Here is a 128,765-nt window from a genome sequence, read left to right as displayed (position 1 = left end):
TTTATCTGGTTGAAATCATTTTATTAAATTCAAGTTCATTACAATAATATTTTTTAGTTATATAGCTACAACACTGAGTATTTTTTTATTTTAAAATGTCAAACTAACAAAAAAAATTAATAGTGTTAACAAGTTTACTGAATTTTGAAATTTAAAAATTTAAAGTACTAAATGACAGTTTGAGTCTTATAAAAAAGAGAATTCTAAATGACATTTCATACGGTGGTGAGATGTAAATAGCCATTTAAAGAAAGAAATGAGTACGAAGTATGATAGTCTTATGATTGAACAAGCTCTCCTACGATCAAAGTTAAGTATTTATAGATGAGGTTGATCATTCCTGGTTATAAAGTTTTAACAATTGTCTAGTTTGATCTTATCGTGGTTCCACTTGGAGAGTGCAGTAACCTTTTAAATAAGTGACAATGAAATTGATATAGAACCAAGCAAGATCCCACATGTGAACTGTGCATATGAGGATCTAACATCTGCCCTTAGTGAAGCAGATCAAAGATGCTCCACATGCCATATATATATATATATATATATATATATATATATATATATATATATGTTTGTGAGGTCTATAATTGGTGAAGTGTTGCCCATATTTAAAGTTCTAGCCATGCAATTTGACTTCATGTTTATTGAAGATAAATGCATATGGGTTACACGTGTCTTGAGGAGGAGACACATTCTTTACACGCAGAAGTTTTTATAGATCTTTAATTTAAATTAAAGAAAGGATTGTTTGAGTTTTCACCAATTAATGAGAATAACACGCATTTAGTATTAAGAGGATAACAAGTCATAATGTATAGGACATGTGTCAAAATCTATTGGACATAGCAAATTATGTTGTTTAAATCTTCCTTTGGACACCTATGTCGTTATAAATAAAGTATTTAGAGACTTCTTTTGACTTTTTGTGTTCTTGTCGATAAAATCTTATAAGTTTAAGGAAAACTTTTGGAATCCATTTGTTTCCGAAGATCTTTGTTGGAGTTTTGCATTCAATTGGTTTTGGTAAGTTTCATTTCTTTTGTGTGTGTGTGTGTCTTAGGCTTTCTTAGCAAAGATTTGGAATAAAAAGGATAGGCTTTATACTCTGAATTGCATGGCCATTGGAGGGGTGGTAGAGATGGTTGTAAAAATGAGAAAGAAAAAGGGTCAGTTCAAGTGCAACAACAGTGGTAAAAATCCAAATAAATATAGGGAGCTTTTAATGATAGTAATTGACAATGAATGTTCGTACATCGCAAAAGAGGAGAAGATGATAAAAATGCTAGAGTTTAACGATATTCAATTGAAATCTAGCTCGATCTAGCTCATGATCACATTTATTTATATCATGTATATGCTACTTTTTTGAGATGTCACGTGGCTTAATTAATTATTTTATATTATTTTATTTTTCTGTAAAAGTCTCAAATCATTTTATTTTTATTTATAATTTAGGTTAAAATGTTTTTAGGTTATTGTACTCGTACGTACATTTGAAATTTAGTCTCTTTACTTTTATTTTTAAGAATTTAGTTGTTCTTTCTTTTAGTTTTCAAATTTTAAGTCAAATTATTAACATAATTAAAATTCTTTTGTTAAATTACATTTTAAAATAAAAAAATACTCATTTGATAGCTATGTAACAAAAAATGGTGTTGTAATGAATCTAAATTTAACATATTAAATCTTAACGATACTAACAATTGGACTTATATTTCAAAGTTTAATAAGTAGAGACTAAATTCTTGAAATAAAAGTAAAAGATTATATTTCAAGTATATGAAAAATAAAATTTATAATTTATTATAGTAATTCAATTTTAACTTTAAATCCATTTCTAGAAAGCAAGGGCATGGATAATTTGAAATGAGGGACCAGTTTTGGAAATTTTGAAAAATGAGTTATAGTATGTTTTTACTGTATTTTATGGTAATTGATAATAACATGTAGGAAATTACTAAAAAATTAATATATAAAATAAATACAATAATAGATAAAATGATATGCGACTTCCCGAGATATTTTACACTTTCTCCCACAAAAAATTTGTAATGCCTACTCAATTTGTAATTCTATCTATTACTCGCCTATCAAAAAAATGAATTAGTTCGGATTTAGTTCACAATTACCCTTTTATGACAATTGAGTACCATAACAAAATTGCCTTGAAGGTTGAAGCAAGCCTTAATATATTTTCTCACCTTTGTATAACAAAAGCATAAATACATTAAAAGTTTTTAACATTATATATAATGGTTTTATTAATTAGTATTTTGTATTTGGTTCAAAAGAATAAGTATTGTAATAACATAATAAATTTGGTTAAATTGACAAATATTAATTTATTTTTATTTTAAAGAAATTAAAAATTTATTACTTAAATAACTAATATATTATTTAATAAATTATATATATTTAAAAATGTCAAAAAATAATAATGGGACTAATATACCTTTTAATAGATTGTTTTTAAAAAGCAAACAAATGTGACACATGAATATAATACTTTGTTATGGACTACTTAGGAAATTTTGGGAGATTTAAAAAAAATGGGAAAAAAAAAGTACAAAAGCTAAATTTGAGACGTGTTGGATATTATTTTTAAGGATATACAAAAAAAAAAAAAGAGCTTGAGACATCTTGGAGACTGTCTTTAAGGATATTTCACCCATAGTCTTAAAATTCAACAAGCTCTTTTATCAATAACACCTAAAGAAAACACTCAATAAAGAAAAGAGAAAGAGAGAAAGTGGAGTGCTCACTTGTTGCATTTTGAAACCAAAGAATTGAGTTCATTATACAAGCTTATTCACCACATATTCAAAAGAATCAAGGAAAAAATTTTGCTGAATATTTTTTTTTCTTTTGATTTAATGCATCAACTCTAGTATTTTTTAGACTATGAACTAGAGCTAGAAAGAATGAAACTTAACTTGTGGAATAATTGGTGAAACCTAAGTTTCTATGAACCAAGAATTTATTATGTAAATTAAAATTCTTGCCACTCACATTATACCCACAATATTGTTGTTCAATGCACTTGTGCGCTAATAGGCCATGCATGTGCTTGGATTTTCTTGAATGCTCTAGAGGTTTTGCCACTAATCTCAAATAAGTAGCCCCCACCTCACACATATGTAGGTCAATCCATCAAGTGTAGATTGCAGATTAATACACCACCTATAAAGTATACGTGTTTAGTTAAGAATTTACTCAACCTCACTTTCTTTGTAAATTTAGCACTATTTATATCATAAAAAGGCCATGATTTGTATAGTGATCAATGAATCAACTAATGATTTGTTATTACCCATATGAACTTAATTCTTGGGATCGGCAATCACATAGGTCGGGTCATCATCATTGTTGATATCTCAATTTGACAATATTCACGTTTCGCTCAATGTTTAATTTATTAGTTTTCCCCCAAAGGTTTAATCAGAGAATTGTCTAAATTCACTACTAATTATATAGTCCATTTTTTATCATTGACAACATCAGCAATAGAAACAATTCCCAAATATCTTTTAGATTGTTGGAGAATTTGGCCATCATGTAGATTCTCAAGAAAGAGAGGTGGTTCACAATAAACACTCTTTAAGTATCAAGTCTTTCCTAAATATGCGCTCATTCTTAAGAAATTTCGGGAGATTTTAAGGAAAATGGAAAATTAAAAAGCTAAGCTTGATGCGTATTAGACATTTTCCTTTAGGATATTGTTTGAAACCAATGAATTGAGTTCCTTGTATAAGTTTGAAGAACCCCTTACTTATTGTTTCTTTAATGATGTAGGATAAAGTGATATTTCTTTTAAAATATCTCATATTTCCAACAGAAAGGACATCACAAAAAATCTGCTAGAGAAAGTTGATGTATATGAAACTAATTGGATATATAATGGAACTAACGATAGAAGTTGATATATACATTATGTCTACTCAAACATCTATAACAATACTATCTATGCAAATAAACTATATTTGGAGTTATATCTAGGTCTATGTCACACCCCAAAATGTCGAAGTTAAGTTGGAAAGGTGAATTTGGAGACTAATTTGAAAAACTTACAAATTGAGTGAACTTTAATGGAAATAAGAGAAATTGAAAGATTGGTTGTGAAAAGGTTAGATTTCAACCTTGGTTCCATTGAGTTTAAACTAGGAAATTTTAGTTGGAGAGATGATGATTATAGATGTGCACACTTGGTTGTTGAGTTTGGGATTGATGAAAGAAATGAGTGAATAATATATTAAGGGGAGATATTATTCTTCGGTAGGGTTCCTTTATTTTTCTTTTCTTTCTTCATCTTCTTTATTGGTCTGGTTAAAGGAAAGGAAGATTAAGAGTGGTCTACATGGAGGATAGAAGATGAAGTTTGTGCATAAGTAATAGATAATTTATCAAGCTAGTAAGCTTATTAACCTTTCTGTGTTACAGATTTAAGAAAAGGAAATAAAGTTAAGGATTTTAATTGTCTATCGATTTTGCTTTGTATGGGATTAAGTTGTGGACAATCATTTTAATGGCCTCTACATGCAAACAAATTCTAGTTTTTATGATGATAAAATATCTTTGTTGGAGATTCTGAAATAGTTGTTATGTTTTATAAGTTGGAGGCTCAGGTAGCAAAGGAAGAAGCTATGTAGAAGGCTTTGACGTCAACTCCCAAGTGAGTCCCAGAACTTAAGCCTTAAATGGTTGTTTACATTTTAGTAGCATTTGCTGAGTTTGTAACTTCTGCTCTAAGATGAATAATTCTATGGCTGAATGATGATATATCGAGATGCATGTTGTGTGTAGATATGAAAGTTTATGGTTGGTTGTAAGTCTATCTATGAGGTATAAATGAAATTTTGGTGTGATGTTTGTTGGTTTTGTTAGTTGAGTGTTGAGCAAATGATGCATCGTCCTACAACTAAATAATGTGTAATTGATGAATTACTTCATAACTAAATATTGATGTATCGTGAGGTCTATTGTGTTGATATGAAAATGCATGAAATGTTGGCATGATATGTGTTGTGCTTGAACAATAGTGTTGATAGAATGCACGTGTATGAAATGCATGTATTTGATATGCAAAGTATGGAGGGTTGTTTTGGTAGATGAAAGATAAAGACATGTCATGTTGTGCGCTTTGTGCCATGTGTTATCTCACTTTGCGAAAGTTTGATTGGATTGTATTAAGATATATGCACAAATGAATATGATAACCCAATGTGGGTTCTATATATGTATGAGGCTTTGTAGAGTCTAAAGCTTTAAGCCCCGTTTGTGTAAACAAGTCCATGGCCATAGCATATGGAAGTTATGAAAAATGTGGAAGTCTATCAGGACTATCTTACTTGTATGATTTCGTAAAAAGGAATTTGCTCTTAAGAATCCGTTTACATGTTATTTGTTTCTAGAAGTAGAATGTGAATAACGGGTTATCTGTTATTATGAGAATGTGGAAGGATTTGACGATCTAAACTTTTCTAATTAAAATGAGTTGATCTCTTATTAATTCGCATGGGGTTTTCCTTATGAATGCACCGATATGTTTCGAAAAGCAGAAATCTGCATACTTGGGTTTGAAACATTAACCTATGAGGATCGTAATACGAATCTGAGTCTGTTAGGACTACTAGACAATAGCAGTCCGCAACAAGTACTATTTACCGAAATAAATCTTATTTATTAATGTAATTATTGATGCAAAGCGCTATAGGAATTATCCATAGGTTTTCTTACACAAGTTCTCAAGTAAGAATTTGCAAGAGTTTCCTCTTAAAGAAATAGGTGCATAAGAGTCTATGAAGGCAATTAGTGAAGATAGAATCTGTAGGGATAATCCACCAAAAAGGCAATTTACTATTAAATCGATATTATGATATTTCATCTATGAAATCTCACCAGTGGAGGCTTTATGTGTGCAAGGTTTGTTATAGTCAAACGTGAAATCTTTTGTTTTCAAATTGTTGAAAGTAGATTATCTACAATCAAGTAAGATGATTTGTTCTCCAGGATGTGCGGGTAAGTAGGCGAAGGTATCATTGAAGATAATGTGCCAAGTACGAGCAAGTCAGTACGTGCGATGTAAATACTATGCCAATGAGATTGGCAAACCTTCCTAGTATAGATAATCAAACTTTAATTCAAAATCATAAAGTGTCAGCTTATTAGTATTCTACTAATACGAGTTATGGATAACTCACTAAGTTTACTTAAACTTATGTTTATGACATTATGTATTACAGGTAATAAGGGAATTTGATCCTTCGTGGAAGGACCAGATCAAAATCCTTCGTAATCAGGCAGTTGTGCTTTCTAGTCGTAATATGCATACAAAGGGGTGACCCAAAGGTGGAGTCTCAGGGTCAAAGTCTTATTTGTAATTAGTTTTGATAAGAATATTATTTCTAAGCTAAGTAAATATTTGATATGTTTAAACTACTTTGTAAAATATTTTGTATCCTAGATTAAGGTTACAAATTAAAATAAATTTCTGTGACGTAGTCAATTAGATAACTATTAGAGTTGTGTGACCCAAATTCCTATTAAATAAAATAAGAGATTGCTTACAAGTCAAGTTAAACAAAAATATATTTTCTTTCTAGAAGATTTAGTATTTATTAGTATAATATATTTAGCATTTATTAGTATAATTTATTTGACCTACAATTTAGTCTATAAATAGGCTATTTTATGACTTTAGAAAATACACTTATTAAATATTAGAACTTATAACACTTTTAGAGAATTTTGTATTTACATTTTGAGGGTTCTTTGTTTTTCGGGTTTCGAGATTTAATTTTTATCTCCATCTTTTGTACTCTTCGTTATTTTGTCATTATAGTAAAATTATCTTTGCCCGTAGTTTTTTATCCTCTTTGGAGTGGTTTTTCCACGCTAAATTTGTGTGTTCAATTTTTCAATTTCTTCTGCTATTTTTACTTGTTCGTTGCTTAATTAGGTCGATACCTAACAAGTGGTATTAGAGCTAGTTTAATCTTTTGTAAATCAGCTCGTTCAGAGATGACAACAACAAGGTTTGACATTGAGAAGTTCGATTGTGTCACAAATATCAATCTGTGGCAAGTTAGGATGATGGCAATTCTAGTTCAGACCGACCTGAAAAAGGTTGCTACTAAGAAAAACTGAGAATCTAGATCAGACAAAATGAGAAGGGTTTGATGAAAAAACCTGTCTGTAATCTAATTGTGCCTCGCGAATAGGGTATTATAGGAGGTATTGATGGAGAAAACCTCATCCGCCTTATGGAAAAGGTTAGAAACTCTTTATGCGACTAAGTCTCTGGCTAACTGTTTAGTGTTAAAACAACGTCTATTTACATTTTGCGTGAACGAAGGTAAGCTTCTTAGAGATCACATTAGTCAATTTATTACTTTTTTGAATGAGTTAAAGAATTTTGAGGTTAAGATTGACGATGAAGATCAGGCTATGATATTATTGTGCTCTTTACCCTCTTCATACAAGTTTTTCAAGGAGACCCTGATTTATGGCAGAGACAAACTCTCGTTCGAGGATGTGAAAGTTATTTGTTGAGTAAAGACAAACTCGACAATGAGTTTGGTTCAGATAGCAAGGTAGATAGGCAAGCTTCGATTTTGGTAGCATCAAAGAAGCAAGACAAAATGTGTCGCTATTGTAAGAAGTTAGGTCATGTCAAAGTAGATTGTTATAAACTGTAAAATAAAAGGGCTGCTGAAAGTAACGAGGAAGATGTAGTTGGTGCTAATATGGCCGACGAAAGTGGTGATGATTTCTTGTTAGTGTCAATGAGTGATAGCTTCGAGCATACGTTTGATTTGATCCTAGATTCAGGATGTTCTTTCCACGTATGTCCCAACAGAGAATGGCTCTTCATATACAGTTCGTTTGAATGTGGAATTGTACGCTTGAGAAACGATTCATCTAGTAAGATAATCGGGATTGGTACTGTTAAAATTAAGATGCATAATGGGACGATTAGGACACTTTTAGGTGTCAGATATTTACCTGATTTACGAAAGAATCTCTTCTCCTTGAGTATTTTAGACTCTAAAGGTTGCAAAATCAATATCGAGTCGAGTGATATTAAGATGTCTCGTGGAGTTCTCATTTTATTAAAAGGTAAAATGACATATAGCCTTTATATTCTGGAAGGTTCTATAGTGACTAGTGAAACCGGACGTCCCTCGTATGTTACAAAGTCAAAGTCAACTCGTTTGGAGTGAAGGCAACTTGATCATAGAAGGGAAAAATGTATGACCGTTGCATTAAAGAGAGGTTCTCATTTGGATGCAGGTTTTGAAAAGTTAAGGCACTGTGTTCGTGAAAATCAAACTCGTGTTAGTTTTGATTTGGTAGTGCACAAGTTGAAAGACTTCTTAGTTTTGATTTGGCAGTGCACAAGTTGAAGGCTAGAAGTCTTCCAACTTCTAAGCATAGATTCAACTCAGTTAATTCCTTGCATAGTTCAAGATAGGCCCGTGGTGGGCTTTGGCAAAGATGGCGATATGAGAATTTGTGTTAAGGTGGAGATTGTTAGCGTTGTGTGACCCAAATTCATGTTAAATAAAATAAGAGATTACTTACAAGTCAAGTTAAACAAAAATATATTTTCTTTCTAGAAGATTTAATATTTATTAGTATAATATTTTTAGCATTTATTAACATAATTTATTTAACCTACGAATTTAGTCTATAAATAGGTTCTTTTACAACCTTAAAAAATACACCCATTAAAGATTAGAACTCATAACACTTTTGGAGAATTTTGTGTTTATGTTTTGAGGGTTCGTTGTTTTTCGGGTTTTGGGGTTTAATTTTTATTTTCATCTTTTGTACTCTTCGTTCTTTTACCATTATAGTAAAATTATCTTTGCCCATAATTTTTTATCCTTTTTGGAGGGTTTTTCCACGTTAAATTTGTGTGTTTAATTTATTAATTTTTTTCCATTATTTTTAATTGCTCATTTCTTAATCAGGTCGATCCCCAACAATAATTGTATCAAGTTAGAATGATGGAATACATATTGAAAAATGTGTTAATTTATTTTCAATTATAAAATGTAGCACCATATAGTTCGAATTCGACGATTGAATCGAGTGTTAGGCGTTACAATCTATACATAACATATACATAAAAACGCCAATCTTCAACATTTATGGTAATGATGCCTTGACATCTGCATATACTTGAACACTATTATTTTTTAACTTCAACAATCTATGTATGAGGCCACAAACTTGCTGTACAATATTGTTTTGAACTTCATGGTATTTATGCATTAATGACCACATATAACTGAACAAAATCTTTAACAATTATGAATAAACAATAAAAATATATTAATATATAAAATAATCTTTAAAAAGAAAGGTAATAGATGAATGTGTAAAACTAAAATCTTCACAAAATAAGTTCACAATTTTTGACCAATTGAGCAAGAAGGGAAATGGTCAATAGATACTTTTTTATGAAAACAACCAAAAAAAACAAGTAAAAACAAATAATAGTTGAGAAATTAGACAACTAGCATAGCAAAAGCCATAAAAATCAACATTCTCTCTATTTTAAGCAAAGGAAAAAGATTGTATAAAATAGTAAAGCCATGTTATTTGCATTTATTTTTTAATAGTTTTATGTCACATCAATAGTTTTATACTAAATTTTAATATTTTCATCCGAACAAGATCAAATCTAAATTAAAATTTTAAAATTCAGAATGATATTGTTGATATGATATAAAATTATTAGAAAGTGAATATATTTATGTTTCATACAATCTTTTCTCGTCAAGTAAAATAATAAAAGTTTGATCACAAATAACTAAAGCTCCTAGATTTGAATAAACTATAACAATCATTTGTTTAGGTTTATTTTGAATTTTAATTTTAAAATATTTTTTATATTTTATAAGTTTTTAATGTGTTACAAACTTTTAATAATTTTTAATTCAAAAATTAAAATCTGAATAAATATAAGCAAATGAATGTTTATATTGAAATGCACCTAAACATCAATTTATTTAAATTTATTTTGATTTATATTTTTTTAAAAATATTTTTATTTTCGATGACATAGTAGTTTATGTCAATAGTGGTTGTTATGAATAGTCATGTCAACCTTACTTCATTAATATTAATGTCCATGTCAGTATAGTAACAATTAACAATGAAAATCATTGGCGAAAAAGATTAATTTAATTATGTTTTTATTAGAGGATATGAATTTTTTTTGGATAAATCCTTTTAGCTAAGGAATAAAGTATATTTCATAAAAATTGTATAATGACAGATTTAGTCTTCAATGCTTACATCTTTTGTCAATTTGACTTTCTTTTTAGTTAAATTGATTATTAATCTTTTAAAAGGAGTGAAATCATTTTTAACGTAAATGCTAATTAAAACATTAGTCTTTTAATGATGTTGGTGTGATAACCCGATAATAGTTTACATGTATTTCATGTTAACACGACACTATTTATTTTATATGCTACTTAATAAAGAATTTAAAAATTATAAAAATATTTAAAAAACAAAAAAAGTAAAAAAATTCTTAAAAATTAGTATGAAGTATACATGTATTGTTATATGAGCTGTTATGTTTAAAAATTGAATCTTATAAAAATAACTATTCGACTCTTTTGGAAGGTTAATTGTCAAATTCGATTATTTTTATAAGATTGAGGTCAAATTTAGCTAAAAAAGAATAAGGATCAAATTGATAAAAATGTAAATATTAAAAGTTAAATTTATTATTATGCCAAATAATCTTTATAAATCAATGGAACTTACTCGAGGCGGGGGCTTTTAAGTACGATGATTGAAAATCAAATGGTAAATGATTATTATATTTACAATTTTAAGGGACCTATAAAAAAAAGTGTAAATTTAATAATTTTCGGTGATATTTTAAAATTTTAAAATTTAATGAGTGACTTTAGATGCAGTTTACCAAAAAAAACTAAAGCTATAATTCGGTATTACAAAAGAAAGAGAAAATATAAGAAAGAAAGGGAAAACGCCACAACGGAACGCTTTGAAACGCATCCGCTGGGACAAGCAAGCGCAGAAGGGAAACGATCAAGAGATGCGAAGCCATAGATATCTTTTCAACAATGATGCAAGGACTCCACCACCAACAACAGCAACTGGCTGCTCTCCTTTCCGCTGCCCTCCCCAAAGACACCACCGCCGCGGCCACCGCTTCCGTCACTTCTTCTTCCTCCACCACTGCCTCAACTACGCTTCCCACAACTGCATCAACTCCCACTGTTTCAACCAAATCCGACGAAAACGACTCAGCTCGTCTTGCAGCTATTAATTCTCTCCACCGCGCCATCATTTACCCTCCTAACTCCATCCTCGTCGCCCACTCCGCTTCTTTCCTCGCCCAAGGCTTCTGTCAACTTCTTTCTGACAAGTATAACTCTGTCCCTCTCGCTCGCATTTAAATTTATTTGAATTTCAACATTATTTATGCTTATTTCTTTTTGTTTACTTTCTTTGTTTTCTTATTACGTGGTAACAATTTTTTATCTCAAAGAAAAGAAGAATTGTTCTTATGTATGCTTGACCATTAAATTGTTAAATTACAATTTAAAAAGAATGCTTATAGACTATAAATTATGAGTTCTGAGAACTTTGAGATCATGCTTCCAAATTTTTAAAAAAATATGTGATTCTTAGAATATATTTTATGTATAGCTTGTTGAAATTTCTGGCACAAATTTGATCAGGTCATACGCAGTGAGGCAGTCTGCTGCTATTGCATATGCTGCTCTTTGTGCAGTTGTATGTTCGGTCCCAATAGGATCAAGTGGGAGGCAAAACCATGTTATGCTCAGTAGTTTGGTGGACAGGTTCATTGGATGGGCTTTACCACTGCTTAGTAATATTAGTGCTGGGGACGGGACCACGGAACTGGCCTTGGAAGGTCTACGTGAGTTTCTTAGTGTTGGTGATGTGGGTGCGATTGAAAGATATGCTTTACCAATCCTCAAAGCATGCCAAGAACTTCTGGAGGATGAGAGAACTTCCTTGAGTTTATTACATCGGCTTCTAAGTGTTTTGACTTTGATATCATTGAAGTTTTCGCTGTCTTTCCAACCGCATTTTCTTGACATTATTGATCTTCTTCTTGGGTGGGCATTGGTGCCTGACCTTGCAGAATCTGACAGGAGGGTCATTATGGATAGTTTCTTGCAATTTCAGAAGCATTGGGTGGGTAATTTGCAGTTTTCTCTGGGATTGTTGTCTAAGTTCCTGGGAGACATGGATGTATTGCTTCAGGATGGGACCCATGGAACCCCACAACAGTTTCGTAGGTTGCTTGCATTGCTTTCTTGTTTTTCTACAGTTTTGCAATCGACTGCATCTGGATTGCTTGAAATGAATCTACTTGAACAAATAAGTGAACCTCTAAGCAAAATGCTTCCCCGGTTATTGGGATGTTTATCTGTTGTTGGAAAGAAGTTTGGATGGTCAAGATGGATTGAGGATTCTTGGAAGTGCTTGACTCTATTGGCAGAAATATTACAAGAAAGGTTTTCCACGTTTTACCCACTTGCTATTGACATATTATTTCAGAGCTTGGAATTGGGAAACACTAGTCGGCCTCTTGGAGCTGGGAAGATAACCTCCTTTCAAGTTCATGGAGTGTTAAAAACTAATCTTCAATTATTATCTTTGCAAAAGCTTGGCCTCCTTCCCTCATCTGTGAAGAAAATTCTTCATTTTGACAGAGCAATATCTCAGCTGCGCTTGCATCCAAATCATTTAGTCACTGGAAGTTCTGCAGCTACTTATGTTTTCTTGCTTCAACAGGGGAATGATGAAATAGTTCAACAGGCAATGACCTTGTTAACTGAAGAACTAGAGCTGTTGAAGGGTATGCTTAAAAAAAAAATAGTTCATGGAGAGGAGGTTAATAGTGCGGGGGATTTGAGATGTTACTCTAAATTTGAGTTGTTTGCATTGATTAAATTTGATTTGAAAGTTTTGTTAACCTCCATTTCCTTGTGTGGATGTAACAGTTTGATTGTCCAACCAAAGATCACTGCCTTGTATCTTCAGAGGTCAGAAAGTTTGATTTCTTTTATCATTGAGAAGCTGAGTCCTTTTGAGTCACCTATTCAGTTTTGTGTGGAATTGCAAGTCCATGTTATCAAGACACTAGATAGGTTAAGTATGGTTAAATTCTTTAGCAAGTGTTCCATTAGAAATCAAAGTGGCAACATACCTGTTGGGGATGCTGCTACTGAAAAAGTACTTGATGGTAATAGTCTTAGAGATGTCCATCCAGCTGTGATTATTGAGTATCTAAGGGAGTTTGGCACACTTCTTGTTAGAGCTCTCCATGTTTCTTCTCCTGTCGCAGTTAAAATAGTTGCTTTGGAATGGGTACAAAGATTCTGTGAAGATCTCATTTCCATATGTGAGAGTGCAAATATGAGATATAATTTTTATGAAGAATTTGGATATGTCTCTCTTTTTGGAGATTTGATTTTCTCTATTTTGGAGGCTGCATTTGACAGGGAACCAAAGGTCAGGTTACATGTCACATTATCTTTGGAGCTGCTTTTGCAAGCTAGGTTGATGCATCCCTTGTACTTTAATTCTGTTAGTGATGTGGTCCTGGAAAAGCTTGGTGATCCAGATGCTGACATTAGAAATGCCTATGTTAGGCTTCTGTCTCATGTCTTGTTGACTACAATGTATGTATATGGTATACACGATATTGGAGCCTTTAGCAATTCCAGGCCCCGAGCTCTTATGTTAGGCAATAGTTCAAACTTGTACTGGAAGCAAGTATTTGCCTTAAAGCAGCTGCCTCAGCAGCTTCACTCTCAGCAACTTGTTTCCATTTTGAGTTACATTTCACAACGATGGAAAGTGCCTCTTTCTTCTTGGATCCAACGCCTTATTCATACATGTAGGAGCTCTAAGGACAGCAGTTTGGGACAGCTTGAGGAGACTGGGATTGTAGGTGCAAATGATCTATGGTTGGATATAAAAATGGAAAATATTCTTGAAAAATTTTGCTCTGTTAATAACCTCGCTGGTGCTTGGTGGGCCATACATGAGGCAGCTAGATATTGTATTTCTACTCGTCTACGAACTAACCTTGGTGGGCCCACTCAAACTTTTGCAGCTTTGGAGCGGATGCTTTTGGATGTTTCACATGTGCTACAGCTTGATGGTGAACAGAATGATGGAAGCTTAAGTATAATAGGTTCTTCTGGTGCACACTTGTTGCCCATGAGGTTATTGTTGGATTTCGTTGAGGCTCTTAAGAAAAATGTATATAATGCATATGAGGGATCTGCTGTTTTACCATCTGCTGGCCGACAGAGTTCATTGTTTTTCCGGGCAAACAAGAAAGTATGTGAGGAGTGGTTTTCTCGTATTTGTGAGCCAATGATGAATGCTGGTTTGGCGTTACAATGCCACGATGCTACCATTCAGTACTGCACTCTGCGGCTGCAAGAGCTTAAAAATCTGGTGGTGTCAGCTTTTAAAGAGAAGTCTCAGGCTCAGGTAACTGAATACCTCCATAACATGAGGGAGAAATATATTGGAGATATCTCAAGGATTGTACGGCACATGTCATTGGCTCTATGCAGGAATCATGAATCAGAGGCTCTAATTGGTCTGCAAAAATGGGTTTCACTTACCTTTTCTCCTCTACTTTTGGATGAAGACCAGTCAGTGAATCACAGTGGCATAGTTGAACCTTTCCAGTGGATAACTGGGCTTGTATATCAGGCAGAAGGTCAATATGAAAAGGCTGTTTCTCATTTTGCTCACTTGTTACAGACTGAGGAGTCACTCAGTACTATGGGTTCTGATGGTGCACAGTTTTGCATTGCACGTATTATAGAGAGTTATACGGCTGTATCTGACTGGAAATCTCTGGAATCCTGGCTTTTAGAGTTGCAAACACTTCGGGCTAAATATGCTGGAAAGAGTTATTCTGGTGCTTTAACTACGGCTGGCAATGAGATGAATGCAATTCATGCATTGGCACAGTTTGATGAGGGTGATCTTCAGGCTGCATGGGCATACCTGGATTTGACACCAAAATCTAGCAGTGAACTCACACTTGATCCCAAACTAGCCTTGCAAAGGAGTGAGCAGATGCTTTTGCAGGCATTGCTTTTTAAGATTGAGGGAAATCTGGACAAGGTGCCACATGAATTGCAGAAGGCCAAGTTAATGCTGGAGGAAATGTTGTCTGTTCTGCCACTTGATGGATTAGCTGAGGCTACTGCATGTGTCACACAGTTGCATTGCATCTTTGCAGTTGGAGAAGGCTATGACCTAAGCCAAGGGAACTGCTGGAAGCACATGGGCAGCCAAGGCAAATCCAAACTAAGTCAGTCTGGTCTAGGTTCATACTTGTTGCCACTGCAGCCTTTGATTAAAGGAATACATCAAGATTGTAACCCTTGGTTGAAAGTTCTCCGAGTTTATCGAACCATTTCCCCTACTTCTCCTGTTACCTTAAAGCTTTCTATGAATCTGATGAGTTTGGCTCGTAAACAAGGAAATCTGACATTGGCAAACTGTTTGATTAACTCTCTGAGAGATCATGTGTTGAGTTGCTCTCATGAGAGATACCGTAATTTGCTAAACTTGAATTTGCAATATGAGGGAATCTTGCTATTGCACGCTGAGAACAAGATTGAAGATGCTTTAGCAAATATTTGGTCATTCCTTCGTCCTTATTTATGTTCTTCATCATTTATTGTTAATGATGTTGATGATGGTTTGATGAAGGCCAAGGCTTGCTTGAAACTTTCAAATTGGTTGAGACAGAATTATTCCAGTTTGAATTTGAGGAATATTGTTCTCAGGATGCTATCAGATCTAAATGTGGCTACTGTTTCTTCCAGTGGCATAGGTGGTTATTCTTTCAGTGATGAAAACTTAAGCTCTAACTGGAGCTTAGATGTTATTGTTGAAGAAATAGTGGGTACAGCTACAAAGTTATCCACTCAACTTTGTCCGAAAATGGCCAAGTCTTGGATTTCTTATGCTTCTTGGTGTTTCAATCAGGCTAAGAGCTCTGTTGCTAACCAACAAGAGAAGTGTCTTCAGTCATGCTCTTTTTCTCCTATTCTGGTTTCTGAACTCACACCTAAAAGATTCAAGATGACCGAGGATGAGATCCAAAGAGTGGAATCTGTTATACTGCCTCTTTTTCAGAAGAGGGATAGTACTGACTATGTAGATGATGGAGCAGAGCAATGGGGTTTTTGTTCTGGTTCTGCTGAAAATTTGAGAACCAACAATATGTCGATGACTTTGGTGCAGCAACTAGTGGATATGATGGAGGTTGCGGCTGGAGCACCTGGTACAGAAAACTCTGGAGGTGAAAGGCTTTCTTCCACTCTAACTTCTCAGTTGCTGAGTTCTTTGCAACATGCAAATTTTGGAATAGAAGAAACACATTTAACATATGTAATTGATAAGTTGATTGATATTTGGTGGTCGTTGAGGAGGAGAAGAGTCTCCCTATTTGGGCATGCAGCTCATGCTTTCATAAAATATCTATTATATTCGTCTACCAAGCTTTGTGATGGTCGGTTGTCTGGTGATTTTTGTCAGTCCCAGAAACAAAAAGTTGGCAGCTATACTCTGAGAGCTACATTATATGTCGTGCACATTCTTCTCTACTATGGATTAGAGTTAAAAGACACACTTGAACCTGCGCTTTCAACAGTTCCTCTGTTGTCATGGCAGGCAAGCAGTTGTTTCTAGTTTCTCCCATGCCATTTTCTCTTTTCATCAAAACTACTTATTAACATTACATTTATCTTTGTAGGACGTTACACCTCAATTGTTTGCTAGGTTGAGTTCGCATCCTGAGGAAGTTGTCCGGAAGCAGATAGAGAGCTTATTAATGATGTTAGCCAAGCTTTCTCCTTCATCTATAGTGTATCCAACGCTGGTTGATATAAATGCTTATGAAGAGAAGCCCTCTGAGGAACTTCAGCACATTCTTGGCTGTTTGGTACTTTAAAATTTAGTGCATTATAAAATTTTAAATACTATGATGCAAGATCTCTGATGCATAACTAGTTTTGTTTACCTGTCATTTGGTTGCTGCTTGCCAGTTGTTAAAGTGTTTCAATTTTTTGTTTGTCCTGTCTTTTATGCCTATTTATTTGCAATATTGAAGAGTCATCTGTGATATTCTGCATACTGTCTCGTTGATTAAATGAATAAGTAGCTCTTAAATAAAGTTGTTTGCACCTTTTTATAGCACATATTGCTTTATATGTTTACTAATACCTTTGTCTTAAACATGCTATCCATGCCAATTCTGCAATCTAAATGTTTTATAACATTTGACAGAGGTTTTAAGTGGTGATTTAATAGGATTATTAGCTTTTGAAAGTTGCATGGAAATGAACCAGAAATGCAAAGTGAACGAGATAACTTCTTTGTGAGTGTTTGAATGCTTCTGTGCTGATCAAATGCATATGTATTGATGCAAAATTAAATCCTTTGTCTTGTTACTCCTTTTTGCTCATATTCCTGTAGACTTTTGGTTCTCTTGGGGCTTTATTACGTTGGTTCTGTTTTGTTGAATGATGAGTTGCTTATAGACAAATTTTAAGGCATAAATTTGCTGCATACAGAGAGAGCTTTATCCAAGATTAATTCAGGATGTGCAACTAGTGATTAATGAGCTGGGAAATGTGACTGTCCTTTGGGAGGAACTATGGCTGAGCACACTTCAAGATCTTCACATGGGTAAGCTTAGCATCAAAAGGGTTTCTTCTGCTCTGTTTTGTTTGTATATGCATTCTTATGATTTTATGATGTTTCATATTAAGCATGAATGGTGATACATAACATGCATATCCTGAAACTGTATATGACATATGAGTTGCATCTAACTAGAGGTAATTTGATACTTCAGTTTAAACTATACTACATAGCAATTGTCGAATTGGTTATTGCTAGCATGTATTTTATTGGTCTTCTCTTGTGCTTTTTTCTTTTGTCTTCGATTTTGCTGGTTCATTTCCTCTCCATGTTGACTGAGTTTCTTTCAGATGTAATGAGGCGTATAAATGTTCTGAAAGAGGAAGCTGCACGGATTGCAGAGAATACTACACTTAGCCAGAGTGAGAAGAACAAGATAAATGCTGCCAAATACTCAGCTATGATGGCTCCCATTGTTGTTGCTTTGGAACGCCGTCTAGCTTCAACTTCTAGGAAGCCTGAGACACCTCATGAATTATGGTTCCATCGTGAATATAAAGAGCAGTTAAAATCGGCCATTGTAAGCCTTAAGACTCCTCCAGCATCTGCTGCTGCACTTGGAGATGTTTGGCGGCCATTTGACCATATTGCTGCATCCTTAGCATCTTATCAGAGGAAATCTTCAATTTCTTTAGGGGAAGTTGCACCTCAGCTGGCTATGTTATCATCCTCTGATGTTCCAATGCCTGGTCTTGAAAAGCAAGTCACTCCATTTGAATCTGACAGAGCTCTCACTTCAGCTCTACATGGAATTGTCACAATTGCTTCTTTCTCAGAACATCTTACTATCTTATCAACCAAAACGAAACCAAAGAAACTTGTTATTCTGGGTTCAGATGGTAAAGCATACACTTATTTGTTGAAAGGACGTGAAGATTTGCGTCTTGATGCGAGAATCATGCAGCTGTTGCAAGCCATTAATAGTTTTCTACATTCATCTTCTGCTACTAACCATAATTTGCTTGGCATTCGCTACTATTCTGTGACTCCAATCAGTGGTCGGGCAGGTCTAATCCAATGGGTGGATAATGTGATAAGCATATACAGCATCTTTAAGTCTTGGCAAAACCGTGTCCAGCTTGCACAAGTTTCTGCTTTGGGAGCTGGAAGTGCAAAAAGTTCTGTTCCTCCTGTTCCCAGGCCAAGTGATATGTTCTATGGAAAAATTATTCCTGCACTCAAGGAGAAAGGCATCAGGAGAGTAATTTCCAGAAGGGATTGGCCTCATGAAGTCAAGCGTAAAGTTCTTTTGGATCTTATGAAGGAGGTTCCTAAGCAGCTTCTGCATCAAGAGCTTTGGTGTGCAAGTGAAGGGTTCAAAGCCTTTAACTCAAAACTGAAGAGGTTTTCTTCATTCTTTCAGTAACAGACTTGCTCCCAGAAAGCTTCACTTAGCCACACTTGAAAAGCCATAACTTATATCAGAAAGAAACTAAAACTGCATTGTGGACCTTGTCCCTTTAAACCATAAAATTTTACACCCAGAAACTTTTCAATTGCAACCATTATTAAACTTAGTAAGAAAATCATTTAAGAAAGCACCTGAATACCCTTATTTACATAAGAACAGAGTTAACTTCATGAATAGTTGTACGAACATCAACCATTAAATCTATTTGATTATAAATGGAAACAAAAATCGCAAGAGCTAAGATACTAAAAAATTGAGCCTAATGAACCCTGAATCAATCGGTGTTTAATTTCTGGCCAGAAAGCCATGTTTGGTCCAAATTTAAATATTCTTCCCAGTGCTGTAGAACCAAAAAAGGATTGATGCGCATTCACCATCAATTCTATGTTTTTGCAATGGTAGCTTGAGTAGTATGTCTTGCAGTATTCTAGAGGCAAACAGAATAGGAAATCTACTTTTAATGTTATATGGCTTAAGCATTAATGAATGTATTTGGTATTATTTATTGTCAAGTCAATTGTTCAGAAGTTATTAGAAGTGCTCATAAAATGTGCTTCTTGTGAATGGTATCATTATTGATGGCAAACTGAATTTTGGTATTATTCTATCCTTTTTTATAAGATTCAAGTGCCATTCTCGTTGGAATAGTTGTATCTTATCTGCATATAAATGGTTTTAAACTTTTAATATTATCAGTAAAAGATAGGACTTGAAATTATATATAATTTATCTTGGTGTTGATGCATGCTTCTGTCCAATTTTTTAAACATTAAGATAAATAGTGAAACGTTTAAACATATGTTATATTTTCCCCTTGTAGGTATTCTGGAAGTGTTGCAGCCATGAGCATGGTCGGTCACATTCTGGGCCTTGGTGATAGGCATTTGGATAACATCCTTTTGGATTTCAGTAGTGGGGATGTGATGCATATTGATTATAATGTTTGTTTTGATAAAGGGCAAAGACTAAAAGTCCCAGAGATTGTTCCATTCCGGCTAACCCAGACAATTGAGGCTGCATTAGGGTTGACAGGCATAGAAGGTACATTTCGAGCAAATTGTGAAGCAGTTGTCAGTGTTCTAAGGAAGAATAAGGATATACTATTGATGTTACTGGAAGTATTTGTATGGGATCCACTTATAGAGTGGACACGTGGAGATTTTCATGATGATGCTGCCATTGGTGGTGAAGAAAGAAAGGGCATGGAGTTGGCTGTTAGCTTGAGTTTATTTGCTTCTAGAGTGCAAGAAATTCGTGTTCCCTTGCAGGTTCTTATTTGCTTGTGCTTGTGATTTTTAATTTTTAGACTTGGAAGCATGATTGACTCTATTGGCCACAGCCACAACTTGCTTGGTTATTATTTAGGCTGTGTAACGGAGTATTTTCTGTTCTAGGCATCATTTTAAATATCTAATTTCCTGATTTTGGTTAGGATTTTAATCTGTCTGATAATCTATTGTTTACTTTCATTGCATGAACTGTTTAGCTGTCTCTATTGCGGAAATTATTTGGAGTTTTTACAGTTTTTGATATCTCTCAATTTTTATACAGGAACATCACGATCTTTTGTTGGCTACATTTCCAGCTGTCGAATCTGCTCTTGAGGTAATGGTTCCCACCTGCAACTTTTTCTGACAAGCATTTTGTTTGCTTTGAACTTGAAATGTTTATTGTTGAACTCATGTTTCAGAGGTTCAGAGATATTCTGAATCAATATGAGCTTGTCTCTGCTCTTTTTTATCGAGCTGACCAGGAGCGTTCAAATCTTATTTTACACGAGACATCTGCAAAGTCAATTGTTGCTGAAGCAACTTGTAATTCAGAGAAAATTTGTGCATCATTTGAAATCCAAGCTCGAGAGTTCAAACAAGCAAAGAATGTGGTAGCCGAGAAAGCTCAACAAGCTGCAACTTGGATTGAGCAGCATGGAAGGATACTTGATGCTTTACGAGGCAGTTTAATTCCTGAAATCAGTGCCGGCATGAATCTCAGTGGTATGGCAGATGCTTTGTCTCTTACGTCTGCTGTTCCCGAAGCCGGAGTTCCGCTGACTATAGTACCTGAGCCCACACAAGCCCAATGCTATGATATAGATAGGGAAGTTTCTCAGCTTATAGCTGAGTTGGATCGTGGGCTCTCTTCTGCGGTAATGGCACTTCAAGCCTATTCATTGGCTTTACAAAGAGTACTACCTTTGAATTACCTCACAACCAGCACAGTGCATGGCTGGGCACAAGTACTGCAGCTATCTGCAAATGCTGTTTCTTCTGACATCCTTTCTCTAGCAAGAAGGCAGGCTGCTGAATTGATTGCAAAAGTACATGGGGATAACCTTGAGTTTATGAAAAGCAGTCATGATGACCTTTGTTTTAAAGTAGAGAAATATGCAGCAGAGATTGAGAAAGTTGAGGAAGAGTGTGCTGAGCTAGTGAACTCAATTGGCTCGAAGACTGAATCAAAAGCTAAGGATCGACTTATGTTTGCTTTCATGAAATACATGCAATCTGCTGGTCTTGTAAGGAAGGAAGATGCTAATTCTTCTCTGCAATATGGAGAATCAAAATATGATGGTACAAAGGCTTCTAGAATACGAGAGGATCTGGAAGAGAAGAAAGACAAAGTCTTATCTGTTCTTAGTATAGCTGTGCGTTCATTGTATGATGATGTCAAGCATAGGATACTTGAAATATACAGTCATACCAATAGGGTTCAAATCGAGAACAGTCGACCACAATCTGATCTTGGTACTGTCTTCTCTGGGTTTGAAGAGCAAGTGGAGAAATGCATACTTGTTGCTGGATTTGTAAATGAACTATGGCAGCAAATTGGAGGAGACATGCCAGGTGTTGATAGAGATTTATATTATTCAAAGTATTATTCTGAAGGAAACTGGGCTTCAATATTCAAAACCATTTTAAATTGCTGTAAGCGTTTGATTGGGGAAATGACAGAAGTTGTTTTACCTGATATAATGAGGTCTGCTGTTTCATTCAATACAGAAGTTATGGATGCATTTGGATTAATCTCACAAATAAGGGGATCTATTGACACAGCATTGGAACAGCTAGTCGAAGTTGAATTAGAGAGGGCATCCTTGGCTGAACTAGAACAAAACTACTTTGTTAAGGTTGGCCTCATTACTGAGCAACAGTTGGCTCTTGAGGAAGCTGCTATGAAGGGTCGGGATCATCTATCTTGGGAAGAAGCAGAGGAGCTGGCCTCTCAAGAAGAGGCTTGCAGGGCACAACTGGAACAGCTCCACCAAACTTGGAATCATAGAGATATGCGAACTTCTTCTCTCATAAAAAGAGAAGCTGAGATTAAAAGTTCCTTGGTTTCTTGTGAACAGCATTTTCAGTCTCTAATTACTGGTGATGACTTTAGAGAGTCCCATCATTCAAAAAGCCAAGTATTACTGGCCATCTTAGTTAAACCCTTCTCTGAGTTAGAATCAGTTGATAAAGCATTATCTTCATTGAGTAGCTCCTTTGCTCCTCATTCAGATGAAATTCCTAATTTAGTGGAATTTTTGAGTTCTGGACACTCAGTATCAGAGTGTGTTTGGAACTTTGGATCTTTATTAAACAACCATTCTTTCTTTATTTGGAAAATAGGTGTTCTGGATTCTATCCTTGATTCATGCATACATGATATGGCATCATCTGTGGATCAAAATCTAGGATTTGAGCAGCTTTTTGATGTTGTTAAGAGAAAGCTTGAAATTCAACTTCAAGAGTATATTGGTCGCTACCTCAAAATACGAATTGCTCCAGCTTTAGTATCTTGGTTGGATAAAGAAAATGAACATTTGAAGCTACTGACTGAGGGAGCAAAGGAGCCCAGTACTGATCATGTAAGGAAGGATGTTGAGGCTGTTAAAAAAGTCCAGCTTATGCTTGAGGAGTACTGCAACACACATGAAACTGCTAGAGCAGCAAGATCAGCAGTTTCTGTCATGAAAAGGCAGGTGACTGAGCTAAAAGAAGCTCTTCGCAAGACTATACTAGAGATTGTGCAAATGGAATGGATGCATGATGTTGGCTTGACCCCGTCACATACTAGTAGAGTTCTGTTCCAGAAATTTTTTTCTAATGATGATGAATTGTATCCTGTTGTTCTAAACTTTAGTAGACCTAAGTTGCTGGAAACTATGCAATCTGTCTTATCAAAATTAGGTCGTGCAATAGAGGGCCTAAAATCGTGTGAGCACACTTCTATTGTAGCAGAAGGTCAGCTGGAGAGAGCAATGGGATGGGCTTGTGGTGGACCAAATTCCAGTGTAGCGGGAAATTCATCAACCAAGGCTTCTGGAATTCCCCCTGAATTCCATGACCACCTGATGAGACGCAGGCATCTGCTTCAGGAAGCAAGAGAAAAAGCATCAAGCGTTGTCAAAATTTGCACGTCAATATTAGAGTTTGAGGCATCTCGGGATGGTATTTTTCAGATCCCTAGAGAGGGGTATGCATTGAGCACTGGCGGTGATAGCAGGACGTGGCAGCAAGCTTACTTCAATGCACTAACAAAATTGGAGGTTACCTATCATTCTTTTACACGTAAGTTCCCCGTATTAATGGATGCTTGAATGATTTAATTGAATTATGATATCAAATGGGTGGTTACTATAGTCTTTCGACTTGTATTAGGTATTGAACAAGAATGGAAGCTTGCTCAAAGCAACATGGAAGTTGCTTCTAGTGGCTTGTATTCTGCAACGAATGAACTATGCATTGCGTCTCTTAAAGCAAAATCTGCCTCAGGTTACTTTTCCTTTCTTTTGACTACTTAATTTCTAATCATCTGAATGCATTTGCACGTGTGGAGCTCAGACAAGCATGTCTATCTGTTTTTCTTCTGCATTTGCATTTTTGTTTTCAGGTGATTTACAAAGCACTGTACTTGCAATGAGAGATTGTGCATATGAAGCTAGTGTCGCTTTATCTGCATTTGCTCACGTATCGAGAGGCCATACTGCTTTAACTTCTGAATCTGGTTCAATGCTGGAAGAGGTATTGTTTGTACTTTTTCTTTAATGTCAATAACAATCAAAAGATGCTCTCTAAGTAGATCATAAAGTGTCAGCAGAATTTACTAATGGCTTTGTTTTAAAACTTCCATCCTGTTGAAGGAAAAATACCAACATTAATGGTTTTGATCATTTATTTATTTTTAACATGTTTGTTTTTTAATGTGTTCTTGTAGTTTCATTATGGGTTGGTAGCACATATTAAGACTTGTAGAGTAGTTTGTTCTTTTTGTTTGTGTCTGTGTTCCTTATCTTCTGTTCAATTTATTAATGTGACTCACCCACAACATTCCTTCAAGGATGAACAGCCCATAGAAGCATGCCAGAGAACGTTTGGAGAACTGCACCCCTAGTCTATAGCAAGGCCCTAACTATCTTCCCCCCCCCCCCCCCAACCCCACTTGTACTAAAATAGAACAGGCATCCACACCTTTACAAAGCAATGCTACTGTTGCCCATATTGACAATCATGTCTTGTGCACAAAGTTCTGCTATATAAGACAACCAAGGAATTATCCAACTCCCACCCAATACCATTAGAACATCCCAAACAAAGACATCAAGGTAAACAATCTCAAAGCTAAAACAGCGACAATTTGCATGCTTGCTGTTGTATAGCTTTTCTACAAATTGGAGTATCATGGCTTTGATTAAGGCATGGTAGGCAGAAACGTAGAAATATATATTGTTAAGTGATTGGTTTCTGTTAGTAACTTGAGGAAAACTCTGCACCCACTGCCTCAAGAAATCAAATAATTATAAAGGTGAAAAGAATAAAGATGCTATCTATTGCAGGAACTTTGGCTATTTCTGGTGTTGATTAAGGTTAAGCATCTTTTGTTATTTAGCCAGTCACATCACCGAGACATGCTCTTTTAGAGCCCATTCATCTTTTGTTTTTCTCCTGTTGTCTTTTTTGCAATTTATGCTGTTACATTCTCTTACGAAATCTAACTAAAGGAATTCCTTTTATGTTCTCCTTGATGCTCCCCTCTCTCTGATGTTATTGAGCTTCTCTTTAGGTTTTGGCAATAACTGAAGATCTGCATGATGTCCACAATCTGGGAAAGGAGGCTGCATCTGTACATCGTTCTCTTATGGAAGATCTTTCGAAGGTTCCCCTTTTTTTTTGAATCATTTCTTTGGTTTTGCTTGACTGCGTAGTTTCTTTGTAATGAATGTTTGTGTTTAGCTGCCTTGATTCGGTTTGTCTTTTTCATAAAATTACATAACTTTGTGAAAGCTCTTCTGATCTTTGAGACTCTGTGATTTGACAACTATATTACCCCTTTTGCTGTTGTAGCAGGCAAATGCAATCCTTCTTCCACTAGAGTCGGTTTTATCCAAGGATGTCTCTGCTATGACTGAAGCTATGGCTAGGGAGAGAGAGACCAAGATGGAAGTATCTCCAATACATGGACAAGCCATATACCAGTCTTATGGCTTAAGAGTTAGGGAGACTTGTCAGACCTTCAAACCTTTAGTGCCATCACTTACCTTTTCTGTGAAGGAACTACATTCATTGTTGATCACACTTGCGCGAACTGCTAGTCTCCATGCTGGGAACCTGCATAAGGTACAATCCAGTTTCAATACTATTAATAATGATTTAGATTATATGAACTATAGTATGGCATATTGATGATACCAAGAGTAATAATAATTCTTGCTCACTTTCTCTCCAGGCTCTTGAAGGACTGGGTGAAAGCCAGGAAGTAAAATCACAGAGCATTAGTTTGTCAAGGCCAGATCTTGCCAGTGATGCCACTGAATATGATGAAAGAGGGGGTGAGAGCATCTCAACATCAGGCAGTGGGAGCCCCAAAGATATTGTTGGTCTAACTGGGCTTTCTTTGCAAGAGAAAGAATGGATATCACCACCAGATAGCATTGGCACTAGCGGTATGGAATCTAGTATTACCTCAAATGGTACTAGTCTTTCAGATAGCATCAATGACCCAGTAGTAGAGATGATGGAAAAGATTTCACTTGATTCTAGTCAGAAAAAGGATAAAGGTGATCCAAATTTTGTTCCGTCTTCTGAAAGTGAATATGATGAAATCTCACGTTGTGGGCATAGATTGTCCGAGAACATGGAGGTAAAAAATACTAATGAAGTGAAATCAGCAAATGAAGAGACCAATGAACATCTGAAAACTGTACCCTCAGTGAATGATGAAGCAGTGAGTGCTCCTCTTGAATCTTCGCAACCTTCAAACAAGGTGAACTTGGATGTGAAATTTCAGGGTAAGGACGAAGTATCTACATTAGGCAAAATTGAGGTTCGTGATGAGAGTCATGAAGTTCCTGTTCCTAGCACAGACACAGCAAGTCGAATAGCAAGGGGTAAGTGTAAAATCCAAATTAAAGAACCATCTGTTGGTTTTTTTTTTTAATATTTATTGTTTGGATAATACTTTGACCACTAAGAAACAGAGGTTGATTTGTTCTTGGAACCATGATTAGGAACTGCCTTCTTTTTAGTTCTGTTGATGATTTTGAGTCAAACATGCTGGTGTACTGAATGCAACTCTGGGTTTTTATTCCATTCTGTAAGCTGTTAGAGGACAGCATCTTTTGAGCACTACATAAATCACCCAAAATTTTCCTGCAAACTCAAATGGATCTCCTGATTGCCCTAGTATGCTAGTTGCACCTAGAACCCTATTATGCTTTTGTCCACAGTTGCTGCTATATATAGCATTTCTTTTCATCCAACTTGAGATCTCAATATTGAAATGTTTATTTTGTTTGACGATTAGATAAGAATTGATTTTTTCATTTTTGGCCAAAAGATAAGGATTAATTAGGGGAAAATTATGAACCTATAAATTGCATGATGTGAAGTCTGACCTGGAGTTTTCATGATGTGATTTTTTCCCTCTTTATTAAGATTAGGAGATACTACTGCTTTGCCATGGATTTTGTTAAATCTATCTAGGTGCTCCTTTACTAGCTTTGATTTTTTGGTTTTTACTAGATACTGACTACTGAAATATTCTTGTTTTATAATGGGTTTCTTCTCCACTCCCCTTTCTCTTTCTCCAGGATACTTTGTGAGCTTTTAGTACAAGAAACCTGTTAAAAGGACCTAGGGTTCCCTCCTTTACTTCATTGGTGTAACCTATTTCTGCCTGCAGGTAAAAATGCTTATGCAATGTCAGTCCTAAGACGCGTAGAAATGAAATTAGATGGGCGAGACATTACGGAGAGAAGGTATCTACTTCCTTCTGAGACTGCAAATGGGTATAAAGTGAAATGTGTATTAACAGGCTGTTTCTTTTGTAACCTTTTTCAGGGAAATTAGCATTGCAGAGCAAGTGGATTATTTAATTAAGCAAGCTACTAGTGTTGACAACCTTTGTAGCATGTATGAAGGTTGGACGCCATGGATTTGAAGTCTTTGTTTGCAGGTTGGTGTGAACTGCTGGAGGTACTTCAATTACCCGTCATGTTGGCTGACTAGACACAACGGAGTCATTGCATCTATTGGCTTACAGAAAAGAAAAATGAAGAAAGAGAAGCCTGGTCCCCTCTTGCAGAACGAACCCATTGCCCCTACTTGAGAAATGAGATGAAGGGCATATGCTTCAACCCTGTTTCAGAATACATCTCAACTGGAGTTGCTTTATCATCAAGTTGGGATTGCCACATCGAGGTTTTGAGCTGGAATTTATTTTGGCTTCATCTGCCTCCCATGCATCAGGGCCCGATGGCGTCATGGCAACATTGGACATCATTTAGATGGGAACTTCGATGAAAGCTGCCATACATTGTGGTATCAAAATGATCACCGGTTTCATTACATTTACTATATATGTTCTTTGCTGCAATTAGTCCTTAATGATTCATGTTGTTGTATATATATATATATATATATATATATATATATATATAGGGAGAGATTCACTTACACTGGTGTCCATGTAAAACTTAAGTGATTTTACATATTTCTGTAACTTTTATACTACTAAACTATTTTATTAATTTAATTGTTGAATTTATTAATATGTTTATACAAGTCATATATGTAAAATTTTGAATTAACTTGATATCTTAATCATATCAATTAAAATATTGTTTATATTAATATATATTTAATAGTTGAAAATTTTCATTTAAAATTAGTTAAAAATTTAATTTAGTCAAACTTTGACATTTGTAATTTACAATAAAATGAGACGGTTTAATTAATAAAATGTTAATTTTATAAAAGGATAAGGAAAAATATAAAATATTTAAAGTTTTAGTGAATAATTTCCCTTTCACATCTTCCAAAATATCAACCTCCTAGAAAAAGAAAATCTTAAAATATCTCAAAAACCCTTTGAGATATCTTTTATTGCCTTTTGCCTTTTCAAAATTGTTGAGAAATAGATTTGTTACGTAAACCCACTGGCCACGTGAAAATTGCCAGTCTTCTTCTACTTCTAGAGAAAACAAAAAATGGGTTCCAACTATAACAAACGAGAAGAAAAAGATACCATGCCACCTGTACACTACTTGGGTGGCCTGAATTAGCCCGGGCTTGGACTGAATTTAAATCAGAATTAAATAATTGTTTTTTATTTGAGTTGAACTATAAATTTTATATTTTAAAATTCTTTTATTAATATACAAATAATGAAAAATTGGATTAAATTTAAGTTTTATTAAAATCTTGATTAAAAATTAAATTTTAAAAATCTAGTTCAATTATTGATATTGTTAAAATTATTATTTGATTATATAGTTATTAAATTATATTTTTAACTTTAAAATGTTATTAATAAATTAAAAATATTAATAATTAAATATAAAATTTAAAATTTGGAAAAACAAAAAAACTAAATTCCAAAGTAAAATAAATTATTGCATATTGTAACCTTTCTAATTGGAAATGGAAGATGGTATGAACAAACAGATGGCAGAAGTTTGGTAGAGGAGAGAGAGAAGATATTGAGGAAGGATTTGGGAATATCCTTTTCTTCCAAATGAACAGTATCTAGGGGCCGTCCCACACATGGGTTCTTTGTTTCCAATGAGTCAGAACCCACAGATACTGACACCGCCAATGAAAACTACAACTGATTTGGCAAAAACCACAACTCTCCGTGCTTTTCTCTCCTTTCTTCTATATTAACCCTTTTGGTTCCCCTCCCTGTTTCTTCCAGAAAAGCAAAAGCATATCATAAACAAATTCCAAAGAGAGTGAGAAAAATGTCTGCAGTAGTTGGTGGATGGATGGGCGAGGTAGCAGCAAAGCTTAAAGAGAAAGTTGAAGCAAGAAAACCATTCTTGTCAATAAGGGCCAAGAAAGACCAACCGTTTCCGACCAAAGAAGGGCATGTTGAAGACAAAGATGCTTCTAAAGATGATACTAACGAAACCACAATGTCTGAAGCTACTGTCTGTCTGCTTATGGATCGGTTTGTACCTTGGTAATGATAAATTAGAGAAAGTTCCCTTGTCCTAACTTTGTTGGGCCTTATATGTAAAGGCAACTCTATGCTTTGTGTAAATTAGAGTTGTTTTATTGTGGATATGGCAGCCAGCTCTGCTTTTAGTGTTCATTTCTTTTGTATCTGAGCGCTGTATATGATTAGCTGTTCTCTTTAAACATATCCAGTAATACTTGAATGTTTTCTAATTGATTTTCGAGTTACATACATACTTACATATTGGAAATCTAGTAAATACAAAAGAAAGAAATGCTTGCCCTGCTTTAGAATTGAGTTCTGTGATTTAGAGCACACACGCATACACAAAACGGGGGTCATGAAGTTGTGCTTGCCTCAATAACGGTAGTAGTGGAAAACTCGTTGTTGATGAAGCTATTATCGTTGTGATCCCACTTAAGGATTTCTCTGGCGTATCTGAAAGCTTCATCAACAGAATCAGGCTCCAAACCAGTAACCATACAAACATACAACTTACTATGTGTAAGAGAATCGAATAACCTCTTGAACTTCACAGCAATATAATGGAAGGCACGTTGTGCTACTGAAGCAGTAAGATTGTTGTTATGGTGACTGATAACTGGATTGAAGTCGTGGAACCATTCACACCGAGTCAGAGGAACCTCCTCCATCTTTTCTAAGAGTAGGTCAGCTTTGTTGAGTATAAGAAGGAAGTCCTTTTGCTCCAAGGTGGGATGACTGACTATAGTTTCAAACAGTTGCTTGCTTGCCACCATTTTGTTTATAAGAACTCCATTACTGTCTAACCAAAACTCGTCGTAGTCAGTCAAGGAGACGCAAAATAGGACCATGTTGATATCTTCAAACATTCCCACCCACTTGCAGCTTGCCCCAAGGCTGCTGGGATGCAGTCTAATAAGTTGGTACCTGCAGATGCAAAACCAGTCATGTTAAGCAAGTTCAAAGTGATTAGAAGACAAATAAAAGTAAACAACTTTAAGTGTAGAATCAAATATAAACTAGCCTTGCTAATGGATCATGTTGATAACCATCAATAAAGCTTTCTCTTTCTCTTGTGGGAAAAGAGAATTCCATGCTAGAAAGTCCATTGGATGATTGGGTTCCCTCAGCATACAAGATATCCATGTCTGATGGCTCGTAATCTGTCCTTGAGATCTCAACAGCCTGAGGAAAAGATTAACTTCAAAAACTACTCCAATTGCTAAGCAATTCCAGCTGCTCACTTAGTTGGAAGGATAAAAACCCAGAGCAGCAGGCTTACCCGTTCTAGGAAATAAGTAGCAATCCTGGGCAGCATGTGGAGTTCATGCCTCCGGTTATAAGTGGCCTGAAAGGCTGCATCATTCCACAGCTTCTGAATAAATGGTGCATATTCACGAGTAGCAGCTGGGAAGATGACTTCCAAATTACCAGATACCATCACTTGGACAAGCCACTCCGAGAAGGCTTTCAGTCTTGGGGAAAGGGAATATTTTGTTTTACCATCAATCTGGCTTGCACCGCCTGTCAACAATGAAGATCATACTATTAAATAATAATGTCAATTATTCTATCCAGATCCTAAGAATATATATCTAAAGTATTGCAAATACTTGAGGCTTTTACAGATCATATTGCTATCTGTGAGGCTTATCACTACTAATCCAAGTATTGCAGGGGATAATAGAAAAGTTTTACCCGAAAATGCATCTATTTTTATCAGTAACCAACTTCGCAGAGAACAAAATAATTTATAAAAAAACTTGCAGAAAAATGACTAATTAATAATCATTATTGTTGTACCCGAAGAACCAGGTCCATCAGCAAACTGCAATTTTCTATTCTCTAGTAAGACTTCTTCCTCAAACCGTTCTCGTCCTTCTAGCAATATAGCAAGGTATCCATACAAATTGCATTGGATCTTCAATTTGATATTTTGGCGTTCATCTTCTGAGAAAGGAACATTATACAGAATCTTGGCCTGAAATATGTAAGTAACAAAAATTAATGTTTCACTTGGACATCCTATCTGCATGTCCAGTGTTATAGAACCATAGTAGTCATCAGTAACAGATTCTGTTTACAGCCATAAAAAATGGGTGAAAGACTAATTGAAATGAGTTGCCTCCATTGATATATTTACCTGCTTATATATTGTACTTGTGCCTGATTTTTGATAGCCAGTTAGAAGAAGTTTAAGAAGCACTTGCTGCTCTAGGGTCCTCTGGCTGACATCTTCCCCAGCAGGGTTCGCCACATTAGGAGGAACCGGCAAAGACAAGAGAGCGCAGAAAAGTTTAATTCTTGTCTGAAAGTAAGGTACATGTACAACATCCATGTTATTACTAGTATATTCCATAAGGGGAAAGTTTATACATCCCTATGCAAATATACCTTCTTCCATATAGGTCCCTTTTCATTCTTCTGACCCTCTTCCTGGTAAGATCCATCTGCACTTAGCCAAAAGCTCGGTTTTCCTTCACAATTAACTCCAGCAAACTGAAAACATTTTAACAGATTGGCACTGACCTTACATGTCTAAAATATCATTACTTAAAAGAAGTCAATCATGTACATCACAACAACCTGCAGCATCCACAGCTCTTTTCTTGTAATCTCTCTATCATTTACGAGTACTTTTGCATTTCCATTGCTAGCCTTAGCCTTGATACGACCTCCAACATTTAGCTGGGCAGTAATAATCTGGCAAGGACCATCTCCTTCCTGATTATTTTAACACAGCAGTAATTCAATTTTAGTGGAAGATAATGGAAGCTAGTTTACTTGAATGAAAAGAAAAAAAATAAAAAAAGAAAGTTTAGTCATTACCTTTCCCCAAAATCCAGAAACTTTATCATACCAATAGCGTCCTGGTTTTAGTTTCTTTGGTGGGTTTTGGCAGGTCTGCAAAACATGCAACTTATATTGATTCAGAGGCTCTCCATTGATAAGAACCAGCTGAGGTGGTAGCTGGTTTGCCTTGCATGTCTTCTCAGAACTCATTGCCTGTTTAACTTCCAACTCATTGAGCAACTGCTTGAGCAGCCGGGAACATTTTCCAAGACTTGCTCGCCTCGACTCGTTGATCTTCTTCCCTATGCAAGTAACACATTTTCTCCCCTCTGGCATCGACCCCATTGCTCTCAACACACACTTACAACAATACTTAGCATTACAAACAATGCAAATCTCTTTCTCCGTAAACCGGTTTCCCTCTAAACACCTATAACATGACCCTTTTTTCCCGTTCCTCTCAATTGATTGTTCAGCAGCATGCATGCTTTGCGTCTCGGAATAGTTGGAATTGGACTCTCCCTGGACCATGTCGCACGATTCAGGGTCACGGAAAGTTACAGCAGATGGTCTTTTGACATGGCGAGTAGTAGTCTCATTGTTGTGAATATCCTCCCTTTTTTGAGAAAATACCCCAGATGATGAAACTGATGGTGAGCTCAAAACGGAACCTGTTGTATCAGAATGAGGAGAATCCATGTACTTGTTGTGCAACCCTAAACCTTGCTTGCAATCATCAGCTAAACTATCATGAACATGAGAATTTTGCATAATGCCACAACTTCCCATGCCATCAATTGTCTGACCTAATGAATCCAAACTAACAACTTGAATTGATGGTTCATTGGACAGACCAGAACCAATTTTTTTGTGTCTGGCTAGATTTTGCTTCATTTTGTTAGTATTTACAACAGGTTGGATAACTGGCAATGAAATGTTGTTATTCAAAACATAGGAAGAAGAAATAGTGGCAGCAGTTGGGAGTTGGTCAACGTCCACCGGAACTGCTCTGGGGATATCAGAACTGACGGGAGGACCATTGTACTCAATAGCAAATGAGTATTCAACGTTACTATCATCATCTTTGGGAGGGGATGATTGCCCAACATGGAGAATTTTTCTTAGGATCCCAGCCATGACTTCTATATTTTAAGTCTCAATTCCAAAGAAACTAAGCCAGCAATTGTAATTCCATAAACAAGAGGAACACAAGGGAAAAGAAAAATCAAACTTTAAAACCCATTAGCCACCAGAATAACAATTAGCCAATAACTCATTCAAACAATTAAGAAAAAAAGATGGGAGACGTACAAGGAGTGGGAAACTTCCAAGAAAAATTGAGAATGGAAATGAAGAATAAAGAAAAAGAAAAATGGTAGGGTGAGTCTTGTGTTAAGAGTAAACGATGGGGACAGGAGACAACATATTCGGGTTGCATTTATTCATTGTTTTTCCAAGTCAACACGCTGGAGAAGGAGATGATGAAATTTTGCACACTTGAAATGAAATGAAGTGCCTCATTTGTCAAAGGAGCCTGGAATGGAAACATCCCTCTGAATCGCCAACGATAAAAGGCCATGTTTGGTTTCCTTAAAAGTGATGAGATATAGCCAACTCCACAAAATGTGACACCGTAAATCACTTTTTTCATCATTATTGTAGGACTCCAATACAGAAATTATATTATGGAATCCTATAAAATTATTTTTTAATTATTTAATAATATTTCAGTAAATTTTTTTATGTAATTGATATGTAATTTTGTTAGCTCTTTCCTCCGATCCTAAACTCCGAACTTTGAATCTTGAATCTTAAATTTGGATTTAGGGTTTGAGATTCGGGGTTAAGGTAAAAAAAAATTACAAAAATATGTTAATGGTATGAAAAAATACTGAAATATCATTAAATAATTAGAAAAAAATATAAGCGATATGATAGAAAGATTCTATAAAATAATTTCTCGGTGAAAAATTATAAAATAATTTCTAAAATCAACTCCTATTATTTACATTTATTTTGTATAGAGGTGTTCATGGGCCGGGCCGGGCAGTCCGAGTTCAGCCGGCTCAACTAAAAAATCATGCCCATTTATTGGGCTCGGGCAGCAGGCCGAGCCTAAAATTTTGTCCAAGCCCGACCGGATAAAAATATTAAAACTCGGGCCGGCCGGTCCGCCCATGTTAATTTTTAAATTATTTTAAATATATATAATACATCAAAATACAAAAATATCAAAATAAATATTTCCCAACAAATTAAAAATAAATTTTAAAAATATGTAGACTTAAATAACACTAAGATAAATGCAACTTAACAAGCAAATGCTTCTAAAATAATAAAAAATTAACAAATGCCTTTAAAATAATAAGAAAATTAACAATAAAATAAATTTTATACAATATACAAACAATAACAACAAAATAATAGCAACATAATAGTAAAATGGTAGCAAAATAGGAGAAAATAACAAGAAAATAACATTCAAGGGCTAAAAATACCTTACCCGAGGCCCGGCCCATTTTTTAAACGGGCCTTATTTTTTTGTCCAAGCCCATTTTTCGGGCCTATATTTTTGCCCAAACCCTCCCACATTTCGGGCAGGCCTTCGGGCCGGGCCGGGTAGCCCGACCCATGCACACCTCTAATTTTGTATTTGTAATAATTATTATATTTTATTTATCTTATAGAAATAAGATTTTTTAAACTGGTTTTATCTCTTTTTTAATTTATCTTAAATAAATAGATTTTTTAATTTAAACTATTTTTATTTTTATTTATCTTAGGTAATTAGATTTATTTTTAATTTAAACTAATTTATCTTTTTATTTCAAAACTTAGAATTAATCTATGAAGTTGTTGAGAAATATTTTCTCCTATATTTATTGATATATTGTTAGTAGTACTATTACAGCTCATGATAGAGCCCCACTATTTTGTCTTGACTTCGTTACCACTAATATTGACATTCTCTGTGAGCTCGAAGTTTACTGAGCATGTGTCTACAAAGCACGCGATCCTTTCTATTCTTGGGAATGACATTTTGGGCGGGCTCCGTACCTACTAGACACGTGGGCCCAGCCGCCAGGTGGCCTACGGAGTACACGACCTTTTCTGCGAGCTCCCTAGGTCTTCACAAGCTGGATCTGTGGCCTTGCGTTACAAGCTAGGTCCTTGGCTTTGCCTTGCGAGCTGAGTCTGCGAGCTCGTTCTACGAGCAGGGACCGCGAACTCGCCTTGCTATCCTCTCGTGGCTTGCTTCGCACCTAATCTTCTAGTGGGACCTATTTAGGTCACGGGTAAGTGACCCTAATCCTATCTAAGACTCAAGTCAGTGATCACCGATGTATAACAAAAGTATTTTTTTTTCAATTTTGAGTAAGTAGAAAATCTTTACTAGTTTTTAGAGTTTTAGTTCTTTTTCAATTTATTTTGCTAAATTGAGAAGATCTTCAAATTTAAGTCTCGTTTATCATGAATAAATATCCCTTGCACCCTTTCAATGCCTTTTTAAATAAAATTTAATGATGTAAAAAGCTCTCAAACTTTTTCAAAAAAGTAATTAAGTCATTTTTTTGCACTCAACTGTATACTTGAACTGTCAAAATGCATAAAAAAAAAACGCCTTCAAACTTTTTCAAAAAAAGTAATTAAATCCTCTTTTTTTTTTGCATTCAATTGCCAAAATGCAAAAAAAAGGCCATTTAATCGTAAACTTTAACAGTTGACCGTTAAATTTAACTACTCCTAATTTTTTTCAGTTAAAACCACTCTGTGTCACAACCACAACGTGACATGTGGTAAAAATTATAAAAATAAAAATAAATAAAAGTTAAACAAATTATTAAAATTTAATAAAATGAAAGAAATAAATTTATTAAAATTAGAAAAAATATAAAATTGTAAAATTTTATAAAATTATAAAATACATAAAAAGACACTTTAACCATTAAAGTCAACTACCCTTAAGTTTTTTTTCAGTTAAAGCTATCACATGTCGCAACACAACGTGACATGTGGGGAAAAATGATAAAATTAAAAATCAATAAAATTTATAGAAAAATTATAAAATATTTCTTTTGATACGATAATTTTCATAATTTTTTATGAATTTCATATTTCTTTACTTTCTTATATTCTTTTACAACTTTATAAAATTTTATAATTTTTCTATATTTCTATATATTTTATAATTTTTTACAATTTTTATCATTTTTAATTTTTATTAAAATTTAATAATTTTTATAATTTTATTTATTTTTATTTTTATTATTTTTTGTCACATGTCATGCAGTGGTTGCGACATGTGGTGGTTTTAACTGGAAAAAAATTAGGGGCGATTAGCTTTAATGGTCAAATGGTCTTTTTAATGCATTTTGATAATTGAGTGAAAAAAAAGGTGGAGCTTAATTACTTTTTTTTTAAAAGTTTGAGGGTTTTTTTATGCATTTTGGCAATTGAGTGCAAAAAAAAAAAAGTGGGGCTTAATTGCATTTTTTAAAAAAGTTTGAGGGTTTTTTTATATATTTTGGCAATTGAGTGCAAAAAAAAAGGTAGGGCTTTAATTTTTTTTTATTAAGTTTAAGAGATTTTTATATACATTTTGAAAGTTTAAATACCCAATTAAGTGTAAAAAATAAACAGTGGCTTAATTGCTTTTTTTAGAAAAAATTAAGAGCTTTTACGCCATTAAGCCTTTAAATAAATAGATTCACTTAATTTTTTAAGAGTAATAATTTTTTATTAACTCATTTCTAGACTATATATTACTTGTAAAAATAAAAAAAATAAAAATAATTCTAATAATAAATTAGAAATAAAAATTTAATTTTATTATAATATTTTAAATTTATCCAACATAAAAATAAAAATAAAAATAATTGAAGATTTTCTTATACTAATTTAATAGGTTGAATTTTGAAAAATTAACTTTTAATTAAATCTAAAATACTAAACCAAACAAGTCATTCTTCAACTAATTAAGTTTTTGTATATATAAATTAGATAATAAATAGAACAAGTATGGTATAATTAAAATTGTAACCTCCCAAAAACTGAGTTGGAAAAAATTGAGATAATGAAATTAAGAGTGGTTACTTCTTGATTTTGAGTTAAGATTTTTAAAAAATATTGCAAAGTGAATTAGTTTGCTTCAGTGGTTAAGGAATGTGAGTGATATGATTTTGTGGTTAAGTGACATGCTTGTGTGTGTGAGGTTTCGGGTTTGAATAATTCATTTAGAATTTTTGTTATTTCGTCTTAACATTTATCCTTGATCGTTTGGCATAAATAATATATCCGGTTAACTAATGTCAATAATGAGTTTAGTGGTTCAGCGGTTAAGCTTTTGTATACTTTTTGGTCATATGTCCAAACACATGCGTAAGCAATAAGGAAATATTTTGCATCTCTTTGGAAATGAGTGAGTTTTATTTTAAATCAATTAATTAAATTCTCATTTCCATGTTCTTTTTTTTTCCTCAAAACTTGCTTATTCTTCAATTCTCGACTTCTTATGTTCTCAATTCTTTTTTTTTCTTTTTTTTGCTCTCATGACTAAATTCTTGACACGGGTGTGGTGAATCCATTACTCGTTAACCTCCTGATGTTCTATTTTGGTCGGGTAAGGGTATAATTCTTCTTATCGTTAGTTTGAGAATCTCTTTTTGGTTGGTTACTAAGTTGAATCGTAAAGATTGGATTTTGTTTTGAATATAGGTTTAATTGGTTGATATAATTCTAGGACAAGACATAACAACGATTGACGATCCTCCAGGCTCTTAATTGTTAATCGCTGCTCTTTTGCTGGTAAGCAAATAGTTTACTTTGGGGTTTTACATCAAAGTTATTCGACATAGTTTTGGGTTTGAATGTTAATTAGCATTTTTGGTTCAATTATTTTGTTTGAATAGTCGATTGATTGTCGTTTTTAGGTTCCGGAGCCCTCTCTATTGCTTCTACGTTAAACCGTATCAGGTGTGTAACAAAAACTCAAAATTCTTCGAATGGTGAAAGTCAGAAACCATGGCTGTCGATGCTACACGACCATGTGGTAGGCCGTGTGTCAATATATGTTTAACAAATACATCAAAATTTAACCACAATGTTTCTTTAATGATATCTCGAGGCCCGAAACACGTGTTCGGAACTAATCGGGACTTAATCAAAAGCTTAGAAAATTTTCACGATATTTCAAAATTTTTCCTAAATGCAGGCCTCACACGCCCGTGTGGTTCATGGACACACCCGTGTGACCCTAAACACATCTATGCTTCAGACTGTGTCCTACCTCGTGTAACTTACTGACTTAGGCCACACGGCTAGCCACACGCCCGTGTGCAGAGCCTGTGTGCCTAACATGGTCGAGAAGCATGCCCGTGTCTCTATCCATGTGCAATTTCCTGAGCATTCTGTTTTTCATTTTTAAGGTGCAGGGGACACACGGCCAATCCACACGCCCATGTGTAAGCTATGTGTCTCACACGATCTGATCACATACCCATGTGCCAGGCCGTGTGGACTCAAAATGAGCATTATACAACAAGTTTACCAACCTTGCGAACCTTGAACGACAAGCAACTCAAAATTCAGTCTTTCAACCAGTCCAAAATATGGTTAAATACATCTAAAACATGTCAGAACTATCAATATAAATATCTAACTCATGCATATTCATAGATATCTAACATAAATTATCTAATCAATTAATTTAAATACCATTCAACTAATTCAAACTAAAACCATATAAATGGTTATATTATAAGACATATGTTTATATATATAGATCAACCAATATCATCTTATACATCATTAATATTCACATATCTAAATGGCATTAAAAGACAACCTAGGTACATGCCATTTTCAAAAAAAAAAAAAAAATACTTCACCACGTGATTTGAGTTTGGGATCGACTTTGCAAGCTAATTCAACAATTGAACTTTGCCCAAACCTGTGTATGAAAACAACCGTATGCCGAGTATAAACTTAATAAAAAGTTTATAATATTTGTATACATAATCATACATAATAAAACTCATTCAATAAATAATCAATTCCATAAACTCATCATATCTTCTATTTCATTCTCACAATTGCTATTCAATAGCATTTCACAATAAATTTCTCAATTTCAATTTCAATATCAATATCCATTTCGTATTCAATATTATTCAATTTTAATCATTTGATCAATTCATTTATATGTCCCTATTAACACAACTCGGATTTCAACGGTTATGCGGATCCAACACAAACACACCAGTACGGCACTCAGTGCCTCATCAACCATGCCAAAGTAAAACAATACAGTACTTAGTACCTCATCGGATTTATCCGAAGCAATAATAATATGACACATAGTGCCTGATCGACTCGAATTCGAAGTATCCCTGAACACTTTCAATCCTATTGTAACACCCCTCGCCCGCATCCGACGCCGGGACGGGGTTCGAGGTGCTACCTGACTTTTACTAACACTTCTATACTAAACAGGGCCATGAAATCTCAAATAATTAAAAACTTTTCTTTTCACATACAATTTGTCCCATATACGGGCTTACGAGTCCCAAAACATACATCTGGAGTGGTTCGGGACCCAACCGAGAACTCATGAAAAACTTAGAAAATCTCTTGCATCAAGGCTTTATACGCCCGTGTGGGTATAGAGCACACGCCCGTGTGCTAGGGACACGCTTGTGTCCCGAACCCGTGTCCGAAAACCTAGACAAATACAAGGCTATTTTCCAAGCCATTTTGTCACACTCACAACAAATGCACACATTTGTCACACTCACAACAGATGCACACATACTTATACAATAACATACAACATGGCAAAATTAGGTACTTAAACATTCCTAACATGTCATGATTATGACAATTTCACATGCAATAGATATCATAGTTTTTACTCACATCTTTACCACATTCATGCTATAATCATTATAAACTCATCACATAATACCATAGCACATGCATGCATAATTAAAATGGATTTACAACCCCATAATCAAAATAGGCCAACACATATGGCTAAAGTCATATCACATACTCTAATATTTAAACTCTTATACATGTCATAGGCTCAAAGTACTTGAAATCACTACACCAATAACGTTAGCTTGACAGTGTGATAATATCTCCGACGAACTCCAACCCGAGCTAACCTGGCAACCCTAGGAAATATGGGAAAGAAGGGGGGGTAAGCTTTCGCTTAGTAAGTTCATATGAAAACAATAAGCAACTCATTAACTTGTTTTATCAATGTTTACAACATATTCTCAAGTTCACTACAAGTTGTCTTTCTGAGCAATAGTCACTAAATTATTTATATCTGGAGCTACGAAACTCCGAATTAAGTTCCGTTAATTTTCCATGAAACTAGACTTATTTTCATTTCTTCCATAAAATTTCCAGAATTTTTGGTTAAGCCAAATAGTACAGTTTATTCCTCAAAGTTACCCCTGATTCACTGTCTAATAGTTCCAACCCTTCTGTACTAAAGTTCAATTATCTCATAGTACAAGACTCGAATAATGTTCTCGTCTATTTCTCTTGAAACTAGACTCATATGTCTACTTATTAATTTTTTTCTAGAATTTTTGGTTGGGCCAATTAATACAGTTTATTAGTTAAAGTCTCCCTTGTTTCAGGGTATGACCACTCTGATCCCTGTGCACTACAAACCGAATTTCTCCCTGTACAGAATTCCAACGACCATGCCGTTTATTTCCCCTAAAAATAGACTTAATAAGGAATCCATGAATGTAAGGTATGACTCTTAATAATTTTTTTACAATTTTTGGTGAATTTATAAAGTCAGAACAGGGGATCTCGAATTCATTCAGACCCTGTTTCACAAGAATTCAAATATCAAACAATATGGAATTCTTTTTCTTCCCATGTTTCTTTCATGTGAAAATAGACTCATTAAGCTTTAATCCTACATTCTATTCTGCCTCTAACTTATTTTCCACTATTTTTAGTGTATTTTCAAAGTTACACTACTGCAGTAACTCAAATCTGTCAAGGCTAAATTACTCATTCATGATCATTGTTCACAAAATTAATACAACATCATTTGTATAATCATCACCGAGACATTCATATCACATTTTCATTTACCATCTTACCATTTTGTTGTTATGTCGAGTTTTCAACCCGAGGGTTAAGTACATACCTGTTCAAAGTATCCATTTCACAACATTTATCAATACGTCCCTTTCATCTCGAGTATTCCTCCATTTGAGTAGAATTTTACCCATTGAACACATTTTCCAAGTATATCATATAATTTGACATATTATCAAACAATTATCACAAGTATAATATCTCATAATAATTATCATATCATTTAAGTAACACCAAAACATTTAAAATAATAACTATATTACCAACATTTACATATGAACTTACCTTGATACCGCAAAGGTGAAAAAAAAAGACATAATTATCCCTTAATCGATTTCTTTCCGTTCTAGGTCCAAATCTCAATTTTCATCATCTAAAATATCACATTCAACTTATTAAAACAATGTACTGATCAAATTAGTCCATTGACACACTTAAGCAATTTTTACAATTTTGCCCCTATATTTTGCCAAAATTACCAAATTACCCCTAGGCTCGTAAAATAATTTTTATCACATTTCTTTACTCCTTAAGTCTAGATGAACCATTTTCATAACTATAGCAACTCATAATTTCAACTATTTCACACATTTATAACTCATTTTACAACTTAGCAATCTAGCCCTTTTTAAGGTATTTTCATGCAATTTCTTTCACAAAAGTTGTTTATTAGACAACTAGGACTCATAATCTTCCATAAAAACACAGCAAACAACACATTTACTCTCATGGCAAAACCCTAGACTCTTCATCATTTTGCAAAATAAACCCCTCATATGAAAGCTCATGCTTTAGGGGTTCCAAAAATGTAAAAATCATTAAGAAAGACATTAAAAATCACTTACTAGCAAGGGATGTAAGTAGCTGATATTTCAGAGCTTCAAAACTCCTCTCTTTTCTGCCATTTTCGGTGGAGAAGAGAAAAATGATAGCATTTTCTTTTTAATTTGTTAATAATAAAACTAGTCAAAATTGGTGACCAACTTCACCTAATTTTGACTTTTCAACAATTTTTTTTTTGTCTCCCATGGCCGGCCATCACAATTTCAATGGCCTAATTTCACTTTAAAGACCCCCAATTTAATATACAAGGCAATTTAACACCTTTAGGTATTAAAACTCAACTTTTACCTTTTACGCGATTTAGTCCTTTTTCGAAATTGGACTAGAAATCGCTAAAATTAACTTACCAAAATTTACATGCACTTATAAAATTATATTATAACACAAAATAATACTAAAATAATTTTCTCTGGCCTCGGAATAGTGGTCCCGAAACTACTGTTCCGACTAGGCCCAAAATCGGGATGTTACACCAATGGCATGCCAACTATATCTGATTTAGCCCGACATTGTTAATAGGGTTATCAATTCACTTTCAATTTTCAATCAATACACATTTCAATTCAATAATCCATACATATTTACAATCTAATTCAATACCTTAATATCAACACTTACCTCAATTTTCACTTATCATACATATCATCAATAAATGCATTAAATTATTATTAAATTCAGATTATGGAAATACAAACCGTATTTTTTGAGCTAATATTCGTTGACTTTTTCCTTTCATTTCTTAGTCGACGTCTCCGGCTCAACGTTACCTACGGAAATCGAAACAATTAAAATTTATCAATACGCTACATTTTACATTGAATATTTCAATTTATATACAACTTTTGCTTTAATTCCAATTTAGTCATTAAATCAAACTAACTATTTTCTTACAAAACTAATTCCATATGTCAATTCAATTTCCACTTTAAATCTAATTTCAATTCCCTAATTTCACCATAAAACCCTAATTTTGAAATTCTTTCAATTTAGTCCCTACTACATAAAACTTATGATTTGTTTTGCAATTTAATTTTTTTCTCAATTCTAACTTAAAATTCTATCAATTCAAACCCTAATTCTTCAATTAATTCAATATAAACCACATCTAAAAATAAACTAACTTTCAAAATTTTCACATAAGTTGTTCTAAAATTCCAAAAACATTGAAATTACAAGAAAAAGAGCTAAATTGACTTACCAAATTAACTTTGAATCCTTCGAACCCTAATTTCCCCTTTCTTTTTCTTTACTTTTTCTTTCTCTCTTTTTCGTTTCACTTCTCTGTTCTTTCTTTCTTTTTATTTCTTTTACTTTCTTTTATTTACTTTATGTATTATTATATTATTTTATTATATTATACTTAAGTATTAAGTATAAATATATGTATATTATACATACACATGGAATAATATTTTTCATACATTTGTCACCTATATCCCTTATGGTTTATTTTCTAATTTAGTCCTTCAACTTTTCTTGATTCTATAATTCAATTTTTACTCTATATTCAATCTAGTCCTTACACTAAATTAACATTAATTCAAGCTAATTCACCTAGCCAAAATCTAATTAACCACTATACTGACTTCGTAAATATTTTTAATAAATATTGACGAATTCATTTTATGAAAACGGAGACCCAAAAATACACTTTTCCGATAACCATAAATTTCGGGTCATTACATTTCTCCCCCTCTTAATAAATTTCGTCCTCGAAATTTACCTAAAAAGAGGTAGGGTTACTGAGATCTCATAGTTTATTTTGGTTCCCAAGTCGTTTCTTCAATACTATGACTTCGCCATAACACTTTCACTAATGGAACCTGTTTATTACGCAATTCCTTCACTTCTCGAGCCAATATCTTAATCGGTTCTTCTTCATATGACAAATCAAGTCGAATTTCAATCCACTGTAGTGATAAAATGAGAGGGATCTGATTGATATCTTCTGAGCATAGAAAAATGAAAAATATGATGAAGTTTTTGTAATTTTGAAGGCAAAGCCAAACGATATGTAACCGGCCTAACTCTCTCCACAATCTCATATGGCCCAATAAAACGAGGGCTCAATTTTCCCTTTTGACCAAATCTCAATATTTTCTTCCAAGGTGATACTTTAAGAAATACCTTATCACCAACAGAATATTCGATATCTTAACGTTTCAAGTCTACATATGATTTTTGTCTGCCAAAAGCTGCTTTCAGTCTATCTCAGATCTTATTGACAGTGTCTTCTGTTTCTTGAATTAATTATGGCCCAATCATTTTTCTTTCATTCAATTCTATTCAGCATACAGGTGATCGACATCTACATCCATACAGAGCTTCATACGGAGCTATCTGAATACTTGATTGGAAACTATTATTGTATACAAATTCAACCAATGGTAAATAACGTTCCCAACTTGATTCAAAATCAATAACACAGGCTCGAAGCATGTCTTCTAAAATCTGAATAACCCACTCAGATTGTCCATCAGTCTGTGGATGAAAAGCTGTACTAAAGTGAAGTCGAGTACTAAGAGATTCATACAACTACCTCCAAAATCTTGATGTGAATTGTGGATCCCGATTAGAAATTATTGATACCGGAATACCATGCAATCTTACGATCTCTCGAATATAAACTTCAGCAAGTTTCTGGAGTGACCAGTCAGTTTTGACTGCTATAAAATGAGCTAACTTTTCAAGTCGATCGACAATCACCCAAATAGCAATTTTCTTACTCGCTGACAATAGTAATCCCGTTACAAAATCCATTGTAATGCAGTCTTATTTCCATTCAGAAATGTTAATAGGCTGAAGTAATCCAGTAGGAACCTGATGCTTTGTCTTTACTCGCTGACATGTCAAACATTTAGACACATATTCCACAATATTTTTCTTCATACTCGGTCACCAATATAATTCTCATAGATCACGGTACATTTTCGTTCCTCCCAGATGCAATGCAAAATGACATCATGTGATTCCTAAAGTATCAACTCTTTCAATTCTAGAACATTTGGAGCATAGATTCGATTATGAAATCTCAGGCAATTATGATTATCAATGCTAAAATTCTCTGCCATGCAGTTTTGAACCATTTCTCTTTTCTTCATCAACTTTTCGTCTTCTAACTATGCTGACTTGGTTCGGTCAAACATTACTGGTTTAACTTTTAATTCAGCCAATAAACTTCCATCATCACTGATACTGAATTATGCAAACATTGCTCGTAATTCAATTGCTGGTTTTCGGCTTAATGCATCGACTATCATATTAGCCTTACCTGGGTGATAGTCAATGACACAATCATAATCTTTCAAGAGTTCTATCCATCGAAGTTGTCTAAAATTTAACTCATTTTGTGACAAAATATATTTGAGACTTTTGTGATCTGTATAAATGTAACATTTTTCACTATACAGATACTGTCTCCATATTTTCAAAGTAAAAATCACAGCAGCAAGCTCTAGATCATGTGTCAAATAATTACGTTCACGTGGTTTCAATTGGCGAGAAGTATAAGCTATCACTTATCCATTTTGCATCAAGACACACCTGAGACCGTTCAATAAAGTGTCACTATAAATGATAAAATTTCTCCCTGACTCTGGTAATGCCAAAACTGGTACCTCAGTCAACATTTGCTTTAATTTCTCAAAACTTTCCTGACATTGATCATCCCAGACGAATGGAACATTCTTTTGCAACAACTTCGTCATTGGTAGAGCTATCTTTGAAAATCCATTTACAAATCTTTGATAGTAACTAGCTAATCCGAGAAAACTATGTACCTCTGACACATTTCATGGTGCTTTCCACTGAATAATTACTTCAGTCTTCTTCAGATCAACTCTAATTCCTTCTGCCGATACCACATGTCCCAGAAATATAACCTCGGACAACCAAAATTCTCATATTTACTTAATTTCCCATACAACTGCTTTTCCTGTAATATTTGCAAAACGATTTTGAGATGCTGCTCATGTTCGATCTCAGACTTTGAATAAACCAAAATGCCATCAATAAAAATCACCACAAACTGGTCCAAATAAGGTTGAAAGATGTGGTTCATAAGATCCATAAAGCAATTGGGGTATTTGTCAAACCAAATGGCATCACCAAAAATTCATAATACCCATCCCTTGTTCAAAATGCTGTCTTCAGTACATCACTTTCTTTTACCTTTAATTGTTAGTAACTCGATCTCATATCAATATTTGAAAATATAGAAGCTCCTTTCAACTGATCAAAAAATCTTCAATACGAGGTAGCGAATATTTATCCTTGATTGTCACCTTGTTTAGTTGTCGATAATCAATACATAACCTCATTGAACTATCTTTCTTTTTAACAAACAGCACTGGAGCTCCCCACGGTGAAGTACTCGGACGTATAAAACTACGGTCTAGTAAATCTTGCAACTGCACTTTCAATTCTTTTAATTCCATAGGAGACATACAATATAGGGGTATTGATATCGGAGTTGTACCTGAATAAACTTAAATTGCAAATTCAACTTTCCTAACAAGTGGTAATCCTTGCAACTCTCTAGGAAAAACATCAGGAAATTCACAGACTATTCGAATTTTACTACATTGACTATAACAGAATCTGAATTGATAACATAATCCAGAAAAAACTGTACAACCCTGATGAATTAATTTATTAGCTTAAATTGTTGAAATAATACGAGTTGACTCGCTGCTTCGAATACTATTAACTTCAATCTTATCACCACTTTCAGTCTGAACAGTGAACTTCTTTTTACAATAGTCCAAAATCACCCCATGCTCAGATAGCCAATCAATTCCCAAGTTTATATCAAAGTCACCAAATGGCATTATTAACAAATCAACAGAGAAAATTTTATCCTATATCATTAATAGACATCTCCTACACACTTGATTCACTAAGACATCTCCTACACATTTGATTCACTAAAACAATTTGCCTTAATGGACTAGACACTACTATAGATACTTTAGACATTTCAGTTTTTAAATTTCCCTATTCAACCAGTTTTGTATTAACATATGAGTGTGATGATCCCGGATCTATTAAAACATAAACAGGTTTTGAATGTAATGAAAATACACCTGTTACTACATCGTTTGCATTCCCCTTTTCATGAGTCCATACCACATATACTCGTGCTGGTACTCTAGTTTCTGATTATTAGGTGGCAATATCACTTCCTCTTCTAGCACCTCCTCTAATAACTGAATCACCTCGGCCTGATCTTTGACCTCTGGAAGCAGATTCGGATCTCTGTGATGTAACTGGTATAGCATTTTTATTCTTCAGACAGTCCTTTACAAAATGCTCAGTAGACCCACAATGGAAACAACCCCTAGTCAATTTCCAACACTCATCTTGATGCCTATTTCCACAGTGTTCACATTTCAAAAGTTCTGTATTTTGAGATGGACCTCTAATACTACCAGTAGAAACTGTCATCAGCCTTCCATAATTTTTATCACTTCTTTTTGTCCTAAAACTCAGTTTCTAGCTACCACGTAATTCTTTAGATCTTTTAGGTTACGGAGTTAAACTAGTAGTTTCGGTACGTTTCCCAGGTAGACGAGTAATTTCAGGCTTTTTTTTTTCTAGACCCAATACTTGTTCAACCATTTTTACTCTCTCGACTAGATCTGCAAATTCTGTAATTTTAAGAGACACCAATTGCACTCGTAGCTCGTCACGTAAACCTCTAAAAAATCTTTTACAACTATCGGCTTCAGTTGGCACATATTCCACAGCATACTTACTGAGTCTTGAAAATTCTCGTTCATAATCCATTACTGACATTTCACCTCGTTTAAGCATCAAGAATTCTTATTTTCTATCTTCAATATACAGTTCACCCACATATTTCTTCTGAAATTCTCTTTGGAAGAAATCCCAGTTTACCTGTTCTTCTGGTACATGTCGGGTTACCGATTCCCACCATACATAAGCTTCCCCTTATAACAAAGAAACAACACACATTAAACTTTCCCGGAGAGTGCATTCAAGTTGTTTCAAAATCTTTTTTGTTGATTTTATCCAATTTTCAGCAGTGAAGAGATCAACTCCTTTCAAGCCGTGTAGGCCACACGAGCTAGCCATGTAGGTCGTGTGAATTCATACAGGCGTGTGGGCCAAAAAATGAAATTTTTCTCTAGGGCTATAAACATCATTCGAATCAAACATAGGCATTTTGTAAGGTCTTGTATGTTCCGGATTAAGCTATAAATCTCGATATCTGATGATCTATTAGGGTATATTAGGGTATGATTTGTTATCTGTACATATGTTTGATATGATATAGGCTAAGTGAGTATAACATGTTAGCATACAATGCACTATTGTTTGGGATATGTTTAACGTGTGTGATTTATTTAGGTCGAATCTGTGTTTTGTTAATTTTGATGGTGTAACACCCCTTACCCGTGTTTGACGCCGAAACAGGTACGAGGCATTACCAGACTTAATCACTAATCATCGTATAAAAATCGATTCATAATTAATAACATAATCAAGACTATCTACATTAAATGATTTTATACAATAGAGACCTTCAAATAACATAGGTCAGTATTTTTAGCCAATTCCTAGAAACTTAATAACAATTAAACAAGTCTCCATACATGCCAAAGACTTAAAGTACTTTAAAACCTTTATATATAGATCAATAATTTGATAGTGTGATTTAACCTCCGGCGACCTCCAACTCGAGCTAACATCTACAACATTATAGGAAAAAGGAAAGGAAGGGAGTAAGCATTATAGCTTAGTAAGTAAGTATGTAAATATTAATAAACAATACATTATCATACTTTGAACAAAGTCACAATATGTTCCCGGAATATTACCATCACAAACACACATACTTTCACTATTACAATCATAAACAGGTTCAAAATAAGTTGTCTAGCAGAGTACCAGCAACTAAATTATTTATTTCTGGAGATACAGAACTCCAAATTACAAACCGCTAATTTTCCTTGAAACTAGATTCACATATATTCTTACCATAAAATTTTTAAAATTTTTAGTCTAGCCAATTAGTACAGTTTATTCATTGAAGTTACCCCTGTTTCACTGCTCAACTGTTCTGACCACTCTTCACTACGAATCAATTTTCTCCTTGTACAGAATTCAAAGGATGTTTTCGTTTATTTCATTTGAAACTAGAGTCATTAAGTATTTCAAACATATAAATTATATCCCCTAATTATTTTTGTACAATTTTTAATGATTTTCCAAGTCAAAACAGGGGATCACGTAGTCATTCTGAACCAGTCTCTCAAAAACTTAAATATCTCATAATATAGAATTCCTTTTCTTGCTCTGTTTCTGTTATATGAAAATAGACTCATTAAGCTCTAATTTGATATCTCATTCAATCTCTGATTCAATTTCTACTATTTTTGGTAAATTTTTAGATTTACATTACTGCAACTATTTAGAACAGTTTTATTGTCAATTTTAATCTTTCACACTTCAATTGTATTCATCACTTTCCCATAACAATCTTTCCAATTTCCAATCACATATTGAGCATATTGCTCATAAGTTACACTTATCATCATAAAGTCATACACAATTTCCTTTAATCAATTTCTCAGTTGAACGCTTCGGAATAATAACAGATACGCAATGGTATCGCACACAGCCCACCTTTAAAATCGAAGCTCTCTTGTACACATAGTGGCCTTCACTTAGCACCACTCATGTGACCTAGCTCGATTGTACACATAATTTTGGCTCTCTTGTACACATGGTGAACACTTAGTACCACCCATGTGACCTAGCCAGTTTATCTCGTAGCTCTCTTGTCTACATGGTGTCCTTCACCTGGAACCACGCATGCGACCTAGCTACATATATCCCGTAGCTCTCTTGTCTACATGGTGTACACATAGTATCACTCATGCGACCTAGCTACATCATAATGTCTCGTAGCTCTCTTGTACACATGATGTGCACTAAGCACCATACATGTGACCTAGCTACATACCATCTCAGATCATCCAATCTTTCAGAAGGTTCAACTGGATTTCTCTCTTTCTAATACTTGATTCCATACTTCCAATAGTCAATTATGATTCAAAATTAGCTACAATACATAAAATATGCTGAAATACAAAACATAAAAAGATAATGTATTATTTACATACAAACTTACATACTTTCTCATTTCCATGTCGAATTAATATTGAACGTTTAAATCATCATAATTATACTTACTTTCAACACCTCGAAAATCATAGTAAATATATAAATTTTACATTGAAACATGCATAAATTAATGCTTATTATACATATGAACTTACCTCGATACTAAAATGGCCATTTTACTAACTTTCCCTATTTTCGATTTTTCTCCCATTCTAGATTCAAATCTCATTTTTCGGGATCTAAAACATCATATTTTACTTATTTAATTAATGTAATATTCAAAACAGTCCTTAACTCAAACTTTGGAAAAATTACAATTTTGCCCCTAAACTTTTGCATATTTACACTTTTACCCCTAGGCTCGGGAATTAAACTTCATCCCTTATTCTTATGTTTTATGACATGCTGATTATTTTTCCCTTCTATGGAAACATCAAATTCTCACTCTAACACATAGTTATGAACAATAACAACTTTTACCGATTAAGCCGTTTTACTCATTTTTGCTTAAAACCGCTTAGCAAAAGTTGTTTAACATGATTTCAGTCTTCATATTCTACCATAAAATATCAAAATAAACACATTTCACCTATGGGTATTTTTCCAAATATGAACCCTAGCTTAAATTATTGCTAGAATAAGCTTAATTAAGTTACCGGGATTTCAAAATCGTAAAGAACCTGAAAAACGGGGCTAGAACGGACTTACTATTGAGCTTGGAAAGCTTGAAAACCCTATCCATGGCTTCCCCCATGCTAATTTCGACCTCCATGAAAAAGATGAGTCAATTTTGGCTTTATTTTCCCTTTTTATTTCTTTTAATTACCAAATGACTAAAATGCCCTTAAGGCCTTTCTTTAAAATTTTGTCCTATTCATGTCCATTTTTGTCCAAACAAAATATAATGGTCTAATTACCATTTAAGGACCTCCTATTTAAACCCCCATTTCAATCAAGTACTTATGAATTAGAACACATATTTTGCAACTTTTGCAATTTAGTCCTAAAAGTCCAATTAAGCACTTTATCAGTAAAATTACTTAACGATATTTTTACACAATATTTTAATCAATAAATAAACCTTAAAACTTAATCGAAATAGATTTTTCAACTTCAAATTCGTGGTTCTAAAACCATCGTTCCGTTTAGGCCCTAAATCGGGCTACTACAGCAACTTCTGCAAATAAGCCCTAATAGGCAAATTAAACATGCAATCTATAAAATTTCTTATCAATACTCTAACACATGCATCTAATCACTCGGTAAATCATAAAAATTAATCAAAATAAACTTTTCTATCTCAGATTTGTGGTTTCGCAACCACTATTCCATCTAGGCCCTTTTTCGAGATGTTACAAATGGTGTGTTTCTGTGATACTTTGTTGAATGAGAACGTGTGATATTCGGTTATGTTGGTTTGTTTGATACTGATTCTGATTTATAACCATGCATGTGACTTCATGGCAAACCTAATATGTGTAACACCCCCTTACCAGAGACCGTCGCCGGAGTCGAGCAGGAGGCGTTAACAGACTTAATTTATCACTTAAACAATTTCAAACAATTTAGTTCACCTTTCGAAATAAACTGCCCATCTGCGTCACAGTCGCTAAAAAAATTCATATCTCGAGTTACGAAACTCGAAATTCAAATCCGCAAATTTTTCCTGAAACTAGACTCATATTTACTAAAATTTTTTCCAAAATTTTTGCTCGGGCCAATTAGTACAGTTTATTAGTTAAATTTCCCCTATTTCAGTGTTCGAACCGTTCTGACCTCTGTTCACTACGAATCACTTTTCCCTCTGTACAGAATTCAGATGACTATGCCGTTTATTTCTCTTAAAAGTAGACTTAAAAAGGAATCTATACATATAAAGTCCATAATTATTTTTGTACAATTTTTAGTGAATTTTTAAAGTCAGAACAGGGAATTCAGAAATCGCTCTGACTCTGTTCCACCAAAACTCAAATATCTCATGAAATACAACTAATTTACCTGTTTTGTTTCTTCCATATGAAAATAGACTTAATAAGCTTTAACTTCATATTTTACTCACTATCTAATTCTATCTCTACTATTTTTAGTGATTTTTCAAACTCACGTCATTGCTGCTGTATGATACTGTTTTATAGCAAATGTCACCTTTTTATGAATTTCCATGGAATAAATAACATCAAGTATGATTTTTGATTAGCCATTCCTATGGCTAATCATTACCAAGCATTTCCGTACCACTCAATAGCCATATCATAAGATTATATACACAAAATAATTATAATGCTATACATGCCATACTCAAAATATACAAACCACTATACCAAAATGGTCCACGGATAGTGTGAGCGAGCCTCCAACCGTTCCCGATTTCTGAACTAGCTTGTCAAAACTACAAAGAATGGAAAGGAAGGAGTAAGCATAAATGATTAGTAAATTCACATGCAAATAGCAAGTAACATAATCATGCAATCCAACATAAAACATCATTTGCATAAATATCACCAAGACATTCATGTTACATTTGCATTTAATATCTTACCACGATTTCATCATATCAAGTTCTCAACCCGAGGGTTTAAGCACATACCTGTCAAATTTTCCCATTCACCACACTTATCAACATGTCACCTTCGTTTTAGGTATTCTCCTTATTCACTTAAGATTCTCCCGTTGAACACATTGGAATATAATTCGAATACACGGATTGCATGCACATAAGTGTCATACCCGCAGCTAGACAAACTCAATAGCCTGCGGAAATTATGTAGCCAAGCTATCATGTAACCCGCCCATAAGCGAACTCGGACTCAACTCAACGAGCTCGGGCGTTCGCATCCATAAGTGAACTTGGACTCAACTCAACGAGTTCGGAATTCAAATATCCTAGTGACATGTCACTTGTATTCTAATCTATTCCCAAGGTTCAAACGGGATTTTCCTCGATCACACATTTTTGCCATCTTCCACTGAATGTCGGAACAGATACTTGGTAGCATTTCATATTTATGAAGTAGCTCACATAATTTGCATATTACTCAATAATAACCACAAAGCATAATATTTCATGATAATAATCATCATATCATATAAATATCATTAAATTACTTAAAATGACAATTATGTTACCACATTTACAAACTTACCTTGTTACAAAATGTTAGAAATCGAGCCTACTCCTTGTAAACTTTATTTTTCCCTCGATCACGACTCGAATCTCGTTTCTCTTGATCCAAAATACCAAATTAATTTATTCAATATACACTTTCATCAAAACAGCCCCTAATACGGGCTTGGATAAAAATTACCATTTTACCCCTAGCTTTTCAATTATTTACAATTGAGTCCTTAAGTTTGTACAATGAGCTACATGCATTACCCATGACATCTTGGCATAGCCGAATTTCCTAGTGTCCATAACAGCCCATATTTTACACCAAAAATCAGATTTTTACCATCAATTTTACTCTTTTTTACAATTAAGACCCTTTTTAGGTGTTTTCACATAAAACTACTAAGTAAAAGTTGTTAAACGCACATCAAACCATCATATTCCTTCATTATTCATCAAAATACAATTATGTCACACATGGGTAAATTTTCATACATGCATCCTAGCTCAAAATATTGCTAGAAAATGACAGAACATGCTTTCTAGATTTTAAAATCGAAAAGAGCATTAAAAACGAGTATGAAAATCACTTACAATAAAAGCTTAAAAATGTTGAAAACCCTAGCTATGGTGACAAGCGAAATTCGGCAGCCCTTATGGAGAAGATGAGTCCATTTTTGTGTTATTTTTCCCTTTTTAATGACTATATTTACCAAATGACAAAAATGCCCTTAATGCCTTTCTTTGTAATTTTTCATGTACAAGCCCATTTTTGTCCAAAATTTTAGAAATTGGTTAAATTCTATTTAAGACCTCCTAATTAATATTCCAAAACAATTTCATACTAAAAGCTTCTAGAATGCAAGTTTTGAAACTTATTCAATTTAGTCCCTAATTTCAAATTAAGTACTTTATGCATAGAATTTCTTCACAAAATTTTTACACAATCATGCAATCATACCATAGACCTAAAAATAATTATAAAATAATTATTTCTCTCTCAGATTTGTGGTCCCAAAATCACTATTCCGATTAAGCCCTAATTCGGGATATCACAATATGATTCACTGAGATTTGGCAAATCTGTTTTGCAAAGTGTGGATTCTCATGCCTTCTATTTCTGTTATTGTATGACGACATGTTCTACATTCTTATCACTTTGATTTTGTCTATGCATGCCATGACACATTGCATAGGGTTTGGGATTATGTGAAAGGAAGAAGTTTCTGGCAGTTTAATGATTTGTATTATTTGGTGGTTTATCCACGATTCTATTTGGCAACTTGTTTGCAACATAGTGACTTGACCACATATATCTAATCCGATAGTTTTAACTGCTATTCTTGTGGCACTATGCACAAATATCTGTTGGTGTGATTTGGTTGGATAAGTTTTGGGGAACTCTATTTTGGTGTGTAGTGGAGTTGGGTATGATGTTTTCTGAAATATTTGCATTCTGATTTTCTAAAAAATACTGCATTGGCATAGTCGTGCGTTCACCGTTCTGTGTATTTGATTATTATAAAATTCCTTGACCATCCATTCTCCATCCTGCTTATATGATCATGATGAAGTTCTTTGCGATACTCTGATTGGTATATTGTGTTTGGTATACTCTCTGGTTGAGTTTAGTTATACACTGAGCTTTATAGCTCACTTCTTTTATTTTGTCTACGACTTTTCAAGAAATCCTTTGACTTAGGACCGGACAATGTGCAGGAGCTCAAATTGTTTTCGCCCTTAATGTAAATATGGTGATTTCCATTATTATTTGTTTGAACTTTTGGGTTTGAAATCTGTGATCTGTTTTTGAACTCGTTTTAGATTTTTATTAATTCATCGATAATTAATATTTCCAAACATGAAACTACAAAATTACTCAAGTCGACAAAATGGATTTTGGTTTTCAAAAATAAAATTCCGAAAAGATTTTCCGCTGCAAATTAAATAATTTCCTAAGTGTTTTATGTAAACAAACAAATAGTTTTCAATGGTTGTTTGCCATATTCGTATTTGCTAAATACTTATTGAGAATAGTTTTCCAAACGAGTCGATGTAATTTCTCCAGATTCAATCATAACTTTTAAGCCAGGTTTGGGTATTACAAAAATAAAGTTATATTTAAGTAGATTTACCCAGAGGTCGAGTAACTAGTTTAAGTTCGAAAGCTGGTTGAGTCCGAGTAAAAATTTTATGATTAAAGAATAAGTTTGGGCAAAAAATAGGTCTGTTTAAGATATGGGCTGAAAACAAATCGGATTATGCTAGGAACAAATTTTGAATATTAAAGCATAAGTTTAACCCATATTTAAGATGAGCCTATCTTTTTGCCCAAACCTATTTTCTAATAATGAAATTTTTTTAACTTCCAAGCCCATCTTGATACTGAATTAGGAGTGGAGGACAGTGATAGAAAATTATCCCAATCATTAAAAGATAATAAAAAAACAAATTAAAGAAAAATGGCATATCATCCAAGTATGAGTTGTTTATTTAAAAGGAATATTTTAAGCCATGCTTGGATTTTTATTGATTTTATTATAATATTTAATAATTATATAATGATTGAAGTCATTTTTTTTTATTGGTGTTGTCCATATGTTATGTTGGTAATGTTATTATAATATTTATGTTATTTATAATAAAAACGGTTGATGGGGCTTACCCTATCTCTTTCCCCTTTTTTTCCTATGTTGGGTTCCATAATCAAAATAAATAATTCTAAAGGTTTAAACTGTAAACTCGAAATCGTATATGCATTGTTGACCACATAAATCTGTCTTTGTAAGTAATATTACTTGCTTTTCTTTCATTATGACCTTCAAACTAATAGGAACAAGTTTCTGCAATCACTTGAGTGAAGAAGAGCCGAATTTCTCTCACAACAAGTGACCTTATTATACCTTTGCTCCCTTGCCTTCGCTGTACAGTTCATCAATTCGATCCTGCACATCCATCCAAATAATCTTTCACTTTCACTTTTCACCATCAAACCAATGGTTTGCAGGGATAGAACAAAAAGCTTACCTTGTAGTATTTAAGCAGTTGGGGCCTCTTAAGTTTGAAAGTTGGGGTTACCAAATCCCTCTCCATGTCAAACGGATTTGGTTCCAAATACACTGCTTTTAGCAGTTCAAAGCCTCTGAGCTGTTGCAAGTATTAGATTTTACATCAGTTGAGGAAAAGCCATTATTATACATTAAATTATAGAGCTAAGAAGAAGAATTTTATCTACTTACATGATGTGTCTGACCAGTGCTATTTAGCTTGTTTAAAATGTACTTCCTTGCCTTGGGGTTTTCACATAATGACTTGAAATCAGTAGCTTCACCATTTTCTTTACCCCAGTCCTCTAATGCCTTCCTTTCTGGGACTACCACTGCCACCAGAAATGACTCAAAACTGTTCCCATAAACCCAAATCTGTGACCATTGCAAAAGGTTCAACAAACTCGTATATAGGGTCATATAGTGGAGAGTTCGTATACCAGTTATGATTGCTTAAATATATAGAAATCAGCAACATACCGATGCTATCAGAGGGCAACGTGAGTATGTATTCTCGATGTTCTCAACTGCAACATATTCACCTTGAGAAAGCTTGAATATATTCTTTTTCCTATCGATGATTTTCATCGATCCATCGGATTGCAGTTCTCCGATGTCACCTACAACAATCTCAAGTCAAGAAGAGATATTGAAACACTGATGTAAATAGGAAGGTTTTTTAGTTTATATTTATATACCTGTATGAAACCAGCCATCGATAACAACTTCATCAGTTAGATCCTGTCTCTTGTAGTAACCTGAGAACAAGGTGTTTCCCCTCAAGCATATTTCTCCACGTGGTACACTGGAAAGTGCATCATATCCCATCTCTGGCACTGACTCAAGCCTTGCTTCAATGGTTGTGATTGGAACTCCTACAGTTCCAATCATTGACATTACATTGGCAAGTGAAGTAAAACATCCACCACAGCTCTCAGTCAAACCTGTCATGTTAAAAAGTTCATAAAATTTTTCATTAAGAACATTCGTAGTCTGATAAATTAGAGCACAAAATTTGTTACCATATCCTTGTGATAAATTAGAGCAGCAGGAGACCCGCAGAAACTCCTCCACATGCCTAGGCAAAGGTGCTGCACCAGATAGCATTAAACGAACTTTGCCTCCCAATGCTTGTCTTACCTATAACAATTTAAAAAAATTTCAGCAAGCAAATCGAGAATCTTAATCAGAACACAGAAAATATCTTGAGATCGAAAAACCTTGTCGAAGACGAGTTTGTCTAAGAGAGGGGATGCTTTGTCCTGTGGGAATCCATTCTCCATATTTCTTAATTTGCTGTTTTTTAGCTTTTACATTAGTTGGGCAGCAGACTAACAATCAAATAAAACCAAGGACAAAAAGTTTAAAGGTTTACCATTAAACTTACTAGTTATAGGCATACTGGAACAACTTATTCCGAATTAGACCACCAGATGCAATTTTGTTGACAATACCTTCAAGAACAAGTTTTAAGGATTTTGCTTTAGAACCCGGAACAATTTTCAAGAACATGAAATTACATATTGTTTTTTTGTTCATAAAGATCATTGTTGATATGTACCAGTGTATATACGGTCATAAACTCTTGGAACCGCACAAAATGCGGTTGGTTTTAGCTCCTGGACATCGTCCATTAAATAACGGACATCCTGCAAGTAAAGCAGGAGAAATGAATTAGATGCATTAGTACAAAAGAGAGTAAAATTGTATAGATTATGGCATTCTTAAATCTTACCCCTTGCCAAAATCCTATTGAGGAACCTCTTTTGATGAAATAAGTCTCCATTATCTGATCGTAGACATGAGCCAGAGGGAGGAAAGAGAAATATGTATCCTCTTCCGAACACTGTAATGCAATTTATGTCACCAAAATGGGAATATCGGAAAGCCATTGACATGCTTCCATCCTACAAATATGGTCGTTTCATTTAATGGTTACTTAAAAGGATTTATGCTTGCTTGCTTACCGCTTTGTCTGTAATTTCTATAAGCTGATCTATAGACAAAACTTCTGTCATGATTGCCTTGTTTGTGAGAATGACTCCTTTTGGTTCTCCTGTTGTTCCACTTGTATACATTATTGTGCATATATCAGTCTTCTGTTTTTGTGGAAGCTCACAATCCAAAGAACCCTATGAACATTTCAAAACAGGTCAAGTTTTTCTATTAACTGGTGAAGCATCGTTTGGATGAAGACGTAAATAAAGGCACAACATTGTTGAAGCATGTTACCAGCTCAGAGAACTCCTTCCATGAAAACAGAGATACACCAAGCTCTTCAGCTTCCTTCTTCTGTATGCTAGAAACATTTGCAAAGCTAACAATGGCTGAAGAAAGAGGATAAATACTTCAAACGTTAAGCTATTACTGTAAGAAATAAAAATGATCTTAATGAATGGAATTTCCACTTACTTTTTAAGTAAGAACAACATGCTGGAAGGCATGATAGGATCTGTTCAGGATCAAAACCATATTGTGAAACGAAACAAATTCATAGAACATTATCTAATAACCACATTGATTCATTTGCAATGACGACTTACAGCAGGGAGTTTGTTCTCTTGAACAAAGGCTATAGCAACTTCGGCATGGTTAACGATGAACTCCACTGCATTAGCACCTGCGATCACGTAAAACAAGATAAATTATCCCCTCGAAATGAATCGAAGAATAATAGATAACTGTAAAGCCTGTAGAAGAGAGGTCATACCAAGAGTATCATATAGAGGTACATATGTTACAGCTTGACAGTTACAAGCCTGTAGAAGAGGGGCAAACAAACAAATAATACAATATAAGCTTGTAAAGCTGTGACAATGGTGTTATTAGATACTAGGCAAGGCATATACCTCCATAGCAATGATCCATTCCGGACAATTAGACCCGTATATACCACATCGGTCCCCCTAAAAGCATGGTCGTAAATGTTTTGTTTGAAAATATTCAGATTAATAAAGGAATCAAATTTGTGTTTAGACAGATTAAGTATAGGCTTACAGGATTGACACCCTGGTTCCTCATGGCAGAACCAATTCTGAGAGCTGCATCATAAGCCTCCTGATATGTGATCCATACATAAGGACCAGCTTGCTGCAAAACAAGATAAATTATGCATTACGGCATATTGCAGAAATTTGAGTTATGTTAACAGGTTATCTTGTTAGCTAAACTTGAGACAGACCAAGGCAATAGTTGTGAACTTGGGGCATTAAGTTACTATTAATGTATTCAAGAATTGGGGTTTTTATACCTTAGAATCTGTGGTTTGTCGTCGTCCCAGCATTCGATTATTTGGATTCCGTTTAACCGACTCGCTGCAGAAGAAACCAATATTAGAAATGTAAAAACATCTGGCTTGTTACAAAACCAAAACACCAAATCCTAAAATACTATCATTAATCAAATTAATAAAAAGTTAAACATCCATGTAATTTATTTAATTACTCATATTTATTAATTTATTCTCTCTCCAAACATGTATAAATAATTTGTAATAAATGTTATGTAATTTAATTAATTATTTAATAAGTCAAAACATATATAAAATTATCTCTGGTTAATAAAATTTTCAGATTATTCAAAAGTGATTAGTAAAATAACATATAAATATATTTTAGAAAATAAAGCATATATATTTGGCAAAATAAATCATATACTGACGTGTTTAAAAGCTATAGTATAATTATTATATTTGACAACAAAATTAAATCATGTATATACATGTTTAGAAAGCCATAAAATAATTAGATTTGAGTGTAATAATTGATTATAATTATCTATGTAATTACTTAAAATTTCACCTCCTAAATAAGAATTAAAGTGTGTAATCGGGTGCACTAGTAGATACTTAAACTTACCACATATGTGTAGTTACAAGTAATTATAATCAAATTTAATTATAAGTTGATTTTCTAAATACGTCCTAATTATGTCATAAGATATCGTTAAAAATGAAAATAATTAACAAACCGGATTGAGCTTTTAATTTACTTTGACACCATTATTATTATAACTAGAGGTGAATTTAGGAGAGCTGGTGGGACTCGGTCCCTTAAAATAGAAAATTATTATCTAGACTCTTTAGAATTTTTAAAATTTTAAATTAATAAAGACAAAATTATATTTTATCTCTTAAAAGATTATAAAATTTAATTTAATTTTTTAAAATTATAAAAATATAGATGTTAAAAGTGTGTTTTTATTTTATGTATGAGTTTAGAAGTTAAAGGAAGCAGTGAATGTTAAAAAAAAAAAAAAAAAACCAAAAAATCAGATCAAAAGAAACAAATGAAACAGAAAAGAGAACCAATCCATTCAGAGAAAAAGTTAAGAACGACAATAGATCATCATCATTGTTTCGTGTTTTGAAGAAATGAGCAAATCGTGTATATATATATATATATATATATATATCCTCACCTAAAGAACTCCCATGGAGAATGCATTCTGTCTGGCAAATCCAAGGGACCATCCTTAGCATAGATGCACCTATAAACCGGCCCGGCGGACGGCTTTTTCCCAGATTCCGGCCTTGAATCTTCAACCTTCACTGTATATGTGACTGACATTATAAATTATCACCTTAACTAAAGCAAACAATATTGCAAGAAGTCTATATTGTTTGCACCAACAGCTGAATAAATGAAGCTGAAGCCAGTGAACATATATGTGGTAAGCTCTAAGCTGTGATGACAAATAATATTTAACAACAGAAGGAAAAAGGAAAGAGAAAATGAGAGGAGGTGGGAGAGTTAGTTGAGCTGCTACCTCAATAAATTCATACAATAGTATTTTCCAAACCAAAAAAGAAAATATTGAAGATTTGATTGCTCCATGCAATGGGTTAAAGTTGAATTATGGCAAGAAACTTTGCCCTCTTATTTATGAAGGAGGTTGAGAGGTTGGTGTGAATCACTGAATGTTAAGTCTTTTCTCTTCTATCTGTGTTTTCTTTCTCAATAAAACTTTGCCCTCCATAATTAATTAGATGTGAGCTAAATTAGTTCAAGATTGATTTACCTACCACGACTTCTTAATTTTCATGTTTATGTCTACCTATTAAAATGCTATATTTAAAGCATGTATGTATGTGGTTCCTTCGAACACGTTTAAGTCAAAAGCAATATTACTTATTAACTGAATTCCAACCTAGTTCAAATTTTATCAAAAAATTATTTTTTATATTATTTAGAATAGTTTTGGATGAAAGATACCGAAATATATTTAGACTTATGCCAAAATAAATTTATACATAAACACATATTATTAGATATATATCAAAATAAATATGGAATGAAATTGAGAATCCAGACATAATTTACACAGTTAAAAGCAGCCAAGTTTCAAGCTGCTTATTTGGCCTAGTTGACGGTATTTTCAACAATGGGCTCGCCTGACTTTTATTAAAATCTAAAAATTATTTCATATTAACGTTTCTATGTTTTTATGATTAAATTTAAATAAAAATACATATTATTATTTTTAAACATTAAAACAAACCTTTTGAGTGGCTTAGGTCGAGCTCATGTTCAGGCCTAGAAAATTTTTAGAATCGAGCCTAAATTCGGTCCGGCTCATTAGCACTCAACATAGAATAAAATTGCTATTAATGATAATTATATTTTACTTTTGTCTTAACATTTACTTTTTGCTTCATTTTTAATATTTTTATGCAAATACATGTTATATATTTTAATTTTAATTTTAATTTCAATTTAACAGTTAGTAATTGGTATATCAAATCTTTTCCTTAATTTAATTATATATATTAACTTTGATATGAATTATTATTTTTCTTATTTCTTTACTTTTCTTTTATTTTTAATCAATTTATTTCCTTTAAAACCTTTTAAAATTTGGTATCTTAATTAATTGTATCAAAATAATTTAATTAACTCATATAAAGGTTAATATATAACCGAATAAAATATAAATTTAAAATAATTTATTTTAATTGCAACCAAATATATTTTTATGAAAGAAGTTAAATATATTTATTTCTATAATACTTCCATAGCCATTAATTTTTTATTATTTTGTAATTAAAAATAAAAAAATGAATAAAACATAAAGAATCTATATAGATAAATAATAAGTGTATAATTATATTTTAATATAAATTTTTCTTAGAAAATAGATCAAGGTTTATGTGGTTTTCTTCAAATTATAGAGAAATATATTTTACACTAAAAGAGTAAATATCTTTTACCATTGAATAAATTTTAAATTAGAACTAGCTTTTAATATTAATTAAATAAATCATAAAATTTGAAAATCTCCCTATCGCTACTTAACTCTAGTAGGGCTAAGGAAGAAAATTTTGAGAAATCAAAATCAAATGAAATTAAGATGTTTGGATGATTGTTGAAATACAAGATAAAAACATATTTATTTAAATTGAATCAAACTCCATTTATTTGTAATTATTTTTATTATTTGAGTAAAATTAATTTTTATAATGCAAGGGAATATTTTATAATAAAATATTAAAATAAATTTAAAAATTTTATATAAAATATTTTAAAAATACCTTATAAAAGCTATCGATTATTTTTATTTACTTGAATTTTTTAAAAATGATTTTGAAAAATAATTTATTTTGCTAAAATAAATCTAAAAATATAAAATTGAAATCAAACAAAACCATGATTATAAGAATTGTAAGTTACTTAATATAGAAAATGATAAATTCCTTTAGAACAACCTTAAGTTACTTAATGTAGAGCATGTGAGAAAGAAGCTACCATTAAATGAGACATCTTAAGAGATTCTCACATCTATAAACAAGATTTAGATTATTAAGTTGAAAAAATAAAAAAAATTTAAGGAATAAAAATATTTTAGTTCTCTATTTAAATTTTGACTTTCTTTTTAATTTTGAACTTATGTTTGTTGTAAAATTACTCAAAATAGATGAAAAAATTAATTTTTTACACATTGTTAATATGACATACACGAAGCATTACATGTCAACAAATATATAATTTTTAAAAATAAAAATTAATAAAATAGTATAATAATTATAAAAATAGTTTTTATATTTTTAAATGTCAAAAAATCAATTAAATGCTAACGTCTTACCCATGTACTAATCCACAAAGTTAATTTTTTCATCTATTTTGGGTTCATAAAAAATATAAATTTAAAAGCTACAAAAGTAAAAATTAAATAAAATTAAAATAAATTTTTTAAAGTTAAGAGGAAAAAAATTATGATGCTAAGTTTTAATAAAATAAGACAATAGAAAAGAAAACCAAAAGATTAAAGATGCATGATAGGAAAAAATAAAGAGAAAAATGTAATTAAATGTCATAATAATTTGTGTTAATTTTTAGCTAAAGTTTATTTATTTTTCCTTCTTATTGGAAGTCCTTTGGTTTTTTTCTCTTTTTGTAAGTCATGGGAATGTGAGCAGAGGCCATAAATGTGGCTCACCAAATAAGGAGGCAATTAATGTTTTGAAGTTGAAAATTATATTTATTGGTTCGCATTTATTATTGTTTTATACATCTTATCTCTGCAGAGGAATTATTATTGTTTTCTCCAGTTTTTTAAATTTTAATAAAGAATTAAAAATTTTCTAATCCATTGAGTATTAACTCGATGAATATAGGTATTGTTGTCAATGTAAGAGGATATAGATTCAAGTATGCTAAAGCGCATTATCTTTTTATTTAGGGGCTAAGGAAGGATTATGAATAATTCTAGACATTATGTAAAAAACAAATATGATTAGAATCTATAATAAAATTATTTAAAAACATTTTAAAATTAATTTATTATTTTCAATATATTCATCAAATAGTATTTATATACTAAATTTAGAAAACATTCAGTAATAAAATTCATAAATAATATTAATAAATGTTGGATACAATTATAAGTCATATTTCACTTCTAAAATGAAAAAACAATATTAGTTGAAAATGTAATCACAAACCCTGAAATGATTATTTTTATGGACCATAAAAGCAGATATAAAGGATATATGAAATTATTTTATGTGTGCGCTTAAATACTTTTTAAATTCATTTATCTTTTAGTTATTAATATTTTACAATAGACTAAATACAAATTTTATTTTTATACATTAATTTGAAATTTTTTAAAAAACTCATTAATTAAATTCATAAACGATAAACACCGATTTTTAGTACCTTAATAAATGACGGTCGGTTAGCTAATGAGCAAGGCCTTAGTTGGATTTTTTTTCTCTTCGGTTCTTAAAAGAAAAATTTATTGATATGTAAAAATACATATATATTAATGTGGACGAGTTATTTGTTTAGGTCTAAAGATATGTTTAAAATTTAAAAAGTTTAAATAAAGATATTAGACTCAAAAATAGATTTGAGAAAAAATAAAGTTCGTTTAAAATATGAGTTGGGCTCGAGTTTAAATGTTTAAGCCCAATCTAACTCAACTCATTTTAAAATTTATAATATTTTATATTATGTTATTTTTATATATTATTAAAAAATAAACTTATACTAAATATATAATATTACTATAATGTAAACATTAAAATAATGTTAAAATGACATTAAAAATTTTCAATAAATAAAATGTATAAAATTATTAAATATTAAAATAATATAATATAAATATTTAAAAATAATATCAATGAGTCTAAAATATATTTAGGTTAGTCTTTTATAAATATAAGCAGATTTGAACAAAATTTTAAGCTCAAATTTTAGATCAGGTCAAAATTAAACAAATATAAAATATGTTAATATCATACTTAGACTGAACTTGAATTTGGTCGACCTGACCCATGAGCACAAGAAAACTATGAAGGGTTGATTGAATATTAAGTAAAAAGTGTAATTTAATTGACAAAAATCCAATAAAAACCTAGGAATCGTTAAACATTCGAATGAAAGACTGAGTTGAAATTAAAAAAAATGAAGTGATGAGGAGCCCCAAAAGCAGAAATCCTTATCAAATCGACAAAGCAGTTAATATTTGGGACGCCGGCGGAGGGGGGCAGCAAGAAGCCGCCTTAATGATTGAACAACTTTTAGTGACATTAAATATTGTCGTCAATCCAACAACACCTGGACTGGGCTGCTTCTTTTTAACCGATGGATTTAACCCAATCCCATTTTATATTTATTTTACAAATCAACTCCAATTTATAAAAATTATTAGAAATTTTATATTTTATATAATGTAAAATGAATGTTTTTGTTAAATGCAATGCTACCACTCTCTTTTACCATTTTATATATTTATTTCTTAATTTATAAAAATATTAATTATTTTTATAATTAAAAATATTATATCAATAAAATGTTTTCAAATTGTAATTAAAGTTTGAATTAAAATAATAATAATATTCAACATCTACCGTATGAAATTTTATGTATAGGTCTTTGAGTTCTTTCATGTACAGTTATCATGGATAGATTTTAATTCAGTTAATTCCTTGTTTATTGGTTTTAGTTTGAATTGTATAAATTCTTAATTTATTTCTAATATAATGGTTTGATTTCGTATTATAATTACTCTAACTCGTATTAATATTTTATTTATATTGTACTTATTACACTTTTAAAAAATTGCTAATTAAATTAAAATACCTACAATTTGAATGTTAATTAAACTATTTTACATTGATAAAGCTTATGAGTTTTATATTATTGAAATACTAGTAAAATATATAACTTAAAATTTAATATTTTAAATAATAGTAAAAGTATATTAAAATTTTTAAAAATTAGAATATTATGTTAATATTAATTTATTAAAGTGATTAATAATAAATTTTTTATTAATTTAAAAGTTTCTTTTTGTAAAAATTCCATATATAATGTTATCTATATTTATATTAAACCTTTGATTCATCAATTTAATTAAAAATTATTAAAATAAATTATATTAAAATGAGATTTTATATGTATATATTTGATATAAAATGAATAAAAATATAATTATGATGAAATTTAATCTCATAACATTATTGTATAATATTTTTCACCGAGCATAAACTAATTCTAATTTTCAACTTCTCCTTGTAAAACGTAAACGATTTTTATTAATTTAGATTTGTCGTTTTTGCTAATGGACGTCATTAAGGTACATTGACCGACTAAATCTTGTCATTAAAGTACAATCAATAGAAAATCTATTCCATGCTCAAAAAGTATCACCTTCCGTTTTTCTAAGTCATCACTTTTCCTCAATAATTTATTTTATTATTTTCTGTCAAATAATTTATTTTTTTTACTGTGAATAGAAAACGAGTTTATTATGGGTAAATTCCATAAATAATTACTTGACTATTAGAAACTTTTTATTAGGTTACTTAATTTTAAAAATTATAAAATGATCACCAATTTATTTTTTATTTTTTTAAGTACAAAACTGTTAAATACTTATCAGTTGGCTGATGTGATTGTCAAGTTAATAACTTACTTTTTTTTAACATTTACTTTTAATACACATCATTTTCATTTCATATAATAATTTTAAAAAAATTAATAGCCCAAATCACCTCACCTCACCTCACCTCACCTCATCCCGTCCCTCCCTTCTCGACTCCCTCTCCTCACCACCGCTCTCCCTTGCACATCTCCCTCTTCCCCACTATCCCATCTGCCCCCCTCTCCCTCCATCGTGCCATTAGAACATATTGTTTTCTTTTGTTTGATGGCCCAAGCTACTTGGTGATCTTTGACCTTTCACTATTCTGTCTCTTTTGATATTTGGATAGACAGATTGTGATTCAATTGCTCATTTCAAACTTTGATTCTTTCTCGAGTTTTTTTTTTTATCACATCATATGTTTGGAGAATCCAAAAATAATCTTTTCGAACTTCCAAGAATTCATAAAACAAATTAAGAACTCACCCACCCACTATGCCCTCGAGCAACATCCATACACTATCTCAAGCTCCTTCACTTACTAATATCATTAAAATTAATCGTGATGCTTTCTATCTTTGCAACCTTAACACGGTCGCTTGTAACCATGATGGGGCTATCATCAATGACATCAACACTCATGCTTTTAAAACTTAGTTGTAATTTCTTTGTTTATTAATGATTTTTAAAAAAAAAACTCAAACAGTGAAATAACAATGCATGATGTGTTGGGGGGGGGACAGTGAGGGGGAGGTGAGATGAGATGAGATGATTTGGAGTAATAAAATTTTTTAATTATTATTTAACATGAAAATGATGTGTGTTAAAATAAATGTTAAAAAAGTTATTCGCATAACAGAACATCAACCAACTGCTAAATATTTAACCGTTTTAAACTTTAAAAAAATTAAGTAATTATTTTGTAATTTTTAAAATCAAATAACCTAATAAGAAAAATTCTAATAATCAAATAATGATTTATGTAATTTACCTTATTATTATATTAAGTTAAATTATTAACAATTAAATATCAGGTAATTGAGGGAAGTTCAAAAAACATCCATTCCATTGGTATAGAGGTTAAAGTAAATATCATATCATCGGTGGCAAATGATTGAATTACATATTTTGTCATGAGTTTTATATCAAATAAAAAATATCTACATCTACGAGTGTGGAGTTACCTTAAAAAACATATTCTAAGAAAAGTAAATGCTTAGCGCCAAATTTTTTTACTTGGTGGAAGTTAAATTATAAATTTTATAAGAGTTAAAATATAAAATTTTCTAACCTTATAATTTTATATTTTTAGAAAATTAAATTATAAATTTATTATTTTAAAAGATAAAATATAATTTTATTATATATTAATTTATAATTTTTAAAATTTTAAAGGGTTAAAACATGAATTTTTTTATTCTAAGGGCCAAGGCCTTAACTGCCCTCTAGTTTTGCATTTGTCCGTAAATTCATGAAAGATTGAGAAGCCAATATGTGATTTTCTTTTTTAAGTGTAAGGTTGAGTTTCAAAATTTAAAATTTAAAATTTAATATTTATAGTTTAGGGTTTAAACCTTATGATTTTAATATTAAGATTTTAAGTTTAGGAATAATAATTAATACATTGTTTGTGGAAGTTTTACACTCCACAAGTAAGGTCAAGGGTTAGTAAATATCGTATAGTGCATAATAAAATATTTTAAATATATATATATATACTTTTAAAAATATATGATAATTTTTACGATTATTTGTATAATAAAAAGTATATACCGCCAATGTATTAAATACTAACCATTTAGTTTAAAGATTAAGTTTAAGGAATAAAATTAAAATTTATATTTTTGAAAGAATTTTTTGTTAAAATATTATTTGTTTACTTAAGGAAAGAGAATAAAAGATGAAAAGAACATTTTGTTGACATTTCAGTCCATATTTTAAACGGGCCTAAATTTTTTGTCTAAACATATTTTTTAAGTCTAATATTTTTATCCAAACCCTCTTAAATTTTAGGTGAGCCTTCAAACCTGAGCATATAGCTCGAACCATGAATAAATTTGTTCAGTACAATACATAACAATATTACAATTATGATCAATATATCTATTTAACTATTAATCACAATTAAACTATTACAAAATAAAAACATACATATCAATAATTGGAATGTATCTTAATCTAGATTGAAATAAATTTGAACATTAGCCTACATATAATAAGATTTAAATCTAAAATAAAATTTAGACTGAGAATATGTAAATCTATCCAAAATCTCAACGTTAACTAATATGTCATCAATTTTTTGTATTTTTCAGAAATTTAAAATTTAGTCTTTTGTGCTTTTATTTTTAAGAGTTTAGTTAATCTATTTTTAGATTTTAAAATTAAATCTAATTGTTAATATTGTAAAATTTATTTTATTGCTATCAATTAAATATTTTTGTTTCAAAATATTACACCAATAAATTTAATAAAAGAAATGAACTATTAGACATAAAATTTAAAATCTAAAAAGTAAAAAGTAAAAGATTAAAATTTTAAAATTAAAAATACAAAGACTAAATTTTAAATTTATAAATAGTGGAAGGAGCTATACATATTTTAAACTTTATTAAGAGTATCGAAATCTCATTGACTGAAAGATTAATGAAATGAATTAATTATATGATCTGACAGAGAAAGCAGAGTTAAAAAAGTCTAAAATCACCACTAAGTGTGTGGTGTGAAAAGGATCACACATTCTTCGCCTGTCTTCCATTTCCTTAAAGGATCCTCACCCTGTGGGTCACCACATCAAATCTTCTTTTCTATTTTTCCAGATTCATGCAGCCATTATAACTTAAACTTATGCTACAGAAGCCAAACGAAACCAATAATCACAAACCACGCAAGTACCTGGTGACCCTGTTTTTGAAGAGATTATTACGTGTCAAGTAGATAAAACATGGACAACCCAGTTGCACTATGTGTTCATCCGCAGACAATAAAACATCCTCATAGCCTTAAATTCACCAATGTTGGGTCTACCCGCCATCCCCCCACGACAAATCGTTGGGTGAGACCAGACAAAACAGTCAACCCTCAAAATTAAACCTTTCTAACACTTCACTTGCCCAGAGCTCAACGCAAACTCTGAAAGTGGAAACAAATCACCCACCACCACCACCCTCTACGAAACACCTCCATCGCCGATCATGGGGTTCACCTCCTGGGCCCCATCTCCATCTCCATATCTGACCCCCTCCCCTTCTCCCTTGTCATCATCATCACCGCCATCGTCGTCGTCATCATCATCTTCGTTGTCGCCGCCTTCAAAGCTTCCAGTTGACTTCAGCCCACCGTTGATCGCAATGGTGGTAGTAGTTGCTGCAGCATTTTTAGTCGTTACCTATTCGCGTCTCATCTCAAAACGGCTCGTCCCTCTAATTCTCCGTCTACTGAGCTTCTTCCGCCGCCGCCGCCGCCGCCGTCGCTTCCTTCCATCCACCACGACCGACCTTGACTCTCTTCCACCTTCTGATCCCTTCGATCTCCCTCTTTCCCCTTACGGTCTTGATGACTCTGCCATCAAAACCCTGCCGCTTTCCCTCTATACTTCAAAAAATAGACCCAACAACAGCCCCAAAGACTGTGCCGTATGTCTATTGGAGTTCGAAGACAATGAATACGTTCGAACACTCCCAGTTTGCTCGCATGCCTTCCACGTGGATTGCATTGACGTTTGGTTGAAATCACACGCTAATTGCCCGCTGTGTAGAGCTGGAATTTTCGCTGCAGAATCTCCTTTTACTCCGTTAATGGCAGCCAGAATCCGTCCGAGCCTCGACGACCCCGTTTTTGAGAACAACACATTGGAGTCCCTAACCGAAACTCCTCTGCAATCTTTTCCAAATAACACTATAACGGAAATAACCGAAGAACCGTCACCCAGAAGAAGGAACGGGAATAGCAATTGCGAGGAGAGGTTTAATTTTGTTCTAAAAAGGTCATATTCATTTGGGTTCGAGAGGAGTTTAGCCGCAGAGAGGATGATAACCGAGCCGAACACAGCGTCGCCTTGGAGGTACAGGAGAGGAGGGAATGGATTTTGGAGCAGAAGGACGTCTCCGTTTGGGTCGTTAATGATGAAACCCAGGGTTTTCTCGTTTAGGTACTACAGAGGGATCAAAGCTTCGCCATTTTTTCGTCGGAGAGGGTTTTTTCCATTGTCGGAATCAAGTGTTAGATTTACCGCCGGCGGCGGAGGCTCGTCGAGAAGAAGTAAGTCGATGGCGAGTCCGATGTTTTTAAGATCAGCAGCTTCAAGTGTGGCGGCTTTCTCGTCGAGTCGGCTCAGATGCGGGGATCCAGAGGCGCTGCTATCACCGGAGAGGTTTAACAGAAGATAAAAAAAAGAAGAAGTTAATTGTTCCAAGAAAAACCCAGAGGACACGTGGAAGGCCGGATAGAGAGGAGGAGAGAAGGGTAGAGAAGGGACGGTTGGAGATTGGTGTTGGGGGGAGGGGTCGAATTAATGGGGAAGAAAGAGTTAATGGAGGAGAAGGGGGTTGTGGCAAAGCAAGTGAGCGTCGAAAAAGGGGCGGGGGGGCATTAATGAAAGGTGGGGAGTGACAATTAATGAGAAAATTGACTAGAGATAGACATGACACGTCACGGTTTTTGAGCTTTTCTTACGCTTGGCTTGAGCCTGCCAGCCTAATAACATTGAAGAAGAAGAACAGGGGGAGGAAGAAAATAAGAAAAAAGAAAAAGGAAAAGGAAGAAGCGTCATTAAATGCAGGGCAGGCAGAGACGTTGGGGAGTTTGGTGTTAAACTGAACTGAAGGTTGTTTATATTTGTATTTGGGTTGGGTTCCAAACTAACATTTTGGTCGATTGAGTTTGGGTTGGATTTGGTACTTACCACCCACATCATCTGCTTTGTTTTGGCATGTGGGCATGGACAGCTACCATCTGCTCTTATTATTTATAGTTGACTAAGCAAACGCCATGCCATGAACTGAAAGAAGCACAACGGGCATTGTGAGTGAGATCTATATAATATTCCTTTCTGTTGCTCATTTTATGCAGTACTAGTCTCTAAATGAGGCGTCAAGACTTCATTTTGTTTCTTCGGTTCGGTTCTCTCTTTCTCTCCTGTGAATTCAATGGAGAATTAGAGACATTAATTTTGGATATCATAGCTACACATTCCCCTTCCCCTTTTACTGTGCCATTGCTGCATTTCAACTAACAATAAATATATATATATATATAATACATTCCATGCTTTATTGTTATTTACATAGTTTATTGAAGGTCTAAATTACCCTTCTCTTATTCACATCAATAAAATTTGAGAAAATAAAAAGATACAGTGACAGATGAGCTACTCAGAAACAAATCATATGCAGTTGATATGATCAGCTGTACCCTGTAATGCCCTCATCCTCGTTTATCTAGTTATAAGCTATTTGTTAGTATTTGGGTATATTACATCAACATCCTTCTACTTTTTTCTTGTTCACACTCCACTGCAATAGCTTATCAATACCCTACAAACCACTCCTAATGGATCTAACACTATTACCACCAAGAGCTGAACATTATCAACAAATTACTTTTTAAGGTCGTTTGATATATACTATTAGATGCCGCAATTCATCATCTTCAATGCATTGGTTGAAGATATTAGGGTTCCTCAATGATTGAAAATTTTTTAGTGTAATTAATGGTTAAATTAAAGGGGTTTTTGTGTGATTTACCCATTAGGAGTTGACTATTGAAAGTGATATCACCTAGATCAGAAGACAGATGCCGGCAAGAGATAACGCTAATAAATGAATTTTGGATGCTTCCTGCTTTAAATTCCTGCATTTATCCACTCACTTATTCAGAAATTTTTAATGAGTGAGAACTGAGAAGATTTGAGTATCTTAAAGAAAAAAAAAAAAGGGGGGGGGGGGAGGGCCTTAGTGGTATGCCATATGTAAAAAATAATAATATGCTATCTATCTGCCTGTTAATGTACAATGTAAAAAAAATTATAAGCTATGTTATTGGAATTTGGGTAAATGCTGGTACTTGGAATAGTACAAGGGTTTAAAAGATATGAACTGATCCACTCATGTAATCAACCAAGGGATGTTTGCCATCAACATAAGAGAAGGGGATGTTGAAGGCCAACCTTAACCCTGATTTTTCCTTAATGGGGGCGGCAAATGACATCATCTTTCCCACTAATAAGGAAATCTATAAAGCTATGACATGTGGAAAGTCCACAGCTCTACCTTTTAAAAGCATCGGCTTGTCCAAGTTCCTTCACTCCTATGCACATTAGTTTCATGAGAAAATTTCACATTTTCTAATGATATCCTAATGTTATTGGCCTCGATAAAGTGGTTTGCTTTTAGGCCCTCATCTCATGATGCTTCCATTTTCCTACCTACCGACCATAGAAAAAGAATGGTGGGAAGTATATATGAAATTGTTCATATATAGAATAAGAATAGCAACTCTAAGCTCTCTGCTACATTCTGTTTGGTGATATTGTGAATCACTTCTTGGTTGCTCATGAAAACTTGACAGCGGTTAAATTTATCAACTTCCTTATCGGCAATATAGGAAATTGTGGAATCACATGTATCACTGATCATATATACGTGTGGTGTGTTTAGATGACGAATTTAGTGGTGGGATGAGAGCCGTCCAGTCGGCAGAGAATTTCCAGAACAAAATGGCCATGGAAGGGGTGCCTGGCTCTTTAGGCACCAGTGTTGGGTTTTCATTGAGAATAGGACAGACCCTGTTTTCTTCTGCTTCTCTTCTCTTCATGTCATTGGGGGTGGAGTTCTACAGCTATTCTGCTTTCTGGTATGTAATCTAATTTTATTTAATCTGATTGCTGGGGTTCTTCTCTGTTAACAACAATTTTTTCTTCATTTCAGCTATTTGGTAACAACCATGGGATTAGTGATTCCATGGAGTTGTACATTGGCAGTGCTGGATGGGTACTCTGTAGTGGTTAAATGCCCTGTTCATCAGCCTGGAATATTGTTCATAATAGCTGCAGGAGATTGGGTATGAGTGGGCTATTGATATGTCAGTTTTTGAGCGACTTAGATTTATATGCGAGAAGAAGGTATTTGAAGGAGGCGAAAAGTGATAATAAATGTGTGATGACAGGTGTTATCAGTTCTGACGCTAGCCGCAGCATGTTCAACAGCTAGCGTGGTGGATCTCCTTTTCCAGACAAGCGGCTCCTTTTGCACTCCAAAGTGTTGCGGTAGATATCAACTGTCAGCTGCTATGGCATTTCTCACTTGGTTTCTGTCTTTGGCTTCAGCGCTTCTCAATCTATGGTTACTTCCTTCCTCGTAAGTTTCTCTAGGTTTTATACTATAAATGTTGCGTCTCAATGTAAATGTAATGTAGATTATTGGGAGAGCATCACCATGCGGAAACAAAGGGCAGGTAGGTAGATGGGATAAAAGATAGGTTACAATCATGTAAAGTTTGAAACCTTAACCTAGTTTAGGTATATTCTGCCACTTCACACATAATCCAGCTGCTGATGCTAGCTTTATTCTTCTCTCTGCTCCTATCTTAACCAATTTCTATTCTGTTAACTTCATTCAACAGTTACCTGATAGTAGATTGTGGCGGATCTTTTTACAACATAACATTCAACATGGATCATACTTCATTCATTTAACGATATTCATTCATGATTTAGCATTTCAAGTATATTTATATTTATTTTCGTACCTAAGCTTTTTTGGACTCATTTCGATGTTTTTTTTAAAGATTTTTAAAATCAGATTGACTCAATTTAGAGCAAATCATAGATAAGATAACTGATTTAACAATTGATTACTAATCGGTTTGATTTAAGCATTTTTTTTTGGAAAGCTGAAAAGAGTTGCCATTTCAAGCTCTTTTTTTTTTTTTTTTTGTTCTGAAGCTAGTTTCAGAAGTAATTGAGCCAGTTTGAATTGATTATTATTAAATTATGCAACAAACTTGAGATTGAAATAAAAACTAAAAAAAATGCAAATAGTATTATATTCTATTCTCTATATATAGAATATTAGAAAGAAAAAAATTGCTTGATATGCTAGCAATGAAATATTTAAACTCCACAAGGTCGCATACTCCCTTTAGGGGGTGTAGTAAAAAAATAAAAAAAAAAAGCAGTGGAAGAAATGCACATTGCAGCATTTGAACTGTACTTGTAGAATAAAAATAAAATCTTTTCAAACTCGGCTTTACATGTTAATCGAGTATTCAAAAAGTTGAGCTTGGCCAACAACAAACTAGTCGCATTCTTTTAGTCGAGCCTGAATACACAAGTAGCTTGACTCATTTATCAATTGGCAGGGAACACTTTTATGTATTTGGTGTATGCATTAGTGTTAACCACAAAGGACGGACTCTTTGGATGTTCTTTCCTTCACCCATTTCATCTTTGGACAGACCATATCTTCCTTCAAGGAACTTGCCGCATCATGTCTTTTATAATCAAATAGGATCCAAATCCATTATTCCATGAATCAATCAACGTGGGATTAATGCACTTAGCTTATTTTTTAGAGCTCTCGGTGTGAGACATATACTAAGCAAAGTTTTCCATTTCGGGGTGTCTGGTTTACATTCCATTTCCTGAATGAACTTCACTACCTCGTCAAAGCTTGTCAGCCTTTCCAAGAAGATCGATAATGCAACCATAGAGTTCCCTTCTTGGATCAATCATTTAATATATTTCTATATTCTTGTTCTAATAAACAAAGCTTGGCATCAGTATTGCATTTCATACAAGTACTCTTATCACAACCATGTATCTATTCTGAAGCTGGAAATACTTACTTGGACTGCTTATTACTTCAATTACGATAGCACCTCAGACCTGCCTCCATCTTCATGGCCACATTGCTATGTTTGTTATTACTGAATATATCAGAGAGCCATCTTCAAAGAAGACTACATTCTTTTTGCACAACGAAAAAGATATCCTCCCTTACACCATGACCAATATTTCTAAAGCATCCTCCCAACAATTGACCTGCATTATCCAAAATGAACCTCGATACAGCTTAGACGACCACCATCTAGCAACAAATGCACAAAACCCGATACAAATTGCAAGAACAACTTACCATCACTATTCAAACAGGTCTGCTCCAACTAGTAAAACAGTAGACATCTAATTCCCCTCCGGGTCTTTCTGAGTTTCTAACACCTCCTTTCTCAACATTGTTACCATTTCCTCATTTCCCTGTCTTAAATAACCATCTATAAAAGCATCATATATCTCTAGATTCAGCTTAAACCCTTTCCCCACCATCTCTGCTTGAAGCTTTAGTGCTTCCTCCATCTTTCCGTCCACACACAAACCTTTTATTAAAAGCTCATAACTTATCCCCGTTGGGAAAACACCAACTTCTCTCATTGCCTTCATTATCTCAAGAGCTTCTAGTACCATACCTTTATCACAAAGTCCTCTAATCAACAGTTCCACGGTTAAACTCTGTGGTCTAAAATCTTTCCTACACATATCCCTGTATATCAACATAGCTGAATCGATATCTGCAACTTTACAATATCCATTAATAAGATTCTCATAAGTAACACAAGTTGCCTTTATTCCATTCAATTCCATTTCTGTAAACAACTCTTCAGCTCTTATAATCTCTCCATTTTTACATAATCCATCAATCACAGTATTAAAAGCCACAATATCGGGCTCTAATCCCTTAATTTTCATTTCCGCCCACAAGTCCTCTGCTTCTCTCACCTTCCCTTCCTCACAAAAAGCTGCCATTAAAACACTGTAACTATAACTATTTGGAACACACCCTAAGCTCTCCATTTCACACCAAACCTCTCTCACTTTCTCCAACAATCCTTCACGATAAAAACAGAGCATCAAAGCGTTATAAGTATGAACATTTGGCCGGACTTTTGAAATCCTTTTCACATCACTTTCACTCTCACCATTACCTACTCCAAAAACCTCTTTATAAACCTCATATCCCTTACTTGCTCCACAACATTTCGAAACCTCAGAAATCAAAGCATTACAAGTACAAACCTGAGGGCTAATCCTTCTAGACATTAACATTCTAACAATCTCAATAGACCCATCAAGCCGTTTCATTTGCAAACAAGATTTTACCAACAAATCGAAAACAAACGGGGCAGAACCACACTGATTATAAGTTTTAACTAACAATTCAAATAGTTTGAAATGAGTGGGTTCATTATCGATACCTGGGGTCCGAATTGCAAGGCGGATGAGTTCCCGGGCACGGGTTTTGAGTCGAGCACGAGAGAGGATGTGAATTATGGTGGAATAGGAGGAGAGGTCGTGGTTACAGAGGGACTTGTGTTGGGTGAAGAGGAAGAAGCGGAGGACAAGGTGGGGATTGTTTTTGAGTTGGAGGGTAATTTGGGAGAACTGGAAAGGGGTGAAACCGGATGGGAAGAGAGTGAGGACGGTGGACCAGCGAGACTTGGAGCGATTATGGGTGAGTATGGAGGTGACGGTGGAGATTGGGTCGGGTTGATCGGACGGCGGAGAAGTGGTGTCGGGGAAGGCGGAAGAGGAGAAGAAATACAAAGGAATAAGGGGTTCTTTTGGGGTTCTGGAAAGGAGATGATGGGTTTTAAGAATTTGGGTAGCCATTGCAAATGTTTAATTATGTACAGTAGACCCACTACTTAATTTGAGCCCTTTTCAATGTTTCATGATGCAGAATTGGTTACTTTTCTTCGCTTCATTTCGACACTAGTGCAACATGGCCTAATTTCAGCTCGTTTTATTTTAGTGGTGCTTGTCCTGAAACTATAGACTTTGCAGCTCGTTGAGACGAGGATTTGATGTTATGGAAATGGACGGCTCAAAGGTGGAAGCAAAAAACATACTTCAATTTCCTGCATACCATCCATTGTTTTTTTTGCTTTGAGAAGGGGTTTTGTGTGTGTGTGTGGGGAGGAGATGGTACATGCATATCTTCCATTGTTATCCCATTTCACAAACGCATAAATCAACCTCAATTTAGAACTATGAAAATCCGCCCAAGTAAAACTTCATCGCAACTAATTTATCAATAAAAGTAGAGTTATTAACACATTAGGAAGTGAAATCAAATCAGCCGCACCCATAATTTACATCTGGCTTGGAAACAATGGACTCAAATGGTACTTCAATCCTCTCTTTCACCAAGCATCGAGCTTCCCCATTCTCCATTACCAGAATTTTCCCAGGTGGACATGGATCACTGGAATTCTTCTCTTCAGTCGCACGTTGCTGACTTGTGCCAAAAACCTTGACATGGTTGCCTTTCCCGAGATTCGGCACAAAATTGGACAGGCTTAATATGTATATTACACCAACAAGTGGAAGCACGGTCTTCACAGCTGAACCTATGAAGTAGCCAAATGCTTTCCTCAAGCTTTTGGATTCATCTTGATGTTGTTTTGGGTTCTTTGCTTCATTTGTTGGGTCACTGATGGAAACCCCATTTTGGGAAGACTTGTATGTTGACTGTAAGTGTGACAATGAGCCATTATCCAAAACCAAGGATCGTGGGAGGCGACTTGGATATGGGGGAAGGAGGAGATCACTGTTGTTTTCCACTGTTTTGCTAACAAAAGCAGAAGCCTCGAGAATCACTTCCATGTCCTTCCCTTGATATTCTTTGAGCTTCTCCAAGACCACTCTCCGGCTATAATCAATCTCAGCAAGGGCAACTTCCTTCTCATAACTTTGCTGATGTTGCAGATTCTAAACCATTCAAATGATAATGATAAATAATGGTGTTATTTTTTTAAAAAAAATGTTATCAACACAAACATCTATCTATTTCTACGCATAGCCTTTTTATGCACGCAAAGCATAGATCCAATATGTAAGTCAAAGAAAGGAAAAGACTAACAACTAGGGCTTTGAATTGTTGGAAGTTCAATTCTTCCACAAGTAAATTCATATAGAAATAAGTTACTTTGCTCCTACGCCAGAAGAACAGTGAAAGAATGACCTCAATCATGTAACCATATGTTGTGAAAATGGAAAGTGCTAATTTTGGAAAATTAGAATGATTGGGAACATGGTGTAAATGATTTAATTCAATAGATACAGAAAGTAACATTTCCAAGTCAGCAAGTTTAGTTTTAGGGTTTTACTATAACAAGGCTATCTAGAAAAACTCACAAAACCAGAAAAGATAAATTAGTCTCTATAGACCATAAAACAGAACCGACATGAATGATACCTTGGTTCTACCAAAAAAAAAAAAAAACCCACAAAGAGTGTAGGTGCAGTCAGTAGGCAAAAGACCAGACCAATTGGCACTAATCTATAAATAGGTAGAAGAGATAAAACCAAGATTAATCTCTGACCCAAAAAATGCAATACAAGCCTACCCGTATCTTCGACTACACAATTTCTAAACATTTCAAACAATCATCATTAATCATTTTTGACTTGTTCTTAAGTTCCATAGCATAAAAATTTGGAGTCGAAAGTAGGATCCCACGGGTAATTTTCAATTTTTCCTTTAGTTTTATAAATATTCACATGCATACATGACTATAACAGGGTTACAAGAACGAAATAAAATCAGGGTCATTCAAGGGCCTAGGGTTTATAACATACGAACCCAATATCTAACAAAATGGGGAGGGAAAAGTTAAGATATTTGAGGTTAACAAACCTGTAAAGCAAGGAGCTGGGCTTCAAGTGATTCAAGGGCATCTCGAATATCCAAAAGTCTCTCGGTAGTTTCTTCTGCTTCTTCTTCATCATCAGCTCCACCGAGAGTTTGATGGGGTTTGTCTCCATTCAAGCTAGCATTTTTATCAGTTTGTTTTCCTTCTTGGCTTTGTTTGTAGGGAGAAACAGGATTTCCGGAGGTGGCTTTTGTGATGCAGTTGCTGATTTTCAATCTCAGCTCTGTAGCTCTTGCTAATGCTAACCCTACTCCCTCTTCTTCCATTTCTTTCCCTTCCTCACTCTCCCCCCTTTTTTTTCTCACCCTGTTTTCCTGTTGCTAGTAGTATTAAAATGTGTTGAATTTAAATCACAAATAAAAGGAAAAAGAAAAAAAACTGAGAGGAAAATGGGCTTTGGTTGTTAAGAGACCGAAGGGGGTCTGAAAATGGAGGGAGAGAAGAATCTCATCTTTTCCATGCTTAGACCATGGTCCTTTCATTTAATTTTTCTTTTTCTTTTTTTTTTTCTCTGTTGTGGGGGTGCAGCATAAGGCCAAGAAATTGGGCTAATAAACCCAAAGCCCCAAAAGCAATTTGGAAGAGCAAACAACTCTAACCTCTACTTTGCAAAACAAGATTATGTGGGCTCTCTGCTTTTGGCACCTATGGTTCCTATGCTGCCACCTGCGAGGTGGATGATAAACCTACTCGTTTTTTCATTTTTCCTTCTCTTCTCGAATAAAATGGTGTATTTTTATATTAGGCTTTACATAATCTGGCCTATTCTTGTTTTCATTCATGGAAATGAATAAAGAGTCATTGATACTATTATGAAGTTTTTCAATGAACTCAGACCGTAAGCTGTTGTTTCACATTTCCTTTTCTTTAGCTGGAAAAATATTTGAATCTTGTCCACAAGCCTGAACATTCAAAGTTAAGAACACTTTATGAACCCATGTTCAGTTCCAATTTATCTATACGATTAATAGATAACATTTTTAAAGTTTAAGTTTGAATCCTATCATCTCCATCCCCTTCTCTTGTTCTATTTTAAAAAAAGAAGATGAAAACACTTGTACCTAATCATAAAAACTATGAAGATGTTTTCAGTTGCAATATAATATTATACACAATCAATTCTCTAGCATTTAGGTGCATACAAGAACTTTAAACACAATTAGGAATGACAGCCAAATCACAACCTTGTGAATGGAGATTGTTTCTTCAGCTCACTTGATCCTCATTCTCTATTGCATAAACCAAACTGAAGATTGGAGCCAAGGGGGGTTTGAGAAAGTTGCTGTTATGATTCATCTGTCATTCCAAAATCCCACCTTCTACACTCAATGCTTTTCTCAGATATAAAATCAGTGAAGTAATTCTTTTGAAAATAGATATCGAAATGCAAAGTTGTGGGAGATCCACTCAATGCTTTTCCCAGTTTTCCTCTTGCAACTCGGCTGAAGATTCTTCCTCACTGAATCAGGCATGAATTGCTCTACCATCTGCAACATACCAGCTGAGCCAACATTTGAATCTTTTGCAAAATACTCCATAAGTTTTGGTAGTAGAATTTTCTCTTCTTTGTTCACACTCCAATTTGCCTGGATGTACTCCATTTTTGCAACTTCCAGTTCCTGGAACACTCCCTTGGGTGTATATATACGTACCTAGAGTGTCATCATAAGTAAATGATATAAATTGAGAACTAACATTTTAAATACCCTGCAGCCATATAATAAGAACTAATTCAGGGCAAACAGTGTACCGCAGGGTCCGAATAACTTCCTGAAGAAAGTGCAAAATACAGAAGAGGTTCCGGTGATTCGATTGCGTAAGCTCTTCGAGGATCTCTGACCTTAAATTTGGTCTTTGAAGGAAACAAAAACCGAAGCCACTGCAAGCAGATGTTAGATGTCAGTTTCATCAGTGTCAACACAAACGAATAGTACCATAAGTGGATAAAATTTTCAGGGAATGAATAGTACCTGTCCAGGACGAGGCAATCGGCATCCTAGAATAGAACTCTGTATTGTGTCTATGTTTATGGTCTGCCCCCCAACATCATAGGCAGCCTGGATCATACATAGGCTTGTGAATGCAATAGCAAACATCCATCCCATGATCATTGGTTAAATTAACCAGAAAGAGCTTTGCTCACCTTGAGTAATAAGGACAATCTCTTCAGATTGTTTTTTGGAATGCCGTAAATCAGAAACGCCTGTAAGAACGAAATGTGTCGCATTTGCCCAAGGAACTTATTGGGAAAAGATATGAAAAAAAAAAAAGGATTGAATGTAAAGAAGATGAAACATTACATGCATCACCAGAGAATTGTGCACATTAATCCAGAAAGCTAGCTTCTCTTCATGTTTCATCCTTCTAACATCAACATCTTCTAGCTGGTAGACAAGTGACCTATAAAACATTAGATTTAGATTCTTACGTTAAAACTGACATGAGAAATAAAAAATTGTCTATGGGATAGATAAAGAATTTCACCTATAATATTGGAGCTTATGTTCAATATCCTGTAACTTCTTACTATCTCTATGGATCCATTGGACCTTCACCATTGTGCAGTAAGGTCCACTGAAATCCTTAGGTTCCCCAATGCTGAAAGGGTTGTCAAAATGCGAGTTGAAGGATGAAAATTTCCCACACTTTGGGCTCCACATATTAGTATCACCTTGACCTTGTGAAGTAACAACATCAACAGGGGATGAATGTGAAATAGGAGAAGGCAAGTAATCAAGGTTTATCAAAGGTGGGTCTGCAAGTTCACAATATATGGCTGAAATGCTCTTAACCATCTCCTCAGAGAGCCAGTTTGATGTTTCAGTCACATGATCGTTAATACTGGTTCCTAAATGCTCTGCCAAGCTGAATCCATTTGAAGTATCCATCTGAGCTTGCTGGAAATCAAAACATCATAAGCATTGCTGTCAAAAGCCATTTAAAATGGAATTCACATTGATTCGATTTACCTCCAACATGGACAAAGGCAGAGAATGGTATAGTTCTTCAGCTCTAGCCACAGCTCGTTGTGGAGAATTAACTGAATATGCCGATCGTTGGGAGAGCGAAGAATGACTCCGATAAATGCTTGAATCTAACAGTTTCTCAGCACCCCAAACATCGTCGCATTCCTTTGGAGGATTTCCGATTGAATTTCGAGTGGAGACCAGATCACCAGACATGAAGTCATGTGTCTGAACCTCTTGAAACATTTCTTTATGTGCCATTGAGGTTGGTTTCAAATTTTCATCTATGGACAAGAATGTTTTATCAAATTTTTGACGGTACAATGAGAGAAGATATTTCTCCAAGTAGGCAACTTCCAGTTCTAAAACTGCAATATCCTTGATAAGTTCCTTGGCAGCCTGGTATATTATCATATCGTGAATGAAGTACTAATTGAATCTAACTAAATAAAGGAAAAAAAGAAGTTACTTATAAATGAAAATAATTAAGGGAACTAATGCAATTTACTTTGGGGATTAAATTTTCTACTGTTGCATCATAGGTAAAAGGCTTATGGCTTAATGCCTTCTCCAATGTACTCCGAACCACAAACTGGTCCTGCAATCGTTCTTCAAGTCGTAGAATCTGCAGAAATATGAAAGATGGAAAAATATTGTAACTGAGATTTGTGTGTACGTCCCAAACCTGCAAAAGCTTTTGAATTGGTACCTCTTGTTTCAACGAGTTGTGAACCTCAGTATTTGAAGTTTCAATCTTCTTAGCTTCAACATGGCCCTTCATTTGTCCCACTTCCTTCTGTGTAACAAAACCATATATAATCAAACAACTACGAGATGTATACTAGAAACAAGAGGAGCGCAAGGGTATGGAATTCTTACATGGGGATTAGAAGCTTCAAAGATTGTGTTTAACTTGTTCTTCTTGACTTTCTTCTGAAGCGGGTCACTGACAATACAACAGATCGGTTAGCTGATGTTTTGCAATTATTTATTTCATCTCAAGCAAGCTTTTAAGAAGTCTCTGTGAGGGTGAAGGTGGAAACATAGGCATGCAATGCAACATTTTATCCAAAAGTTATGAAGGTTTTTAAGAGTAATAAAAGAGAAGAAGACAAATGAAATAAAGAAGATATATTGGAGATTCAGACATATACCTGTTGGAACGTTTGTGAGTTGCTTCCATGAACTCAAACTGGTTGAGATACGAACCCTTACCCCGCCATTTTACTTGAAGCATGGTGAATTGGTGATACCCCCAAGTTGGTTTAAAGCTAGAATAGAAAATTCACTGAGACAGCATTAAATGCACCAAAATACAACCATCAGATATTGACAAATTCTTAAACCCGATACAAATTATATAGATATAAGAAGGAAGAAACATCCAAAATCCGCATTAATTGCAAGGGAATAAAGTATAAAATATCTGGTCATATAAGGTATACAAGAGACAATATGATAGAATGAGACTAGTCATGAACAAAAACGAACCTTGTTATAAGTTGAAATGAATAAAAAGAATAATTGTCCTCTTTTAACATGCAGAAACATTAATTAGTAGAGAGAGCAAGGTTAAGAAGATGCATAGGTAGAAGAGCTATATATGTGAGGTGAGCTGTATACAAATATGCATGAAAGCGCAAAGGGTGACCATAATTTTTGTTGTTGTTGTTGTTGACTAGTCTCTTGTCTTAGAAAGCTATACCACCTTTGAAGATAACTTTTGGAATGGTGGGCTTTTTTCGCAATTTGCATTAAAAGAAGTAAATCAGTTTTTGTTTGGGACTTTGTGGCCTTTTTGATTGATCGATCAGGACGATGCTATTTCAAAAAGTTGAACTCAGGCATTCAAAAAGGAGCAAAGTGACAAGAAACAAGGAGGCCATCGACTTATATATATATATATATTCATTTTGTTCATATAATATTCTCATCTTTCTATGAGACTAGGGATGCAAAACGACCCTACTTGATTCCTTTTACTTTAATACTATTAAATTAATCCCTCCAAATGTTATGGTCATACATTCATGTATCAATTAGATTACATATTGTTGTTGCTTAATCGCAATGTGTTATGCATGAAAAATAACTAATTTAAAAAGGCTTCATGAAAGAGAAATGGTACAGGTAGTAGAGTAGCATAAGTAAGGAGGCATGGAAATCATATATAGGTTGAGTGAAGTAACTAAAATTTTAGAATAAAAGAAAAACACTTAATATTGCAATCATGTGTGCGTCACACGTATGGTGCATCGTGAAAATGATATTAAATGAATTTGCATGGTGGGTGGGTGCACGTACTACTGTCGTCCCTTTTAAAATATATAAAAGAAAAGGAAGGTCGCACTTACAGAGAAAAAAGGAAACCGGAAAAGCCTCAAAAGGGCTGAAAGTTGAAGGTCAATTAATAATTACAGTTGCCTGTTTTTTTGTTTGAATATGACTGCTTTCCTGCCCATTCCCTTTATCTCCATTCTATTCGTTTTCATTAAACAGCTATCAACACCAGTTGGATTTAATGCCAAAAAGTTTCTTTGGTTTAAGAATTCCATTCAATTATCAACATCACATATATAATTATATCGTTATTATTTAGTTCGAATTAAAAGTGATCTAATTTAGTTAAAGTTTATTAAGCTTTAATTATTAAACAAAATATGAGTAAAATATGTGTAGATACTCTAGTCCCAAATTATACATAAGATAACTTTTCTAATATCTCATCTTTAGAAAAGAGAAAACACATTCTCTAGATTATTTATGTGTTAATTTTAGAAGATTAAAACCGCAAGATCCGTAGATTTCAAGAAGTCGATGAATTCAGATATGCTTTCGTATCTAATTTTGTTTTTAATGATTTTACATGACAGATACTAATTAATAATTTGTTAAGTTTTATATAAGATATTATTTTAAGTTTCTAATTATAACAAACGTTAGAGCCATGTGGGTATACCACTTTTCTTGGGTTATGGAGCCATAAATAGAGCAAAATTAGAAAGGAGCTCCAAACAATTGATTATTGAAACATCAGTGCAGACACATTTTTGTAGTAGGGTTAAGAAAATATTATTACCACAAGCCCAACCTATTTAGTAAAATGCTATATAATTTTCTTCAAAACATCATCTCTATTTCATTCCCCTTTGTGTTGTAAAGGGTCCATAATTGATCATCAGTTTAACTAGGAACTGGCATTTTAATCATAAATCTACACCATTATAATCATTAAACTATAATATAATGATATCATATGTATTAATTTATGCAACAAAGTTGGACTTTTATTGTTTTATAATTAATCACAACATGTTTATGTTTCAAAAGAAAAAAAAGATCAATCAACTTCGAATTTTCATTTTGTCAGAATCAGACAATCGTAAGTGGAAAAAAAAAACAAATCAGTTTTCATATTCAACATCTAATTAAAAACAACAACCTCATTGTTAAACAAAAACATGTAGCAGTTATCGATGGAAGCTGACAGACATGCTTGTTGTTTAATCTAAAATGAACAAAAATTCCACGAACTTCAAAGACATAATTTTAGATTTATTGCAGCAAAATTTTAGCTTTTTTTTTTTTTTGAATTTTTGAAAAATGAGGATTAGAAGATTCCCCATGTCTTCGGGATTTAGGATTATATTAATAGAAATTAAATTTTTGTAAAGCCTTCTGCTCTCTTCTCTAGATTAGTGTAAATTCATTGGAAGGTCAACCAACATCTCTAAAAAAACCTAAGCTTCTCGTCAGCATCAAAAGATTAAATTAATATCTAATTAAAGGGAAAATTATGATCTGGGTCAAAAGTTTGTATAGTTGATTTTATTTATCTATTATAATTTAATTATTTTTAGTTTTTTAAAAAATTTAAACTGTGTTTTTTCAACTTTTTCATTGGTTTTTCAAATAATATAATATGATTTATTCTTTAAAATATTTAATGATATGAGATATATTTTGACATTTTTTACGGTAAAAAGGAAAAAAAGAAAGAAATATGTTCAAATCTATATGTCACGTCGAGAAAGGATTGTATGAAACAGTGACGCCATGTGATCTGTATCCCTTTCCAATAGTTTTATGCCACATCAGTATTCTTATTCTGAATTTCAGGATTTTATCCTGAATTTTAATATTTTAATTTGGATTTGATTTTTTTCAGGATAAGAGTACTGATTTACCATAAAACTATTGGAAAGGGATACAGATGATGTAGCGTCACTATTTCCTACAATCTTTTCCCATGTCAGGTCATTGCATGTTTCTAAAAATAAAGTCTGAGAATTAAAAAAATTAACCTCAAAATTAAAATTCACATTTCAAAAAATGAAAAACTAAAAATATAGAATTTAAATCCAAGAAAAAAATACATAGCAGAGAGAACCCTCCCTCCATGTAAATGGTGAAGAGTCAATATCCTCAAACCAAAATGAAGTTTCTTTAAAAGAACCAGAATCGAATCTTAACGTCGAGATTAACAAACACTGACTAGTCTGTTGGATAGAGAGTCTTGACTTTGAGTAGAAACCCAAGAAGAAACACATGAAAAAGAGTTAACTTTGACGAACTTTCCAAAGCCAAAAACCGAGCAGCTTAGTCAATGCTAATGATAAGAGCAAAAAGTATCTGTTAGTTTCTCAGCTCTTCTTCTTATGCTCTTGCCTATTAGATTGAGACAAAAAACCATCTTCTCCATTTTTAAATTGATGGACATTTATAGTCTAACATAGCTTATGAATTTGTGAGCTAGCATTGAACTTCGAAGTTTGTGTGTTGGCCAAAAACAAGAAACCTAAGTTTTTGTGTTTGGGTTGGCATTAATTTAGTTACCTACAGCCTAATCAAGTCTTGGCCAACCTGGGGATAAAAGTATTAATATTATGGAACCATAACAAATATATGCAAGACAAGGGTCCCAAAGCATTATCAATCCACTTTCAGTCCAACAAAATTGTGTTGGTGCATATCAAAGAAACATCTCTTGTTTCTTTCATCTCATTACCATATTTTTTTGGGTTTAATAAACGTTTGGCTAAAAAAATTAGAGATGGACACAAAAATTAGCTACATAATTGGAATAATTGTTCTACGTTTGTGGAGCTTTACTCAAAGATAATTCATTATCAATCTTCAATACAAAATGTGTTTTAAGTTCACTCATTTATCAAGTTGTAATCTCATTCTTATACATCACTAAGATCATTCTTTTACTAAAATTTCTCTCTTGAAAGCTTAGCTACAAACTGAACATGAAAACAATTGATATACAAAATATTTGTATTAAAAACAAGTTCCTAATTAACAATGAACGAATAAGCACTCTCCCTCAATCGTACATAATCAAATAAGCAAGTCTTCTTTAAATAGCTATTATATGCTTGCAAAACTCCAATCACTGCTAACATGTGCTTCCCTAAATTGTGCTTGAATAGAAGAACCAAATAACCATGTTTTTTTTTCTTTTTTTTTTGGTGAATTACAAGAGGGGGGTAAAGCTCTAACAGCAACGCGACAAGTGCGATTCAAACCCAGGTCACGCCTGAGTCGATGAACACCCTAGACATTAGGCTAACACATGGGGTTCAATAACTAGAAATCTTTAGAAATAAGACCTTTGTAGAAACTGGATCTCTTTGTTTAAGGAAACATAATCAAACATAAAGTCTTTATATAATGTCATTGCTTGACTAAAATTTAATGTGAACCAATCTATATAATTGCTACTTAAAATTCTCAACAAGATATAAGAATTAAAGCTATGATTTTTCCGTCAAAAGAATGCGAATATATATAGCAAGTTACACAATTGTCCATTTGTAAAATGAGCAGCAACAAATAGTTCATTCGAGACGTGCAAATTGGCACTAACCTTCTGCCATTTGACATTTTTTTATTATCAAAAACATAGTAATAATCTTAAGTAAGGAAAAAACAATCTTCATATCTGTGCTCCCCCTTAATCTATATAAGTAGCTATGAAAATAAACTATGAAACCAATAGTTAATGCAAAGAGAAGCATAGCATTAATGAAAGAAAAACATAGTGCCTAAATCATAGCAAAATTTCAAGTATCTCTGCATCAACATCCAATCTTAAGTATAGACCTAATAAGAGCTCACCAATAAACCATAAAACCAAAATAACCAGCAAAAATCCATCATCAGCACTCCCTTAGCCCTATCACTCCTCCTACTTCGTTTCTCCCTTTTTTTTTTTTGATTAAAAACCAAGGGCTAAGTCAAGTGTCTCGAGAAAAAAAGGTTAGCTTTATAGTGTAATACTCGTCCCTTCTTCTTATTAAGGAGATTAATATAACTTTCCAGATGATATAATTGTTTATCAATGTAAGCCACATTCTTATCAAGATGTTTGTTTGGTCTGGTCGTATCAACATTGGTTGTTCTAGCAGCTAAGAATCTAATTGTAGTTTGATATAGCATCTCGCACTTTATAAAATCAAGTTAATAAATTCCTTAATTTTTAATCAAAATTAGCTCAATTTTTGTTTGTAAAATATAATGTGATGTAATCTAAATGTCTTATTATTTTTTTTAAATTTTTAGTCATATATTTCAATGTTTGATGTAGTATATTAAACAAATGATCAAGGACAAAGCCAAGAATTTGATTTTGGGGTCCAAATAAAAAGCATGGGGAAAAGATAAAAATATATATTTAAAAATAGCTCAAATTAAATACTTTATTACTAAAAAACTAAAACTTCACCGGGAGTTCACTGCTTGCCCTTTAGCTATGCTCTTGCAAATGATATATCATTTCTAAGTTAATTCAAATTGATACATAAATTCTTCAAATGTAGGCAAATTTTAATTTAATTCGTTATTTCTTAAAATTAATTCAAATTAAAGTTAAATAATTTATTTGATAAGTGATTTTTTTAAAATTTGGACGGATTATTTACTAATTTAATTATTTGATAAAATTTCTTAACTTTTAGTCATTTTTCTTTTCCAAAATTTGATGACTTGAGATAAAATAAAATTAATTAAACAAAAATACCTGAATTTAATCGTTGATTGAATTTTAATTTAACTGGCATTAACATTATTATCAACAGAATGTGGATTTGTGTTCATTAAATTAATTACCTAAAATTTACTAAATAAATTTGTAAAAATATGATGTAATCATCGAAGGCGTAAAGCCGAAGGCAGTTTATAGGCCGATAGCTGACAGGCTATAGAAACTCACATCCAAAATTTTCCATATCCATCGTCAATGTCCTATGGTGAAGTATCTTGGTTTGATGTATTAGATTCATCGCCAAACTGATATGAGGAAGTGATTGTGGTTAGATATAACACACAGATTTGACAGGTGGGGCAAATTTGATTGGCTCTACAAGTTCTAAAGGCCAACAACATTCTAAGCATGAGCGTCCCAAAGGCTAATATTGATTTCATGCTCTTTAGACCAAAACTTTCCATAACCCTATCTCAAATCAATTCAAAGAAGTTTAAAGAGGTTATAATTTTCATTGCAAAAAAAAAAAAATCTATATATATATTTCCACACATATTGTAGCAACAAGCAAAACCAACACAAGCAAACATTTAAAACAAAAGAAAAAAAAATCTAAGCTTTAAATATAAAGGTTTTCACGAAGCTAACATGACATACAACAAGTAATTTTCTTTCACAAAAATAAAAATCACTTAAGTGCTTTACCATGAGAATGTGTCGACACATTTGAAGGCAAAACAGTTTTCGTGATTGCTTTTGTGGCTGAATCAATGACCACATTTTTAGGCACTATTTTATTGCCTTATTTTCCTATTTTAAAACTTGACAAATTTTAGAACAAAAACATTGGACTGGTTATTTTGAAGATATTTGGATGAGTAAAGCCCATAACTTGGAGAACAATTGAGTTGAAATTGAAGATTTGAAGATTGAATTGTGACGACTCAAGGCAGATTACTTGTTAAACAAGGAACTTTCCATAAGTTGAAGGCATTAGGTTAAATCCAAACTCTTATCAAAGTAGAATCTTGTGATGAATTTTAGCTTTCTTTATAGAGAAGTGATTAGATTGTAATTCTTATGTAAATAAAACTTAAGTAGTAAATAAACTTATGTTTTGCCTAAGTTAAAATTAGAATCGAGAGAGAAAAAGTGTAACATCCCGAATTAGGGCCTAGTCAGAACAGTGGTTTTGGGACCACAAATTCGACGTAAAAAAATTTATTTTTATTATATTTTTATGGTATACGATTTCATGGAATGATTTTTTGAAAATTTTGTTCAAAAATTTCGACGTTTGGGCACTCAATTTGGTCAAAAGGACTAAATTGTAAAAAGTGCAAAAGTTAAGTTCTACATGTTAGAGGTATCAAATTGTTATGAAATTTTAAATGGGAGGTCTTTAAATGGTAATTATACCATTGTATAACTTTTTGGACAAAAAAGGCCTTGGATGGATAAAATTTCAAAGAAAGGCAAAAATGACATTTTGGTCATTTAGGGGTAAAATACATTAAAAGACAAATTTTAAAACCCAAATGTGTCCTTTTCTTCTTGCTTCAGCCGAAATTACCTATAGCAGCCATGGTTAGGGTTTGGCCAAGCTTCCAAGCTCATTTGTAAGTGATCCCGAGCCCCGTTTTTAAAGTTCTTTACATTTTTGAAATCCCGGTAACATGTTCTAGCTATTTCTACTATTATTTTGAGCTAGGGTTTATGTTCAAAAATTTAACCATGAGTAATATGCATGCATTTTGATGTCTAATGGTAGAAAATGAGTGTTGGGTGTTTAATAAATGACTTTTACTAAACAGTTTTCGATGAAAACGTCCGAAAGGATCGTTTTGTAAAAGTTGTAAAATTGGTCATAAATGGGTGCTTTAGTGGAAATTGGGAGCTGTCACAGTTATGAAAAATTATTAGAATGTCATAAAACATAAGAAAATAGGATGAAGTTTAATTTCCGAGCCTTGGGGAAAAAGAGAAAATATGCAAAAGTTTAGGGGTTAAAATACAAATTTGTAAAAATATGATTTTTGGACTAATTAGTAGGCTAATTGTGATATTATAGATCAAGGAAAACAAGATTCAGACTTAGAACGAGGTTGAACAAGGTTAAGCACAAACTCAAAATAAATAGTCGTACTCGAAACCGAGGTAAGTTCATATGTCAATGATAATGCAATAATATTATTGTTCATACTTGAACTTAAATTGATGTGTTAACATTGTGTGATGGATATTTATTTAGTTTATATGAAGATTATATATTGAAACAAATGCCAAATTATAATTATATGTAATACCATGTTTATCTTATGGACTAATGTCTAAATAAACATGGAAATATGTTGAATTGGATGTACATGGCATGAGCAACTATGCATAATGAGATACTTGATGGAAAGAGAAAAATCTCGGTTGAATGAAAAGGGAAATTCGATGGATAAACCATGGCTTACATGGTTTGAGATCCTGCATGTGTTGCAGAAAAGGATTTTGCCCGGATGGGTAATCCATTGATCTCAAATATAAAAAGGATCTAGCCCGGATGGGTGATCTTTAAGTGATCGAGCCTCCCGAAGAATATTTGTGTATTAAGGTTTTAGCCCGGACGGGTAATCCGATTAGGGTCTGAATTTAGCCTAGACTGGTAATTTAGATCCGAGCTCATTGAGAGTGCTTGTTGTTTACAAGGGATTTTGCCTGGACTGGTAATCCCGACACCACTTGTAACACCCCCTACCCGTATTCATTGCCGGAATAGGGTACGAGGCATTACCGGAGTTTACTGAACATTTTTAGATAATTTTGAGTCATTTATTATTCATATTTTGAAACAATCATAACGTCTCTCTATTGGGCCCTCGAAGCCCAAAACATACATTAGAAACCAACTGGAATAAAATCGAGATCATAAAAAAATTTCGCAAAATCTTAAATTATATTTTCATCTAAGTACTTACCATTACAATGCTCTTTATAATTAAACATGTTACCATTCAATCAATAGCTTGGCACTTGTCTAAGCGTCAAACAACAACATTGTTAGTATACTTGCACATATTTCATATAAATTCAACATTGATATACCTATTTTCTCAACATATCACACTTGAGTTTAATAATAGTCTCAACTTACATAATTTCCTTGTATCAACATATCAAAGATAATTATATATGTACATGTCACAAAATATATTATTCTCTTACTATTTCTTCATAAGTATATATCATTCATTTCATTATATCAATATTTCATGCACCATCATTTCCTTATATCTTGTATATATTTATTTCGGTAATAGTTCGTATTAAACTTAACATAAATTAAATTCCATGTACCTATACTTATTTCATTTATCTATCTTATTAATTATTTCATACAACTATTTTGTACATATATTTCCATATGACCAATTCCTGTAAACATTTCACACAACCATTTCATATAACCATTCCATCTGATACATATTACCTGAATTCGGTTGTTCAATAGATATCTTGGCGTTTCTCTTCCTCGATCTTATTTATCTTCGACATGATGTCATACTATCTTTCAACTATGGTTTTACTCGTTTTCTGTCATATTGCCATGGTATTTTTCAACCATGGTCTTATTCATTTTCCCGTCATGTTGCCATGGTATCTTTCAACCATGGTCTTATTCATTTTCCTGTCATGTTGCCATGGTATCTTTCAACCATGGTCTTACTCATTTCATGTCAAGTTGCCATGGTATCTTTCAACCATGGTCTTATTCATTTCATATCACGTTGCCATGGTATCTTTTAACCATGGTCTTACACATTTCATATCACGTTGCCATGGTATCTTTCAACCATGGTCTTATTCATTTTCCTGTCATGTTGCCACGGTATCTTTCAACCATGGTCTTACTCATTTCATATCAGGTTGCCATGGTATGTTTCAACCATGGTCTTACACATTTCATATCAGGTTGCCATGGTATCTTTCAACCATGGTCTTACACATTCCATATCAGAGAGCACACTCCCGTGAACCTCATTCTTACAATGGGATTACCAGTCCAGGTTAAATCCCCTATAATATAAACTCATAGAGTATTGTCGGGATTACCAGTCAAGGCTAAATCCCCTTCAACGACAATTACTCTAATGGGCTTGGATCTGAATTACCAGTCTAGGCTAAATTCAGACCCTAATTCGGATTACCCGTCCGGGCTAAATCCATTTTCCACATATTCTTCAGGAGGGCTATATCAAGATAGGATCACCCGTCCGGGCTAGATCCTTTTTACCGTCAATTTCTTTTCAAAGATCCATCGAATTTTCCTTCTATTCAACCGGGATTTTTTTTTCTTTTTTTTTTCAAATATATCAATGTTTCATAAATTTCCATATAATGAACATTCAAATCATATTCATATAAAAAAGCATGCATTTCAAGCATTTAGGAATATAATTCAAGTTACACGGACTTACTTGGCGAAATTGCAGAAATATCAAGATTAAGGGGCATTTTGGTAATTTACCATTTTCCCAATTTTCACCCGATCTTAAATTGAAAATTTCATTCAATTTATTAATTTAGATAATAAAAAAATTCATTCCCTTCAATTTGGTCATTTTTGACATTTTTACAAAATTACCCCCTGAAGTTTTACTTTTATCAATTCAGTCCTTAACCTTAAAACATGCAAATTAGCCATGCTAGCTGGATATTCATATATATTTTTCCTCCTCCTCCTCTTCATTCCACATCCTTAATGTATATAACACACTTTTAAGTAACATTATCTATAATCTTTATTATTTACTTTTATGAATATTCAAGCTGTCCATCTGTGTTATAGTCACTAAATTATTTATATCTGGAGCTATATAACTCCAAATTAAGATCCGATAATTTTCCCTGAAACTAGACTCATATATATTTTTACCATAAAATTTTAAGAATTCTTGGTTTAACCAATAAGTACAGTTTATTCTTTAACGTTACCCCTGTTCTGCTGTTTAACAGTTCCGAATCTTCTTCACTAAAAATTAATTATATCCTCGTACAAGATTCAAATGATGTTTTCATTTGTTTCTATGGAAAATAGACTCATTAAGTATTCTAAACATATAAATTTAAGCCCCTAATTATTTTTCTCTAATTTTTTATGATTTTCCAAAGTCAAAACAGGGGAACCCAAAATCATTCTAACCTTGTCTCATAAAATTTATTATATCTCATGATTCACAATTCCATTGCTTACATCGTTTCTTTTATAAGAAACTAGACTTAATAAGCTTTAATTTCATATTTTATTCATCCTCTAATTCGATTTATAAAATTTTTGGTGATTTTTCAAAGTTACACTACTGTTGCTGTCCAAAACAGTTTTAGTGAAAAATGTTGATTTCTATTTTGCCCCAAACTTCACAGTTTATACAATTCAGTCCTTGCTCAATTAACCCCTCAATTGAGCTAATTTTTCTAAATTAATACTTTAGTCTATCATTTTAAACTTCTTCATAACCCCTAAAAATCAGAACTTTAGCATTAGACATTAATTCCAAACTCTTTCTTAATTAGGTCCTAAAATGAATTTCCATCAATTTTACTTGATAAAATCATCATATACCAAAATTAAAGCTTCAATTCTATGATTATTCGTCATATTATTTCAGCACTCATCCATAGAAACTTTAAAAATTAGCCATGGAATCAAAAACTAATGAAATAGTAAGTTGGACCCAATTGTAAAATTCCAAAAACATAGAAATTTCAAGGAGAAAGCAAGAATTAAACTTACATGAAGCTAGAGCATGAAAACCAGCTTGAACCCCCTTCCATGGCTGTTTTTCAACTGATGAATATGAAGAGAAATGAAGAGAATTCTAGATATTCCAATTTAGTCCCATTTTTATTTAGCTAATTTTAGCAATTTTCCAATTTTGCCCTTATTTCACCCATTTCCTGATTTTTCTCAGCTATTGCCGCCCAAAATATCTCCTTTGGGCTTATTTTCACTTTAGGTCCTTCCTCATTTGACAATTGAGCTATTTAATCCTTTTAGCAACTTTTACACATTTTCCAATTTAATCCTTCTTATTTAATTGACCACCCAAACGTCAAAATTTTCTAACGAAATTTTAATACTACCTTATTGACATTCTGTAAATATTTATAAAAATATTTATGGCTCGGTTTATAACATCGAGATCTCGATACCTCTTTTTCTCAATTTCTTGACCAAATAAATCTTTATAAAACACAATTTACTATTCCAAAAATCTTTTAAAAACTACATTTGGCTCGTAAATATTAAATAATATAATATACGAGTTCATTTGTCAGATTTGATGGTCTCGAACCACTATTTTCAACATCGTTGAAATTCAGGCTATTACAACTCTCCCCCATTTTAAAATTTTCGTCCTCGAAAATTCCTTCGATGGAGAGATTCAAAATTTATTTATTTATTTATTTTATTTTTACTAACAAATAGTATCACCAGTTTTCAAGGCTGAAACATTAACTGCCACTTCTAAATCATATATCAGGTAATTCTTTTCATATAATTTTTAATTGTTTAAAAGTATAGACCATTATTTTGTCTTACTGCATCAAAACACAGTTTACCCACTCAATGGTATATCAATGTAAATCACAATTTTCTTACCTGATTTAGGCTGAACTAGAAGTGATGCTTTGATCAACAGAACTTTCATCTTTGGTCAATGAATATCTTTCACGAATAAATCATATTTGCAGTTCAGAGCTTCGACCCAATAGAAGTAGAAAGTAATATCATATGAATGTTTCCATCAAGTGTCCTCTTAAACATAATCGATTAGAATACTAGAGAAGGATAGAACAGTACTGATCATAGTTTATTAATACTTTTAATAATCCCTTCTAATATCATAATCAAACAACCTTTCCATGTAAATAAGAGTCACATATGAAAATGAACATTCACTAATATTTCTGAAAATAGTAGAACATGTAAAATACCCGAAGTAATCCTGCATCATATTCAATTATAACAACTGCTTTCAAATACTTTTATGATTTCATTACTACTCCACTGACTACTAAAGCAATCAATAATATCAAATTATTCAATTCACTAAAGGAACTAATTCAGAAGAAATTTTCCAGAAATTTCCCAGAAATTTCGTTTTGTGAATACCATACTTGAATAAATCGATTCATCATGAATAACTTCTTTCTTAACAGTAATATTGCATATTCTGAATAGTCTTCAAAATAGATGATCTGGTATCTCAGTTATAATCATCTTTACTAACTAACCTATTCTTAGTTCTATCTGCGTTATTAATCATTTAGCCACTGAACTCTTCAATTTCACACTTATAAACTTTATCAATATAAATCTGGTAAATTTCTCTATATAAAACTATACTTATGAGGGGGTAAAGGTTATAAAGCCTTAGATTTTGGCTTTGATATACGTACACATCACATGACTTTTATCATTAATATATTTATTACAAACATTTATTTCATACTTTTATAAATCTTTACTTATCATAGGCAATCCCCCCTCTCTTTTTTTTCTTTCTTTCTTTTTTTTTTTTCAAACACTCAAATATCATTTTCATCACTGTCGGAACTAGCTCGGTTGGGGGCATCTCTATCTACTAGTAAAAGAATTCTTATCAAGGTTGAGAGATATCACACTATCATAGGTTGTATAATGACATGTATTTCTAGACTTCATATATGCTACGTTCGGTCCGAGAACCGACTAAACCGTAGCTCTGATACCAATAAATGTAACACCCCCTACCCGTATTCATTGCCGGAATAGGGTACGAGGCATTCCCGGAGTTTACTGAACATTTTTAGATAATTTTGAGTCATTTATTATTCATATTTTGAAAAAATCATAACGTCTCTCTATTGGGCCCTCGAAGCCCAAAACATACATTAGAAACCAACTGGAATAAAATCGAGATCATAAAAAAATTTCACAAAATCTTAAATTATATTTTCATCTAAGTACTTACCATTTCAATGCTCCTTATAATTAAACATGTTACCATTCAATCAATAGCTTGGCACTTGTTTAAGCGTCAAACAACAACATTGTTAGTATACTTGCACATATTTCATATAAATTCAACATTGATATACCTATTTTCTCAACATATCACACTTGAGTTTAATAATAGTCTCAACTTACATAATTTCCTTATATCAACATATCAAAGATAATTATATATGTACATGTCACAAAATATATTACTCTCTTACTATTTCTTCATAAGTATATATCATTCATTTCATTATATCAATATTTCATGCACCATCATTTCCTTATATCTTGTATATATTTATTTGGTAATAGTTCAGTATTAAACTTAACATAAATTAAATTCCATGTACCTATACTTATTTCATTTATCTATCTTATTAATTATTTCATACAACTATTTTGTACATATATTTCCATATGACCAATTCCTGTAAACATTTCACACAACCATTTCATATAACCATTCCATCTGATACATATTACCTGAATATCGGTTGTTCAATAGATATCTTGGCGTTTCTCTTCCTCGATCTTATTTATCTTCGACATGATGTCATACTATCTTTCAACTATGGTTTTACTCGTTTTCTGTCATGTTGCCATGGTATTTTTCAACCATGGTCTTATTCATTTTCCCGTCATGTTGCCATGGTATCTTTCAACCATGGTCTTATTCATTTTCCTGTCATGTTGCCATGGTATCTTTCAACCATGGTCTTACTCATTTCATGTCAAGTTGCCATGGTATCTTTCAACCACGGTCTTATTCATTTCATATCACGTTGCCATGGTATCTTTTAACCATGGTCTTACACATTTCATATCACGTTGCCATGGTATCTTTCAACCATGGTCTTATTCATTTTCCTGTCATGTTGCCACGGTATCTTTCAACCATGGTCTTACTCATTTCATATCAGGTTGCCATGGTATGTTTCAACCATGGTCTTACACATTTCATATCAGGTTGCCATGGTATCTTTCAACCATGGTCTTACACATTCCATATCAGAGAGCACACTCCCGTGAACCTCATTCTTACAATGGGATTACCAGTCCAGGTTAAATCCCCTATAATATAAACTCATAGAGTATTGTCGGGATTACCAGTCAAGGCTAAATCCCCTGCAACGACAATTACTCTAATGGGCTTGGATCTGAATTACCAGTCTAGGCTAAATTCAGACCCTAATTCGGATTACCCGTCCGGGCTAAATCCATTTTCCACATATTCTTCAGGAGGGCTATATCAAGATAGGATCACCCGTCCGGGCTAGATCCTTTTTACCGTCAATTTCTTTTCAAAGATCCATCGAATTTTCCTTCTATTCAACCGGGATTTTTTTTTCTTTTTTTTTTCAAATATATCAATGTTTCATAAATTTCCATATAATGAACATTCAAATCATATTCATATAAAAAAACATGCATTTCAAGCATTTAGGAATATAATTCAAGTTACACGAACTTGGCGAAATTACAAAAATATCAAGATTAAGGGGCATTTTGGTAATTTACCATTTTCCCAATTTTCACTCGATCTTAAATTGAAAATTTCATTCAATTTATTAATTTAGATAATAAAAAATTCATTCCTTCAATTTGGTCATTTTGACATTTTACAAAATTACCCCCAAGTTTTACTTTTATCAATTCAGGTCCTTAACCTTAAAACATGCAAATTAGCCATGCTAGCTGGATATTCATATATATTTTTCCTCCTCCTCCTCTTCATTCCACATCCTTAATGTATATAACACACTTGTAAGTAACATTATCTATAATCTTTATTATTTACTTTTATGAATATTCAAGCTGTCCATCTGTGTCATAGTCACTAAATTATTTATATCTGGAGCTATATAACTCCAAATTAAGATCCGATAATTTTCCCTGAAACTAGACTCATATATATTTTTACCATAAAATTTTAAGAATTCTTGGTTTAGCCAATAAGTACAGTTTATTCTTTAACTTTACCCCTGTTCTGCTGTTTAACAGTTCCGAATCTTCTTCACTAAAAATTAATTATATCCTCGTACAAGATTCAAATGATGTTTTCATTTATTTCTATGGAAAATAGGCTCTTTAAGGATTCTAAACATATAAATTTAAGCCCCTAATTATTTTTATCTAATTTTTTATGATTTTCCAAAGTCAAAACAGGGGAACTCGAAATCATTCTAACCTTGTCTCATAAAATTTATTATATCTCATGATTCACAATTCCATTGCTTACATCGTTTATTTTATAAGAAACTACACTTAATAAGCTTTAATTTCATATTTTATTCATCCTCTAATTCGATTTATACAATTTTTGGTAATTTTTCAAAGTTACACTACTGTTGCTGTCCAAAACAGTTTTGGTGAAAAATGTTGATTTCCATTTTGCCCCAAACTTCACAGTTTATACAATTCAGTCCTTGCTCAATTAACCCCTCAATTGAGCTAATTTTTCTCAATTAATACTTTAGTCTATCATTTTAAACTTCTTCATAACCCCTAAAAATCAGAACTTTAGCATTAGACATTATTTCCAAACTCTTTCTTAATTAGGTCCTAAAATGAATTTCCATCAATTTTACTTGATAAAATCATCATATACCAAAATTAAAGCTTCAATTCTATGATTATTCGTCATATTATTTCAGCACTCATCCATAAAAACTTTAAAAATTAGCCATGGAATCAAAAACTAATGAAATAGTAAGTTGGTCCCAATTGTAAAATTCCAAAAACATAGAAATTTCAAGGAGAAAGCAAGAATTAAACTTACATGAAGCTAGAGCATGAAAACCAGCTTGAACCCCGTTCCATGGCTATTTTTCAGCTGATGAATATGAAGAGAAATGAAGAGAATTCTAGATATTCCAATTTAGTCCCATTTTTATTTAGCTAATTTTAGCAATTTTCCAATTTTGCCCTTATTTCACCCATTTCCTGATTTTTCTCAGCTATTGCCGCCCAAAATATCTCCTTTGGGCTTATTTTCACTTTAGGTCCTTCCTCATTTGACAATTGAGCTATTTAATCCTTTTAGCAACTTTTACACATTTTCCAATTTAATCATTCTTATTTAATTGACCACCCAAACGTCAAAATTTTCTAACGAAATTTTAATACTACCTTATTGACATTCTGTAAATATTTATAAAAATATTTATGGCTCGGTTTATAACATCGAGATCTCGATACCTCTTTTTCTCAATTTCTAGACCAAATAAATCTTTATAAAACACAATTTACTATTCCAAAAATCTTTTAAAAACTACATTTGGCTCGTAAATATTAAATAATATAATATACGAGTTCATTTGTCAGATTTGATGGTCTCGAACCACTATTTTCAACATCGTTGAAATTCAGGCTATTACACCACTCCATGAGATTATATTTCGGAGGATTTAGCCTAGACTGGTAATCCTTCCGTAAGATGTGAGGTTCGCGGGAGTGCGCATATGAAATGATCACTTGTATGAATTGACGGTGAATGGGATATCCATCGAGATTCCGAGAAATTCAACGAGATTAATATGAGAAATGAAATAAAAGGCTCTTGCCATGATATATAATGTATGTTATATGATAATATTATGATGCATGTGAGTTGTCATGTTTGGACGAGTGTGGTGCTAAATGATAGCACAGGTAAGTACTCGAGACCCATGAACACGTGTTTGACATGTGAAATGAAATTGACTTATGACGATGGTGCAAATGAATGAATGATATTTATGAGAATAATTTCTATGACAAATTTGTGATGGTTATTACCTTGGTGCACTAAGACAGATTTGGTACAGCAGCATTGGTCCAACTTTTAAAATCCACCAAAAATTTAATGAGTCTAGTTTCACATAAAGGAAATGGTGTAAGCAAAAGAATTCTGTATCATGAGATATTTGAATTCTTGCGAGATAGAGTCGGAGTGATTCCAGACTCCCCTGTCTCAACTTTGAAAAATCACTAGAAATTGTAAAAAAATAATTATGAGTTAAAATTCATATGAATAAAATCCTTAATGAGTCTACTTTCAGGAGAAAGAGACGGGAACATTATCTGAGTCTTTTACTATGGGATAAATAAATTTTAGTGAAGAAAGGTTGAGGCTGTCAAACAGCGAAATAGGGGAGACTTTGAATAATAAACTGTACTTATTGGCTGGACCAAAAATTTTGAAAATTTTATGATAAGAAAAGATATGACTCTAGTTTCTGAAAAAATTAACAGATATTAATTTGGAGTTCTATAGCATGAGTTATAAATAATTTATCGACTATAACTCGAGTAGACAGCTTGACCAGAATATGAATAAAAGCCTAATTATAGTTGTATTACCTAAGGAAACATGTTATTATAATGCTTATTATTTTCATATGGACTTACTAAGCGTAAAGATTACTCCCCCTTTCCATCTTTTTAGTTTTGATAGGTCAGCTCGGGGTTGGAGATCGTCAGAGGCAGCATCACACTATCGAGCCTTTACCCTTGGAGTATTGACATGTATATGTTAAACATGTTCAAGTGAGTGGCATGTATAGAGACTTAGTTTTTCTATGATCGATGTTGTTGTGATTAGCCAAATGTATTGGCTTATAAGGATTTGTTGTATGTAGCCATGAGATGTGGCTTATAATGATTTTGGCTTGTAAGCTTATTCATCCATGATATGTGTAAATGTCTTGTGATGGGGATTTGTAATTATGCTTGTTCACTATGTATAAGAAGTATATGGCATATATACATGGTGAATGCCTTAGGACCATTCGAGGTGGTCATGTCCATGGAATAAATGTGTGATATGGTAATAAGTTGTTAATGCCCTGAACATGGATGTTTAATTTATAAGTTAGTAAACATAGTATAATGGTATAAGGAGTAGAAAGGGGTGACTTAAGGCTTGGGAAATAGCCTATTATGGTCCACATGGTTGGACACACGGGCGTGTGTCTAGGCCGTGTGTGACACACGGTTCCCTCCTATGGGTGTGTACTATGGCCGTATGTCCCCTGCACTTAAAATTTTAAGTAAGCACGGGTAGGTCACACGGGCGTGTGCCATAGCCGTGTCCCAAAGTCAGTATTGAACATGGACAGGTAGCATGGACGTGTGCCATGGCCGTGTTTAAAAGTCAGTGTTTCCCACGGGCTAAGGGCATAGGCGTGCCCCAAGTCACACGAGCGTGTGAGTCCACACGGCCCACCTACACGGGCGTGTGACACTCCAAAGCTAGAAATTTATTAAGTTGCCCAAAGTTTACCAAATATTTTCGGTTTTGTCCCGAACCGCCTTAATGTAGGTTATAGGCCCCAATGACCTGTATAAGGGACGATATGCATATGTTCTAGAATTTTTAATTTTGGACGAAATTTGGTGACCTGGTTTTGTATGTTTATGAATGTTTAAGTCTAGTAATGCCTCGAGCCCTGTCCCGGTATTGGATACGGTTGAGGGATGTTACAAAAAGGCTTTGAGAGAGCACAAATCTATTCAAGTTAGGAATATGTATACGTGCATTGTTTTTGTAAACAATGAGGAGAATCTCTTGAGTTGTAAAACTAAGATTTTTTGAGGGGGAAACTTAGTGGGAAAGTGATTTAATCTTTGTACAACGATGAGGTCGCTAAATTAGTGAGTGTGAGTAAAGGTGCTCATGGGCTGGGTTAGGTCGAGCCTAAGCATGGTATCAACATACATTATGTTTTCCCAAGCCCAACCCAACCCAAAATAAAGGTTTAAAATTTTGCCCAACCCACCTATATGTGCAACAAACTAATTTGAGCTCATTTTAGGCTTGCCCATATTATTTTTTAATTTTTTAAAAATATTTATATCATATTATTTTAATATTTAATAATTTTATACATTTTTAATGTATTGAAATTTTTTATATAGTCATCTTGACATTATTTTAATGTTTACTTTAGTGTAGTATTATATATTTAGTATATGTTTATTTTTTAATGTGTTCTAAATTACATAATATATAAAAATAACATAATATGAAGTATTATAAACTTAAAAATGGGTCAGGTCGGGTTGGGCTCGGGCCTTGAATGTTCAAGCTTGAGCCCAACCCATAGTTTAAACGGGCCTAATATTTTTTCCCAAGCCTGTTTTTCGGGCCTAATACTTTTACCCAAACTATTCCAAATTTCGGGCGGGCATTCGGAATTGGGCGAATAGCTCGACCCATGAACAAGCCTAAGTGTGAGACCAATGTTAGGACTTAATTATAGATTATACTATGAGAAAGATAGTGGATCATTGCTCTGGAAAGACCCCGTAGACGTAGACTAAATTCGAACTGCGTAAACAATCTCAGTGTTCTTCTTTATTGTTTTCACTTTTTTGGTTTCGTGGTTAAAACAATGGCCATAGTTTCAAGTACTTTTTTAGCCACAACTTCTATTTTGGAAAGTAAGTACACCTCGATTTTTGTTTTTATAGAATGCAATATGTCAATTTTTAAATACAAGATTCACAATACTCACACTAGCAAGCAACAACGATTTATTAATAAAAATGTTAAATTTCTAACCAATATTCAAAAATTCAAGATTATAAATACAATCAATCCTAGTTTCTTCGATGATTTGAATTAACTTCTAAAAATTATTACCCAATGAAGATGTTAATAATCTCATAAAAATATCAATATTCCAAACTTAATCAATAAATAAAACAACTAAATTTTACATAGAAATCCTTGTCTATCACAAGAAAAACCACAATCCTAATTTTTTGGAAATTAATTAATAAAGCTTGAAAAAAAAGAGTTAATTCGAAATTAGGGAGATCCACTAAAATACTGAAGATTGGTCACCTATCTTGTTAAAATTCTAGAGTTATTATGTGAGAAAATAAGAGAGAAATGGAAAAGTGACGAGTGTAAAAGAAAACTAAAAGAATTAGGGTATTTTTCGTTTTAATAATGGAGAAAGATTCATTTATTTTTATAAAAGGATTTTTTTTTTCAAAAATTTTGATGGGTGATTTTCAATTTTTTTTCCAGTAGAAATCAACAACATTAAGAGAAAACAATGCAATTAAACAATTCGATTAAGGATAGCACTTTCAGACTCCAAAATCTCTTGAATAGAAATCAGTCGATCCTCGAAAAGCGTCAGGCCCAGAGGATTATAATATACACATTTCGCCATTTGATCAACAACTATATTCTGAGATCTAGAAATGTGTCGAATTCTTATCTTCCAATCTTGTTTGAGAAAACCGTTGATTAATCATAACTCTGCCAAATTATTGCTGGCAGCACTGCCTATTAGTAAGGACTCCACAAGAAGTGCATTATCACATTCGATCTCCAACTATTTATAACCTTTCTCCCATGCTATGTGTAAACTTTCAAGAATCGCTTGAGCTTCAATACAAAATATCGTTTCCTTATCGACTTTCATTGAGTAACCACATAACCATTTTCCATCTTCATCTTTAAATTCCCCTACAATCGAAGTGTTATCATCATTAAACGACATTGCGCCATTTGTGTTAATCTTAATCCATCCTAGCTCCGAAGGTGACCAATACTTCACCAATACTGAGGTATTTGATTGAGGTCCCTATGAATCCTTCGATATATAATTTCTTGCCCAAGCAATACCTGTATTCACAAGATCTTGAACATAGTTATTACTATTAGCAAAAACATAGTAGTGCAGTTCTTCCATAACAACCAACAAATTATGGAAAAAAAAGAATGCCACTCAAAGTCCACCTCCCTTTAGTTCATAAAATTTCTCAAGTTCCATAATAACCAATCGCTATGCATCAAGGAGAAAAATATTCGTCGAAAAGACATTGTATCACAAAGAGCCAGACAACTTTAAAAAAGAACAATCTCAAATAGGATGATGGCTCGACTCCAGGACACTTCCACATCTAGGGGGAGTAACACTCATTCGATATATGTCTCCTTACATGGTCTCCATTCGTTAGAAGCCTATCTTGCTAGAAGATCCAAAGAAATGATCAAATTCTTTGGGGCGTTTTAGCTTTCTGAATCAATTGCCAACAACTAGAAAATTCACCTGCATCCCTTTGATACAAATTCCTATAGGTTTCCGCACTAGAAAACATATCTTTATTCATCCATTTCTACGCTAACCTATCCTGACCCGTATCAGCAGATGGAGGCACCGTTGAGATAATATAAGTAACAATATTATCAGGAAGAAAGCCACATAAATGAGTCAAAACCTAGTCACCACTAGCCCTCACCATATCACACATACATAGAGTATCATCAGGTTGCACAACTACTTGAAAGAAGTCTTTTAGCTAACCGACTTGACAGACCCAAACATCATTCTAGAAATTTGTCAAGCGCACATCTCCTAACGACCAAAACACATTTGTATCACATCCGACCATTTTTTTCCAAAGATCTCCATATATAAGAGAAATTACTTCTAGAAATGGTACTCGGCAACACCCCATGAAGTTTATATTTTCTCTTAACTAGTTACACCTACAAAGCATCCGTGTTGGTTAAAACCTGGAACCCCAACTTCAACAAGAAAATATTGTTCTGATCAATCAAGCTTCGGATCCCTAGTCCTCCGAATTTAATCGATCTGCAACAGTCACTCCATGGGACAAGAGCTGGTCTCATTGACTCTGAAGTCGAGCTCCAAATGAAATTACGAGCAATCTTTTCAATCTCACTTCAAATATAAATCAGAATACTAATTGTGCTCATAAAATAATTGGGGATAGCAAGCACAACCAATTTTTCCAAATTTATTATGCCTACTAAAGAGAGCTTCATAGCTTCCCACCCGTTCAACTTATTCTAAACCTTACTCATTATAAAATCAAATGAACTCGTTATGACTCTTTTATGCAACAGAGGCATACCAAGATAAATATACAAATCCTCAACTCACGCCATACCAATATCATTGCAAATGATATAAGCTAAATCAGCAGGTGTGTTAAGAGAAAAGAATACCTGAGATTTCTTTTTATTCACCTTTTGACCAGAAAAATGGCAAAATAAACTGATAATTTCATTCACTTGAGATGCTTGAGACCTATCAGCTTCACAAAATAGAAAAAGATCGTCCATAAAAAATAAATGAGATAGAGTAGGACCTTTTATTGAAAGAAATAACGGAGACCATCTTCCACATTTTACTGCTTCTTCGATGAAATGTTCCAGTTTCTCTATACATAACATATAAAGATAAGGTGATAGAGGGTTACCTTGCCTTATTCTACACATTGACATAAAAACATATATGACTGTACTATTCCATAGAATTTAAAACGAGGTTGAAGACATACAGTTCATGATTACAGTGATTAATAATGATGGTAAGCCTGCTTCAGAGAAGGTATCCTCCAAGAAATCCCATCTAATTCTATCATATGCTTTTTCCAACTCTATCTTAAGAGTCATTTTGAAATTTCTACCTTTAAACCCTCTTATGAAATGTATAGCCTCCTGAGCCGTAACAATATTATCCAATATGCTTCTTTTTTGGACAAAACTTGCTTGATTCTGCGACGTAAGCTTCACCATGAAAGGTCTCAATCTATTAACCAATACTTTTGTAACAATCTTATACACAAGATTACATAAGCTGATAGGTTTGAATTAGTTAATCCTTTCTAGACCTTGAATCTTAGGCAATAACACTATCAATGTCATGCTCATCATGGGATCTAATGGCTTCCCACCCAAAGTTTGTTAGACAGGACAACAAATTGATTGACCAACAATATCCTCTTTAGACTAATAAAACTTAGCATGGAAACTATCGATACCAGAGGCCTTCAAGGAAGCCATACCAAAAACTGCTCTACGTATCTCCGCATTAGATGTAGTGAGAAGTAAATCATTTTTATTTGTCAAAGTGATTTTAGGAAATGCAACATGACAAAAGATCACCCAATGAACTAAGTAATCAATGTAATATAGTTCTTTTTAAAAATCCATTGCATGACTTTTCAACTCCCCCCATCAAAGCACCAATCATTCCTTATTTTAAGCCTATCGATCTTGTTACGCTTGCGTCTTGCCAAAGTGAAATTGTGGAAATAACTAGTATTCCTATCACCAAAATTAAGCCATTTCGCTCTAGATTTTTGGAACCATAGGAGCTTCCCATGTTCTAGAACTTTCTTAATCACCAAGAAAACTTTCAATTCTTGTTTTTGAAGTTTGACAAATGATTTTAAGTCAAGAATCTTCTGCACCCGAATTAGTTCACCAATTAAAATTCGTTTCCTTACAAATAAATTCCTATAGACGTGTTTGTTCTAATATCGAACTGCAATCTGAAACCTTTCCAAATTATTCATGATCTCCTCATCATTCCTCTAATGCTTCTTAACAAGTCCTTTAAACTCAACATGCAACATCCAATTGGCTAGACATATAAAAGGCTTGCAACCCTTAGAAATATTAAGTCTTAGAGATACCAAGATTGGTCTATGGTCAAATTTCAAACGATGAAGATTGTGCACTAAGAAATTAGGGGCAAAGGAATCCCATTTAGCATTACAAATAGTTTTGTCAAGCCTCTGCGATAAGGTACCCTTGCTCTACGTGAATTTGGGTCTACTATATCCCAAATCGCGCAAGATATTTTTAAACATGAATTTTTGAAACCATTTACAACCAATACGAGGAATTGGTACTCTACCAATTCTATTTGAACCCTTCAAAATAGAATTAAAATCACCAGAAATCAACCATGATTCTATAATTGACTCTACCATGATATTTAGCACGTTCCAAATGTCCCTCCTTGTAATCGGTTGTAGGCAAGCATAAACCGTAGTACATCAAAAGCTCGAAGAGCCTTGCACATTCGTATTTCTTATATGCACCAATTGGGAATTAAAACAAACAATGTCCACCATAACCGATTCATTCCATAATAACCAAATACCTTCTGCAAATCTATTTGCCGATTTATTGTATAAGATCCAAATACCTTCTGCAAATCCATTTGCCTCAATCTGAAATGATCTATCCATAACAATTCGAAATAATAAAAAAAAAGAGGAGGTTGATAATGTAGAAATTGATTCATATATATTCACGTGTTTTGATTAATTCATATATATATTTCATATATACGCATGGCTTAATTCATATATATATTATTATATATTTTTTGATTATATATATACATATATAATATATGCATGTTTTAATTGGTTCAAAGTATGAATTGTGTTTCAATATTACACTCCATTGATTAAGTGTATGGTTTATGAATTTGACAGTTAAGATATGATGCATGTTGTTTTGGAAAATTATATAAATATATATACAATTATCTTTTAATTTGGTTGAAAGATGAGATTAAGATAAATATTTGAACAAATAAATTCAAATCTTAGCTTTGGGTTTCATCAAGGATTAATATTTTAAATGGATTAGTTAAAACAAAATGTCCCAAAAATAACCTCTTTTGTGTAGATTAGTTTATTTAAAATATCAAGATGATTATATGTTTTTGTGATTCATGCTTTTATTAATTGACCTAAAGGTAAGTTAATATTTGACAGAATTTCAACGACATCTATAGTGATAAATGTGTGCAATTATAAGGTACTTTATGTGAGCAATAAGTTAGTCTAAATATTGATTAATTGTTTGACATAATTTATTGTCAATGTTTGATTACTACAATAAGAGGATCTATTATTGTTAATATTACTGTCCAAAGTCTTGATATTAATATTGTGTTTGGAATCCTGATATGAGATTAGTCATTCTCTTGAATTTATTGTTTACTTATGAATATTGATGTGAGCTTGTTTTTATTTATTTTTATTCTATATTCAGCTAGTTCATCTTCCGCTGCCACAATATCTACTAATATAAATTCTATGCCCATGCTTTTTGGGACTAATTTTAAGGAATGGAAAAGGCACTTACTTATAGTGCTTGGTTGTATGGACATAAACCTTGCACTAAGGGAAGAACAACTTACACCTCTCACTACAAAAAGCACCCCTGATGTTAAGAGGGATTTTGAGAGGTGGGATCTTTCAAATGCACAAGTCTAATGATCATGAAACACAATATTCCAGAAGCCTTTTGGGGCACAAAATCTGAAGAGATTACTCAGGCCATTCCCTACGGTATCCTGGAATGGTCAACAATATTTCATAACATTCATTGACGATTACTCACATGATGGGTACCTATATCTCATTGATGAGAAATCTCAGTCTCTGGACATGTTCAAAACTTATAAAACTGAAGTTGAGAATAAACTCAACAAAAGGGTTAAGAACGTCAAATCTAATCTTCGTAGTGAGTACTATGGTAGATATGATGGCTGAGGTGAATAATGTCTAGGACCATTTGGGAAATTCCTAGAGGAATGCGATATTGTCCCACAATAAAACATGCTAAGACCACCCAGTATGAATACCGTAGCTGAAAGACGAAATAGAACTCTTATGGATATGGTAAGGAGAATGATTGCTCATTCTACCTTACCTGAGTCTTTCTGGGGAGAAGCATTAAAGATAGCAGTTTACATTCTGAATAAAGTACCCACTAAAATAGTTGCAAAAACACCTTATGAGCTTTAGACAGGTCAAAAGCCTAGTCTAAAACACTTTCACATTTGGGGATGTCGAGATGAAGCAGGGCCTTATAGGCCACATAAAAAGAAATTAGACTCCAAAACAGTGAGCAACTACTTTATTGGTTATTCTGGGCAGTTTAGGGGTTATAAGTTTTATGATCCCACAATTAGGAATATTTTTGACATGGGAACTGCAATATTTTTTGAGGATGTTGAGTTTAGAGGGAGAAATAAGGTTAGAGACATTACTTTTGAGGAGGAACTGAATTCCAACTCAGTTTCTTCTATCACTTTTATCACATCCCACCATTGGGTCTAGACGTTTTGAGGGTAATTTAGGGATTTTAGCTCAAAAGTTGTTCAAAAATTTGAAGTATGGTAACCCGAAAATATATTCGACTATGGCTTTTTGAAAATTAAATCAATTCATGAAAATATGGTAGAAAAGACTTTCAATTTTAAAAAGAGTTCATTTAATAGTAGTTTTAAAGCAAATATACTAAGTTTTAAAATCAGCCTATTTCCCCTTTTTTTTTATCTTACTTTTGATGTTTAAAAAAAAAAGAAACATCCTTCATCTTTTCTTTGTTTTGTCCATTAAAGAGAAAAACTCCTAAACTTTATCCTTCAATTTTTGGTCTTCATTACTCCAATCCCTTGTTTTCTACCATCTTCCAAACATTAACCCTTCCTAGAATTTTAAGAAAAGCATCAAAATACCATTGATTTTACCATTGTTCAACTTGTGGGTTTTCTGGATTTGCATCAAACGTTCATTTTCCCCTCAATCAAGGTAATGTTTCAATTTCCTAATAGTTTTTTTATGAACTCTAGCTATTTAAATCGAGTTTTTATCTATTTAATCAAAGGTTTGGTGTAAATGTCGAAATTTGAGGGGTTAATGGTGAAATTCGGGATTTTGAATGAAATTAATGTTTCAAAGTATTTTTCAACTCATTTTGATGTGATTAGAAGGTTTCTAAACTCTTCTAAAATTTCATTAAAAGTTTTCAAGGTTTGTGAAGTTTTCATGAAAAATGGCCATTGTATGTCGAAATTTTGGAACCATGATTTTGAGCAAATTTGTATGGTATGAAGGTTGAGAATCATTCTTAGATAAATAATTAGATGATTGGAATCGATTTTAGGAAAAGGGAATGAGTAAAAATTAAGATTTTTTTATTTTGAATTTGTAAGTCAAAAATTTCAATTTCAAGAGGAAGAAACCTTAGACTTGCATTTTTTATTGTTTGGGTATGTCTATAGTTGTAAATTAGTTATGTTTATTGTGTGGTTAATTTTGGTGAAGATTCAGAACTATTGAAGCCTTCTACTAGCAAGTCTAAGGGCAAAGAAAAGTTTGTTTAAGCTTTCAGCTTGTAAGCAAAAGAGTAATTGGTGAGTGTCCAGAGTCACTGCTGGTATGCGCGATTCATAGCATTAAACGAAAGCTTAGGAATAGCCTAAACCTCTATCCTAAGTTCTGAGTGTAAGCATTTTTTATATTTTTTACCTTGTTGTGAAAACATGCTTAATGTATGACGAGTTATGAAATGTGATGCTATTATGACAGGTAATGTGTGTGTGGATACCTATATGTGATAATCTAATTTTTAATGCACACATATGTGGTCGAATATGTGATGGTTCAATGAACATAGTTGTGGCACTTAAAGTGTAATTTTATATGTATCTGATAAGCATGTATTGTGTACAAGTTGTGATGTGAATTGATGTTTATGAATAGGAATTATGTGCATTAAAATAGTAATTAAACGTGTGAATTTTGTGGATTTTTTGGCCTTATGATCTCTTGAAACCGTTGTATATAGTTGGCATGTCATAAGATTGTGAGTACTCACCTTTGTGTTTTGTATTTTAAGCAATGAGGCCTTGAGATAGATCGGAAAGATAAGAGAATGTCGAGCTAAGCTCCATTCATTGGGATATGTTGGTGTGTTAGAGAGCGTTTAGCTTTATGCTATAAGTTTGGGATATGTTAGACTCTTTGAGTTATTGGTGTGATGGAGATACGTGTATCCAATGTGTGGTGATAGAGCCCACTTTTATATTTCATGTTTCCAAATTGCCAAATTATCATTAATTGATTAATACATGAAAATGTTGTATGTAAATGAATGTGAACATATAAGCTAGACTTGTGGGTTATTAAAGCATGAATATGTTGTTTTGTCTTGATAATTTATCGATGAATAAATTATATATATGAGTTGTATATAATTACATGTGAGAGTATATATTGGATTTATGAATTAATGAAGCATGAATTTATCATTTGGACTCGTAGTAAATATTGTTGTGTATTTATCTAGTTGCTCTTGCTTAACATGTGACATTGTGTATGTTTGTGGTAATTTCAAACATTTACTGAACTTGTTTAAGCTCACTCTCCTCAATAAATCTTTGCAAATAAGCTTTTTCGGTGTGAGTGGAGTGGCAAAGGAAGTGATCTAAGCAAGACAATATTTTTGAGTAGGTGGATTTTTGCGATTATTTTAAACTCACTGAATAAAGGCAATATGGGTTAGAGTTTTAGTTTTGATTATTAACATTATTTTATTAATTTTATCTTGTTATTGGATTGACAGAATGTGGATGTTGTTTTAGACTTATTTTGCGACTAAATTGTTGTTTGAGATTAAGGTTGATAATGTATGTTAGATATTTAAATGTATGGATGTGGCATGATAAATGTTTTAAGGATGTTAATAAGTTCAGTTAAATTATACTATAATTGTGTGTTGAGTAGAACATTGTTTTGAGCATGGATAACATTTTAACTTGTGAATTTTTGGTATTTTGGGTAAATATATCGATACTTGAGATATGATTATCGATACTTTGAAGTTGGGACGTTTTCAAAATTTGATAGAATCCAACTTTGGTATCGATACCCATATATGAATATCAATACTTGTGATAAAAATATCTATACTTGCTCATTCGGTATCGTTACCTACAAGGTTTTTCAATATTTGTTGAAAATGAACCTTAATTACAGTTAAAATTATTTCTATTGTCTTTTAAATGTTTAAATTAGCCATGAACTTTTCTTTAAATGTTAATTTTAGTAGTCCTTGCTCTTATTCAAAATCGTATATTCATGTGATTAAGTTCCGTTGGTTGATGTAGCATCCTATAACTCAGGTTCGGTGATGGAACCGGGTGAGGGCTGTTACAGTTAGTGGAATCAGAGTCTAGATTCTCTAACACTCGAATTTAAGTTATTAATGTACCAACTGGGTTTACGCAACCTATGTATCTAGAAATCCAAATGTCTAAATTTTCCTAATATCTGAACTATTTGATTGAAATATCACTATTTGAATTGCATGAATTTGCTTGAAATTGGGGTAGGAATGGGAACACATTGCCTTTATTCTAAAGTTTTCTTGCAGGAACTTACCTTGGATCTTTTCCCTACCACTCACACTATTGGTTTGTTTGTGTGTGTTTATAGTATAATTGATATGCCTCATTGATGAGGAAATGTGAGTGCAAACGTATTCGTAAGTTCTAATTGAATTAGATAGTAAAATGGAAATTTCAGTAGGAGTGCTTGATGAGGGTTTCATTCGGACCAGACCAGGTAGCAAAGCACTACGATGGTTGCTTCAAGAGATTCATCAGAGTAGTGCAGCGGAAGTGTGGTGTAGATTTAGGTTCCACGCCTTTGTAAATTTTGAGTAACTTAGCTAACAAGTGGAGAATGTCGATAGAGACTATTAAATTAGGAACAATGATTACGAGTTCTTTAGAGGAGAGTGTCGTAGTGAATAGAAGAAGTTGTTAAAGAAGTTTCCGAAGGACAATCCATGGTAGTAAATAGGATCTTCAAGAAGAGCCGTAGGAAGTTAAAGAGAATAGGAATCAGAGTTGCACAATGAAAGTGTGATGGTTGGTTTACAAATAGAAATAACATATTTTATGATTAAGCAAGAGATGTGCTAGCAAGAAATTCCAAGGACAAAATTCTTTTTAAAGGGGGAGAATTGTCACACCTCAAAATTGGTTCTAGAAGTTGCGAGGGTAATTTCGGCATTTTAGTTCAAAATATGTTCTAAAATTTGAAGTATGTTAACCCAAAAATATATTCGACTATGCCTTTTTGAAAATTAAATCAATTTATTAAAATATTGTATAAAATACTTCCAATTTTAAAAAGAATACTTTTTTTGTAAAATGGTTCATTTAAGAGTAGTTTTAAAGCAAATATACTAAGTTTTAAAATTAGCCTATTTCCCTCCTTTTTTCCCCTACTTTTGACGTTTTAAAAAAGAAAACAAAAGAAGCATCCTTCATCTTTTCTTTGTGCCACCCATCAGAGAGAAAAAACGTCTAAAATTCATCATTCATTTTTTTGTCTTCATTACTCTAATCCTTTGCATTCTATCATCTTCCAAACATTAACCCTCCCTAGAATTTTAAAAAAAAAAAAGCACAAAAAATACCATTGATTTTACCATTGTTCAACTTGTGGGTTTTCTAGATTTGCACCAAACGTTCGTTTTCCCCTCAATCAAGGTAATGTTTCATTTTCCTAATAGTTTTTTTTATGAACTCTAGCTATTTAAATCGAATTTGTATCTATTTAATCAAAGGTTTGGTGTAAATGCTGAAATTTGGGGCGTTAATGGTGAAATTCAATATTTTGAATGAAATCAATCTATGCCCAAAGAATATGGTTTGCAAATTAACAAAATGGATCTATGGACTCAAATAAGCTTTCCGTAAATGGCACCACAAGTTTATCAAGTAATTATTTCATTCGATTTTAAGATGAATATTGTTGATGATTGTGTGTATCATAAATTCAGTAGGAGTAAGTAAACATTTCTGGTTCTATATATTGATGACATGTTGTTTGCCGCTAATGATATAGGCTTATTGCATGAAACCAAGAGGTTTTTATTTAAGCATTTTGAGATGAAAGATCTTAGGGAAGCCTATTTTGTTTTAGGAATTCAGATATATTAAGATTGATCTCGAGGTATTCTTGGATCGTCACAAAAGAGCTATATCGATAAAGTACTCAAAAAGTTGGCATGCAAAGTTGTAGACCAGGTGACACCCCTGCCGCTAAAGGAGACAAATTTAGTCTTACTCAATGCCCTAAAAGAAACCTTGAAAATCAAAAAATGCAAAAGATTCCCTATGCATCAACTATTGGAAGTCTAATGTATGCTCAAGAATGTACGTGTCTAAATATTGCATACATTGTTGGGATGTTAGGCAGATATTTAACTAACTCTGGTAAGGACCATTGGATAGAGGATTATGAGATATCTTAAGAGAACAAAAGATTACATGCTCACTTATAAGAGATCAGATCATTTGGAGGTCATAGGGTATTTTGATTTTGCTTTCGCTAGGTGCCAAGATGGTAGGAAATCTACATCAGGCTATATTTACCTATTAGCTGGAGGAGCTATACTCTGGAAAAGTGTAAAAAAGACACTTGTAGCTTCTTCCACTATGACATCAAAGTTTGTAGCTTGCTATGAGGCATCAAACCATGGAATATGGTTGCGAAACTTTGTCATTGGGCTGCGCATTTTTGAGAATATAGAAAGACCACTCTAATTATTTTGTGACAATAAGTTAATGGTGTTGTATTTCAACAATAATAGGAGATCATCTAAGTTAAAGCATATTGACATAAAGTTCCTATTTGTGAAAGAAAGAGTGCAAAAAGGACAAATATCTATATAATACATTGGGACAAACTCCATAATAGCAGATTCACTCACAAAAGGTTTACCACCCAAGGTCTTTCATGAGCACACTGCTCATATGGATGTTACATTATTTGATGATATCATGGTTTAGTGGGAGTTTGTATTTTATTTACTTTATATTTGTTTTTAGCCATTTGTGTATTTGGTTATTTTTTGATCAGAAATGAAGTATTCAGTTTATTCACTTTGTTTCATTATTTTGATACTAACAACACTTAAGTTTAAAGAGGACCAGTTGGAAATAGACATGTTTTGGTTAACATTACATGTAATTTCCATGTTACACATCCATGATTGATCTATGTCATTTGACTATATTTGTATATGTGACCATTAATGAGTTTAGCCATGATTGATATGACTAAGACTACTTTGATCCTATATGGATATAGTTGATGGATGAGATTGTTATAGCATACCTATTATTTGATAGCAAATTTTGAGCTCATAAGGTTGTACATTATCAGTAAACATACGTTGCCCAAGTGGGAGTGTAACACACCAAACACGGCCTAGACGTTATGGCTGAATTTTTTGGTGTTACATTAAAGTGTTTTTCGAAACCATAATTTCATTGGGAAGCCTATCGTATATTAAAACCTTATTATATCATTAACGAAAATTTATAAATCATATTAGATTGGTATTACACTTTAAAACTATGTTTATTGCGGAAGCTTTAAAATTATATTAAGAAGATGTGGTGTTTTGAAAAACAGTTATTGTTTGAAAACACGTCTTCTTCCTACAACTAGCAGTTTATATCAAAGCAAGTAAAAGTCCCAAATTAAAAGTTAAAACCTTAGAGAGGCCTTATTACATAAATAAATACCCAATTCGAAATTTAATAGTAAATAAAAGTCAAATATAAAGCAGGAGCAGAAGTATGGCCACCTCCAAATCCTCGCAAAGATCGAACTGCCTAAGGTTGGGGATTTCTGTCTGATTAAGCAGAGGGTGAGTTTATGAAAACTCAGTGTCTAATCTCCTAACAAACAAGCAGTCAATCATTCAATAAATAGATGCAGTTTTGGCTTGAGCAGATTCTGATGTCGATATTAATGTAGGCCCTAGCCCATTACGAGAATGATGTCGGTCAAGAATGCAATCAGAAATCTTACCCAATCCAGCCTCTACACACCACTCCGTCCCGCCAAACACACCATGTGGGGATAAAATCGACCCACCCAGCCAAACACACCAAGATTAGCACCGGTTGGGGCACTAAACAGTATTGCAACAAAGCTGCCAGTAATATGAACGGCTTAAAGCCATCAGTAGGTCTACAGTCGTCTTGGGCGACCCTTGCAACCTTTTCAGTACAGTACACTTCCTCCAAAATAACAATCCCAACCCTATGCAACATGTCATGCATCGTATCATAATATCTTACATGGATGCAACATACATATAATGTGGCATGCTCAAATACAATCATACGCATCGTAGGGCAAATAAGTCATTTTACCTTACAAGGGTATTACAGTCATTTTACCCTACAGGGGTATTACAGTCACTTTACTCTACAGGGGTATTACAGTTATTTTACCTTATAGGGGTATTTCGGGCATTTCATCCTATGGGGGTATTTTGGTCATTTTACCATATGGGGGGGTATTTCGTTCATTTTACCTTATAGGGGCATTTTGGTCATTTTATCCTACAAGGGGTATTTTGGTCATTTTACATTATGGGGGTATTTCGGTCATTTTACCCTATGGGGGTATTTCGGTCACCATTTCGGCCCAACATGGCCCAAAACGGCCTAAGCCCATGAGATTGCCTATAGTGGCTTCTCGTAATCCAGTACTCACATTTATGCATTTGGGGTTACCACACGAGCGATCGCACGCCCATGTGGCATCAACGGTATTATTTTCCAGCTTTTGTCGATTTACGATTAAGACAGTGATTACATACCTGATTGCGAAAAGGCGCAGAAGCCAACGAACACCAACCTATATTGAATCAATCACTCTGTCTGTCCTTTAATCAATAGGGTTAATCACCCACTTTTAACACTTAATCCTAAAATAATATTGATACTTGCCTTAGTTGAACGAGAGTGATTTAGCCCCTCTAAACCGTCGACCAAGATTACCTCACGATCATTGGCAAAAATCTATATTACAACCCACTATTGTTAACCATTACCAAAAGCGTAAAATAACCTGAACCAAGCGATTAACCACTTACTGAAACAAAGCGCTAAGAATGATGGATAACAGTAATCGGCCTACAAAGGCACCTCCCCTAAACCTGAACCAAGAAGTGGTACAACCACTCATAGCAGTGTCGGCAGAAAAAAGAAAATGTTAATAGGGAGATTATATCGACTGAAGAAAGGAAGGAGAAGAAAACAACCGTGAACCCAAACAGACATGGTGGCTTACCTCAATTAAATGTAGAAAGAGGTTCGGCTACAAGAGAATCCGGCAAGGACAACTCGACAACAGCTGAAAAATAGAGAGGGGAAGAAACAAGAGTATTCAGCCAATCCACCAAAAAGAAATGCCGAGGGCTCAAAACAGATAGAGAAGGCTAGCGAAGATTTGGCAATAAGAGACAGCAGTATTTGGCCTAAAAGAGCAATATGAAAAGGGGAGAAAAATTGAGTAAATGGAGAGAGAGCAGAAAAGAGAAGAAAAAAAATTGATAGACAGGGGATTGGAGGAAAAAGTAAAACCGAAGACAAAACAAAACCGAAAGCCCGAAGTCCCTAGCAGTATTCGGTGCAGTAGCAAAAGGGCAACAAAAAACGTTGACAAAACCAAAGTGGAGAGGAAAAAAATAAAAATGAGGAGCTAACATACACCTACCGAAATTTGAGTCCAAGATAGTTCCAATTTCAGTACAAACTCTAAACAAGCCTTAAGACTCTCCACAATATCCTCCCAAAATTTGGCTAACACTCCCACCCCCTTGATCCACTCCTCAAAATCCTCCTTAAATCACTCTAACGTCTCACTTACCAGACTTTTAATGTAATACAAAACTAGCAGTCCAAAGTATCAAAAATTGACCCATTTATTGCGCAAACCAGGACTCGAACTTCAGACCTCAGACATTAGTAACACGCCATTTACCCTTTTTACCAGCAGGCTCCTTGTGTCATGTTTTACCCACAATAATTTAAAAACCTACTATCCAGAACTAAAGGTTTTATTCACTTAAAATAATTTTTTTTTACTAAAGCCTAGGTTTGAACCCAAGACTTCCCATACTTCTCAGGACACATAACCACTCAAGCAGTCAATTATTTGTGTTATTTTCTTGCACAACTAAACATTTATGTGCAGCCTCCTAACGGTTCCCATGCTCAAGACCTAATACTTTTAGGCCTAAAATTCAGGGTGTTACAAAGAGATTGTTGGATTAAAATCCTCAATTATGGGCACATATGTATAATGTAGAGTGCTATTATAAAGTATGATACAAAATTGAATGACCAATTGTAACACCCCTAACCCCTATTCGTTGCCGGAATAAGGTTACAGAGCATTACCAGAGTTTTCAAAACATTTACAGATAATTCATAATAGTTACTATTCATTTCTCGAGATTTATTCATAACGCCTCTTAAATGGACTTTAAGGCCCAATATGAGCATTGGAATTGAATCGACACTTAATTAGAAACTCTAAGAATTTTTCGCAAAATATCAAAATTTTTCCAAGGTGTAGGGCTCAAACGCCTGTGTGGTCCAAGGGACAAGCCCTTGTGACCCTAGGACACGCCCGTGCTGCAGGCCGTGTTCAAAATCACATAGTTCTCTGACCTGTGCCACACGGTCGGCCACACGCCAGTGTGCTAGGCCGTGTGGTTAATTAAATTCTTCAAAATTAGGTGCAGGTTTCACACAGCCAAGACACACACCCGTGGTCTAGGCCGTGTAGCACACACGGTTGAGACACACGCTAGTGTCTTTGCCCGTGTGCTCAATTCTGAGCATTCTGTTTTCTCAAATTTAAGATGCAGGGGACACACGGCCTAATCACATGCTCGTGTACTAGGTCGTGTGTCATACATGGTTATGACACACGCTCGTGTGTCTACCTGTATGGACAAAATAAAGCCATTTTCTAGCTTTATTCCTCACCTCACCCAAACTTTGACAATAACCTACACCAAACTTTCATTCATATACCAACCAATTCAAGCATCATAACTAAGTTAATTCTATTCATCTAACATGATATATTATTATATGCATTCATGCTTTTAGTCTTACCTTTTATAAACATACTAGTTTACCCTTTCTCAATCAATCAACAATAAACACTTATGTTATCACCATAAAATAAACTTAGTATATATATATAGAAATACCAAAGCATAATCATCACTAGCCAATCCAATAGCTAGATTACATTAACCATTTACATTTACATGCCAATATGACCAATTTAACCTATATATGCCATTATAACCATAATTGATTTACCATATGTACCGAAATGGGCCAATGGATAGTGTGAGTGATTTCTGCCAAGCTTTCAATCCGACGAGCTTCCGATTGACTATAAAATAGGGAAATAAAACTAAGTAAGCATAAAATGCTTAGTAAGTTCATATAATATTGTACTTAACTTACCATTCATTCTATTTTGAGGTAACTATGTAAAGCATATTCAATCAATTTGACCTCAAGCCCTAAACATATCCTCATTGCCCTTGTTAGTCATATATTCCATAATAACATCAAAACATATATAGGCTCAACAACGATCAAGTTTCTAGGCACATATGCTTTTCACAACATGTATTCATTTAACATGTATAAATCATCTCTTTATATTACAAGTATAATTTCATAATAGTTCATCTCGAGTTCAGATTATTTCATGTCAGAACTTTACTCATATCATTCAAAATATCAAGGTCACGATTAGTACACTCAAGGTGTACAAATCTATAACCAAGAATGAACATTCTTATCAAATAATTTCCATGTACAAGTATCATCATCTCATATTTCCATATATCAATTATTATGTATTGTCATTTTCATTTATTTTAGACAAATATGTGTAATGACTCATTTATTATTCATATCTTCTCATGTTAGGATTTTTACCCGTTGAATTTATCTGAAATATCGATGGAAACATAGGTAGTACACTCGAGATGTACAAATCAGGATCCGTCAATTCATATTCAATGGTACCCATAATATACTATTTCAGAAAGTACACTCTCTAGCCACATACATATAAACAACAGGATTACCAGTCCAGGCTAAATCCTTTTTATGACATATGCTCTAAAGAGCTTGATCTAGATTAACCATCCGGGCTAAATTCAATCCATAACATATGCTTGAGAGGACTTATAACATGATTACCAGTCCAGGCTAAATCCCGTCAATAACAAATGCAGGACCTCATTCATTTCGGGAAATCACATATCCATTGATTTTTCATTTATTCAAACAAAATTTGACATTTATGAGACAATTTTCAGGTATGTAATTATTTCATACATTTATAATATTCAAAATACTCAAATAAACACATTTCACATTCAATTCAAGCAAAAAAGGCAACATTTTTACCATTTATCATTTTTCGGGCATTATCATTGATCGGGTTTTGTCAGATATATTTTCAATTTCATATATATATATATATATATATATATATATATATAATATTTATACAATTCACAAAAAATTTAATTCAAGCATACAAATATACACAAATTTAGTTACACGAACTTACCTTAACAGATGTTCGTGTACATAAAATCTACTAATTCGACATTTTCCTCTTTTCCTCGTTCTAGCTCCGAATTTGGTCTATCCGGATCTATACGAGTAAATTTAACATCAATTTAATACAATTTAAACTCAATTCAGTCTAATTTACATTTTAGGCAAAATTATCGTTTTGCCCCTAAACTTTTCATAAATTCCAATTTTGTCCCTAGGCTCGGAAAATGATATTTATGCAATTTACTCCCTATTCCAAGCCTAACCAAAATTTCATCATAAAATTTACAGCACATATATTTTATAAAATTCAGAATTGTTCTTCAATTTTCACAACTTTACATTTTAGTCCTTAAATCATGTTTTCATCAAAAATCACTTTGTAAAAATTGTTTATCTATCAACAACCTTTCATTTTCTACCATAAATTTTAAATTTTCAGCATATTCATTAATGACATAATTTCCATACTTTGATAACTTCTCAAATTGATCCCCCCAAATAGATAGATTAAGCTATCCCGGTTTCAAAAATATAAAAATCACTAAAAACGAGACCAAAAAACTTACCCAATTTGGCCAAGAAAGCTTGCTTTCTCTTTCCTAGGGTTTCCATGGAATATTTGGGGAAGAATACGATATAAAATGATTTTTATTTCTATTTAATTATTTATCGTCTTTTAATTATTTTGATTTCCAATTTAGTGCTTAGACTTTTTCTAATTTTCCATGGATGAGTCACCAAAAATATCTACATACTTTTCTTTAATGGTCTAATTACCATATAAGGATCTCAAGTTTTGAATTCCATAGCTATTTAATCCTTCTAGCTACTTAGAATTCAACTTTTGCATTTTATGCAATTTGGTCCTTCCCGTAATTAAGCACATAATCGGTAAATTTTTCTTATCAGAATTTTCACATGAAATTTCTAACTTAATATGGACCATGTAATAAAATTAAAATAAATTTTATTTTCGACTAGGATTTGTGGTCCCGAAACCACGTTCCTATTTCACTGAAATTGGGCTGTAACACCAATTATGTTATAAGTATCATAGGTATTAAATGTTATGGAAATAATGTGTAGATACCATAATTTATATTTATAATTTGATGAAGGGCCAAATTATAAATACCCAAAACTGATTTAAAAATCAGTTATTTAAAGAGGTAGCGGTTCCTAAGAAATAGAGTTATCTCGTACATCTTTTCCATTCCCATTAGAAAGTTATACTAAGAGAAAAACTATGTTCTTTGGAAAATCAAAACCATTCATTTTTTGGAAGATTAAAACTTTTAGGGCAATCTCCAATAATGAATTTAGGTATGCTTCCGCATATAGTCTTATTCTTGATCTGTTCTTAATGTTCTGACATGATAGATTCTGGTTTTATTAAATTTTATATCAAGATTTTTTTTACAGTTTTGACAAATCAAAGTTTGCTAATAGGTGTAGAGTTTAACAGCAATATTCCTCCAATAATGTAGACCATGTAAATTCTGATACATCAATTGCATTACTAGAAGTAATGGGTGATTTTTTTTTTTTGGATTTCACTCCACTGTTATAGAGTAATGAGGATTGCTTGAATGAAGTTTGATCTCGTCACCTGTTGTGCATCAATTGGAAGATTGGATACACACTAAAGTTTATTATTTTCTTGTGTATACTAATTTAAAATATTGGTTTTGGCATCCGAGTCACATTTGATTCTTTATATTTACTCAAATTAGATACTTTTTACATTTTTGATTTTTTATACTTGTGATGAAATTATATACTCACTCTACTTAATAGGAATGGGTAAAAAGAAAGCATAGAAATAGGGAATTTGAGTCTTACCCTTAAATTTGAGTATATATATTAGGTAAGATACACCGCAAGTCATCAACTATGAGCCATATTCTTTTTTAATCACTCAACTATAAACTTTTTTAATTGGTTACTGTTGCGTGTAAATAACTAATGCAATTGTGCAAGTGTACACGTCATCCAAGTAAATAAAGTGATAAGTATCGTCTCCATAGGAATCGGAAATTGGTAAGAAATTGATTAAGTTGTTATAATCCTATTAACTATGCTAATTAATAGGAAATACTTTTAAACTGAATAAGAAATTGGTATAATGAATTAATGTAATTTAATGTTAAAAACATAAAATTTATGTGGCAAATAAATTGTAATGACAAATTAAAGAGAAAAGCAAGAGCAATTATGTTGTTGAATGAACAGGGCTGGAATTATTCAGGTGAAATACTCATAAAAAAATAATGTCATGGCAAAACATTGTCCAATCAACTGTTAGAGAATTATTACTGTAACTTGCCTTTTTCGATAGCTAGATTTAAGCTAGAAATCTAAGTTACTGTATGTCTACAGAACTCTGGATTAATAACTGTAATGAACAATCTACTCTGCATAATTCGCAACATCTATGTCTAGAGTGCTACGAGTATTCTATTGAATATTCACTTGCATCACACAATCCTAGATCCAATATATTTAATCTTTTCAGAATTAAAAATACATTTATGAACACAACATACAATCAGCTATGTCTAAATTTTGCATGCATGTATTAAAAATATGCATAAATCGAATGAAATAGTGATATAGGCAAATTCAAATCATGAACATTAAAATGATAGACATCCACCCAAATAACTCCAACCCATAAAAGATTTAGTTCATGGGTGGAAAAGTAAACATCGAATTTAAATCATTCATCAACATTTTGAAGACATTTTAATCACAGAAATCAAGAAAACTAAAGGCAAAACTGTAGGATTTCTCACCACACTCCAACTTCTCTTCTATCTTCTGATCGTTCGCGAATCCAGGATAGATGTCTCTTTCCCTTCGTCACGTCTGTATTTTGCTCTCTGTAGCTTCTAACCTTGTTTATCTAGAATTCTCCAATGGAGTGTTTTCTATGTGCAGAGAGAGGATTGCTGTCACTAGTCTTTTTCTCACACAAATTCTCCTCCCTTTTCTTCTTCGCTCTCCTTTTTTTATTAGGTAGATCCATCCCACCTCAGCACATATTTTTCATTCCTTTTTTCAGGTTGGTTTTTCTGGTACATGTCTAGCTGGCTGAGAGTGACATAGATAGAGTGCTAAGTCATTTTCTTGGAATTGCCATGGCAATTCTATTGGCAATCAATCTTGCCAATTACCACGACAATGTTTCACTTCCCTTATTTTCCCTTTTCATCTTCTTGCTCATCCTACACCTGTATTCACAGAAAACCGCACATTTCATCCGCAAGTGATAAAAGTAACAAATAATGACCAATGTAGCGCAATCCAAGCTTTGTTATGCAATATCCTAAAATTATCCTAAAAATGTAGATGTATTTACTTAATTTCAAACAATTAATTCCATCTAAAAAGCATAAATATAACTCTTTTCAAGAGTTATCAGTTACTCAACTAGTTGAGATTATTTTTTTGGCCCATTTCCTTTAATTGCAATAACGGGAGGGTTGTTTAAACCCTAAAAATCAATGAAACAATAAATTTAACCCTAAACTTTTACATAGTATATCAATTTAGTTATAATTTTTTAAAAATAATTCTCGAATGTTATAAATGATCTCAATTTAATCATAATTCTAAAAAAATTCAAAGAAATATAGAAAAAAACATAAATATTTAAACAAAATTTAAATTTTATATTAATATTAAATAAAAATAAAAACCTCCCTCTTCCCACCCCGGTCCCTCTCCCTTTCGTTAGTGCAGTTTAACGAAAATGGACAAAAAAAACTATCTCAAATAGTTGGATGATCAAATTAAAAAAAGAATTCATAATTGAATGACAAAAAAATGGTCCATAATTAGTGACAAAAAAATGGTCCATAATTAGATAACCCATTGTTTAATTTACCTAATATGTATTTAAATACGATTTATATTTTTAATTATTAGAATAACAATAATACTAGCTTAGTTAAATCTTAATGGAAATAAAAATTAAAATAAAATAAAAAATACTAAAACCTATCCCAACGATTTCTTTATGTTTTAAATTATTCTTAATTTTTTCAATTGTATTAAATTATTAAACTAAAACCAACCGTCAATTGGTATAACCATCCTATCGAATCTAATTTTACCAAAACTCCAAAATTTGAGTAACTCAATCATTAGGAAATTTCTTTTTTTTTCAATGACTAATTATGAAAGTTATAAAAAATATTTTCCAATTTTTTCTTTTTTTTTTTTTTGTCATCCATAGTTAATAATGAAATATGGCTCAACATTTATACATTATATCAATTTAGTCTTGCTTCTAGACGAAATAACTATCGGTGTTTACAAATTATATAATTTCATAATATTTCATAAGATTCACGCTTGGATCATTCAACGACCCAAAATTTGAAAAATAGTTAATTCAATTCCTTAAAAGTAAAAAAATACCCACTTCGTCAATTTAACCCAAATTTAAATCTAACAACTTTAAAAGAAATTTTAAGTTGGATTTGCTTCATTAATGGCAATTAGCTCAAGCTAACATAAAAATGAGTTAATTGTGATTGAAAGATACAACTTTTAGCAATTTAAAGTATAAAGAAATAAATGTATTTGGGGATTATCTAGTTTAATTATAAACATAATTGTTTTAAAAAATATTTTTTATTTGCAATTCACACATTGTATATTAAATTATATGTTTATGTAGAAATAGGATAAAATTAGATAATTCTAAGCTTTGAAACCTGATTTTTTTAAAAAAATGATTAAATTGAAACAATGTGTAAATCTTGAGGATCAAATTTGTTAGTGTCAATTTTAAAAGTTGTCATATTATCTTTAGTTAACTATGTAATAGTTAATGACTAAACCAACATTATATATTAGGGAGTGTTGGAGGTTGACAGAAGGGTGAAATTGGTGAGTACAAGCTGCATTTATCCAGAGGTTGCAAATGTGGGAGATTCGGAACTTTGTTGGGCCCCATACATTCACTTTTGCACGTATGACGGAAGATCATCGCAAACTTGATGCAAAAAGTATCTGCAACTGCATCATTCCACTTGTGAAGGACATGTCGACCATTCTTGTATCGATACTGATTGCCGAAATGAAGAACGATTATAGTACTAAGTGTCATACTGGAAAGTATGATTAGCTAAATTGATGACCATGGAATAGTTGTACGGAGATTGGGATATGTCGTATAATGAACTTCAAGGGTGGATAGCTACTATGCAGGAGTACGTGCCAAGGGACTATCGTTGAGTTGCAAACACTACTTTATTATGGCTCGGGCAACCAACTACAACCGGGGTGAAGAATTTTCCACCAGATGTTCTGGACATTCGATCCATGCATGCAGACCTTTCCTTACTACAAGGCGCTTGTACAGGTTGATGAGACCTAGTTATATGGGAAATATACATAGATCTTCCTTGTTGCGGTTGTACAAGATGGGAATCGGAACTTGCTATCAATAGCGTTTGCCATTATGAAGTAAGATATTATAGAATCATGGGAATTTTTTAAGAACTTGTGAACATATGTCGTTAAAGAAGACAATATTTGCATCATATAAAATAGATCAAAGGGACTAGTTATCGCGATTAGACATTCTGGTGTTTCGCTGTGATCCATTTAGTGCATTCGCCACATCGCCGCCAACTTCCATTGATAATTCAAGAATGAAAATGATGCAAACAAGTCGTAAACATGGGTAAATTACGATTTCAAAATATTTTTTAATACTTCCACAATATAAATTTAAAAAATAATGTGTCTTTTTTACATACATACATAGAATACGAGTTAGAACAACACCGTTTTAGGAAAAGGCTGGCCAAACTTGAGGGTGATATGAAAGGTGAAACGAATCATCCTTTCTAGGAGTGGCTGGGTACCATGGAGCCATGGCAATAAACTCAAAATTCTGATGACGGATCTCGATATGGTCATATGACCAGCAACCTGGCAGAGGCTATTAATTCCATTTTGAAACGAACACGACATCTTCCAACTTCATCTGTTTTCTCAGCTACGTTCTACAGGCTAACAACATTGATGTCAATAATGGAGCTGAAACAAGTAAACAAGATGGAGGTGGGACATTTTTTTTTGAGGAGGTTAGGGTTGTCATACTTAGCTGCTAAGACGAAGGAGGCCCTAGTGTTTGGACAGGCTAAGCTAATGAAGATAAAAGAATTCAGGTTGGTCTTTTTACCTTACCTTCTGGGTGATAGATGATATCAGGTGACATGCATGTACCATGTAGGTTATGTAGTGAGTTAACCTAAGTTCATTGTGTGCATGTATTTGAGGAAAGAGTAGGTTGTGTGTGTGCACAATATTATGTAAGCTTTGTTCGTTGTCTGCTGATTATTTTATGATAGTTAGTTGATGATTGGTTAACGGGCATGATGTATGTATAATCATGAATTGTATGATATGCTTAAGAAATATATGTGAACTACATAAGGAAGTTACCTCGATGGGGTAGTTGAAGATATGAATAATTGGAGTATAGGAGGAATGAGAAAATTGTTAAGGGGGATCTGACCATTTCCGGATGTACCAACGTCCAAAGTGTGAATACTACAACTAAATATATAGATTCGAGGTGATGTTCGCAAGTATATAAGTCAGGTTGTACTATAGTTTTTTTTTTACAATGAAATACTTGGTAAGTATTTCGAGGATTGTACTGAAAGAATTGCAGTTTGGGGAAAATTGTTATTAAGCTTATTGCAGGAAATAATAACTAATCTACTTGAGTCACGAGTTAGTAGTTTTAATCAAGAAGTAAGATGATAATAATAAGGCACTAAATAAATTTAACTAAACCTAAATCTACTCCTAGGTTCCTATATCGGCTTTTCCTATTCCTTGTTTTGACTATGCGAGTTCCTTTTAGCTTAGATCCTATTGTTTTACCTAATTAATTATTGAAATAGAGTTATAATCAATCAACTAATCGATACCCTAG

General features: G+C 33.1%; 8 protein-coding genes and 1 long non-coding RNA gene across 12 annotated transcripts; 3 read left to right on the top strand and 6 right to left on the bottom strand.

Annotated features, from left to right (window-relative positions):
* The first annotated feature begins 10,894 nt into the window (after positions 1–10,894).
* Positions 10,895–28,230, top strand: LOC108489099 (uncharacterized). Its single transcript, XM_017793381.2, has 15 exons — positions 10,895–11,416; positions 11,733–16,740; positions 16,823–17,011; positions 17,643–17,757; positions 18,063–19,116; positions 20,004–20,451; positions 20,735–20,788; positions 20,874–23,739; positions 23,830–23,943; positions 24,062–24,192; positions 25,232–25,324; positions 25,516–25,785; positions 25,895–26,555; positions 27,350–27,425; positions 27,508–28,230. Exons 1-15 carry the CDS (start codon positions 11,112–11,114, stop codon positions 27,605–27,607), a joined length of 11,484 nt encoding a protein of 3,827 aa, XP_017648870.2. The 5' UTR covers positions 10,895–11,111; the 3' UTR covers positions 27,608–28,230.
* Positions 28,231–29,360: 1,130 nt separating this feature from the next.
* On the bottom strand, positions 29,361–34,047 carry LOC108487729 (extra-large guanine nucleotide-binding protein 1-like). Its single transcript, XM_017792097.2, has 8 exons — positions 32,438–34,047; positions 32,195–32,332; positions 32,003–32,107; positions 31,752–31,916; positions 31,412–31,589; positions 30,891–31,132; positions 30,633–30,793; positions 29,361–30,535 (listed from the first exon to the last, which is right to left on the bottom strand). The coding sequence occupies exons 1-8, from the start codon at positions 33,536–33,538 to the stop codon at positions 29,965–29,967; spliced, it is 2,661 nt and encodes an 886-aa protein (XP_017647586.1). The 5' UTR covers positions 33,539–34,047; the 3' UTR covers positions 29,361–29,964.
* A 5,103-nt stretch (positions 34,048–39,150) lies between these two features.
* On the bottom strand, positions 39,151–42,507 carry LOC128283973 (uncharacterized). 3 transcript variants are annotated; one of them, XR_008274277.1, is made up of 4 exons: positions 42,376–42,461; positions 41,816–41,903; positions 40,452–40,575; positions 39,151–39,350 (listed from the first exon to the last, which is right to left on the bottom strand). It is a non-coding gene; the product is annotated as an uncharacterized LOC128283973 (long non-coding RNA). The 3 variants fall into 3 exon arrangements; XR_008274278.1 differs by lacking the exon at positions 39,151–39,350 and having other exon boundaries at positions 40,319–40,575; XR_008274279.1 differs by lacking the exons at positions 39,151–39,350; positions 41,816–41,903 and having other exon boundaries at positions 40,319–40,575; positions 42,376–42,507.
* Positions 42,508–56,361: 13,854 nt separating this feature from the next.
* On the bottom strand, positions 56,362–61,543 carry LOC108486966 (probable CoA ligase CCL6). The gene is made up of 19 exons (XM_017791133.2): positions 61,100–61,543; positions 59,931–59,994; positions 59,678–59,770; positions 59,530–59,586; positions 59,391–59,439; positions 59,224–59,300; positions 59,093–59,132; positions 58,913–59,007; positions 58,648–58,812; positions 58,416–58,526; positions 58,242–58,329; positions 58,068–58,134; positions 57,901–57,976; positions 57,703–57,820; positions 57,379–57,624; positions 57,161–57,300; positions 56,873–57,055; positions 56,661–56,780; positions 56,362–56,578 (listed from the first exon to the last, which is right to left on the bottom strand). The coding sequence occupies exons 1-19, from the start codon at positions 61,246–61,248 to the stop codon at positions 56,531–56,533; spliced, it is 1,986 nt and encodes a 661-aa protein (XP_017646622.1). The 5' UTR covers positions 61,249–61,543; the 3' UTR covers positions 56,362–56,530.
* Positions 61,544–69,610: 8,067 nt separating this feature from the next.
* Positions 69,611–72,410, top strand: LOC108486911 (RING-H2 finger protein ATL65). Its single transcript, XM_017791071.2, has one exon. The coding sequence runs from the start codon at positions 70,243–70,245 to the stop codon at positions 71,434–71,436; it is 1,194 nt and encodes a 397-aa protein (XP_017646560.1). The 5' UTR covers positions 69,611–70,242; the 3' UTR covers positions 71,437–72,410.
* LOC108486912 (CASP-like protein 5C1) lies at positions 71,948–74,709 on the top strand. The gene is made up of 4 exons (XM_017791072.2): positions 71,948–72,070; positions 73,705–73,900; positions 73,975–74,107; positions 74,213–74,709. Exons 2-4 carry the CDS (start codon positions 73,725–73,727, stop codon positions 74,405–74,407), a joined length of 504 nt encoding a protein of 167 aa, XP_017646561.1. The 5' UTR covers positions 71,948–72,070; positions 73,705–73,724; the 3' UTR covers positions 74,408–74,709.
* Positions 74,710–75,258: 549 nt separating this feature from the next.
* LOC108487369 (pentatricopeptide repeat-containing protein At2g15980) lies at positions 75,259–77,968 on the bottom strand. The gene has a single exon (XM_053025123.1). It carries the CDS (start codon positions 77,709–77,711, stop codon positions 76,230–76,232), a length of 1,482 nt encoding a protein of 493 aa, XP_052881083.1. The 5' UTR covers positions 77,712–77,968; the 3' UTR covers positions 75,259–76,229.
* An 87-nt stretch (positions 77,969–78,055) lies between these two features.
* LOC108489316 (plastid division protein PDV2) lies at positions 78,056–80,310 on the bottom strand. Its single transcript, XM_017793764.2, has 2 exons — positions 79,741–80,310; positions 78,056–78,812 (listed from the first exon to the last, which is right to left on the bottom strand). The coding sequence occupies exons 1-2, from the start codon at positions 80,020–80,022 to the stop codon at positions 78,177–78,179; spliced, it is 918 nt and encodes a 305-aa protein (XP_017649253.1). The 5' UTR covers positions 80,023–80,310; the 3' UTR covers positions 78,056–78,176.
* A 501-nt stretch (positions 80,311–80,811) lies between these two features.
* Positions 80,812–84,390, bottom strand: LOC108489313 (uncharacterized). 2 transcript variants are annotated; one of them, XM_053025121.1, is made up of 12 exons: positions 84,214–84,390; positions 83,877–83,993; positions 83,602–83,668; positions 83,432–83,518; positions 83,231–83,347; positions 82,726–83,121; positions 82,241–82,653; positions 82,057–82,156; positions 81,900–81,959; positions 81,727–81,813; positions 81,507–81,635; positions 80,812–81,408 (listed from the first exon to the last, which is right to left on the bottom strand). In XM_053025121.1, the coding sequence occupies exons 1-12, from the start codon at positions 84,261–84,263 to the stop codon at positions 81,106–81,108; spliced, it is 1,926 nt and encodes a 641-aa protein (XP_052881081.1). In that variant the 5' UTR covers positions 84,264–84,390; the 3' UTR covers positions 80,812–81,105. The 2 variants fall into 2 exon arrangements, with proteins under 2 accessions (XP_052881081.1, XP_017649251.1); XM_017793762.2 differs by having other exon boundaries at positions 83,877–84,010; positions 84,214–84,388.
* Positions 84,391–128,765: the final 44,375 nt, after the last annotated feature.

The sequence above is a fragment of the Gossypium arboreum genome, chromosome 2 (assembly GCF_025698485.1).
Source record: "Gossypium arboreum isolate Shixiya-1 chromosome 2, ASM2569848v2, whole genome shotgun sequence".
NCBI lineage: Eukaryota > Viridiplantae > Streptophyta > Magnoliopsida > Malvales > Malvaceae > Gossypium > Gossypium arboreum.
This window is presented reverse-complemented; position numbering and strand designations above follow the sequence as displayed.

Excerpts from the sequence above, each read along its gene's own strand:
- LOC108489316 (XM_017793764.2), bottom strand. The coding sequence starts at position 80,022 with ATGGAAGAAGAGGGAGTAGGGTTAGCATTAGCAAGAGCTACAGAGCTG. Across the intron at positions 78,813-79,740 it reads CCCAGCTCCTTGCTTTACAG|AATCTGCAACATCAGCAAAG; the intron begins GTTTGTTAACCT and ends TGAATGGTTTAG.
- LOC108489099 (XM_017793381.2), top strand. The coding sequence starts at position 11,112 with ATGATGCAAGGACTCCACCACCAACAACAGCAACTGGCTGCTCTCCTT. Across the intron at positions 24,193-25,231 it reads CTGGTTCAATGCTGGAAGAG|GTTTTGGCAATAACTGAAGA; the intron begins GTATTGTTTGTA and ends GCTTCTCTTTAG. Across the intron at positions 25,786-25,894 it reads ATGCTGGGAACCTGCATAAG|GCTCTTGAAGGACTGGGTGA; the intron begins GTACAATCCAGT and ends CTTTCTCTCCAG.
- LOC108487369 (XM_053025123.1), bottom strand. The coding sequence starts at position 77,711 with ATGGCTACCCAAATTCTTAAAACCCATCATCTCCTTTCCAGAACCCCA.
- LOC108486912 (XM_017791072.2), top strand. The coding sequence starts at position 73,725 with ATGAGAGCCGTCCAGTCGGCAGAGAATTTCCAGAACAAAATGGCCATG. Across the intron at positions 73,901-73,974 it reads TACAGCTATTCTGCTTTCTG|CTATTTGGTAACAACCATGG; the intron begins GTATGTAATCTA and ends TCTTCATTTCAG. Across the intron at positions 74,108-74,212 it reads TAATAGCTGCAGGAGATTGG|GTGTTATCAGTTCTGACGCT; the intron begins GTATGAGTGGGC and ends GTGTGATGACAG.
- LOC108486966 (XM_017791133.2), bottom strand. The coding sequence starts at position 61,248 with ATGTCAGTCACATATACAGTGAAGGTTGAAGATTCAAGGCCGGAATCT. Across the intron at positions 57,821-57,900 it reads ACAAACTCGTCTTCGACAAG|GTAAGACAAGCATTGGGAGG; the intron begins GTTTTTCGATCT and ends AAATTGTTATAG. Across the intron at positions 56,579-56,660 it reads AACTGCTTAAATACTACAAG|GATCGAATTGATGAACTGTA; the intron begins GTAAGCTTTTTG and ends ATGGATGTGCAG.
- LOC108489313 (XM_053025121.1), bottom strand. The coding sequence starts at position 84,263 with ATGTTAAAAGAGGACAATTATTCTTTTTATTCATTTCAACTTATAACA. Across the intron at positions 82,654-82,725 it reads TGCCTTTGTCCATGTTGGAG|CAAGCTCAGATGGATACTTC; the intron begins GTAAATCGAATC and ends TTTGATTTCCAG. Across the intron at positions 81,636-81,726 it reads GATTGCCTCGTCCTGGACAG|TGGCTTCGGTTTTTGTTTCC; the intron begins GTACTATTCATT and ends ATCTGCTTGCAG.
- LOC108486911 (XM_017791071.2), top strand. The coding sequence starts at position 70,243 with ATGGGGTTCACCTCCTGGGCCCCATCTCCATCTCCATATCTGACCCCC.
- LOC108487729 (XM_017792097.2), bottom strand. The coding sequence starts at position 33,538 with ATGGCTGGGATCCTAAGAAAAATTCTCCATGTTGGGCAATCATCCCCT. Across the intron at positions 31,917-32,002 it reads AGGGACCTATATGGAAGAAG|ACAAGAATTAAACTTTTCTG; the intron begins GTATATTTGCAT and ends CCTTACTTTCAG. Across the intron at positions 31,590-31,751 it reads CAAGTACAATATATAAGCAG|GCCAAGATTCTGTATAATGT; the intron begins GTAAATATATCA and ends TACATATTTCAG.